The sequence below is a fragment of the Macrotis lagotis genome, chromosome 4, assembly GCF_037893015.1.
Source record: "Macrotis lagotis isolate mMagLag1 chromosome 4, bilby.v1.9.chrom.fasta, whole genome shotgun sequence".
NCBI classification, from domain to species: domain Eukaryota; kingdom Metazoa; phylum Chordata; class Mammalia; order Peramelemorphia; family Peramelidae; genus Macrotis; species Macrotis lagotis.
In genome coordinates, this window is record NC_133661.1 from 94,967,656 (window position 1) to 95,111,834 (window position 144,179).

Consider the following 144,179-nt stretch of genomic DNA (forward strand, 5'->3'; position numbering starts at 1 on the left):
AATCCAGAGGTAGTATTGGTGGAACAAAGGATATGCATATTTTTATTGCCCTTTGTTGCCAGATGACTTTGGACCAAAGGACTAACCTTGCTGGTCCTCAGTTTCCTCATCTGTTTAAATAAGGGTACTAAGAACAAAATGAGGGGTATATTGTAGACACCAATTCTACTCCTTATATGAAAAGGAAGTGTAGAGAATATGAAAGGCTTATGGAACAAACAAGAATTCATAGAGGATTACAAATCTTCCCCCTAATAAATATCAGCAAATATCTTGAAAAAAATTAAAAAACTGAAAACATTTTTTCATCTATCTATCTATCTGTCTGTCTGTCTGTCTGTCTGTCTGTCTGTCTGTCTGTCTGTCTATCTATCTATCTATCTTTAAACCAGGAGTCAATGACTTCTAAATGCTCTCCCATCCTATTACCTTTCCATTAACTTGCCTCCCAAACAAAGAATTTGAGAACCACACGTTTCTAATTATACAAAGTAAAGGCTGATGAATGATTCATACAACTCATCTAAACTTGATCCAGGTTAAAATAATACTGTGTAATAACTTGTATTTATATAACACACAAAGCCACATTTCCTTAGAACTCAAAGCACTTTCCAGATACTATCTGATCTTTCCTCCTAACCTCCATCTGGTAAAGGGAGCACTTTCTCTGTTTCACATACACACACACATACACATACACACACACTCATATACACCTATTCTCAGGGGCATTAAGGGACTGATGTAAGGTCATAGAGAGAGGCAGAGATGATGAATCCAGGGATCTCCAACCTATAGATGGAATCAAGTATCTCACTGAAGTCTGAAAACTCATTGAATGGAGAACTATGGGGACAATCCTTAAGTTTAAGTGCTTGTATCATATTGGTAATGACCACATTACTCTGTTCTCTTTCACATCATAACTCCATGGAGGGAATATAATATTTTAGCATAGATTTAGGTATGGAGTAAGGAAAATAATTAGAGTTATCCCAAAATGTTATGGGCTGTTACAGGAAGTAGAGGGAGTGAGAAATGCAATAAAATAATCCATTCATTTTGGGATTCCATCTTTGATAGACCTATTGACTAATGAATTGTGAGAAGACATGACTATTTTCTTAGTCTTGCCTTCCTTAAGGGCAGGGGCTATATTGGATTTTTTCTATGTGTTGACAATTCTTAACAGAGTTGAGGCATAATAAAAATGTGTATTGAATTGATGTGAACCTCAGAGTAACCTAATTTTTCTTTATTATTTATTAGGTTATCAAGCCCTTTAAAAATATACTCATTCTCACTTTTATCCCATCTCTATAAATTTACTACACAAAAGTTGAAGAGTGAAATAAAACTAAAAAGTTAAAACAGTACTGTATAATTTGTATTTACTTGTAATAATTTCTCTCTCTCTCTCTCTCTCTCTCTCTCTCTCTCTCTCTCTCTCTCTCCTCTTTCTGTGTTTCTGCTTTCTCTTTTTTCTTTTACAGTGTATATATAGGGCATGACCTGGAGTCAGGAAGATTCCTCTTCCTGAATTTAAATCTGGCTTCAGACTCTTGCTATCTGTGTAATCTTAAGCAAGTCACTTAACCCTGTTTTCCTCAGTTTCCAAAACTGTAAAATGAGATGGAAAAGGAAATGGTAAACCATTCTAATACCTCATCCAAAAAAAAAAAAAACTCAAAATGGGGCCACAAGAATCAGATACCACTGGAAAATGACAACAACATATATATCTTGTTTGTGTCTAGTAATTTACATATTGTTTCCCCCATTAAAATGTGAACTTTTTGAGGACAGGGACCTTTTTTTTTCTTTTTATGCTCAGTTGAGTATAGTACACATCATCAATGCTTAATAAATGTTTGTTGAATGACAGATGATTTGTATAGAAGCTGAATTACTAAAAGCTACTGAGGGAAAGGTTAGAAGTATAATGAAAAGATAATAAGATCAACTCATATTGGAGTTAGGAGACATAGGCCCTAGTCATAGTTTTGCTATTAAATAGCTGTGTGACATTGGACAAGTCACTCTCCTCTGTGGGCCCCATGTTCCAAATCCATAAAATGAGAGGGTTGATTCAATTAATCTCAAAAAAGCTTTCTTCCATGTCAGGAATTCAATAAAGATCTGACTAAATTTAGAAATAAAAATATGAGTCTATGAACATTTTCATAGGTGATTTAGATTGGAGCAGTAGAGTAGAACAGACATTTTCTTATGATCATTCTTGAATGAATTTTGGATGAGCTTTTAATGAGACAAAAAGCACATGTGGTATCTTTGTATATTGTTTGAATATATATTTGCTGCTTATGTCCACCATATGTGAGATACTAAGCATAACTAAGTCTCATTTAATGAATATATTTGCCCTCTAGTGGTTTAATAGTTACTTGCAAGATGTAAATATTCCCTGTAATGACCGCTATTACACGTGCTAGTCAGTAAATTGAGAGAGATCAGTAGTTGGCTTGAAGAGGTAAGTGTTATGAGTTAAATCCCTCAAATCAGAATCTGTTTGAAATGATGAATTCAAGATACTTCTTGGTATTTTAACATCTCATCGAAGGCAGCATTGAGACCTAGTGATTTTTCCAGCTCTTTGGATTCAATGGAAGTGTCAAGAATTGCGCAATAACAACATATGGCATCTTGTGATTTTTTTCAAAAATAGTAAAGCTGAGTGATTTTTCAATAAATCAACAAAAAAATTTTCATCAAAAGTGTTGATTATTCAAGACAAAACAAGTGTAGTTTTAAATAAAGACTAAGGATAAGTATTAGATTTATGATTTCATATAAGAGGGAATTCAATGTTAAGGAAACCCTCTCAGCCAAGGCATATTGGCACCTTCTCTGCAAGTAACTCTTAAGAGTTACTTAGAGTAATTAAAAGTTAAATGATTTGTCCACAGACATACAATCAATATGTCAGAAGCAGGACATGAACCAAGACTGGCTCACAATCCAAACAAATTAAACTAGAAGGCATTTGGATGATACGGAGATAAGGAGGGGAAAAGGAGATCTCAGTGAATGTTTTCAATTTTTTCAGAAAATTATGAGCAAGTTTCTCAGCTGAGAGTGTGGGTGGGGGTGAAGGAGCCATGGAAATTTTTAGGAGGGTGGAAAAAGTTTGAAAATGCCATTGTAGACAGTGGAAATGTCAAGGGATTGCTTTGCAGCATTGAGGGCCCAGCTGAAGTGATGTATCATAAATTTTCTAGTAGACCCAGTCAGCATGGCTTTATTATTTTCTCTAACTTGAGTAAAGGCAAGTCAGTGGTGGGGGAAGTTCAGTAATATGAAAGAGGGGCAAGGGAATCAGGAGAAGGGGACAAGCATGAAGGGAGTTGCCTTTGTTTTGGGCCTTGGGTTTTGCTTAATTAGTTGCTTCTCTCTCTCTCTCTCTCTCTCTTTTTGTTTAAGGTTTTTGCAAGGCAAATAGGGTTAAGTGATTTGCCCAAGGCCACACAGCTAGGTAATTATTAAGTGTCTGAGGCCGGATTTGAACTCAGGTACTCCTGACTCCAGGGCTGATGCTCTATCCACTGCTCCACCTAGCCACTCCTTAACCTCTCTTTCCAACTTCTAGCTTCACCTGACATGCCATCCAATATACATATACTAGATTCTATTTCTCAGGGTTAATAATGCCATTTGCTCATTTGCTTAAAAAAGACCAATTAATCAAGAAAACAACAAACAATTTACTGCCCATAAAATGAAATTTGAATTCTTCAGTTTGGCATTCAAAACTTTACCTTAAAATATGATTTGTGTTACTTAACTTACCCTCACATGTGTTATACTTGAGTCAAACTAGACCATTCACTATTCCTCAAACACACTTTCTAAGTTTCAAGTCTTTGCTCCCAATAGAGTATTATTTCCTTTAGGGTAAAGATTGTTTTTCTTGTATTATCCCTAGCTCTTAACCTAGTGCCACCCACATAGTAATTACTTAATAATACTTGCTGAATTGAATGATATTTCTCCCTGTGCTTGCAATGTCCTCTCTGCCAACCACCACCTCTTAAAATATTAACTATCCTTCTAGATTCAGCCCAAACTCAACTCTACCTTGAAGCCTTCTCTGAACCTGCCAATAATTCAAAAGCGAAGAGGCCTCTTCCTTCCATGAATGTTCATGGATCTTTTATGGGCATATGTTTTATTTTGCATATAGTTATTTATATGCATAACTTATACTCCACAGTTCAAATTTTAGCTTTAAAACACTAGTCATGAGACCTTAAGCAAATCATGTCACTTCTTTCTTTTATTTATCTGTAAAATGTACACAATAATATTTGCACCATATATCTCATAAGGTTAATGTGAGAATAGTGTTTTGTAAATCTCAAAGCATTATATAAAAGTGAATTATTAGTAGCTATAATAATTTATTATTATTATTATTACTATTTATTAGTGAAACCAGGTTTCCTCTTTTCACCTGAAATGTGACTGGTAAAAATCTAAAGCAATTTTAATGTTTTTCACCTAGTTGACTCAAGAAATATTTCTTTTAGTACTTAAGAGAGATAACCTAAGAAAAACTAGGGTGCTTTAATCATCTCTTGAAAGCATGATGCATGCTCCCCAGAGTAAGGGATAACCTTCCCAGGTGCCTTAAGGAATAAGAACTTTGAGAGTTGTAATCATCATATGTGAAAGTGGTACTGGTGAGTGGATTGCTCTTGGAAATAGAAGATAGCAATTACATTGCTCCCTGGGACAAAACTTTGTGAGACCAGGGTTAGTAAGGGTTGGAATAAAGTAGAATAAACTTTGTAAGAATAAAGGATTATAAACCCTATAAAAAGTCCCTACTTTGGCATGGCATCAGCAAAGTTGTGGAAGCAGGATAATTGAACTTCTGTTAATATTGCTGGTCTCAGACACCTAGTTGTGTGACCTTGGGCAAGTCACTTGACCCCAGTGCCTTGCAAAAACTAAAAAAATTCAATATCAAAATAATGAGAAGGAAAATAATTACCAACATTCTAAGGTTGACAAATTACTTCAGAGTGACTTTTTTTATTTCAGCCTCACAACAATCCTTTGAAGTGGGCGGTATCATCATCATTTTACAGATGAGCAAACTGAGGCTGAAAAAGCTGTAGAGAGATGGGTAGATTGGCAAAAAGTAAAATATTTTTAGGAGACAAAGGACCTAGAAGAGAAAATGAGGAAGGAAGGAAATCCTTCACTTTTCTTCTATATCCTTATTTTTCACTCCCCCTTCCCTCTGCCCCGCCTCCAGCAACTCAAGGTTTACTGTATATAGCATCCCTGGCTGCTGTTTGGCCTCCACTGTGATGAATTAAACAATCTGATTTTTTTCCCCCTTCTAAAGCCTGTGATTAACATCACTGTGGAAATGTAATAGTTGTTACATTTTCTGGAGATCAGGAACAATGACACTTGTTAAGAGATGATTAGCACACAAAACAATGATAGAAGCAGATGGAACAAAGAACTGATGTCTAATTTCATTTTTAAGCTCATCTGATTTTTTTTTCTTAGCTGTGTTTTAAAAATAGTCCTTGAATTTGGGAAGCGTCTCATATTATTTACAATACACAGAACTCCCACACAAAGGCCCCTGAGTCGCTCTTGTTATCTGAACATCAAGGCAGAAATTTTTAGCACAATTTCCCCCCAGAAAAGAGATGATTCTAGATTTGGAATGTGTCACATTTGCAATCACTTTGAGCACTTCACACACAACAAAAGGTTCCCAATGTAGCATTGCCTCTCATCATCCATTATGCTTGACACAATTCCCAAACAATTCTTGCTACCAAACAATCACTCCCAATATTAGAGGTTTTCATAAGTTCTTTGCAAAATAAATAAGTAAGCCACAAACGATTTCAAATGAAAGTAAGTAAGTAAGCATATGAATCGTTAATCCATTTGTACTATGTTTGATGAGATCTGCGATAGGATGCAGGTACCAGCAACAGAGAAATATTGACTGTAAACAATTTACCCCTTGGCAAGACTAGGCATCATCTTCTTTCTTCTTAAGCAGATGTTTTAAATAACATCAATTTAATGAGTTCTTTGCATATTTTTGAAGGGTGCTTAGTGGTGAGTAATTGCTGTGTTTATAAATAGATATTAAGAGACTTTAGGTAATTCCTTAACAGGGAAGAGGCAAGACAATATAAAGTGGGCAATGTATTGGCCTGGGAGATGAGAAACAAGTCTTGGTCCCAGCTACAAATTCAGTTGTGACCCACAAAGAAATCAGTTCTTTCTGGGATTCAATTATCTCCTCTGTTCTGTTCTTTTGTTCTATAGTATATATATATATATATATAAATATGTATATATATATATATATATATATGTATATATATGTATATATATATATATACATATATATATATATATAAATATGTATGTATATATATATATATATATATATATATAATCCATTCAAACTTTGATAGTTGATGAATCAATTAAGTCTGTATTCCTGTTATACAAAGGATTCAGATTCTTTCAGTATTAAATGAGAAGCAGCCACAATGTATCCAATTGACAGTAGCCTTGGAGCCAGGAAGACCTGGATTCAAGTCACACTTCTGACCCATAATAACTATTACCCTGGGCAAGTTACTTGACCTCTTGCTGCTCCAGGCTAGTGTTGTTAAACTCAAATAGAAACAGTGACCTCTAAATGGTGTTAAAAATCCTTATGAGCTTAGAAAACCACAAATTAACATTTTCTAAGTTGTATTTTATTTTTTACTTATTTTGTTAAACATTTCCAGATATTATATTTCAATGTGGTTCCATTAAATATAGCTATGTGGCATGGAGGATAAACTTAGAGTTCCAACTTTAGAGTCTGCAAGATCTAAGTTCAAATCCAGCCTTAAACACTTACTGTGTGACCCTGGGCAAGTCTCTTAATTCTGCTGGCTTCAGTTACTCATCTGTATAATGACCCAGAAAAGGAAATGGCAAAGCACTCCAGTATCTCTGACAAGACAACCAGAATGGGAAATGATGATGATGATGATGATGCTTGTCCTTCATTCTTAAAGAAGACCCTGGCATCAGGGAGGTGATGCCATGATAAGCATATGAATTGAATTTGAGTGAGGGGATCTGTGCAGCCTTTCTCCTCCACAGCCATTTGGGTCCAGTGGCCAGCTATGAATCGGGACAACTGGCTTTGGATGCAAGGAAATCAGGGTTTAGTGGTTTATCCAAGGTCACACAGTTAGTAAGTGGTAAATGTCTGAGGCTGGATTTGAATTCTGTCCTTCGGACTCTGAGACCAGTGCTCTATCCACTGTACTACCTAAATGCCCCAAATGGGGTTCATGAAGAATCAGACACAACCAAAGAGGACTGAACAGTGCTCTCACCCCACCTGCACCTCATGGGTCCAATTAGCACTGTATTTGACATCTCTGCTTTAGGCAGGACACTAAGATAAGAAGTTAAGGAAATGCACTTCTCTTGTTGGTAAATGGAGCTTCCTCATCTGAGGAAGTCATAGATCCTGTCCTATCCCAGGGTCAACTCAAAGACATACCACTCCCTTGTATAGACACAAAGAAGAATGCATTTTCAGTCATTCCATCATTGGCAGTCTGATTATTCACTGTAGCCTTAGAAACAGGTCTCCCAACTTTCCTACCTCTGAATAAAGCCATCTATCCTCTGTACCTATAATGTTTCCCTTTCATCAATACCTTTGCCCATTAAAAATCCAACTTATCCTTGAATGCCACCCCCTCCACATAGCCTTTCTTGATTACTCCATATCCCCTTCATGTCATCTCATAGCATTGTGTCACACTGATCACAAGCCTCATGCACTGTATCATATGTGAAAGGTGCCTAATAAATGTTTGTGAAATTAATGTTAAATGATAAGAAGAAACTGATACTTTGACTAAAACAATCTCCATGATCATCCCTAAAATTTGGGTGTAGTTGGAAATTTCAATTGAAGTGTAGGGTCACAGTTTCCAATATAGGACCAAGACTAACCAGTTTCTCTCCTCTATTCAGACTCTGCTAGACACTGCTTCTGTCCATCCTTCAGGGCTTGTCTTGTGGAAATTGGGTGTGGGATCAAATGAGACATATTTCCACCACTTTTTGGAAGACCTAGATCTATTTTTATTTTTCTACTCATAGACAATTCTTAGTCATATTTCCATTCTTCTTTTCTTACTGATGCCTATGCTAAGGAACCAGTGAGTGGTCGTCAGGACCACTTCAGTTTGAAAAGAGATGACAAACCCTAAAGGGAGAATCCCATTTTCTTATTTCAAGTTCAAGGTTTCTTTCCCAATATTGATGCCATGTGGCTTGTTATTTGTATCTAGATCTACTCTTATCTTATACCTATGCCTAAATTCTAGATCCATAATTTTATTGGCAAAGGGAACTCCAGTTATGGAAACTCCCTCCATTGATACAGAACATAGATTTACAACTCACCTGCAACTTATACTCATGGAGAATGACCTGGAGCACTGAGGGACTAAGTGACTCCTCTAGGGTCACATGTGTTAGAGGCAATCCTGAGTCTGATTCTTCTTGACTCCAAAGCTAGTCCTCTATCCCTCCTTGTTCTTTATTCCACACACAAACATAAATGCACTATGTACAATGTCCATATACTCATACTCATATGGATTATATTCTTGTCTACATATAATACATAAATTATACACTGAGGCAATATGGTGTAATGGGTTGAGCTAAGTTTAAATAATGCCTCAGATATTTATTAGTTTCACTTGATCTCTTTGAGTCTCAATTTTGTCATTGGTAAAATAACAGAGATAAACTTAATGAACTCTAAGCTCTCCTCTAATGCCAAATCTATTGCTCTCTTTATTTTAATATATCCATATCAATATAAATATGATTTTGTGCAAATTGGAAATAGTTGGCTGATCACAAAATAGAGGTGGCACCAAACCTGTGTTAACCAGAATGCTTGGATGAATACAATGGATGGTTAACTTGTTTTGATTGTTATCTGATGGCAACTATCAGATAAACCATCTTACTCTTCTAATTCACAGTTTTGTAAAATGTATAAAAGTTGCCTTCCAGGCATTCCTGCCTCAAGTGTCATACCTGAATCTTGATTTGGAGTGATCAAAGATCTTCAAATGCCATAGGGGTGAACAGTCTAAATATAACTTTATTGTTCAGTTCCATAGGCTCAGAAGATGGGAAATTTTGAGTTGAATATTTACAGATGCTGGCACATCACTTAAACACTCATTTTAAAAATTAAATCCCTGATATAAACTTATTTTTTCTCATTCTCTTAAAATTAGAGAATTAAATCAAGAGAAACAGCAACAAAAAGAAGGAACTGGAACTCTGATTAATTGAAGATTCTATACAGGGTCTCATTATTTGATGTAACATTAATACTAAGAAGAGCTGACATAAACCTTCTGCTTTAAAGTTTTCAAAACATTTTAAATACATTGACTCATGATCATCCAGTTTCATGAGCTTAGATGGTGTAAGTATTTGACTCACATCGGGTTTGTGAATTTTAACATTTTTTGGAATCCAGCTTACTATATAGCATGTAGAATCACCAAGAGGCTGAAGTTTGAGTCTCAGGGAACTCACTAGGTAACTGAGACTGCTTTTGCAGCCAATCACAAGAGAAATTGACTTTCCATCTGAGTATAATTTGAGTTTTGTCATGGAAATTGTGTGAGTACCATGCAATACAGTTCCAAATGTTTGACTTTGTAGTAAAAAAAAAAAAGTAGCAACAGAAAATAAACATGTGGGTCTCTTAGGAAAATCTTCAGATCCTCAAAGTATTTAGAGCATTTGAACAGGGAGCAAATGATAGTATCTCAGTGTTGGATTCTTCATGTGCCCTCCATGTTCCCTTTTCTATCCCAAATGAAGAGAATGAAGAAAGAAAGCTGGCCCTTCTCCATAGGGGAATATTGTCACATCAGAGAATAGAGAAGAGAAACATACATTCCATGCTGTTGATGATTTAAGTGAAATAGGCTCAAGTCTTGTCTCTGATATACACTAGCTATGTGAACATAGACACTGGAGAGAGAGAGAGAGAGAGAGAGAGAGAGAGAGAGAGAGAGAGAGAGAGAGAGAGAGAGAGAGAGAGAGAGAGAGAGACAGCAGAGAAAGAGAGAGATAGCGGAGAGAGACAGACACACACACAGAGGGGGGAGAGAGACAGAGACAGAGACAGAGACAGACAGATGGAGATTGACATAGACAGAGGAGAGGAAAGGAGAGGAGATGAGAGGAGAGGAGAGGAGAGGAGAGGAGAGGAGAGGAGAGGAGAGGAAAGACGTACATATACATACATAAATCTATATCCAGAGATAGCTATATGTAGATAGATATGCATGTGTACAAGAATGCATCTATGTATAAACACATCATATGTGTGTACATATGGAAATACACATACAATATTTTAAAAACATAGCCTCAAATCTGAATCTCTCTCCTGCTCTAGGAGACCATGTTTCCACCATTTGTCTAATGCCTGTGATGGGTGGCATAATTTCTGAGCAGGGGCTCTAGAGTCACTTGCTCGGCAAGGATTACTAACAACTTTTATGCATCCTGTTATACAGTGACACACTCTGTAGGCTAACACTGACATGCATTAGCAGAGAGACCCAATCGGGTGCCTTCCTTTGCCAATTCAGCACAAAGAGAAGGATCTAACCATTATCATAACAGTACCATTCTTGTTGCTAAAGGCTATAGTTGTATGTTAGCACTTTTATAATAAACCTATTTTCAGGGGCTTATAATTCAACCGTAAAAATCTGCTCCATGCTCAAACTTGGCAGAATAGAATCTCAGATTCAGACATTCATAATTTTCCCCCTTTTTAAAAATAAACTTTAAAGGCATGGTTTGGATGGGTTTAAATGGTAAGGAGGGCCCTCTTCTCTCCCCACCCCCACTCCCAAATCAAATGAGGGATTTGCAAGCTATTTTTCTTCATGGCAGATAGAGACACCTAATCCAGTCCTGCATGGAGCTGTTTCCTTCTGGGTCAACTGAAATGTTATCAAGTCAGGGAAAAAAGTCAAACAGCAATCTGAAGTGAATTAGAGAGCATTAGACAATAATTAGATGGAAATTATGGCATCATTTATTCATCAAGTCAACGCTAAAAATTTGACTGTTCTAGATCCCTCTAAAATATTTAGCTATTTGGGAGAGGGTGAGGAAATGATGGGATTGAATTTTCTCAGAGGTTGTTTGTAAATGGCAATGATATTTTGAATTTTATATGTTATAACAGAAGTTATGGGCTTAAAGGACACAAAGGAAACTCTTTTATTTGAAAGGCAGTAGTCAATCAGGAAGTCTAGTCAGGAAGACTGGAGGTCAAATCCTTCTATAGACTCTTAATAACTTTGTGACCTTGAGTAAGTCATTTAGCCTCTCTGGGCTCCAGCTTCCTCATCTGTTAAATGGGAATAACAAATAGCATTTGCCTTCTATGGTTATTGTGAGCCTCAGATGAGCTATATGCAAGGTCTTTCATAAATTTTAAAGCCTCATATAAAATGCTAAGCATTATTAGGGTGCAGAGATGAAGGAATCAATTGCCTGCAGAAGTATGTCATTCTCCTTTTTAATATTGCTAGTAACAACAACAAAAAACAATTATTATTTCAATTATTTTTCTTTTGACTTACTCTCATAGGATTTAATGATATGATGTCATAGAAGTAATATCATAGGATATTAAATTAAGTGCCCACTGTTTCCAGGAACTTTGATAAACACTGAGGCTATAGTCTCTGACTTCAAAGGGCTGACAACATACAAAAGAAAGTTGAAAAGCGGGGTGTGGGTGGGAAAGGTATCTGACAGAGAACTCAAATAAATTGTAAAATGGAATATCTTGCTTACACCATCAATTCCTCTTAGTTTGACCCTTTGGAGGTTTATATTCAATTTTATTTGATAGATATCATGATTGTTCATGGTTATTTACATATTGCTTTGCCTAATAGATTATGAGTTCCTTGAGAACAGGACTATTTTTGACCTTTTGGGTAATCCCAGAGTTTAATTCAAAGACTAGCACCTAGTAAGTGCTTAAATTTATATTGACTGACTGACTGGACACCAGAAAAACAAGTATAATTTCATTACCCTTCCCAAGCCCTTTAGATACTTGAAGCTAGCAGTTATGATGCTTCTCTGAGTATTCAGTTTCCTCTTCTTCAATTGGTTCTTGAAATCAATCCTCATAAATTATGATCTCAAGATTCCTTGCTTGGGGTGGCTAGGTGGCACAGTGGATAGAGCACCAACCCTGGAGTCAGGAGTACCTGAGTTCAAATCTGACCGACATTTAATAATTGACTAGCCGTGTGGCCTTGGGCAAGTTGCTTAACTCCATTGCCTTGCAAAAAAAAAAAAAACCAAACTAAAAAAATAAATTCCTTGCTAACCTGATAACCTTCTCTAGAATTACCTGGAATATCATTGTCGTTCTTACCCAAAACTGAATGCAATTCTCTAGTTGTGATTAAGGAGATGAAAATAAGACTCTCCTAGTTTTGGACACAATGCCCATCAATGTAACCTAATATTGCATTACCTTTTTTGACTTCTATATCACATTTTAATTCAGGTTGACCTTGTTGTTCACTAAAATATCAAAATCTTTTTCATTCAGATGGATATCATCTTGTCTTTTCTTGTATTTAGGAAATTGATATTTTTGAACCCAAGTTTAGACTTTGCATTCATCTCTTTGGACTTTCATTTTGATCAAATTCAGCACAATGCTTTAACCTGTCAAGATCTTTAGAGATCTGAACTCTGTCATTCAACACATTATCTATTCATCTTTTGTGTCACCTACAAATGTACTAAATATGCTGTTCTCTAATTTTATCTGAAGGACTGTTAAAAAATGTTGAATAATGTAGTGTCAAGAACACATTCCTAGGTCTCCCCCCACTAGAGATTCCCTTTCAGGTTGACATCAAAACATTAATGGCTAGTTTTTGCACCTAGATATTTAATCAATTTTCAACCCTCTTGACTATTACTGTCTAGTCCACATCTCTCCATCTTTTCCAAAAGAAACTATGAGAGACTTCATTAAATCATTTGCTAATTGCAGAATCTGTAGAATTTCTCTGGTCTGCTGGTTTGGTGAGCCTGGAAAAAAAAGGAAATAAGGTTAATTTGGCATGACCTATTCTTAATGAAGGCTTGCTGACTCTTTGTGATCACCACTTCCTTTTTTAAATGCCCACTAACATTACTTTAATAATTCACCCTAGAATTTTGGCAAGTATCAAAGTCAAATTCACTAATCCACAGGGTTATGTTTTTTTTAATTCATTTTGTTGAGGCGTTTTGTTTTTATATGACAGCAACCTAAAGAGAAGATTTCCTTTCCTTAATCCAAATGATCCCTCTATTATAAAAAGGAAAGCAGGTAAGAAAAACAAATTGATATGGGAAACATCTGAGAATATAAATAATATTCCATAGTCTTTGTCTTCCACCTTTCTACCAAAAAGAGAGATACTTCCTTGTCACTTCTTTGGGGACAAAATTAGTCATTATAATTTTAGAATATTCAGTTTTAATCTAGTTTTCTTTTCATAGATACTGTTTATTAAAAATAAATTTACCAATCTATTTCTATAAGAATTTATAATCTGTTCCTGCCACTACCACCCCACTCCCCAACTGAGCAATTTTTTAAACAATGAAAAATAAAAACCTCATTACAAACATGCTTAGTCCAGCAAAGCAAAATTGCACACTATCCATGTTCAAAAATGTATGCTTCTTTTTGAATTTTAAGTTCATCATCTCTACAGCAAAAAGTGATTAATGTGCTGCATCTTCAATTTTTGGGATTCATAGTTTATCATTGTTGTGATTAGATTTCTAATGAATTTAAATGTTATTTTTCTCTACATTGATTTTTGTCATTGCATAATTCCCACCTAGAACTGTTTACTTTGTTCTGCCTTAGTTCATAGAGTTCTTCCCAATTTACACAATTCTTATATTATAATGCAGTTTTCCTTTAACCTCTCCAAGATTTGATATTTTCTTCTATTGCTATCTTCACCAAACTAATTGGTATGACGAGTGAAATATTTACTTACTTTCTCCTTTTCTAGATAGTTCATCAAGGATTATCTTTGGTAGAAAAAGGAAGAAAAATGAGATAAAAGCAGCTCTATAGAGGTCTCATCTCTTCTCTGATATTCTTTACTCCATTTTTTAAAAAAAGCAAAAATGATTATTTTGTTATTAGTTTTTCTTCCTGGTCATATCTCATTTTGACATTTAACAATTCCCAAATGAGTCTTAGAGAATCATGACACATCTTTGTATTTATTCTTTCATTGCCTTTTTGTCCAATTATATGATATGAAAGTTTTTCACATTGTCATATATGCGTATTTTTAAGTTACATAATTTCCTTCCACTCTACCTTCCCACCTCCCCTTGGCAGCAAACAGGTAAATATTGTATAAGCACATTTGTGTTTAACATGTTTACAAATTACTGATTTTTGGTATGAGAAATTAGGATTCAGGAAAAAAGAAAAAATCATGAGATAGGGAAGAAATACATAAGAGAAGTTTTTAAAAAGCAAATTTAGTGTTCATTCATATTCTGTAGGGTTGTTTATTTGTTTTTTTTTTCTTCCTCTGGATGGGTATAGCATTGTCCATAGCCAGTCTTCTAGGATTGCTGAAAGGAGCTACACCCATACACAATATTATTGTTCACGTGTACAATGTTCTTTTGGTTTTGCTCCCTTCACTTAAAGTCAATTCCTATGATTAGTTCCATGCTTCTCTAAGTCCAACCATTCATGCCATTACCTTTTCATATTTCCATTTTCTGTATGTGAATTAAAAAGCATTTTTGAACAATTATGTTTTTAAATATTTGAGTTGATCGATGAGTTCCCTGCCCACCCACAGTTTTCTCTTTAGACAAGACCCCTTCTTCTTCCTCATCACAATTGCTTCCCTTTATGTCATATGACTTTCCATTCTTAGGGACTTCCCATTTAACTAGGGAAGACTTCTCCAAAAGAATTTTAGGTCTCCAAGATCCTCTCTATTTTTATTATGAACCCTTTAAAGTCTTTACTCCTAAATTCTAGGACAGTAGTATCAAACTCAAATAGAAAGAGGGGCCACTATTCTGTACATAAGGATCGATGCCCAAAGAGTTTTAAAATGCAACATTATCTATGTTTAATTGTATTTTTATTTATTTGTTTAATATTTCCCAATTGCATTTTAATCTGATTCAGGCCATATTTGAGAGTGTTGTGGGCCACATGTGGCCCACAGGCTATGTGTTTGGCACTTCTTATTTAGGAGTCATGTCAGATTTTTCCTACATACCCTCTCTTCTATCACAAATTCAAAAATGGAGTTTTCCCTTTCCCACAAGGTTCCTATCATTTACACCTCAACAACCATTCCCTCTTGTTGGAGAGAATCACACCTAGAATAAATTTTCTCTTTGTTGGTGCCTCTGTCTTTGGAGAGATGAAGTTTTCATTAAGGGATATCATGAAATTATTAACTGCTCTACTTAGGATGGAAATAGAGTCTGGCAGATGTGTAGGATACTTGAAGTTCCCTATCACTACTATACCTTATCTATGTTTCAGACTATGATCTGTTTCCCATGCTCCTCATCAATAAAAGTGATCTAAAATGTAATGTAACTTACTTTGACAATCTTCCTTTTGTTCTGGCTTCCTCTGTTATTCTTTACCAAAGTGCTCCCCACCATGCTTTCTCATTCTAATTCTTGGGTTTATATCTGACTATAAATACATACATACATACATATGTATGTGTGTATGTTTATATTTAGCATAATTATCATAAAGGGCTTAGTGCAATGCCCTTGGATATAGTAGGCACTATATAAATGTAGGTTATTATTCTTATTTCTCCACCTACCCAACCAATACCCCATTTACCTATTCTGTTCCTTCTGGCTTGGTTAAACCCTTTCAGTGCTGTATTACTCACCAAATATTATTAATGAAAGATTGCAGCAATGAGTTTAAATTTTCTTCTTTTTTAGAATTTCTGGCTGCTTTTGCATATTATTCATTTTTCTGCAAAGATATTTCAGTTCATCAACTTTATTTCTGGCTCTTTCCTTGGATTTTGTGTTTTATGAACTTTTCAACAACTCTATTGACAAAGGATTTTTTCCAAGACTTAGGCATGATCAATGGCACATAGTTTGTTCAATTGAGGGGAAATTTTTCTCTCTCCTTTCTTTTTATTTTAAAGTTCTCTTGATTAGATTTGCAAGACTATAAGCAAATATAGTCTTACCTGCCCCTATTAACTGTACTCCATTCCTGATCTGAAGTCTATCATTCCTGTGTTTAACCCATGCCACAGAAATCTATGCACAGCTAGAAAGGGATATTAGAAATCATCTAGTTCAAATATATATTTTTTTGTTTTTCATATTGGAAAATTGAGCCCCAGAGAAGAATAATGATTTGTACAAGTTAGAAGTAGAGGACCTTAGGATGTCTAGAATGTTAGACCCAAACTAGGGTTTGTTTTATTAAACCACAATATTCCCAGCTCATGGAGGAATAAATGATTCTGAACATATTATGTTAAACATCAATCTTTTTGCATTTTAGTGAAAATTTGTTTGATTTTATGTATTACTTGGTGTATAATAGAAGCTCTTCCTGGTATAGATTAATATTGTTCTTTGCAAAACAGTTTTCTGTAACTACATAGAATCTAAAATTCCACTGACCTGCTGGAGCTGCCTAACATTGGAAGGAGCATTCTGTATACAGCACTGGTTTAAATTTCACTTCTGTGATTGACTTTGAGTGAACCCCATATGGTTGGGAATGGATGCAGAAATGAAGTTCTGTCCAGTAATGAATGAAAACTAATGGAAAGATTTCCCCCCTTTCCTTTTACTGGTTTGCTGCCCCTTCCCAATTTTTTCCATAATATCTATCACTTCAGCTGCTGCTCTATATATGCCTCCAGTTGTTAATATAGAAAGGGAAGAGTTTGTCGTCTGTTTAGCAGGAGAGAGTCCCCTCAGATGATTAACAGATGAAATCTCGAAAGTGTAGCATTTCAAAGCTGCCAAACCATTGTGGAATATTTTACATTTCAGCTGCTTCATCTGCTCAGCAGCCATTGTTTGCCTGGTGAATTACCCTTCGCTACATATGCTTCTGGTTTGGGAGCCTTATTGGTTTTGTTCTTGATTTCCATCCTTTCCTTTACACAGGCACATAGGAAATCATGACTGAAATCAGATTCATAAAGTAGTGGCTAGTGTGAATGGAAACAAATATGTCCTCTCTTCTGTGGAGCAGACAAGGATATATACAGTTTGAACCTCTTAGAATGCTTGAGACAGGGGTTATAAATCGGAGAGGGGCACCCTAATTAAAGAAGAGCTTACATTATGCTGAATGATGGCAAGAAAATAATTCCAGAAAGCTTTAGCCATGAGGGGATCCTGAGAAATCCCATTGAGACTGTGTTGATATGGTTTTATTCAGAGGCATATCCAAGGGAAGCCCTTCTATCTCAGAAGGTGCTCATTTCTATTTCTCCTTGGAAGAGTTCAAGTTTATTTTGAATATGAATGTTAAACTAGTAGAGGAACTATAGAAGAAGAAGGTGAGAACTCCCACAAATAACTGCACACATATTCTATTATAATTACAGTGCTAAAAGGAAATTAATTTCCTAAGTATTTTCTGCTTAAGTCCCTTGTTTAGAACATGTTTACTTTGGGTTGTTGAGAAGATCGAGTGAAAAAAAGTATATAAAGGATGGGGTTGGAGCTTATGATTTCATTGGGATGGAGAACTTCCAGGTAAGAAAATTCCCTTTACCAATATTACTTAGCATCCTCTCTGACTTGTCCAGGATCACATAGTCAGCATGTGTCAGAGACAGGGTTCAAACCCAGCTCTTCTTAACTTTGAGTAGAGTTCACTCTTTGCTACATATGCTGCCTCAAATAAACCTCAAAATGTTACATAAATTTTGGCTAAGTAATAATGATAATTAGTAATACTAATACTAATAATAATAATAAAGAGACTCGGGGGCCATGTAGAAGATTGGTCCCAGAGTCAGAAAAAAAATCTGAATTTAAGTCTTGCTTCTGACACATAGTGGTTGTGTGGTCCAGCCCAAGTCATTTAAACTCTCAAGGCCCCAGGCAATTTTCTAAGACTAGAAAGTTGGAAAACAGCTGTATTGCTCCAACTGGGAGTTCCCTACACCAGTGAAATTACAGGTCTAGGACCTTCCTCTCATATAATAATAATATTGATTATTAATCTCATTCTCATTGTAGGTCTAGTCTCTTCACCTCTCTGTAATTTTGGGGGGCATGGGAGAGTGATGATCTGATCCTAAATTGCTATTATCAACTTATCCCTTTATATACATGAATTAACATTTTCTTGATGTTTCTTTGTCAATATATATTTGGTTAAATTCACATTGTTATTATTATCATAAAGCAGATCTCATCTTTTTCATGGAATTCACTTTTAGGACTAGTTGCTATACCTCTATTATTCTTCTATATTTAATCTATTAATGTATAGGGAATATTGCAGAGGCGGAAAATTTTTTTTTTTGAAAAAGAAGTCATAGAACATAAGGTCATCTCTCACAAGCTCCTGTTAGTTATCCTCAGCACAATGCCAGATGTGGCTAGGACAATAGATCTGATATAAACCTTATCCTGTTCCCACATAATTTTATTTCTCTTCCTGGGTCTACATTTTGAAAGCTTTCATTCTACCAACTTTAGAGAATATGAATAGTTAGCCTGGTAACATTTATTAAAATGTTCTTAAATTTTGATGAATTAGTATTATGTCTGGGTGATTGTGGATTGTTAACAGTTCATTCAGTCTGTGATAAGGCTCAAATTCTCCTGTAGTTTATTTGTTGACTTTTCATGGATATGTTGAGATCTGTATTTGTAAAATAAGATTTATCATTCATCCATCCATGAGAGATGCTGAACTTCTGATACATAATTTTCAAGGAGAGCAAATGTAAAAGGATGGAGTCTTTCATATAGATAAGCATCTTTGCATAGATTAGTTTTAAAGAGTTGTGCAGAACACGGATCTTTTTAATTGTCTGTGGTCATGCTCATAGTCTAAATCAGAAGGTCATGAACTTCTAAGGCCAATATCTTGCCCCCTCCTTTCCTTAAAGAAAAACAATTATAGGACTTTCAGCGAAGATAGAGGAGAGAAGACAGGCACAGTTCTAAAGTCTCCTGATCTCTTCCTCATCTATCACATGAAACAAACCTCTTAAAAGAAATCCAACCCACAAAAACCCAGAAAGGAAAGCCAGGAGAAAGAACCTCTACCTCAGGATTTGTCTCTGGCAGCAGCTTTGGCTGAATTTGGGCTGGTGAGTCTGGGATTAGAGGGGGGATCAGCCCTGGATCAGCCAGATTAACAGCTGAATTGGAGCCAGGAGTCTGAGGGCCGGGTGAGCTGGACCTGCTGGATCAGAGGTGGGGCTGGACGACAGGGGCTTGGGTCCGCAGGGGTGGGTGTTGGTGCTGCCCCCTGGAGCTTGGGGACAGGGCTGGGGGGAGAGGTCTGGTGCAGGAGAACTGTGGACACCTTCTCTGGGCTCCTGGGGTCTGAGGAAAGCTGAGTCCATGCCTCCATTGCGACCTGAGGCCTCTTCCCAAACAAATGCAAACTAATTCTGCCTCAGGCCCAGGTGTGTGAGCAGAAGAACCAGCCCAGCTGAGGAATGACCTCAGGCCAGGGTAAAGCCCACCATTGATTGACTGCAAAAGAATTCAATAGCTCCAACTCCTCCCTTCAAGCAAAGGGAGAAGGCCTGTCAACCAAGGTCACAGACACTCCAGAGAGGGCAACCAGCACCTCCTCCTAGCCAGCCAGAGAAACTGCACTCAGTGAGTAAAGCCTTTAGCGATCCCAAGCCCAGGTGAACCAGACCCCCCCCCCCCCCCCCAACTCAAGGTCTTAGCAAAATGAAGAAGAGTCAGCGGAAAGGAGGATACATAGAAAAATTCCTGGAAGGGAAAGACCCCAACTCAGAGAGACCTGGAACCTCTGAGGAGAATACAATCTGGTCCCCAGCACAGAAAGACTTCCTTGAAGAAGTAAGGAAGGAGCTTAAAAATTTGGGACAGACAATTAATACCTTGGAACAAGAAAACAAAAACCTTAGAAAGTACAATTGGACAAATACAAAATGAGAATAATTCTCTCAGATCCTCAAATGAGAAAATGCAAAAAGAATTAATTCTCTCAAAACCTCAATTGGTCAAATGGAAAGCTCTTTCAAAAGTAGAATTGACCAATTGGAAAAGGAGTTGCAAAAGGTTAATGAAGAAAACTCCTCCCCCCCAAAAAGAATAGAGTCTACAGAAACTAATGACTCCATGAGACAGCAAGAGTCAGTTAAACAAAATCAAAAAATAGAAAAAATAGAAGCAAATGTAAAATACCTCATCAACAAAAGCACTGACCTCGAGAATAGATCAAGGAGGGGCAACCTGAAAATTATAGGACTTCCTGAAAACATTGAAGAGAAAAAAGCCTGGATTTAATATTACAGGATCTAGTGATGGAAAACTGCCCTGATATCATGGAATCAGAGGGCAAAGTAGTTATTGAAAGAGTACATCGATCCCCACCAGGAAAAGATCCTAAAATGAAAACACCTAGGAATGTTGTGGCCAAACTCTGCCAGCAGCCAGAAAGAAACTATTTAAATATCAAGGAGCACAGTAAGGATCACACAGGACCTGGCTGCATCAACATTAAGGGATTGAAGGGCCTGGAACAAGAGCAAGGGAGCTTGGAATGCAGCCAAGAATCTACTTTCCTGCAAAGCTGAGCCTTCTCTTCCAGGGGAAAAAGATGGACATTTATCGAAATGGAAGAATTCCAAAAATTTCTGATGAAAAGACCAGAGCTAAACAGAAAATTTGGACATCAACTAGGAGGTTCAAAAGACACAAGAATAGGTAAAAAAAGGGGGGGGGTGGTAAAAGAAAAAAAAATGCAATCCAGTAAGTTGAAACTGGCTATATCCCAGCATGGGGGCAAAAAAAAGATTCTCATGAATGTTGAGAATTGTAACTTTAACAGAGAGAATATACCTAGGCAGAAATGATGGACACTCATGACTTATCCATGAGACTGCTATCTAATGGGATGTAACTGGCTTTAACACCACTTGGGAGAAAGACTCTAATAACTCTCAGGAATTTTGACTCTAGTCAATAGAATATACTAAACTAGAAGGGACAGATATTCAGAATTTTCTATGACTTAGATAGAAGGATCTAAAAAAACACTATCTCCTTAAAAAGGGGGACAGGAAAGAGACTGGAGGAGGGAGGGGATTGAATGGGGTAAATCTCATTACACTAAGAGGTACAAAAAACCTATGGTAATAGAGGGGAAGAAGGGAGCAGAGGAGAAACACCTGAATCTTCTTCTCATCAGACTTGGCCTAAAGTCAACCTACACATACTCAGTTTACTTATAAAACATCTACCCTTTCAAGTATTAAAAGGGAAAAAGGGGAGGGGGGATGGAAAAAGGGAAGGGGAGTTGGGGGGGGTAAAAAGGGGAAATAACAAAAGGAAAGGAAGGGAAAAGGGAAAAAGGGAAAGGGGAAAGAAAGGGGAGGGTGTGATATAGGAGGGCAAATGCACTGAAGGGGGTGGTATTCAGAAACAAAATACTGGGGAATATGGATAAAGGGGAGGAAAGGGGGAAAATACAAACAGAGGGAAGATAGCATGGAGGGCAATAAAGAATTAGTAATCATAATCTTGAATGTGAATGGGTTGAACTCTCCCTTAAAACATAAGCAAATAGCAGAGTGGATTAAAAACCAGAATCCTACAATATGCTGCTTACAAGAAACTCATTTGATGCAGAGAGATACACATAGAATAAAGGTAAAATGTTGGAGCAAAATATATTTTGCTTCAGCTGGAGTAAAAAAGCAGGGGTATCAGTCCTTATCTCTGACAAAGCAGCAGTGAAAATAGTGTTAAAAGAGATAAGGAAAGAAACTTTATCCTCCTAAAAGGTACCATAAACAATAAAGTCATTTCAATATTGAATATATATGCACCCAGTGGGACAGCACCCAAATTCTTAGAGGAGAAGCTGAAAGAACTACAGGAAGACATAGACAGCAAAACTCTACCAGTGGGAGACCTCAACCTCCCACTATCAGATCTAGATAAATCGAATCATAAAATAAACAAGAAAGAAGTTAAGGAGGAAAATAGATTGTTCGAAAAATTAGATATGGTAGACTTATGGAGGAAACTGAATGGGGCTACAAAGGAATATACCTTTTTCTCTGCAGTACCTGGAACTTATACAAAAATTGACCATGTACTAGGACATAAAAAACGTAATGGTCAAATGCAGAAAGGCAGAAATAGTGAATACATCTTTCTCAGATCACAATGCAATAAAAGTCATATGCAATACTGGGCCAAGGAGATATAGACCCAGAACAAATTGGAGACTGAATAACCTCATTTTAAAAAGTGAATGGACCAAAAAACAAATATAGAAAGAATTAACCATTTTATCCTAGATAATGATAATAATGAAACAACATACCAAAACCTATGGGATTCATTCAAAGCAACTCTCAGGGGATATATTATAGCTCTAAATGCTTATATGAATAAATTGGAGAAAGAGGAAATCAATGAACTAAACATGCAACTAAAAAAATTAGAGAAAGAACAAATCAAAAATCCCCAATTAAATACCACATTAGAAATTCTAAAAATTAAAGGAGAAATTAATAAAAGCAAAAGCAAAAAAACTATTGAATTAATAAATAAAACCAAAAGTTGGTATTATGAAAAAACCAATAAAATTGATAAACCTCTGTTCTACTTGATTAAAAAAAGAAGAAAACCAAATTGCTAGTATCATAAATGAAAAAAGTGAACTCACCATCAATGAGGAGGAAATTTAAGTAATAATTTGAAATTATTTTGCCCAACTCTATGCCAATAAATTTGATAATCTAAGTGAAATGGATGAATATTTACAAAAATATAAGTTGCCCAAGTTAAATGAAGAAGAGATTAAATACCTGAACAACCCTATCTCAGAAAAAGAAATTCAACAAGCCATTAGTGAACTCCCTAAAAAAAAATCTCCAGGGCCTGATGGATTCACAAGTGAATTCTATGAAACATTTAAGGAACAATTGGTTCCAATCCTATATAAACTCTTTGGAAAAATAGGGAAAGATGGAACTCTGCCTAACTCTTTCTATGAAACCAATATGGTACTGCTACCTAAACCAGGAAGAGTTAAAACAGAGAAAGAAAATTATAGACCTATCTCCCTGATGAATATAGATGCAAAAATTCTAAATAAAATTTTAGCAAAATGATTACAATAAGTCATCACTAGGATAATACATTATGATCAAGTAGGATTTATTCCAGGAATGCAGGGTTGGTTCAATATTAGGAAAACTGTTAGTATACTCAATTATATAAACAACAAACCTATCAGGAATGATATGATCATATCAATAGATGCTGAAAACGCTTTTGACAAAATACAGCATCCATTCCTATTAAAAACACTCAAGAGTGTAGGAATAAATGGACTGTTCCTTAAAATAATTAGTAGTATCTATCTGAAACCATCAACAAGCATTATATTCAATGGGGAGAGGCTAGAGCCATTCTCAATAAGATCAGGGGTGAAACAAGGGTGCCCATTATCACTACTACTATTCAATATTGTATTAGAAATATTAGCATCAGCAATTAGAGAAGAAAAAGAAATTGAAGGAATTAAAATTGGGAAGGAAGAGACAAAACTCTCATTCTTTGCAGATGACATGATGGTCTACCTAGAGAATCCCAAGAAATCATCCAAAAAACTACTGGAAACAATTAGCAATTTTAGCAAAGTCGCAGGTTATAAAATAAACCCTCATAAATCCTCAACCTTTCTATATATGACTAGCAAGAAACAGCAGGAAGAGGTAGAAAGAGAAATCCCATTCAAAGTAACCTCAGACAATATAAAATATTTGGGAGTCTATTTGCCAAGACAGACTCAGAATCTTTTTGAAAACAATTATACAACACTTCTCACACAAATTAAATCAGATTTAAATAACTGGGCAAATATCAACTGCTCATGGATAGGTAGAGCTAATATAATAAAAATGACAATTCTACCAAAACTAAATTATTTGTTTAGTGCCCTACCAATCAAAATTCCAAAAAATTACTTTAACGAGTTAGGAAAAAAATCATAAATATATTGATATGGACAAATAAAAAGTCAAGAATTGCCCGGAGCTTAATGAAAAAAAGTGCAAAAGAAGGTGGCTTAGCCCTACCTGATCTAAAATTATATTATAAAGCATCAGCCATCAAAACTGTTTGGTATTGGCTAAGAAACAGAGTGGTGGACCAGTGGAATAGACTAGGTGTAAAAGCAGGAGATGATTATAATAATCTGCTGTTTGATAAACCCAAAGAGTATGGCCATTGGGATAAAAACTCCCTCTTTGGTAAAAATTGTTGGGATAATTGGAAGTTAGTATGGAAGAAACTTAGATTAGACCAACACGTCACACCCTTTACCAAGATAAGATCCAAATGGGTACAGGACATAGACATAAAAAACAATACTATAAGCAAATTAGAAGATCAAAGACTAGTCTACTTGTCAGATCTATGGAAAGGGAACAGTTTATGACTAAGGAAGAGTTGGAGAACATCACCAAAAACCAATTAGATAATTTCGATTACATTAAATTAAAAAGCTTTTGCATGGATAAAACCAATGTAACCAAGATCAAAAGAAATGTAGTCAATTGGGAAACAATCTTTACAACTAATGATTCTCACAAAGGACTCATTTCTAAAATATACAGAGAACTGAGTCATATTTTTAAAACAAAAAGCCATTCCCCAATTGACAAATGGTCAAAGGATATGCAAAGGCAATTTACAGATGAAGAGATCAAAGTAATCCATAGCCATATGAAAAAATGCTCCAAATCATTCATTATTAGATTAATACAAATTAAAGCTCTCTCTGAGGTACCACCTCACACCTCTCAGATTGGCCAATATGACCAGGAAGGATAATTATCATTGTTGGAAGGGTTGTGGGAAATCTGGGACATTATTACACTGTTGGTGGAGCTGTGAACTCATCCAACCCTTCTGGAGAGCTATTTGGAACTATACCCAAAGGGCAACAAAAATGTGCATACCCTTTGACCCAGCAATACCACTACTGGGTCTATACCCTGAAGAGATGATGAAAAAGGGTAAAAACATAACTTGTATAAAAATATTTATAGCAGCCCTGTTTGTGGTGGCAAAGAACTGGAAATCAAGTAAATGTTCTTCAATTGGGGAATGGCTTAGCAAACTGTGGTATATGTATGTCATGGAACACTATTGTTCTATTAGAAACCAGGAGGGATGGGAATTCAGGGAAGCCTGGAGGGCTTTGCATGAACTGATGCTGAGTGAGATGAGCAGAACCAGAAAAACACTGTACACCCTAAGAGCGACATGGGGGTAATGTTCAACCCTGAAGTAATTGCTCATTCCAACAGTGCAACAATCGGGAACAATTTTTGGCTGTCTGCAAAGGAGAGTGCCATCTGTATCCAGAGAAGGAGCTGTGGAGTTTGAACAAAGTGCAAGGGCTATTCCCTTTAATTTAGGAAAAAAACAGATATCTTATTGTCTGATCTTGTTACCTCTTAGACTGCTCTTCTCTTCTCTAAGGATATGATTTCTCTCTCATCACACCCAATTTGGATCAAGGTACAACATCGAAACAAAGTAAAGACTGACAGAGTGCTTTCTGTGGTGGGGTGGGGGGATCAGAAGCAAGATTGGGGGGAAAATTGTAAAACTCAAATAATATCTTTAATAAAAATAAATTAAAAAAGAAAGTTATATATATATATATATATATATATATATATATATATATGACTCTCACTGGATAGTTTTAAAAAATAAGACAATTTTATATATCAATTCTGAGTCTGATACAGAGTTGTTGAATAAACACTTAGTTATGATAAACCTTAGACTAATAAGAATCCATCTCTCCAGAAGAATAGTGAATTTTGTTGTTGTTTAGTTTGCCTTTGAAACTGCAGAGCCTAACACAGAGTGAGCATTTAGCGAATGCTTATTGAATTATTTTAGGTATTTTTTTGCAAGGCAAATGGGGTTAAGTGGCTTTCCCAAGGCCACACAGCTAGGTAATTATTAAATGTCTGAGACCAGATTTGAACCCAGGTACTCGTGACTCCAAGGCCGGTGCTTTATCCACTACGCCACCTAGCTGCCCCATATTGAATTTAATTAAATTATTGATCCATAATTCTTTTAGTTTTCCTGAGAAATATTCATTTTCATAAGAGAAATTTTTTGTGGCTATTATTCCGTTATATCTAATTCTTCATTATAGCATTTGGAGTTTACTTGGTAAGAATATTGGAGTGAGTTATTAAATTATAGTGATTTATCATTTAATTCTTCAGCTCATTTTACATATGAGGAAACTGAGGAAAACTGGGTTAAATAACTTGCCTAGGATCCTACAGCTAGTAAGTATCTTTGACTAGATTTGAAATCACAAAGATATGTTTTCCTGACTCCAGACCCAGCCCTTTATGCACTGTACCAACTAATTGCCCTAAGTAAAAAATTACTAGAAAACAAATGACTGTCTGCCTTTATTAAAACAATGGCAATAATAACAAATCAGCTCACTGCTTATATACTGAAATCAGTCTAAATTCAGTCCAAATTTCTCTGTATGTTCTACAACTGAAACTAGAATTGTGAGCCCCCTGTCCTTGCAGGATTCTTAATCATTAAACAATGATTCAGTTACGTTTACAATACTGTACTTATAAGATAGAGGGGGTAGAAAATCCATACATTTTAGAAAGATGAATAATAGCAGAGGTTTGAAATTAAAAGAATTTGGGGATTAACTGCAGAAGGTGGGGTTGAAACCAGATTTGGTAGGGACTACAGGGAGGCACATTTCATCTCATTACAAAGAACAAAATGTTGAGCAATTACAGTTGTCTATCAAAAGCTAAATGGTTTTGGGAGGTCTTTGAGTAGAGATTAGGTGACCACCTTGATGGACTAATGTCTGCACCAACTCTGAGATGCCTTTAACCTAAAACTCCATTAATCCAAATATTCAATTACTTGAGCATGATCATATTAGTATAGTTTGTAACCAGGATATATTGCAAAATGTACCTAAACTGAAAACAAATTTACATAATCTTCTTTTATGATTGAAATACTACCTCCCATTCTTGATCTTTTCTGATCCTACCAGATGTTACAGTGTCTCCCACGTTACTTTAGATATACTTTACATTTTTAAGCGTATATGTTACATTTGTCTTGATATTTCGGTCTTTGAATCCCCAGTGTCTTGGGCAGTGAATGACTTGCACTCAAGAACTCAAGAAATGCTTATTGAATTGAATGGTGTAATGTTGTTCAATGAATACTCATGTGAAGTAAGATCATGGTAATCCTACTCTTCTCTCTACTCAGTGATTATTCAGCATCTCCCTCCTTTATCCCCTTCTTCCTTTCTGTACTTCCTTGTTTTCAGCCATGTTCATTCAGCTTAAAAGAAAAGACAAACCTGACTGGGGATCTCTGGTAAACCCAGCCAAAAATAATATGATCTATGTACTAGTTAATAGATATGATATATAAAAAAATGGGGATTTTCTCTGGAAGGGTTTGTAAAGAGAAGTAGAAATCAAACTGAAACAAAATCTTGGTGGAAAATGAGCATTATAAAAAAAGTGCTGCTAGAAGGAATTTTTAATGAAATTAACTTATTTATTCTCCTTGATATTTCCAATAAGAAAATGGGGAGATTAGATATCCTGCTCCCAAATACTACTTGCTCTATTTTAAGCTTTGTTTTCAATTAACAGTCAATTATTTTTTCTCTCTCAAATCCCGCCTTCCACTGGAAAAAAAAAGAAAACTGAAACCTCTCTAACAAATGAGTGTATGGATATATATATATATATATATATATATATATGTATATATATATATTATGTATGTGTATGTGCATCTTATTTGTATATATGCTATATGTCTATATTTATGCAAAACAATTTTCCACATTGTTCATACCCACAAATGTACTCCTCAGTCCTTCTCTGAGTAAACGGGTAGCATTCTTCATTCTTGGTTTTCTAGAAGCATGAATTGATCAGTTCTTAAGCTTTCAAAATAATGTTGCTTATGAAACACTTTATAATGTTCTTGTGTAAATTGTTCTCTTGGTTCTACTTATTTCATCCTACAGCAGTCCAAATAAATGTTCAGAGGTTTCTTTGAAATTGTCCCTTTTTCTGTTTCTTGTGGCACATTAGTATTTCATTATAATCATATAATAGTATTTATTCAAGAATTCCCCAATTGATGGCAACCCACTTCATTCTTTGCCATCACAAAAAGAGCTGCTATATTTTTGAACATAAGGATCTTTTTTCCATTCTTTGATTTCTTTAGTAGGGGTGTAAATAAACCTAGTAGTGACAGCTCTGGGTAAGAGGGTAAGCAGAGTTTGGGAATTCTTTGAGCATTATTGCAAATTGCTTTCCAGAATGGCCGGTCCAATTCAGTTCCACTAACAGTATATTAATGTGCTTGTTTTCCTGCAGTCCTTCCAATATTTATCATTTTCCTTTTTAATTAATTAATACTTTTAATTATGTTAAGTTTTATTTATTATTTATTATAAAGTATTACTATGCTTATTAATTAAAGTATAAGGCAGAAATTCAATGCTGTTTTATATTTACATTTCTCTGATTTGGAGCATTGTTTCATGTAGCTATTGGTAGCTTGGATTTCTTCCTTAAGAATTGCCTCTTCTTGGAGGTGGTTAGGTGGCTAGGTGGCGCAGTGGATAAAGCACCGGCCCTGGAGTCAGGAGTACCTGGGTTCAAATCTGGTCTCAGACACTTAATAATTACCTATCTGTGTGGCCTTGGGCAAGACACTTAACCCCATTTGCCTTGCAAAAACCTAAAAAAAAAATTGCCTTTTCTCCCATTTATCAGTTGAGGAATGGCTCTCATTCTCTGGTTCCTTATGTATATTGGAAATGAGATCTTTATTAGAGAAAGTTGTTACAAAGCTTTTCCTTGGTCAATTGTTTTGCCTTTGATGTGAGTTTCATTGTTTAAATTTGTGCAAATTTTTTTTCTTTACTAAAATTTCAGGATCACAGGATTACAGATTCAAAGCTTGAAGGAATACTAGATATCATCTAATCCATCTGACTGAAGAGGAAGTTGAGTCACAGAAGAATCGAGTATCTTGGTCAACATTATTTTGTTGTTGTCAAAGCTGTGATTTCAATGGCAAATGGAACTCTCACTGGGGTAACTCGCTCTATTGGTTTAGGTAAACTTCCTTCCCTGAAACTAAGTTTTAGAGAGTTGTCTGGGAGCACACAGAGGTTGTGACTGTTGTTCAATTATTTCTGTTATGTCTGATTCCATGGTTTTTTGAGGGTTTTTTTTTTGGTGCAAAGATACCAAAGGACTTTGCCATTTCCTTCTCCAGTTCATTTTACAATTTTGGAAACTGAGCCAAACAGGGTTTAGTGATTTGCCTAGGGTCACACATTGATTAAGTGTCTGAGGTCATATTTGAACTCAGGTCTTCCTGATTCCAAAACTGACTCTATACTCTGTCACCCAGCTGCCCTAAGTGATTTTTACCAGAGTTACACAGACATTATATGTCAAAGGAAGAACTTGAATCCAGGTACTTCAAAAACAGGTTTTCTATCCATTATGCAGCACTTCTAAGTTTATATAGTTAGTTCAATGAAAAATTGAGATTCAAAATACAGAATTGGGATAACATATATGTAAACAGCTTTGCAAAACTCAATTTGCTATGTAAATTTTAGCTTCTATTATTATTATTATTATTATTATTATTATTATTATTACTATTAATACTACATCTAAGACTTTTCATCTAAGCTCCTTGGAGAATAATTCAGTAGTGAGGTTCCCTGAATTAAATCAGTATTAATATTTTGATAGCCTTTTTTCACATAATTCCAAATTATTTCCTAGAATATTTGGGTCAATTCATATCTGTGCCAAAAAGGATTGATGCCTATCCTTTCATAGTGCATTCAACTCAGACTTCTATTTCTGTCTAATACATGCCAATATGATGGTTCTACATTTATACCTGAGAACTATTTTAATTTGAATTTCCTAGGCAATTTAAAACTTTTTAAAAATTCAATTCAACAAACATTTATTAACAAATTATTGTGTGTGTGTGTGTGTGTGTGTGTGTGTGTGTGTGTGTAAAGTATTTGGAATATGAAAACTAAGGAAAATTAAATTAAATAACCAATAGTTCACTGGTATCTCAGGAGAAGGAAGTCCTCCAGAAAGTTGAATGCATCCCTTGTGGCAAAGTTTTGGCAAGACCTGGATTGGAATAACACAGAATAAACAGTCATGGGTAGAACTTTCAAATCAATGAAAACACAGATCTACTTGAACATTTTAATATTTTGTTGAAGAAAATTATTGTTGCAATCAATTTCTTCCTTTATTCTCTTTGGTTTTAAAGTAATCATGTTATATGAACTTGGTTACATTTTCATAAGTTTCTTTCTTTGATTAATTTGCATATCAAATGCCCCATTCACCTATGGTTTCATCAATAAGACAATATTTAAATTCCTCATTCCTATTGAAAGTTCATCATTTTTCCCTTGATTGTTATCTCATATTTGCAAGATATGTGTTTATCTAGGGATAAATGTTGATGCTTGTCTTAACTAGTCTCAGTTTCCTGGTCCTTTTGGGGGGTAATTATTTAATCAAATTCAATCTGACATTTCTTAATACTAGATCAAGTCAAACAACATATGAATTTAAAATAGAAAAATCAAATAAAATATAACTGTGAGTAATAACAAGTACTCAAATCAGGTATTCAAAGCTCTTGACACCTATTTCTGAATAGTTATAACCCCTCACATATCTCCTAGGAGGAACAGACATCTCTCAATTCCTGTCAGCAGAACAGATACACATCAGTTCATTCATATAAAAGTGATAGAGAAATGTGCTATCACATCAGTCTTGGCAGAGTTTGCTCCTTGATTCAGGAAGAAGAGAGATTTGTTAAGATTGCTGTTGATTGTTGTCCCAGGACAGCTACTTGCTGCTACTATCTAAGTTATGTTGGCCTCTCTTGACATTGTAACAACTGAAGCATATTCTAGAAACAGCAACTATTTTTCCTCCCAGTCTGAATTTTCACTAGTGAGTTTTTCTTACTGCCTCTGCTTCTCCTGCCATCTCTTAATTCCTCTCCAATGTTACTTTGGACTCTGCCCCTGGGCTCTGCCAAGTGTCCAGAATGAGACTTTCACTTTCTTCCAGACCACTATTTCCAAACCATGTTGCTGCATTTATTACTTCTTACCTCCCTTCCTCACATCTGCTTTCCAGCTCATTTTCATCTATTGACTTTTCCTATTATAATGTTACCTCATTGAAATCAAGGATTGATATCTTGTTTACTAGTATTTTGATCTCTAGGGCTTATAATGCCTGATTCTCTCTCTCTCTCTCTCTCTCTCTCTCTCTCTCTCTCTCTCTCTCTCTCTCTCTCTCCCTCTCCAGGTCCTATAAAAGATTTCTGAGAAGTAGAAATTCAAAAAGAATTTTCTTTAATGAGCAAAATTCTTTCAGCTCTTAGGATTTGGGGATGCTGGAGTCTGTATGTAGACACACACGCCCTTACATATTATTTTGGAGTATGAGTACATTTTTCTTGCCTTTTTGTAATGACATATTCTAACCTTTTTTCATCTCTCATGGTCAGTAAATAATCTTATGTGATCTGGACCTTTTTCCTTGACATGTAAAGCATTTTCTCCTGGATACCTAAAAGAGCCTTTCTTTAATGAAGCTCTGAAAATAGAATGTTACAGGTAAGTGAGGATGTAAGATTGGAGGTCAGCAGAGAGGATGGGCAGGAAATGGAGATCTGAGAATCATTAGTACAAAGATGATCATTAAATCTTTAGGAGCATTGATGAGATTACCAAATAAAATAGTATAGAGGGAGAAGAGAAGATGGTTCAGGTCAGAGACATCTGGAATGACTATGGTTAGTTGTGACTTAGATGAGGTTCTAACTAAGGAAACTGAGAAGGGATAGTCAGCAGTGTCTTGAAAACCTAGAGAGAAGAGAATATCAAGAAAGTGAAAGTGATTGATGGTGTCAAAGACTGAAGAGAGATTCAAAGGAATGAGGATTGAGAATTTGTCAATTAAATGACTATCAATATCTTTGGAGAGAGCAATTCTGATTGAACCATTAGGTCAGAAAGAGATTTAGAATAGAATGAGAGAAGTCAAAGTAGGGATGGTTTGGTGCATTTTTTTTTCTATTTTGAAGTGATAAAGAGGAGCAAGACACAGCCAGGACATCTCAGTGAATCATTATGTCAGAAATTTCTTATTCATCTTTGCATCCTCCCCACAGGATATAATATAGGGCCATATATGTATGTAGAGGGCAGCTAGCATAGAGGGGTCAGGAAGATCTGTGCTCAAATCTGGCCTCAGATAACTATGTGATCCTGAGCAAGTCACTTAACCCTGTTAACCTCAGTTCCCTCATCTGTAAAATGAGTTAGAGAAGGAAATGACAAAGCATTACAGTATCTCTGTCAAGAATACCCCAAAAAGAGATCATGAAGAGTCAGATATGACTGAAATAACTAAACTACAAAATATGTATATAGTAGGTACTTAATAAGTATTGGATGGATGACTTAATAAAATTGAACTGGCCCCAATAGAAAGAGAGAGATGAACCTAAATCTGCTTTATCCCTTAGACTTTTATATTTTTAAGAAGAAACTTGTTTCTTAGTCCTTATTTTAATTAATGTTATTGCTTTGCCAGTTCCAAATCATTGACTCCCAGTTTTTTCCTTACAATAATCCTTTATAAATCTATTTTCTCATATTCTTCTAAAAATTCATTCTAACTAGGTGTATTTTTTTCATATATTGGGTATTATATATATATATATATATGTATAAATATATTTAAGATATCAAGTAACATACAGAAATTGTCCCTGGTTTGACCCTATCAAGTTATACTAATCCCCATATTACATCCTTCTTTTTTAATTAGGCTTTCTATGCATTTTTTTGGAATGAAGCTGAAGCTCTGAGGTCTGCAATATCTGAAAGATATTTCTCATGAAGCATTGTTAGAGATGCAAGAATATTGAATCATTTCTGCTTTATCCTTCCACCATAAGAATGTAATCTGCTGGAAAATGAAACATCTCCTCACTAATGGCCATGCATAAGCCTGCCCAAGAGCAGATTGAGGTTGCTTTAGGGAGAAGAAACAGAAGTGATGTTCTCTAAGCTATTCTGACTTGACATAGCTCCCTATGATCTATCACAAAAGATGTCTTAACACCTATCCTGAATTTTCTAAGGGGCTTGAAGTGGGAGACAGTAGAGAGAAATAACAATGATCATTCTCTTCCATTTTTCTGAACTCATTTACATCTAGTATTAATGAGGAATGTGAAGAGAAACAAAGGAGAAGATGACAACAACCATGAGAGGAACTAAAACAAAGGAATGACTTATTTTGTTTGTTTCTTTAAAACCTGGTACAGTCAACTCCCAGTTTGGAAATTCCCTCTACCAATTCATCTATGCCTCTATCTGATCTTTGGTTTTAGAGGGTTACCTGGTTCATCATTGGCTAAATGACTAGCTCAGGGTCACACAGACCCTGAGTCAAAGGCAGAAAATGCTGGAAAAGAGAGAAAATAGATGGTTTGAAGCATTTGTAAGCACACTCTCTTTATCACACATACATGCCAAAACCCAATAGGAAACTTAGAAAAATATCTATGCATGCTTGTGTTTCATTTTAAACAGTAGTTTATTTTTTCCAATTATGTGTAAAGACAATTTTTAACATTATTTTTTGTATAAAATTTTGAGCTCCAAATTTTCTTCCTTCCTCCTTTTTCTCCCCTCTCAAGATGGTAAACAATTTGATATAGGTAATATATATGCAATCATGTAAAATATATTTCCATATTAGTCATATTGTGAAAGGAGAAATAGAACATAAGGGGAAAAGCTGCAAAAAATTTTAACAAAGTGAAAATAATATGTTTAAATCTGCATTTAGATTCCATCAGTTCATTCTATGAGTGTGGTTAGTATTTTACATCATAACTCTTTTGGAATTGTCTTGGATCATTGAATAGCTGAAAATAACTTAGTCATTCATAGTTGATCATCACATAGTATTGCTATTACTATGTACAATATTCTTCTGGTTCTGCTTACTTCACTTCCTATCAGTTCATGTAAGTATTTCCAGGGTTTTCTGAATTTGTGCTTCTTATCATTTCTTATAGCACAATAATATTCTATCATAATCATATATCATAACTTGTTCAGCTAGTCTCCAATTGATGGGCATCCCATCAATTTCCTATTCTTTGGCACCACAAAAAGATCCTTATATAATTTTTGTACTTGTGAGACCTTTTCCCTATATTTTATGATCCAAAGGGTAGGTAGAGTTTGATTGCCCTTTGGGCATAGTTGCAAGTTGCTCTACAGAATGGGACCAGGGAGGTAGAGCTAAGATAGTGGAGAGAAGCCAGGAAGTTGCCCAAGTTCTCCCCAGTTTCCCTTGGAAACAATATTAAATCAAACCTCCAGAGTGACGGAGCCAACAAAAAGTTGGAGTGAAACAATTTTCTGTCTTAAGATAACTCAGAATGACTTCAAAAAAAGTCTGTCTTGGGTAAAAGGGGAGCACAGTCCAGCACAGACAGCAAAACAGAAGAAGGTTCTTTGCTAGTGGCCATGTGTAAGTAGGCCAGTTGTGAGGCTTCCAGTCCCACCAGAGAAGGCAAACTGCCACCCATGGAACCTCAGCACAACATATGTGACTGGGCTGGGCCATCCAAGTGGATTGGGCAAGATACAAGCACCTAAGGCTTCAGAATGGAAAGCCAGTGATAAGGTCCCTAACTCTCAGAAGAAGAAGGTTGAGACAGTGTCCCCTATGTCCCTGGAGCAGATTTCAATTTTTAAAAATCAACAAAAAACAAAAAAGAGTCCTTACTATAGGAAATTACTACAGCAAAAGGGAAGCTCAAAACACAAACTCAGAAGAAGACAACAATGTGAAAATGCATATATATATATGAAACCTCAAAGAGGACTATAGATTGCTCTCAAGTTCCAAAAGTCCACTTGGACGAGTGAGCTCAATTTTTTTTAAATAAGCAATAGAGGTAGGATAAATATTGGAAAAAGAAATGAGAAGTATGCAGTATAAATATGAAAAAAGTCAATAGACTGGAAGAGGAAGCACAAAAATGTATTGAAGAAAACAATTCCTTAAAAATTTAATTGGCCAAGTGAGAAAAAAAATTCACTGAAAAAAATAAGTTCTTTAAAAGTAGGAAGGAGGTAACTGAAACTAAATGAAGTTAACTAAAAGTTAACTGAAGAAAATAATTCCTTAAAAATTAGAATTGAGCTAATGACTCTTTGAGACATCAAGAATAAGTCAAAATCAAAATCAAAAGAATGAAAAAAAAATTGAAGAAAATGTAAAATACCTCATTGGAAAAGCAACTCACCTGGAAAATAGATTCAGAAGAGATAATTTAAGAATTATTGAACTACCTGAAAGCCATGAACACAAAATGAACCTGGACAGCAACTTTCAAAAAATTATCAAGGAAAAGTGCTCTAAGGTGCGAGACCAGAGGGTAAAATTATAATTAAAAGAATACACTGATCACCTCCTGAAAGAGATTCCAAAATGAAAACTGCAAGTAATAGTATAGCCAAATTCCAGAATTATCAAGTAAAGAAAAAAATACTGCAAAGTGACAGAAAACATAATTCAGTATCAAGGAGCTACTGTCAGGAATGCATAGGATGTAGCAGCTTCTTCATTAAAGGATTAGTGAACATGAAATATGATCTTCCAGAAGACAAAGGAGCTTCAATTACAACCAAGAATCAATAACCCTACAAAACTGAGTATACCCTTTTCAGGGGAAAAGATGGATAGTCAATGAAATTGAGAACTTTCAAACTTTTCTGATGGAAAAAAAAACTAGAGCTGATTGAAGTGGTCAGTAAATTCAATCTTCAAATACAAGACTGAGAAGAAGCATAAAAAGGTAACCAAGAAAAAAATTCTATTCAATTAAGATTGAATTGTTTACATCCCTATATGGGATGATGTATCTCTATTAGAGTAGTTAGAAATAGTATACATGACAAAGAGTGTGGGTATGTTGATTTTGATGTGATGATATAAAAAAATTAAAGGGTGACAAAAAAGATTGTAATAGGAAAAGAAGAAAGGGGGAGGCAGAATAGGGTCAAATTACATTACATGAAGAGATGCGAAAGATCTATTGCAGTAGAGGGAAAGCAGGGAGAGGAGGAGAATTGTGTGAACCTTACTTTCATTGGAATTGGTTCAGAGGGAATAACATGCACACTCAGTTGGGTTCTGAAATTTATTTTACCCTATAAGGAGGTATGAGGGGAAGGAAGAAAGAAAAAGAAAGGGGAGGACTTATGAAAATATAAATTGCCTAGATTATCAGAAGAGGGAATAAAATACTTTAATACCCCAATTTATTTATTTTTTCTCAAATTTTGCTTTTATTAAAAAATTGCTACCTACAATAAAGGGCAAAATTATTTCAGAAAAATACCTTCTCAGTGAGGCACCATAGTTTCTGAATTGGATGGTAACAAACCTAAGAGTCAAGTCTTAGTTCTCAGCTTTTCTATGGACTCTACATTGAGACCTTAGGTTAGTAACTTACATTTGTGCTGCTGTTTCTCCATCTACTAAAGAGGAATAATAGTTCCTAACAAGATTGATGATTAATTTATTTTACATAAAGTTGAGCACTGGAATTCATAGCTGTTAAGAAAAAAATAATTATTACTCTACAATAAAGAATAACCCCATTTTTAGAAAAAGAACAACTTATCAATGAATTCCCTAAAAGTAATCTACAGGGTCAAATGGATTTACATGTAAATTCTACTAACCATTTAAAGAGCAATTAATTTCAATATTATATGAATTATTTAAAAAAATAGAAGTGGTCCTACCAAATTTCTTTCATGGCACAAATATGTTGCTGTTACCTAAACCAGGAAGAGCCGAAACATACAAAGCACATTAGAGAACAATTTCCCTAATATTAGCAAAGAGATTACAGCAATTTATCACCAGGATAATATACTCTAGTCAGCTTGGAAGGCAAGGCTGTTTCAGTATTAGGAAAAGTATTAATATAATCAACCATATCAATACCAAATCTAACAGAAATCACATGATTATCTCAATAGATGCAGAAGATGGTTTTCACAAAATATATTGCATTAAAAACACTAGAAGGGATAGGAATAAATGGAGTGTTCCTTAAAATGATAAGTAGTATCTATCTAAAAACATTAGCAAGTATTTTATGTAATGGGGATAAGCTAAAAGCATTCCCATTAAAATTAGTTGAAACAAAGATGCCCATTAATGCAACTATTATTCAATATTGTGCTATAAATGTTAGGTTTAGCAAAAAGAGAAATAAAAGAAATTAAAGGAATTATAATAGGCAATAAAGAAACAAAACTGTCACTCTTTGCAGATGATATGACAGTATAGTTAGAAAATCCTAGGGAATAAACTAAAAAACTACTCAAAACAACAATTTTAGCAAATTTGCTGGATATAAAATAAATCCATATAAATCATTAGCATTTCTATGTATTACCAACAAAGCCCAGTAGTAAGTGATAGAAAGAGAAATTCCATTTAAAATTCATAGACAACATGAAATACCTGAGTGTCTACCCTGTGAAAATAAAACACAGGAAATATATGAACACAAATCCCAAAGCATTTTTCACAAAAATAAAGTTCGATATTAACAACTGGAAAAATATCAATTCCTCATCGCCAGGTTGAGCTAAAATAATATAACTCATAATTTTAGCTACAATAATTTTTTAATTTAGTCTTCAATGCCAAATCAACGAAACTATCAAAAGCTTATTTTATAGAGATAGAAAAACAATAAGTCAAACAAAAGTATAGAATGTCAATGGGAGTTAATGGAAAAAATCCAAAGGAAAAATGACCTTCTAAACCAGATCTAAAACTGTATTATAAAAGGGCAATCATCAAAACTATCTGATATTACCTAAGAAATAGAATGTTGGATCAGTGGAATAGCTTATGTATACAAAACACAGTGGTAAATGATAATAGTAATGTTTGATATATCCAAATACTCCAGCTTCTGAGATAAAGACACACTATTTGACAAAAACCTGCTGGAAAAACGGGAAAATAATATGCCAGAAACTGGACATAGATCTATACCAAGATAACATCAAAATGGGTACATGATTTAGATATAAAGGGTGACACAATAAGCAAACATGGAAAAGCAAGAAATAGTTTACCTGTCAGATTTTTGGAGAAGGGAAGAATTTATAACCAAACAAGATATAGAGAACATTTTAAAATGCAAAATGGATAATTTTGAATGCATTAGATTAAAAAAGTTTTTGAACGAACAGAACCAATTCAACCAAGCTTTGAAAGCACACAGAAAGTGGTTGAAATAATTTTTACAGTGTGTGTTTTTAATTAAGACCTCATTTCTAAAATATATAGAGAACTGGGTCAAATTTATAACTACAAGCACTAACATTTGGGTTCTAATCACTAACCAGCTTTGTAGTCTTGAGAGAAATCATTTTTATAATTAGGAAATTTCAGTTTATTTCTAAGTTTCCTTCAAATTTTAGTATTGCATAATATTATGAATGTATGAATGATACAATTTAAATCCATGAACATTCCAAAGAAGGCAAGCTTACTTTTGGATGAAATGGGCAAGGGAACCTTCACAAAAGACTTGGGAATAGAAGGAGACCTCAAATGATTGGTAAGATTTGAGTGGGCAGAGAGAAGGTGGAGAGGGCACCACAGGGAAGGAAAGAAACATGAAAAAATTTATGGAGGTCGGAAAATATGAAGAAAACTGGAAGAACAAATGAATAGACCACTCTGTTCAGACTCAAACTAAAGTCGCTTTAAATGTAAATGTATTACTTCACAATTTCATTAGTATATAGAGTATGTATTGAACATTATTGTCCCTCTATCTTGAGTGACAGGTAGGTGCCTGAAGCACAGAATCTTAAAAATCTTTTATTAAAAGGAATCACCATGAAGAAAACAGTATTATCCATTCAATTCATTAATGAAAAATGGGAAGAATAGTGCTTGAAAAATTTTTGAAGGGGAAAATGCCTCACATAACATTGGGAGAATTGTAATCTCTGAAAGACAGCTCATATACAATGACCTGACCTATACTAATAGATTTTAATTCATATTTTAGTAGGTGACATCTCCAAAGTTTACTCTCTTTTGTCTTTTTTCAATAAGTGATGCCCTTCTGACAGGGGCTGATTAGCCAATGAGAATATGCTCTGATATTACTTACAACTTGATATATATATATATAATATATATATATATATACACACACATATATATATATAATATATATATATATATATATTTGACAAAAACTGCTGGAAAAACTGGAAAATAATATGCCAGTTTCTGGCATATTATTCTATTATATATATTATTATATATTATTTATTATATATTATATATTATTTATTATATATTATATATATTATTCTATTATATATATAATTTTTCATTCACCAGTATAATTTGCTCCCTGTTTTGGAAACTACTATGTATTGAGCCTTTGTTTAAGAATCAGTTTGAAAAACTTGTATGAACAAATGCTGAGAAGTAAGCAGAACCAGGAGAACATAGTGCAGCAACACTGTCTGAAGAGCAACTATTATAGACTTAACTCTTTTAAGCAATACAGTGAATCTTCAGAATTATAATTCTCAATTCTTGTTCTAGTTCTCAGTTCTAAAATTCTTATAATGGAATTCTAAAAGACTTGTGATGAAAAATGCCATCCATATCCAGAGGGGGAAAAATTTGGGAGTCTAAAGGTTACTATTTTCTATTGGTCAAAAGCAGACTAAAGATTACTGTTTTCACTTTTAAAAACTGGTTTTCTTTTTTCTTTCTCATGTTTTCCTCCCTTTTGTTCTGATTCTTCTTTCATAGTACAATTAATATGGAAATATGCTAAACATTATTATACATATATAACCTATATCAGATTACTCACTATCATGAGGGAAAGAACAGAGGCAAAGAAATGTGGAACTTAAAATCTTACAAAAAAATCAATGCTGTACATGTTTACATGTACAGTGCTTTATATATAATTGGAAGCAATCAAATTAAATTAAAATTAAAAAAATTCTCCACATTTTCCTATTCCTTCTGTAATGTGTTTAGATGCCAAAAATTAATTTCCCTTTTGAAGAAAAATCACTTTGCCAATGATTAGGTACTGACACACTTCACAAAGAAAGAATATTTAGCAGTAATAAATGCTGATTAGCCAATTACATTAAAATCCTCTAGTGTCATAATGGAAAGAATTTCATCTTTTAATTCAGAAATACTCAAGACAATAGATTTTTTTTCTTTCATGCATTCCTTCATTTGTTCATTCATTGAAAAACATTTTATTAAACACCTAAACAACCTGGTAGTAGAGATTGATGGTGAGCCTTAGAGTCAAGGAGATCTGGATTGAAGGAACGCCTCTGTCACAAATGACCTATGTGACTCTGGAGCACTCAACTTCCTACTGTCCTGGGAAATTTTCTAAGTTAAAATAGAATATCTGATGTGCTTTAGTGGAGGAAATTTCCACCTCAGTAATACCCCTTTCTCCTCCACCCCCCCTCCCCACTGGATAAATTCATAGGTCTGGACCAAAACAAAATAAAGATATAGAACACTGTGCAAGGCAAAAGACTGTAAGTACAAAATAAGGGGAAAAACCATTTCTGACCTAAAAATATGTAATGTAGTAATATTAATAATAATAATAATAATAATACCATTTATTTAAATAGGGTTTTAAGGTTTGTAATCAATTTTACATATATTATTTTTAAGTTTGACCACAACTCTATGGGGTGGATGCTACTTTTGTCTCTATTTTTCAGACAATGAAATTGTGATTCAGAGAAGTTATAACTTGCTGAACAGTCAGGAAGAATCAGAAGGAAGATTCAAACTCAGCTATTCCTGAAATCTAAGCCAGCACTAGCTACCTCTAGCAAAGGGAGGTAAGAGTATGCACAGATCACAACAACAGCAATAATAAGGAAAGTAGAAGAATAGATTATGTATAAAAGAATATGAAGTAGTCTGAGGCAGGATTACTTATAGTTGGTGGAACTGGGGATACTGCACGCAGAAAGTTTTTGAACTGGATTTTGAAGATTCTAGCTATCTGAAGAAGGAATGGAAAACAGAATGATCAATCAGTTCATTAACAATATATATTTATTTAGTGCTCAATACAATCAAAAAGAAAAACAAATCTGAGACTGATCTAGGGATCTGGAACCCTTCCTTAAAAAATGGAGATTCCAATGGGAGAAGGGTCCCATAGGAGCAGAGTTGGGTGGTTGAGACATGATGGTATAGTACTATGAAAGTCACATGAGATAGTAAATCATGGCCTCATAGACTGATAACTCAAAGGCACTTCAGAGGCTCTCCAGTTCAGCCCATTTTATAGATGAGGAAATCAAACAATAAGGAAGTTAAGTAACCTATTCAAGGTTACATACAGGTGATATCAGAGGTGAGATAATTAGTTTAGAAGTACAGGAGCCATTGAAAGTCAGCAGAATTCCATGGAAGAAGACATGGGGTCAGGGCATTTATTTTTATAGTCTATTCTCTTTTAATTCTATATCATGAATTCCACAGAATTCATGCATGAAAATAATTTCCCCAACACATACCCAATAAGTGATCATTTAGGATTTGCTAGAATTACTTCACCTAATGAAAGGGAACTCTGCTTCATCAGGCAGCCCATTCATTTCATTTTTGGACACTTCTAGCTTAGAAGATTTTCCTTACCAATGCTAAAGCAATCCCTTGGCAATTTTCATGTATTGCTCTTAGTTTCGTCCTTTAGCACAAAAAAGAACAAATCCAATCCTTCCTTTCTGTCAGTTCTTCAGATATTTAAATGGCAGCTGTCATGACTCCCACCCTGACTCTTCCTATCTGCAGCTAAACATCCCTAGGTTTTTCCTTCAATCTTTGTCATGAGTGTGAAGTTCTTCACTTTTTCACTTGTCCTCCCTCTAAGCTACATCTTTCCTTTCCTTGTACTTGTGAAGCTGACATTTATCTTGACTAAATTTTATTTTATCTATTACAAAGGATTTCTAAAGGAAAATGCTATTTGCATCCAGAGTGAGAATTGATAAAGAGAAGTGTGCATGGAATGACTTAAATAATTTATGTAAAAAACTCTCTCTATACACACAAGATATGTATATGTGTGTGTATATATATGCACATATACACACAAAATATACTATATATAGATAATACATACAAATTACATACACATATATTATATACACACATGATATATAACTATATATGTAATTTATATGTTCAATTTATATGCATACACAAATATGCATGTGTATATATTTATACACACATATATAATATATCTATATATATATAATATAAATATATATATATAGTAACCTTTTCAGGATGTCAGAGAGAGGGAAAAAAAGAAAAAGAAAACTCCATGATAACTTTATTATTTACTTAAAAGTAATAGCAATTTGAACATAAATCTTTTATTTACTCTACTGTCCGGGGTCTACACTCTACTATGTTATGGAAATGCTTATTTTATTTCATAAATTAAAAATAAAGTACATATCTTTTTAAAAAACAATCTTACTAGATTCATTTTCATGTTCTGTTTTGTGATAACTCTTGGAGTGCTTATTCTATTATCCGGTTTGTTATTTCTTCCTACTATTTTTATATCAGCTGAAAATATGACCAGTTTGACACCTATATCTTTACCCAAGTCAGTGAATTTGTATATATTCACATAAGAACAAAGATACATGAAAAGGTCCCATTCCATGCAAACTCTGCTAATTCTGGAATAATTTGTTATCCTCTAGTGGTAGGAAAATAATAGATGGCTATTTAAAGATAACATCTGCAAAAAGTTTAGCCCATATCATAGATAATTAAGAAATGCTTCTTTTCTTTTTTCCTCCTTTTCTACAGTTTGTGATTCTAAGAGGTGCAGAGCTTTAGTAGCCCAAAAGAAGACATTTTAGTCTACTGAAAAGTGTACTGTACTGAAAAACAGAAGACAGATTAATTAGATCAATTTCTATTACCTCAAAAAAGGTTTGTTAATCTTCAATACTTCCTATGTTTGAGGAACTGTGCCAGGTGACCAAGACACAGGGCTCTCTTTGACTCTTTGAGACCCCATTTAGGAGGTTTTCTTGGTGAAGGTACTGGAGTAGTTTGCCATTTCTTATTCAGCTCAATATACTGGAAACTGAGGAAACTGAGACAAATGAGTAAAGTGCCTTGCCCAGTGAGTAAGCAATACAAAGAGAAGAGCAAAACTATCTCTGACTTCAAATAGTTTGCATTTTATTGGAGGGTTGAAAGATACATATCAAGAAGATATTTTGAGCATATAGATAAAAATAAACTAGATAGAGATAACAATAAAAACTGAGGACATGAGTGAAGGCTTCATAGAAGTATCTAGAATAAAAAAGAAAACTAAAGAATCTGGGAAATAAAAGTGAGGAGAGAATTCAGGCTAGACCCCTAGACAAGAGATGGAAGTTAAGTTTAAGACCCAGCTTGGTGGGAATAGAATTCAAGGAGGGAATCAGAAGCAAGATGGGAAAGACAGGTTGAAGCAAGATTGTGAAGAGCCTAAAATGCTATATCAAGTCATCTTATATTTCCCAAGTCCATTTTCTTATCTTTAAAATCAGACTTTTGGTTTAATTGATCTTCAATGTCCCTTTTTACTAAAATAAATTCTTTGATTCTCACTGTTTTCCATTTTCAGGGAGTTAAAATAATTTCATTATAATTAAGATGATATTTACAGGGGCGGCTAGGTGGCATAGTGGATAAAGCACCGGCCTTGGAGTCAGGAGTACCAGGGTTCAAATCCGGTCTCAGACACTTAATAATTACCTAGCTGTGTGGCCTTGGGCAAACCACTTAACCTCATTTGCCTTACAAAAAAAGATGATATTTACAAAAAGTATTTAACATTATAATATAATTACATTAAAAGTTATTGGGGCAGCTAGGCAGTAAGTGGATAGAGCACTGGCCCTGAAATAGGGAGGACCTGAGTTCAAATACAGTCTCGGACATTTAATAATTGCCTAGCTGTGTGACCTTGGACAACTCACTTAACCTCATTGCCCCTTAAATTAATAAAAATACTAAAAAAAGTTATTGAGGGGGAAAAGTTACAAGAAGCCATTATTTTTATTATTGAAGAAGCAATAAGTAGTTAAGTTAAAGATCCCTGGCTGCTCTATAAATTGACTATCCATCAAGGCAGCCCCTGTGAGTATATAAACAAGGAAGTAGACATTAATTGCATGTACTTTTCGCAGTATTGAGGGGAATCCATAATTTTTTTCTCTTTGATCAAACACCAAGTTTGAAAGAGAGTCAGAAAAAGAAACCAAGACAGAGATGTGTCTATACATACATAGGCATATAAAACTTAGTCCTATATAGATTTCAAGTGAAATGATTAATATTAGCTAGTATATACATGTATACAGGATTATATTATGACACCTTGAGATGCTAATTCAATGTTTAAGTAATATAAGCATACATACAATAGCACTTTGCATGTTGCATTTTTGAACTTTGAAAAAAGCCTTATTGAACCAGACCCTTCCCCTCCCCATTGTGATTCTTTTTGTTTGAAAAACATAAAGCTTTGTGCAAAGCCATTTAAAATGACCATTGGAAACAACTATCATCCCTGGGTCACTTATCATGCTGAAATATTTCAAGCCATAGATCTTGCTGTGGAGGGGTGAGAGGCTGAAGATAATATCTTGGAAACTGGAATCTCCTCCACCAATTTGGGCTCTAATTGCCTTGAGATAAATATCTTGAAGTGAAGCTTTAAAGAAATAGGCCCTCTAAAGAACAAAAACACAAACATGCCTATTCTGCCTGTGGACAGCTGTGGGGCCCCTGAGAAATTTGCCCCCAGGCAGAGTGGAGACAACCCTGCGGGGTTGGGAAAGGAGGATCAGAAACAGCCATGTTACACATTAATTAAGGCTTACCTACCTTGGGAATGTATTCTCAATGTGTTTTTTTTTTTAAATGTTGTAAGGTAATTTGGAGTTAAAGACTAAGGCAATTTGGAGTTAAAGACCCTGAGTCCAAATCAAGACTCTGACACTTTCTACATGTGTCACATTAAGTTACATCTCTTGGCCTCAGTTTCCTAATCTGTAAATTGAGGGAGCTGTATTAGTTGACTTCCAATTCCAAATCTAACCGATGATCCTTAAATAGATTGAAGAGCCATAAGTATGGTAATTGCTCGATTTCTGAGTTGAAAAAGGACATGTGGCTTCACTAAGGGACTGAATGCTGGGGTTCGAAGGGACTGATCATCCCACTCATTTTAACAACGTCTAAGCATGGGCAACTAACTGCTCTCTGCAGAAAAAAGTCTCTCTCCCCAACTGACACTTTTCCTTGGGCATAGGGAAGTGGGACATGGGCAGTCATGGATTGGTTGAAGGCTGTAATTTCCACACAAATGTATTTATGCATGTATGTGTATGCATGTATATTGAGACATACACCTACATGCATGTGTATATATACATATATACATATACACACACACACACACACACACACACATATATATATACACACATATATATGTACCACCTCACTATCTGGAGAGGGGAAAGGGATTAAGTTCACAGTTCAATTCTCTTCTCCAGTGAAAGGGGGAGGGAAAATGTTTGCATTTCATACCTTTGAAGCAAATATTCTTTTGTCAAAAATTAATCTGATATAAGTGATTAAATGGAACTGGGTGACTGGATGTCTATAATTGGGGGAACACAATCAATAAAGGTTTTAAACAATAGCAGAGAAGAGACATCCTCTCTCAGACCTCTCCCCAGGGTACTAGTAGATTCTGGGGGAAGGGTGGAAAAGGAACAGATCTGAGCTTCACCCAGTTTAGCCAGAACTCATTCATATTGCATGCATATCATGCCTAAAAGGATGATATACTTTTTTTTTTCTCTGCAGAGGTGGGAGTCCATGGGTATAGAATGTTGCAAACACTATGAGATAGCAGGACTACATTGACTGGTTCTGTTTAACTGAATTCTTTGTTCCATGGAAAGAAAGTTTCATTGAGGATGGGGATAGGGATGGGCATGGAAATATCCAGAAATTACTTCTATTAGATCAAAAAGCATCATAAAACTTTAAATTTTAAAAATTCTGAAGATTTTAATGAGAGGAAATTCTAAATGTCACAATTAAGACAGAAAAAAAGAGAATAGGGAAGAGTATATATATTTGTTAATCCATATCACATGCAATCTTTTCTAAAGGATACCAATCTGGGGGCGGCTAGGTGGTGCAGTGGATAGAGCACCAGCCTTGGAGTCAGGAGTATCTGGGTTCAAATCCAGTCTCAGACACTTAATAATTACCTAGCTGTGTGGCCTTGGGCAAGCCACTTAACCCCATTTGCCCTGCAAAAACCTAAAAAAAAAAGGATAACCAATCTGAAGAATATTAAGATCAATGATTTGAAAAAGAGTTATTTTAGACAATACTCATATTAATAATAGAGAGTTAGCTTTTGACTCAGGACACCTGGGCTTATGTTGTGACTTTTTGCCTGTGTCCAGTCTCATTTTTCTCCTCTACCATCTGTGGGAGTTGAGTTAAATGACCTCTGAAGTCTGCCCTAGGTCCAAACCTACTTATGGTCTTATGATTCTAAGTCTCTTGTTCCTCATTTGTACAATAAGGGTGATAACATTTTTCCTACCTACCTCACAGGGTTATTGGGAGAAAAGAATTTTGGAGACTGTAAAGCACTATATGAATGGTTCTTTTATTATTGTTATTGATTTTTTTCCTCTCTAAAATGAGGAAAATATATTCTGGACCAATGTAAATATTCTGGACCTCTTATACTGGATCAATAGGAAATCATTCTAATGTACAGATAGAAACACATAAAGTAGGGTAAATAAAGAGACTTTCCAGTATCTCGATTTTAAAGAACTCAGGACACTTGCTCTCTGTGTGTATGTATGTGTACATAGACCTCAGAAACATATTTACACCTATGATTTCTAAAGAAACCAATAATTTAGAGTTCAAGTTTTAAATGATTCCCTTTGGAGCCCTTTAGACAGTTGTAAACAACTTGGTTCAGTGTAAGGGGAGAAGCACACAGCCACATTGTCGGGGTCCTGGGGGGGATGGAGGACATGGGGTGGTGGGGTGAGGGTGGAGGGGACTTGCAGCCCACAGACTGACCACCAGCCTCCAAACAGCTCTGAGAAAAATGAGGTTATGTTTCATTAGCTATCTATCACGCGGTCTCCACTAGGCTGCAGGATATGAGGGCCATTTAATTAGGCCTTGCCCCACTCTCTGGTGTGAAAAGGCTCTCAAAAGCTTTGATTCCCCACAGCTTCTCAGCAGGAAGTTGTTGGCGATAATTGACATAGGATTTCCTTGTTAACCAGTAGCAGACATGCCGGATTAAAGCGACAGAGATCTAGGGAAGAAAGTGGAAAAAGATAAGAAGCTCCCAAAGACTTCTGCTTATTTCGCACTTGAGGACGATGGGCAAATAGCAATAACAGACTGAAGTGGGAGCTCCCGGAGAGGAAGGGCGGCCACTTATCAGACCTATTTCAGCTTGGCTGATCAAAGATTGACTTCCCTTAAAATAACATAGGCCTGGGGTTTGTTAGTTTATTAAGCTGCAGGTTTTATGAATTATCACAGTTTTAAAGATGGATTGCAGTTTATGTGAAGGAGTAGAGGATTATCGGGTTTTCATCGAAACAATTATAAAATATCCCAGCTGAAGGCTTGCTTGCAAATGACATAATTTCCCCCTGCAAACTAAACAGGTCATTGTAAGACTGCGGGTAAGCATTTTCAACAAGTGAAGGGAATCCTAGGAAAATTAACTCTGGTTGGGCCTGAGAGGCTGATTATGCCATAAAATGTCCCCTCCTTCTCCCCCCACCCCCCAATTTGGAAGGTCGCCACTGCTTTCTTTCCACTAGTGACTCCCCCTTTCCATCTTCCCCCAGGTAATTGTGTTTCATTTTTAACAGGGGCTATTTAGGTACACTTGTGCCCAAGAGGGGCAGAGGAGAGTGATGTAGCCCATTGGATGTGCTTCAAAATGCAGTCTTAATAAATGATCCTGAAGTAAATGTAAAGAGGACTGAAATGGAAAGTCTACGTTTGAGCAGAGACAATTACCGAATATCACTTAATAATTTAACCTCACATGTGGTTTTAATAAGGAGCTAAAAGTAGTCAAAGCGTGTGCCATTACTTCCTTGTGACGACTATTTTACAAGTACATGAATGTTTGATATATGTTTGATATATATCCATTTTTAACCAGGGCTTCTAGGCTACCGATAAATAAGGGAGTGCCATGGACCAGCCAGGCTCGGCCTATTTTAATGCATGCACCTTTAAAACAATTTACTTGGTGTTGACATCACATGCACACTTCTGTCACCTACTAAGTGAGAGCAGGTGCGTAGTTTGTAATAAGATCATAGCCATGCTGGGTGATATTGTCATTTTGGTTCTTTTAAAAGGTCTGAGACTTTACAATTAAGTGACATCATCAAGTGGATAATAAATAGAGGAGTAATGGCAAATTTCAAAAGGTCAGAATATGAAGTCATCATAGGAAGAGTGATCATTGGCACATATGACACACCTCTTAACCTGAGGGGTATTTTTAAATGCAAAATTCATTATAATTCACAGCATACGGGTAATAGAAAATGCAATGGTGCTGACCCCTCAAAAATACTTTAAGGAGAATTGAAGGAAGAAGCAGGAGATAAGGTGAATTGATTCTGGATCAAACTTTAAAACACACACACACACACACACACACACACACTTCTGTGGATAACAGGGGATAACATGGCCTTATGTTATTTTTTAAAAAAGATTTGGGTAGGCATGAGTCCTTCCCAAATTCTAATAAATTATATAAAGATATAACAACTCTAAAAAACCCTCATTCTACAAAACCAATGTTCTGAGCTACCTTTCAAATCAAATTGAATTTAAGCAATAAATGCCCATGTGCAGTGCTAAGAATTTCCTTAATATTTTATAGCAGGGTGTAGGGTTTCCAAATGTAAATAATTCTAAATTGTTGTTCCTGGCTGAATCAGAATATAAGAGAGAGGAATGTGGACACAGATACATATGCTCTAAAAATGTTTTTGTGCAATAAGTGTGCATGGTTACAAATGAGTGCTTATAAAAATATTAATTTATATTTTTTATAATTATATAAAATTAATTTACATTAACAGTTCTCTGAAAATATATATTTTTTCTTTTAGCATACATTGGTTCCTTTAAAAAAATCTTACAATCTAATTTGACACTTCAGGAACATCATTTAGTCATTCATCATTTTAAAATAGTTATCATTTCTCCCACTTTGAAAAAAAAAGTTAGGAAATGATTGCTCAAATCTTCTAATTCCAAGTCCTTGATATTGAAATCATATGGAGTTCAATATAGAGCACCACATGTCAGAAATTAGTTTGTTCCTGCCTGGGGGAAAAAACTAGGCAATATAAATCTATTTGTGCTCACCTTTTTTGAGTCTGTAATTACTAATTATTTTAAGGGAAAGGTATGATGAAGGCTTGAGGTAGCCTAGTGGTCTGAAGGTACTTGTAAATTATCTTGCTAACTTGGTAGCCAATTAGTTTAAAATATCTTGTCTCTCCTTGTCCCATTCTCAAATAGTGGAGAATGGTCTGTTCCCTATCCTTCATTTACTGTGATTAAAGAGTTTTAGGAATTGTTGATGACCTCTTTTGCTCTATACCAGCAGTGTGTGTGTGTGTGTGTGTGTGTGTGTGTGTGTGTGTGTGTGTGTGTGTGTGTGTGAGAGAGAGAGAGAGAGAGAGAGAGAGAGAGAGAGAATGGCATATGCTATAGCATAACATAGCATAGCATAGTGGTAGAGTGAACTAGCATTTCCTGGAATAATAAAATACTAGAAGATAACTGCCTTCTTGTCACTGTATTGTTAAGTATGACCATTATATTATAATGATGACTGTCTATATAGGACCCTGAAATACAAAGAAAATTAATCATAAGGGCTAGGGATTTCATATACACACACACACACCTGGTAATAAATATTCACATATTTATATGAAATCTTATATCTGAATTTCTATATGAAGTATGTACAAATGAAATCTAGCATACATATACATATGTACGTATAATATATAAATCAATGTACGTACACTGAAGTAGCTAGATAATACGTATTTATACATATACATACATACAATATTCAAATTTTCATTTAGTATATATTTATATATATGTATATGTTCATGTCCAACTAAGCTCTAGAAGAATAATTTAGTATATTTGATGATAACAATTAAGTTCTACTTGCCACTTAGCACTTTTATTTTCACAGCAGTATGGAAGTGAATGAAAAATCCTAAAGCGATAACCTTCAGAAGCAAATTGTTAATAGTGGAAATAATATTGGACTGGGTACAGGAGATAAATGTTTAACAACAGGTTCTCAGAGTTGGGAGATCAAAAATAGGATAATTTTTTTTTGCATTCAGTTTCCATCATTTACATTTTCCATCACTTTCTTAAGTCTGAAATCAACAAAACAACAATCAAGCCCTGATTTGCAGTGTTTTCCAATTTCTTCAATGTAAATGCTTACACTGAAAATTTAATAATCAGCTTTCAAAAGCTGGAAAAAATCTAGTTCCAAAAATCCCTAGCTTAAAGAGACAGATTCTTCCCAGTACTAACTTTATGACCCTGGGCAAGTCATTAGCTTTAGTATGCTTGCTTTTAAAAACGGGGGTGTTGTTGTGCTAGATGCATTTCTCAAGGTCCTTCCAATCCCACACATCTAAGATCTTTGACTTGCAAACAAAAATGAAAGTGGTTACTGTCCTTAAGAAGCTTACCTTCAGGGTACTGAGCCCAGGGTGGAGAGAAATATAGCATGTGCAAAAGATAGTAATAGGTTCAAAGTCATCAATGAATAGAATAATTTGAAGAGGAGAAGAGGGGAAGAATAAAGAAAGCCCTTTGCAGGAAATAAGTTTTAGAAATCATTTTGCAAAGTATTTTATAAATGGAGTAGAATCACATGACTTTTAATTTTACCTTATGGTCTAAAAACAAGTGGTCAGTTAAGAAATCCTTATTAAGCATCAACTATTTGCTAAGTATGTCTAAAGATTTTGAGGGATATAAAGATGAAAATAAAATTTTCCCTGGCCTCAAAATCATTTGTTTGGGGAGCAGCACCAGTTTCTATCCATTTAAGTAAGCACCAAAATATATACTAAATAAATGGCAAGTCATTTGGGAGTCTGAGGGCATTAGCAAATAGTTCATGAAAAAGTGAACTTTCGTCTGAGTTTTTAAGGAAATCAGAAATTCTAAAAAGCAGCAGAAAAAACGAACGTGCTCCAAGAATGGAGTACAACCTAGACAAAGACCTGGAAATGGGAGATGGAGTCATACATAAATAATGGTGAGTTGGTCATTTTGTCTGGAATATAGAATATCTGGGGAGGAGGGTGTGTGTGGTGTGAAATAAAGCTTTTGCAAAGGCAGGTCTGAAACACTGAGGAAGAGCTTTAAATGCTAAGCAAAGGGTTCAGATTTTATCATAGAGACAAGAAGGAGGCACTTGGGCTTTTTTGAGGAGGGGGAGAGGAGGAAAGAATAAGATGTGCTTTAAGACTACAATTATAGGGGTGGCTAGGTGGTGCAGCGGATAGAGCACTGGCCCTGGAGTCAGGAGTACAGGTCTGGCCTCAGACACTTAATGTGTGAGGCCTTGGGCAAGCCACTTAACCCCATTGCCTTGCAAAAAAAACCCTAAAAAAGACTGTAATTCTAGGGGTAGCTAGGTGGTGCAGAGGAAAATGCCCTAGCCCTCCAGTCAGGAGGACCTGAGTTCGAATTCAACCTCAGATGTTGCACAAGTAATCCTGGGCAAGTCCCGTAACCCTGATTGTTGAAGAAGAAGGAGAAGTAGAAGAAGGAGGAAGAAGATGATGATGAGAAAAAACTATATGGAAAAACTATAATTTTACTGATACAAGAAATGGGGAGTGAGGAAGAATATTTTACTAATGTAGATCAGTTTTCCCTGCCATTTGAGAATTGCCTAAAATATTCAAAAGGGAAGAGACTTGCTCAGGGTTACATGACTGGTATTTGTCAGAGGCAGAACCTAATCCAAACTCCTTCTTTCTGTACTATACCTCTACTAAACACTTTATCTGCTTCACCTCTATTATATCAATAACAGCATAAACTAATTAATTAATTAAATAATAATAATAATAATAAGAAGAAGAAGAAGAAGAAGAAGAAGATTGAATTAGGAAAGAATAACTTCCATTCTTTGGAATGGTACATGCAACTTTCAACTTTACTTCATGATTCAAAATAAAACAATTTATTTTGAAATCTTATTTGCGGAGCCAGGTCTATGCTAATTGTTTTTATTTTAAATTGTATGCCATTAGCCTGCTGGATAGACAAAAACATCATTGTAACAACAGTCATTACTATAACAAATCATTTTAATTGATACATACCTGGCAGAGAGAAGGACAGAGTAATGAGGCTTTTTTCAAATTGTCATTTCTGATAAAAGAATACGGCAGAAGACAAGGTGTGTGATGACTCCTCTTGCCCTTTTAAAGTCTGTTGGTGCCTCTCTAGCATGTGACACCTTTGAAATCTTTTGGAAACATGGATCTGTTTCATTGGTTTAATGAAAACAAATCTTGAAAACAATGACTATTATGCCATCAGCACTCATCTCATCTTGACAGGTTACACAACATAATCCTTGTTAGCAGCAGCAAAAGACATGTTCAGTTTAATTTTTTTTTATTTTGAGACAGAAAAAGTTGTCTGCTTATTTCAAGTTCATGAGGTTGAAAGGAATTTACCAATGCTCTCGGCTCCCCCTTCCCTTTGTGGGAGAATCTGTTTCTTTTGAATGATGCATCTGCTTTTGATGTCTTAAATACTGTGACAGAATAGACAAGACTTCCCTCCTCATTAAAAAAAAATAGTTAAAATCCTTAAAACATACCAACACAGCAGTGAAATAAACTTCTAAAACAAAAGTGCCACAACTTCCCAATGCCATTGCTCTGACAACCAATAAAGGAACCATATTGATGAATCCAACACATCTCTATCTGGTCATTTTCAACTAGAAACTAATAACCGATGTCATATCAGGCATGCAATAACCTAGGTTAAAACTCGGTTCATCAAATAAATCACTCAGGAATTTTTCCATTTCTTTCTTGGGACACATTGCACATCTGCTCAATGAAAGGAGGAAAGAGGCAATATTTCTTTGATCAAGATTTTTTTTAATATCCTCCTATCTGTCCCTTGGGATGCCGTCTTTTAGAAAAGGTGCAGATACTGCATTGCTTTCTAACCAATGGACCAAATTTATGCATTTCAGCTCAAAAAGTCAAATACAGAGGATTTTTTAGCTTATCTCAATCTATAATTTATGCTTTCATGAAGAACTTTTAAACTAGACTACAGAGGCAAATTGCATGGAGTTTACTAAAACTCTCTCTTATAGCATTTTTAAAGGAAATACCTTTGACCCATTCATGATCATATAGAAATAGAAAGAACATACTAATAGATAATTGCTTCTCAAACATTTTCAACATGTGCATGTCATGCTTTTCTGCCCAGGAAATCTAGGCGAGTAACAGCTTGGTGTGAATATTGGGTCTCAGCTAATACTGGACTATGTTAACATCTGACTGACTGTGCTAATGCTTACCAGTTATCGAATGGATTTGAAATCTGTAAAACTGACATCCTTGTCATCTCAAGTCCTGAAGATGTTAAAACCTGTATGTCAGCATTCTGAATCTTATGAAATTACCCAGGGAAGGATATAAAATTTCTTGTCTTCTCAAATATATTAAATAGACAGATTTGTAAAACTAGGCAAACTAAGGTCTCCCAAATGTAGAATAAAAAGGAAATTAAAAATTATAAAGCACTAATCTGCCTGTCTGGTCCATACTTTATATTATTTGCCACTATCCGCATATGCTTCATCTTTTCCAAGTTTTGAGTCATTTCATAAGCCATATCACCTGCCAGAAACACCCTTTTTCTATCTAATCCTTCCCTCCTTCAAATCTCCACCAGATTTGCTTTCTCATTAAAATCTTTGCCAACTAATAGTATCTATATATAGTTCCTCTCAAAACTCCTTATATCTCCTTTTTAAACATTCACAGAATCATAATATGACAGAAGTCACTTTAGAAATGATTTCTTTCAACCCATTCACTTTACAAAAGGGGAAATCAAGGGAATGAACTATGACTTGAACCAACTCTATCATTCATTTGTGATGAGTCTAAGATTAGAATCCATGTCTTCTGAATCACCTTTGTGAAAAGCATCTCTATGTCACCTTTATGAATGGCATCTCTGAATCATGGTATGCTTTTAATTATATTTATTCAAAATGTAGAATAATATTATATATCTCTAACTGAATTAAATGTCCAAAGTCACCAAATCCAAGCTTCTCATTTTAGGAACAATGAAAAGTAGGCTCCAAAAAATGATTTGTCCAAGGTTACAAAGGTACTAAGTAGAAGAGTTGGATTTGAACCATGATTCTCAGACCATTTCTAGCTCTTTAGTTAATATCAAGTGGGGGGCAAAATATTTGTCTCTTAAGATGGTTTATTATCTGGGCCAACTAGGTGTTACAGTGGATAGAGCACCAGACCTGATGTCAGAAGAACCTGAGTTCAAATCTGGCCTCAGACATTTAATAATTACCTAGCTGTGTGGCCTTGGGCAAGTCACTCAACCCCATTTGCCTTGCAAAAAACGTATAAAAAAGATGGTTTATTATCCATTTTCTAAAAGTGAATTATTTAAGGCTCTGTCCTAAACCCTCTTCCCATTTCTCTTTGGACTCTTATCATTAGAACCCATTGAATATCCTGGAATCCACTTCTGCACTGATTACTCCTAAATCTTTATTAGCAGTCATAATCTCTCTCTATCTCCATCTCTCTGTCTCTGTCTGTCTCTGTTCCCCTATCAGTAATTCCTAAACTCTCCATGTGGATATTTTGGAATGTCAAACTTACCATGTTTAGAACTGAACTCTTCTGCCTTAAATACATCCCTCTTTCAAACTTTGCTATTCCTGTTGAGGGTACCACCATCCTCCTCATCACCCAGATTCATAACCATGGAGTCACCTTCACTCTTCCTTCTCCATCATCCATCAAATCCAAATGCTTGCCAAGGTTTGACTTCTTTGTCTCAGCACTTCTCATATTCATTGATTTCTTTTTGGTTACCATCACCAATCTAGTTCAGACTTTTACTACCTCTCATCTAGATTATTTTCATTGTTGCTTAATTTGTATTCCTATTTCCATTCTCTTCCAACTCTAACCCATTTTTCACATAGCCACCAACATAATCCCAACGCACAAATCTGATGTAGTATTATAATCCTTAAACCTTTAAATGGCACCCTATTACTTTCAGGATAAAATACAAATTGCTCAGCTTGACACTGAAAACCCTTTATAATATCATTCCAATATGTATCTCCATTATTCTTTTAATTTACCATAGTTAAATACTCTGTTAACTATACCCCAAATTTGGATAGCCTACTCTCTCCAATTTGGCATTTCATTTTCCATCTTGATACATTTATGCAATCTATCCTATGTGAAATGCCCTCCTTCCTCCATTCCAAGTTATCAGATCTAAATCGTCCTTAAGATTAAACTAAGATGTAAATGTTGGAGGAGATGTAGGAAAACTGGGATACTAAGGCATTATTGGTGGAGTTGTGAACTGATCCAACCATTCTGGAGAGCAATTTGAACTTTATCCAAAGGGCTATAAAATTGTGCATATCCTTTGATCCCACAATGCTACTACTAGGTCTGTATCCCAACAAGATCATAAAAAGGGAAAAAGATATACATACACAAAAATATTTATAGCAGCTCTTTTTATAGTGGCATAGAATGGGAAATTGAGGGGATGCCCATCAATTGGGGCACGGCTGAATAATTAGGGAATGGTTTAAGAATGTGATGGAGTACTATTGTTCTGTAAGAAATGATGAGCAGGCAGATTTCAGGAAAAACTTGGAAAGACTTACAATATTAGTGATGTCAACAAAACCAGGAGATATTATACACCTTAACAACATTATATGTTGATCAACTATGATAGACTTAGCTCTTCTCGACAATACGTTGGTCAAAGACAATTTTAAAAGACTTTTGATGGAAAATGCCATACATATCTAGAGAAAGAACTATGGAGCCTGGATGCAAACCAAAGTTTTAAAAAATTATTGTTTTTTTCTTTCTCACAGTTTTTACCCTTTTGTTTGATTCTTCCTTCACAACATGACTAATATTAATATGATTTTATATTTTACCCTTTCTCAGATTACTTGTTGTCAAGGGGAGAGAAGGAGAAAAATAAGAAACTCAAAATCTTAACACAAAATGAATATTGAAAACTATCTTTATATGTAATTGTAAAAGAATAAAATGAAAATGAAAAGAAAAATGATTTGACTTAGATGGTATGTCCTCAGTTTTTGGATTCTCTGTCTCCTCAAATTATTTGTTTTTTATTTATCTACACACATTTTGTATCTCTCCATTAGAAGGAAGCTAAGCTTCTTGAAGGCAGGGATTATTTTATTTTAATTTTTGTATCTTTAGTCCCTGATATAGTACCTTACGCACTGAGATTATTGTTACTGAATTTAACTGATTTCAGTTAAGGTAGGGAGGGAAGAAGCTTAACATGTGTCCCCAAAGTTTTGAACTTCTATGGTGGCTATGGGAGATCCTTCCACTGCTCTGCTCAGACACCTTAGTGCTCTCCTGGCACAAGTTCTCAGGTGCTCTCCCCTGATTCAATTGCACCAATAAATCCAGGGGGAATTGGGGCAGTGGACCAACCAAATAGGTTTAAATATTTAGGGTCATTCAAAACCATTAGAATTGCTGACTTGGATTTCAGATAAGGAAGATACACAAATTTCTGCCCAAGCAAGACTTGTTCTTCCACTTTTCTAATTAATCAAAAAAGGTGTCTCAAAAGGATAGATTCCATTGGACAGTTGTTTCAATGTGTTTGTTGCAGGTAAAGGTGAAGTTACATTTTCATTGCTATATGAGGCATACCCTACTTGTGATGTTAATTGATTCTTTTAAAATGGCATTCCTGGAAACAATTTTATAAGCTGTGCTTAGTTCCATAGAAGGAATGTTATAAATGTCACAAATGACATTTTTATGTTGTTGCAGGATTTTATAATGTTACAATGATCATTAAGTATAATATACTAATGAAATTAGTAAAAATGACATTGTTTGGTAAAAGGTTATGTGGGGCATGCCTAGAATAATTCAATAGAGGCCTGACAATCTGAAAATAGATCAGACAACTCTATCTGAACAGAGTAACACATGAAAGTTCCTTCAAAGTCAGAAAACTTCAATACATTTTCAAAGGTGTATTGCAGAAACATTACCCTCTATATACATTTTTGCTAAAAAAATGTCATTTTGTAATTATTCTATTACACACTATACTTTACCCCCAGTAACACAAGCTCTTAGGGCCCTCAACTCTCTAAGAATATAGGATGCAGGACAGGTGTTGATTTGCAATGATAGAAAGAGTTTTCTCACCAAGAATTTCATATGTTAATAAAATCACATATCTGTCCTAAAAATTATTATTGTTGTTGCTGTTGATGATGTTGTTGTAATGTTAAGTCTAGCTGAATGTAGGAAGGCATCAGTCTATATGGTCCACAATCTCCTTCTAAGTTTCTTTGTGATAGAGTGGAATTTTGCATAAGGGTTGGGCAAATTCAAGAGGAATTTCTAGCTAAATTATAAAAAAGGAAAAGTCTCCTTAAAAAGGCAGAATCTCATTTGCAAAAGCTTCTCACCACATGGCTCCTAAGGATAATGTTAGTGTGTGGATGCAGTCTTTTTGGGTGCTTTCCTTGAAACTTAAAAAGCCCTTGAAGGTAGGGACCATAAGGCTTACTTCGTTTATGAGACAAATCCTGGAATAGTACTTTGCACATGATTTGTTGAATAAATGTTGTATCATTTCAGGGGAGAAGGGGAGGAAAAATGAATTTTTTTGAGTATTGTCTTAAACATCATTGAATTTATTTTTAAACCTCACCAACTTAGCCTGTCTAAATTATAATTATTTTTGAAAAGATAAACAGTTTTGATGAAAAGTTGAATCCCATTATAACAAGCTTCAATATGACACAGATTTGCATGTAGCATGAATTAAGTTATATTTCTGGAAGTATAATTATGTGCACAGACAGCAGGATGTAGTGGTAAAAGACTTGGAATTATAAGAACTGGGTTCAAATGTCAAATCTGGAGCTTCCTAGACATGTGACCTTGGATAAGTCACTTAATCTGTTTTCTCATCAGCTAAATGTGGTTAACCACCTACTTAATAGTTGAGGATAGCATTTTATAAAATGCTCCATAGATATGAGCATTTGTTAATGTCACTACCACCACCACCACCATCACTACTGCTGCTGCTGCTGCTACTACTACTACTACTACTACTACCACTAACATTATTCTTATGCCTCCTCCTGCTTCTCATCCTCTTTCTATTCTTACTCCTTCTCTTCATTCTCCTACTCCTCTTACTGCTGCTACCACTGTTCATGTTCTAGTTCTGTCTTCAAACACCAGCAGTACGATGATGTCCACTGAACAGACATTTCCCTGAATTCATCTAATAAAGTACTCCTTAGTGAAGGTCCTTAGGGGAATCTGATTTAATGAATTGAAATGAATGATTTTTAATTAACAAATCAATTATATGTATGTAAATGATGCTTGAAAAGTTAGACTGAACAATAACCAGTGTAATATTGCTTTTACTCCTCTTTTGCTCAGCAAACCCTTCTCTCTGCTTTTTTTTCTTTAATGGCATAAATAAAGATAAACTTTGAGCTAGCCTTTGTCCACATTATCATAAACTCAATGAGTGGAATCTAGATTAATAAAGTTTAATGAATGAATGATACAGTATTTCCATTTTAGAATCATTGGACTTCATTGCTGGAGTAGACTTTAAAAATGATCCCATCTAATTTCCTCATTTTACAGATAAAGAAACTGAGGCTCAGTGAGGGAGGATGGCTTGTCCCAGGGTCACACAGATATTTAGAGATAGACCAAGAATCCAGCTTCTTGGTTTCCTTAATTATTTATTATATGCATGAACTGTATACCACTAAACACCCATTGAAATTGGATTCTAAGCTTAGCTTAAAATCTCCTGGGATACTGTCTGTTTCAGACAAAAATAAGTTCTAAAACAGACCCTGTCTGCTATTCATATACAACTACAATTATCTGTAAGAATTTGTACATGTTAAGAGAATATCATCATAGTGTGGATGATACACAAGATGTGGAGGGGACATGGGCTCTGCCCATTGGGTTTTGTGTTGTTGTTCAGTTGTTGCAGTCATATCCAACTTCTATATACCCTGTTTGGGAGTCTCTTGGCAAAGGTACTGGGGTACTTAGCCATTTCCTTCTCCAGTTCATTTTACAGTTGAGGAAACTGAGGCATACTGGGTTACGCGACTTACCCAGAGTCACATCCTAGTGTCTGAAGCTGAATTTGAACTCAGGTCTTCCTGATTCTAGGCACTCAAATTCTAAATCATCTAGCTGTCTCCTGCCCATTAGGTGGATGGTCTAAATGTGGCTTGATACCTGCCTACATGGCTATAGGGACATGAGTAAACCATACTGCATTAAGACATGGACTTTATTTTTCCTTGTGTCATCATATTTAGGGTGTGACAACAAAATCCCTCAAAGTAAAATTATATCATCTTTTCACATTTGCTGCTGGTTCATACTGGCACAATCCACATGTTGTTTTGTTGGGTTCTTGGCTAGTGAAAAAGCCTGACAGGTTAATTGCACTAATGGATTCTTAACTGATAATAATAGCCATCATTTATGTGGCACTTTAGGTTTGCAAAATGTTTTAGAAATATTATTTTATGCTCATAAGAACCTTGAGGGTTAGGGACTATTATCCTATTTTACAGATGAAAAAACTGAGGCAACAAGAGGGTAAGTGACTGGCCCAGGGTCACACAGTTCATAATTGTTTGAGGTTGGATTAGAACTAAAGTCATTCTGACTCTAAGTTCAGTCCTCTATCCATCTATGCCACATTCACTATAACTAATTTACCAAAATGTTGTTTTTCGTAGCATCTCCATTTAAAAACATTTTCTTAATCCTAATTGAGGGTTAAAAGAGAAGGGGCACGTGGGAGAAGGTGAGAAAGAGCATATACAATATAAAGGACAAGTGATATTGTAGAAAGAGCAAACCCACTCACACAGTTATTTGGAGCACAGCAGGACTTGACAAAAGGAAGACCTGAGTTCAAATCCTATCTCAGATACTTATTAGTTGTATGACAATGAAATTCACTTATCTTTTCTCAGCTTCAGTTTCCTCATTTGTGAAATATGGCTAATAATAGGCCCTACCCCGAAAACATTAAAATAAATGGTAATCATCATTCTTAAACTGAGGATGTCTGCCCACAGGTATTTATATGTTCTAATATATATATTCATATTCATATATAACATATAATTATATTTATATAGCATGTATATATATATATTTATATGTTCTAACATATGTTTATATGTTTCACCTATTAGGCAAGACACTTCTTTGGATCACAATTTCATCTGCAAGAATGTCAGATGACTTCTTTACTTCTGAATTAAATTTAAATCCCATGAGATTTGTGATCATGAACCTATGTTTTGAGCCTCCATTCCTTAACGCATCTTGAGCTCTTAACTATATCAAAGGGAATACTGTTCCAGAGTGGGTACCTAGAAAGAAGAACCCAGTTTCTTACAATTCTTTTCTTTTACCCATTCTTTTTCCTACTCTGCTTTATCAAAACAAGAGTTCTCAGACTGTTTCTAGAGGTCCTATCAATCTGGTTCCCTAGCATCACAAAGTAAGACCCAATAGAAGAGAGACTAAAAGTTTTGAAAACTTTTTTTGAAAAATAGATATACCAAGGTGAGTTCAAATCCAGCCCCAGACACTTAACTAGTTCTGTGACCTGGGAAAGTCATTTAATCTTCCTCATCTCAAGTTAGCTGGAGAAGGAGATGGCAAACTACTGTAGTATCTCTGCCAAGAAAAACCCAAAGGGGTCACAAAGTCAGAAATGACTGAATAACTCCAGAAATGATTGAAGCACTCTCCAGCTAAACTCTTCATTTTCCATCATCTACTACTCCATAAATATCATGTCTCCCCCAGGATAAGCTCATCCTCTAAATTTCATCATCACTGACACTAATTCAGTCATCATACTCAACATCTCAGCAACCCCAGCTTGAATCAGAAAGGGAGTGGGGGTAAATGAATTGAATTGCTCAATCTAGATACAACTAGATACCTCCAATGCCCACTGTTGCTTTTACTTATTTAAAAAAAAATAAAAAGTCAGCTAAGTGGAATGTAAATAAAACATTAGATCTGAAGTCATTGAGAGGACCTGAATTTAAATTCTGCCCCAGGTACTTCCTAGTTATGTGACCCTAGGTAAATAATTAATCAATATCTGCCTCAATTTCCTCACCTGCAAAATGGTGGTAATACAACCTGTCTTCTAGGGTTATTGTGAGGATCAAATGAAACAACATTTATAAAGAGCTTTGCATATCTTAAAGCATTATGCAGATGCTAGCTATTATATTAAATGTACTAAAGACAAGATAGGCTTATTATCTTTGAATTTATAATAATAAATCCATAGAGGAGACAGTAATTCTAAACATGCAATGAATTCCCTTTGGTAGAAAAGGCATTTCTCACCAGGCTATCATCCATATATCTCCATCATATTCCAGAAACCTCTCCTCAGCCCTGGAAATTACCCTTGGTATATAATCTGCCCCTGTATCCTCTCCCTCTAATTGGATGCCTCCTCCTAGAGCCTTTGCTTACCCAGATCTCATTTATTATCTGACTTCAATGCATCAACTCTTCTTCCCCTTCTTGGTAACTTCACCCCTCCCAAACCCATCATTTTCAGCTTCTTTTTATGGGCTGTCTTTTCCTTCTTAGAATGCAAGCTCTTTGAGGGCAGAAACAATGTAGTCTTTCTAATTGTATTTGGTTTCCCAATGTTTAATAAAGGACTAGACACATAGTAAACAATAAATTCTTGTCGACTGACTGAATCTAATAATTTGAGGTCTTAGAGTAATCCCGGAAATGGAAATGTCACCAGATAAATGATAAGAATTAAATTGTCAGTCTATCTTGGCAAGATTTAATTTAATTCAATTGAACAAACATTATTGTATACATACTCTTTGTAAGGGAACTGGGCTAAGTGCTAGAAGACATTAAAACTAAGTCCACCTGTCCCTGGAGAGCCTAATAAAAGAGATATCATGCATGCAGCTAGAGTAGGTTGTGCATAGAGTCATAGGCTTTGAGTCAGAAAGATCTGAGTTCAAATGTGATCTCAGACATTGACTAACCTGTGTGACTTGGAGAAAGTCATCCTAACCCTACTGGCTTCTAGTTTCTCATCTGTAAAATGGGGATAATAATAGCCACCTACTTACTAATATTGTTGTCAGAATCAAAACAGATAATATTCATAAAGAGCTTAGCAGTGTCTACAGCAAAGTAAGCCATATTAAAATATTAGCTAAATAAAATATGAATAAATAAATGTGCACAAAAATACTTGTGTGAAATAGAACATAAGAGATGGTTGAGGTAAAAGCAAAATGCATCTGTGGTTTTAGGAAGGAAAGATTTTTTAAACCCAGGAATCAAGGAAAATTTACTGATGGAGATAGCAAGTGACCAGAAATATGATCACCAACAGAGATAATGGATGGAGGGGACAATCATGGTAATATAGAGTGAACAAAGACACTGAAGAAGAAAAGGAGAGAAGATGTCTGGGGGGCATTAAGAGAAGTTTGCCTGGCTCATGAATGATGCAGAAGGGGATGCCTTGTTTACAGTAGAAATAGTTAGCATTTGTATAATACTTCCAAGTTTGTAAAGTTCTTTACATACATTATCTCATTTGATCCTCATAACAATCCTACTATTATAGCCATTTTACAAAAGAGAACAAAAAGCCTTAGGGACTTATCCAGGGTTACCCAGTTTTTTTTTAGTTTATTTTTAAATATTTACGCAAATGAGTTCCCCTCATTTATTTTAGGTTGCTTTGTCTTGCAATTTCACTTCTATCTGGAGCCAGGATAGTTGCATTTGGGATCCTTAGGGAGGGTTGAAAAATTGATCTCTTTTTGTGAAAGAGAATGAATGAATGAATGAATGAATGAATGAATGAATGAAAACAATGAACAGAAAACATGTATCTGTAGTACATTTGATCACAGATACAATCTGATTTATCACAGAATATTCTTCAATGGAAAGTAAAAGTATTACAAATATGTTCATTTATAAAAAATTAATTTGTTGTCTATATCTTCCACCTCATCTTTTCCCTGCATTTTACACCCTAAAAGACCGCCTCCTTTACCTATTCCTCTTTTAAGTTCTCCTTCCTTTGTTATGTAATACTTAGTGAGTTTTTTCCTCTCCATCTATCTTGAGAAGCTGATTCAAAACCTGAAGTAGGACAGAATTCTCCCTTCAATTATTTCAGTGCTCTGGCACTGGCTCATGAATGCCAGGAACAAACCAAGGGAGACCAAAGACAATGGGCTAGCAGGAAAAGCAGGTAAGTCATGTACCTTGCAGACTCATTCTAGAAGAAAAGGGAATTATGTCACAGAAGCAGAGGTAAAAGCCCTATGGGAGGTAGAAAAGGGAGACTGTTGAGAGGTGAGAGATTTAAAATGACAAAGTGAGCAAGAAATTGAGAAGTGTGGAAAGGAGGTAGAGTTCATGAAAACTGGAACAGGAGAGAGAAAGCACAAAATTTAGAGACAGAAATGGATGAATGAAGTGTGATAAGATTATGAGAAGCTGAATGCAAGCAGTAGGTGGGAGGTGAGTTCAATGGCATCGTGGAAGGAAAGAGTAAGAATCTTAAAGTGATATCCAGATGGAAAGGAAGTCAATTATGTGAGTCCCAAGGAGAGAGAGAAGATATGTTTGTAAGGAGACAGTGGGCTACCCAGTTGGGTCTGAATTGAAGTGTCTGGAGAATTAATCATTAAGGTTTTCATATGTGTGCATGTACCCAACCTTTCTGGTCATCTAAGGAAAACAACTTGATGCTCTATAGAACAGAAATACACTAGTAGATTGACTTAATTCTGCAAATTGGAGGGATTCAATTTCAAGAAAGATTGCAAAGATTCTGTCCTTCTACCTTGATAGAGTTTCATCTACCAATATGGGAACAACCTCTAACAGGGAGATTACAGATCCATACTCTAATCCTATCCCAATATTCTTCTCTCTCCTTGAATATGGTTTTCTTGAGAGAAGGAGTATTTTCATTCATTACATTTGTATCCTCATGGCCTAGTATAGTGTTTGGCACTTATTAAATGCTTGTTGATTAATTGATTGGTTGATTGCCCCAACTCTCTTCACTTGATTTTAATTAGAAACTGAAAAGATATCTAAGGATGTATGGTAGGTATTCCCTATCAAGTTCAGCAGGATCTTGTAGCCTAGATTTTCAGTTCTTTTTAAAAATAGATTCCTGACTGCTTAGCCATTGAGAGAGTAGATATGGCCAGGGAAATCCCATTATTAAGGGAAAAAGACCTTGTACTTCCAGTCTCTTTCATAAAGGCCAAAGGCATTATTTTAAGGTTTTTTGCAAGGCAAATGGGGTTAAGTGGCTTGTCCAAGGCCACACAGCTAGGTAATTATTAAGTGTCTGAGACTGGATTTGAACCCAGGTACTCCTGACTCCAAGGCCGGTGCTTTATCCACTACGCCACCTAGCCGCCCCCCAAAGGCATTTTTTTTTAAAAAAATAGTAACATTCTTGTACCAGTTAGGAACCCAAAACAAAAAATTTCTTTTATGATAAAGTGCTACTTGTGAAGGGACAGGGGCCCACTTGGGGAGATTTATTTTGCTTTGACTGAAATGTAGGGACCTATTCCCTGTTGAAGTGAAGATTTTAATGGGACAAATTAAAATGAAGCCCAACACTATTCAGGAAATGATGGGTTTTCTTATATGAATCAACATTTTCTATTTATTCATAATAATAATTTATATTTATACAATGCCTTTTGATTTACAAAGCATTTGACATAATTGTTGCATTTGATCCTTTTGTGAGGTAGATGTTATTATTTTCTCCAATTCATAGATGAGCAAATTGAGGATGAAAGATTAAATGACTTGTCTAGTCTGAAAAATGGAAATGGCAAACCATCCCAGTACCTTTACCAAGAAACTCAGACAAAATAGAGTTATGGAAAATCAAACAAGACTGAAATGACTGAAAAACCACAGAAAATTCCTAAGCAAAGTATGATTTTAACACAGCCCCTGACTCTACATCCAATAATATATTCACTGAGCCTTTATGTCTTCTTTCTTCTATCTCTCTTAATGTCTGGCATTTTGTCTTGATTGTTAAAAGTATTTGATAACTATTATTCAGTTATATGTTAGCCCATGAGAGATATATTCAAAGGAGATCTCTCTGACTCCACAAAATTCTTCAGGATGGGCTAACCAGTACATTCATGACCAAAAATAAAACAAACCATTGAACCCCTATCAAGTATGAGGCTCTTTTTTAGGCCTGTGGATATTCCAGTATGAATGAGAAATGGATCTTATTATCATGTCCCCTTACAGCCTAGTAGAAGAGATAAGCCATGCACACAAGTTACTTGGATACAAGACCACATGTGATAAGGCTGTGTGAATTGTACAAAGTGCTGGAGGAGAGAAACACAATTTCTAACCACAGGAATCAGGGAAGACTTCCCAAAGGAGGTAGAGTTTGAGGTGATCTTTGCAGGCTGAACAAGATTCTGATATGTGGAGAAGTATAAGGGCTTCCCAGGGAAAAGCTAGACATGAGCAAAAGACCAAAAAGATGGGTCATTTACTCAGAAAAGAGAAACTGAACAAATTTTCCATATATCTGAATGTGTAGAATTTAGCTTGATTGTGTTTTTCTTAAAGAAATTTTCATCCTAGGTCACAATCTAGAATTTTTAAAATTAGAACACACCTTAGAGAACTTTGAATCCAATCCCCTCATTTTACAGGCAAGGAAACCAAGGCTCAGAAAGTTCACTTGTAACTGATTATATCACTGGTTTTCCAATCTAGCCCAGAGGTGGGGAAGAACAGTAGAACTTATAAAGAAAACATTTCACTTTCAAAGTAATTTTCAGAGAACAAAGACCAAACAGCTCAGTGGTCAAAGCACAGATAAGGGGGAGCTCAGATTTATGAATTGTATTCAGGGTTTGCCTGATAAATTATGTAAGAGTTTGACCAATGGGACTGACTTGCCAGTCTAGTTGAATCAGTCAGCAGTAATGCCCAAAGCTATTTGTCAAATGGCCACATAATCAGGATCCTATGCCTGTTGCCAAATGAAACAAGTAACTCTAAGTAAATCAAAATGAACTTTTCTGTTGCTTGCATACCATACAAAAAGTGAGTCATAGTACATAATAGACCTCCCAGATTTTTTTTCCAATAGTATAGCATTATACATAGTAGGAGCTTGATAAAAATTTGAGGGATGAATCAATGAATGATGGATGAAGAAATACATAGAGGATGAGGGAATGAGTGAGTAGATGAATAGCCTGTAACAAATAATGGTTTAGAGTGAGAAGTTTAACACTCAAGTTAACAGCTGGGTTCAAGTTTAATACTAATTGTGTAAGATAAGAAAAGTCACTTGAAATTACTATACTGCTGTGAAAATAAGTTTCTTTATCTGGGAAATTAATAATAAAACCTACACTGCATCTGGTAGGACAGTGGATGGAGCATTGGGCTTGGGGAAACTGAATTCCAATTTAGCCTCAGACACAGCAGTTGGATGACCCTGAGCAAATCTCTGTCCACCTCAGGTTTCTCAACTCCAAAATGAGGACAATAATAGCACCTACTTCCCACAGTTGTTATGAGAATCAAACAAGATAATATATGTAAAGTACCTGGAATCTCGTAGTTTCTTCCTATTCCAACAATAATTCAAGAAATATTTATTAAGATCTTACTATACAGTTACTGTGCTAGCTTGGGACACAAATGTAAAAAATAATATACTATTAGTCCTACGTTATTAAACCAGCCTCATTCCTGAAAACCTGGAAGTTTTATATACAGCAATTTACAGAATTATATAATGGGTTTTGAAAACATAAAGTATGTAATCTGAGATTTTATTATCATTCTCAATTCAAAATTATATTTTATATCCTCCATTATAAAAAGGAATCTCAATGCCCTTGATATTAATGTTGATTTTTTTGTATAAACTCACACTAATAATTGGGTTATTGACCATTAAGCTTAAGGTTTTGGTTATCTTGAGTGAAATTTTATTTTAAACTGACCAAGATTGCTTATTCTGACCAAGGAATGTTCCTTGTATTATATTGCAGTTGATAGGACCAGAACCATTCCAGAAATATACCAAATCTGTCATTTTGCTATTTGCAGAAATTTATCAAAATTCATGTTGCAACTCCTAACCTGGAATGGTCTAATGTTCCTTCAAACTGTTAATTCAGCACTTCAGATATCTTGGGAATTGAGCATCATATTGTGTTATTAACATTAAGCAATTTGATAGTTAGAATTTCCTGGCTATCACCAATGCTCCAAGCCCTGTCTCTTCATTAGAAACTACTGGTTGTCTAGTAACTTTCTTTGTTCTGAATTCTGAAAACATAAAAAGTAAATGCGAATCAGCCACTTTAAATTAAATATGAGAAACAATTACATTTTGACAATTTAATTGCATTCTTCCCCAACATGGTGTTCTAAACAAGATACCACATGCATTTAGCTTGCTGATTATATTTTTAGATTGTTTTGCAATTAAGGAAGTATCCCTAAAAGAGATAAAATAATTGGTTGACTAAATTGTTATTTCTTGAGGGAACAATATTAAGAAATGAATGTCGAATGACTATATCCATAATAATTAGCTTTTAAATCACTGCTTAAAGGTTTTAGGTTTATAGCCTTCAAAATTTTATCTGCCATTCATTATAGGGCATAGTATTTACATTTTTAAACTGATGGTAGCCAAGCAGACACAGTCATTCTCCCTTTCCGCCTTGCTCAACCATAGACTAGGTCAATTTCTTGAGGACTAGGTCCTTGTCTTGTTTCTTTTGCACTTATTTCTTCTCAGTGTCCCCAAACCATTGCATAATTACACTTTACTGGACATTAGGTAAGCCCCGTAAATCCTGGGGAGAGTGAGTGAGAAGCTTTCTCTGGCCAAGGCTTTGTAGCAGAATATTCGTTGACTTTATATGTAACCAAGAAAAGGCAATTTCTGCCTTAACTTGTGGGATGTCCTCTTTCCTCTTATCTGCAATGCTATGCAAAGTTTGCGGGAAGTGATCCATTTGATAATGTAGGACTAGATTGTTTCTGTTTTTATTAATATGAAGCAAGAGTTTAAGAATTAAAAATAAACAAAAAAGGAGGTTTAATACAGAAGGTGGGGGTGAAAGTAGTTGAAAACTGAATTTCTAGTCTAAATAAGTAGAAGAATCCCATGCTCAAATTCTACATATTTAAAACATACATGAAGAAAAAACAAAGTTATGCAGGTGCACAGTATATACCCTTTGGAGGAATTAGGGGTGGGGGTGGGTGAGAGAGAATCAAAGGCTGCAGGTGCTTTATAAAGCCATTTGAAAGACTTGGGTTTTCTCCAGATCGTGGATGGTGGAGGTGAGATGTGGTCATGAAGCTGATTGTAGGACCAGGGTGGAAATTATGTCTGAAGAATTAGAGTCCAAAATGGATTAAATCCTTTTCAAAGCAGCAATGCCTGGGTCTGTTCAGGTGCTTTTCTGATCTCCTTTACTGAAAGTCATAAAGCTCCTAGCTCCCTCCTGTTACCCTTTCAAATGTCTGCTTGAACCATTAATTTCCCATTGTTACCGAGATAAGTGCTGTACAGCATTGTGTGCAGAAATTCTAAATGAAGATTAGACTGTAGTCTGCTTTAGCAACCAATAGGAAGTGGATAGAGTTATAGCTCATTACCTGCAGTCACTGTTTATAGCCATCCACCCAGTTTAGTGAGTTTTATTTAATTTTCTGGAAGGTATTTCTCATTTAATCCCCCCCCCCCCACCCTCAATAGAATTTCTTTGGTGGTAAGACACATATTATTTAAAGACCCATAAAAGACAGGAAAGAATAATTATTTTAAAAATTAGAAGTGAAATTACCCTGCCTTCCTTTTGTACTTAGAATCAGTGATCCAGATCATCTGCTTTCTCTCTAGGGCCCCATCCTCCAATCAGCAGACATATTGCCAGGCCCTAGGATGTATTTTCTGTACCCCGCTGACCAGTTCAACACAATTTCTGTTCATATGTCAAACTCTCTCTAGCCTGTTAACCCATGTTCCCCACCAGCTGTCAAAAAGAGGTACCAGACTCCATTATAATGTCTCTTATCACTTTCTGCACTGTGAACTCCGTGCTGGTGGGATACCTGGCTTTGCTAAAGGGGAACTGCAAATGGGATTTGTGAAATAACATCACCTTTCCTACCATCTGCTGAATGTCCTACCAGCCAGCTGAAGGGAGAACAGGGAGCACATCAAGTGACTAGGACATACCTTTGATTTTCCCCAGAGACAGCATGCCAGGCCTGTTGCCCACCAACTGACTCTGACTTTGATGAGATGCCCCAACACTCACCAGGCCAGGGCTGGCACCAGAATGCCCTTGGGAACAGGGCTCCCCCTGAGACAGTGGCAGGGAGCAAAGATCATCCTGCCTTCCCCAGGCAAAAGATTTGTCACCTTTCACTTTCTTTCTGCATTCTCCCAGTTTCTCATAAAGGAAAGAATTACATCACAGGAGCAAATCCACATGGTGACCAAATTAGGTGGAGAGTAACCAATTACCCAATGAATCAAGGCTGTAACATACAGAAAGGGAAAAAATCTCCTGAGTAATTCAGAGCAAAAAAAAAAAAAAAAACAAAAAACAAAAAACAAAAACAAAAAACCCCATGAAATACAAAAAAAAATGTACAAGTTATTTAGTTCATACCAGCCCAGAGAGTTGACAGTTTTCAACTTCACTTTGTACTATTTGGGCCTGACCAGAAAGACCTTAAAAATCAGCGCCAACCAGTGCAGAATGGGCCCTCGCTTAATTACCTTGGAAGCCAGCTTTCGGCTCCATTGAAGGACCAGGCTTTTTGATGTGATGCGATTGCCAGAAGAAAGGTATGGCTGGATGGATCCAGTCCAATAATGGGCAATTATCAGCATGACTCAATGAGCTAAGCAGTAGAGTGGAAACTGAGGGGATGTGGGTTTAATTCCAGTTAGTCCACTTATTCCCGAGATGACGAGAGTAATTCACTTACCCTCCCTCATCTAGCTTTCCCCCTTCCCTCAATGCTGATCTCATCTGTGAAATGGGCTCAACAGACCTTAAACCCAAACTCAAGACTGTTTCTGAGTCTGGAAATGTAATAAACTTTGCATGGTACCCATTGTGAAGGCATCTAATGGAGGGTGGTAAAGTAGAGGTTTAATAAATGTTTTTTCTTTCATTTTTAAATGTAATATAATATAAACACACACACATATGTTTTATATATAAAAATTACTCAGAACTATATATATCTACATATAAATATATACCATATACATACTTTATTCAGTGCAGTTTATATATATATATATATATATATATACATACATACACACACACACATACACACACACACACATATATGCTCAGGTGACTGAAAAGCACCAGTTTCAAAGGAGAAACCAAGTAGGAAGGGATGGGGACTTGCATTTATTAAGCACCTACTATAATGCCAAATGCTGTACTAAACCCTTTAGGAATGTTATCTCATTTTATCCTCTCAGCATCTTTGGGGGGGTAGGCAATTTACTATTCCCATTTTACCAATGAAGAAACTGAGGCAGATTAGAGGTGAGGTGAATTGCCTAGGGCCACACAGCTAATAAGTTTCTAAGGTTTTTTTTTAACTCAGTTCTTCCTGATTCCAGGTCTTCTGTTCTATCCATTGTACTACGCACCTAACTATCAGGAGGAAGGAAATAAGATTCAGATTAAAACAAGTCATTAATCAGGAAAGAAATGTTGGTCCTGGAGTCAGGAATTCAATTCAATTCAATAGACATTTATTAAGTGCCTTTTATATTCCTGGCACTATCCTGGGCTCCAATCCTACCCCTTAATATATATAAATTGGGTGGTCCCAGCTGAAAGTCAGACAATTTATTTAACTTCTATAGGCCCCAAGTGACTCTTTAGGACTTATCTTTTGTCATTAATGATTATGAATTTGTGGCATTTTCTCTTTCAGAGAAAATTATGAATCTTATGTTAAGGCTGACAATCAAAACAGAAATTTCATTATATCTTTACCCTTCTAATCAATCCTAACAACTTTTATCAATATTAGCTATATTTTGAAGTTGTTGGGAATTCTTTTTACTTTAGGAGGCAACAAAAAAAAATCCTTTGTCCTCTTCCTTGCCTAGGAAAATTTCCCTTTCCAGTTATGTTAGGTGGGAAACTGGAATCAGATAGAAATAGATATTTAGGAGAGGAAAATTCTTTTTATTTCATATAGCATTTTATTTTTCCCCAATTACATATAAAAACAATTTTTAACATTTATTTTAAAAACTTTGAGTTCCAAATTCTCTTCCTTCCTCCCATCCCCTCCAATGAGAAAGTAAGTAATTTGACATAGATTATAAATGTGCAGTCATGAAAAAACTTTTCCATAAGTCATGTTATGAGAGAAAATATAGACCCTCACCCCCCAAAAGGATCCTCAAGAAAAATAAAGTTAAAAAATGTTTCAATCTGTATTCAGATACCATCAGTTCTTTCTCTGGGGATGGAGTACATTCTTTATCATAAGTTGTCTTGTATCAAAGAACTGTTGAGAAAAGTTAAGTAAGTCATTGATCAAACTACAATATTGTTACTTTTTAAACAGTATATTTCCCTTTGTATGAGCATCCTGCTCATCATTTCTTATAGCAGAATAGCAATCCATTATAATTATATAAAAATTATTTAGTCATTCCCCAACTAATGGGCATCTAGAGGGAGAAATTTTTACAATCCAGTATTTGAAATGATGATGATTCATCTCCCTATAGTTGGGAAAGACTGAGTATATTAAAAGTAGCTGACTCCAAGGTGAGATTCTGGAAAGGGAATTTATAATTAATTTTATTTTTTTAATCAATAGTCCATGAGAGTTTATTCTACTAGGGGAATCACCATTCATATACACTTGACCAAAAGAGCAGTACACCTTCATTGGGGAAGATTGTGAGTGTACAATTTTAGGAATGATGTCCATTAGGAACAGGACTCAGCATCTCAATTCAATGCTAATCAATAAATCAATCAATTCATCAGCAATTATTTGTTAAGTGACTACTCTATACCTAGCATTGCTTCAGTGTGTTTGTGGATATCAACAAATTTGACTCCAAAGGATTTGCAAATAGTATTAAATGTCATCTGTGGGAAGGGTCTGATGTAGAATTATTCTTTTAACTGAACCACCTCTACTCACTATTCAGTATGCTAAAAATAAGAAAAGCCTGTTAGTAAAAGATGTAAGCTATCGGGGCTGGGGCAGTGTGGATGCTAAGTGTTAGATCTTCCTAGATCAGATTCTGGTCTGGGAAAACAATCATAAACCCACATCATATGAAACAATCTATGTAAAATGCTCTATAAACCTTATAGAACTATAAAAATGCTGGCTTTTATTATTATATTTATTTTTATTATTGCAAATCATCCTGCTATTCCATAGATTTGGTTAGAACATGAGACCCAGTACTCAAGTTATGACCATCCCTCCTAGAGATATACATCTATGTTTGCATATGTGCTTACATATATGTCTGTATGCATTTTTGTGGTTCAGTCATTTTTAGTATTGTCCAACTCCTTGTGACCCCATCTGGAATTTTCTTGGCAAAGATATTAGAGTGGTTTGCCTTTTCCTTCTCCAGTTCATTTTATACATGAGGAAACTGAGGCAAACAGGGTTAAGTGATTTGTCAAATTATTCAGCTAGCAAGTGTCTGAGGTTAGATTTGAACTCAGCAAGAGGAGTCTTCCTGACTCCAGACCCAGAATTCTATCCATTATGTCATCTGGCTGCCTTTAATGTATATTCATATATATATATATATATATATATATATATATATGTATATATATATATATACATATATAATATTCTTGTGTGTATATATATGTATGTATGTTCCTTTTTCCAAAATTTTAAGTAATTAAAGCTTATAACTACACTAAGATTTTTGAAACATCCTACACATATATTGTGCATATTTTACTATAATACTGAAAATTTTAAATGGTACTTTACATTCTGTTTTCTTCCTCCTTCTTCTCTTTTCTTCCCTCTGCCATCTCCTTCTTCTCTTTTTTCCATATCCCCTCCCTCCTTACTCTTTTGGCTTAGAGGAATTTCATAGCTCATCATACTTTTCACTTCTGGCATGTATTTTATTAACTTCCATTTTCTTTGGAAATAAAACAGACCACTATTATAAAAAATGGTTTGTTTTATTGTTTTAATGACAGTTGATGAATAATTAAGGAACCTGTTAGAAGTTAAAACAGAAAAGGGTTAGAAGGAAATTAATAAATGACCTTACCAAACTGCACTGAATTAAAATTAACTCCTGATTTCCCAGAAATAATCATGGTATCTTAGTTTTGTGAGTGCTTCATTAACTTCATCAAGCATGAACCAGTTAAAATCTTTTAATGTTTGGTGATGTAAAAGTTTTCAGAATTTAAAAATTATTATTATTTACTAGTTTTCCAAAATAAAGAGTATTGCCTAACCCCTTTGACCACCAATATGTGGCCATATAAGGTCAAGGAAGAGATTTCAGCAAGGTTGGTGGGATGGGGGGGGAGGATGGACCTACTCATAGAATGAGCAGGTAGAGGTCAATCATTAAGCTAGCACCTACTATGTTCTAGGAACTGGAATACCAAGTCAAAATGAAATACTATACTCAAGGAGCTAACCTTCAAACAAAAGATGCAACATACTTAATGTAAGTATATAAATTAGAATCAATACAAGATAGTTTAGGGAGGAAGGACATTAACATTTGGGGAAAGATTCCCTGGTTTCTTTTGAGTTCCAACTAAAATTGTACTTTCTATAGGAAGCCTTTCTAAATTCTCTTAATTCCACTTCCAACTTTTAATTATTTCCTGTATATCTTGTATTTTTTTTTTTGTTTTGTATATATTTGTTTACATGTTTTCCACCCCATTGGATTGTGAGCTTTTTGAGGACAGGGATTGTCTTCTGCCTCTTTTTGTAAACCCACTTTTTAGCATAGTAGCTAGAATATCGTAGGTGCTTAATAAATGTTTCCTGACTGATTGATGTAGCTGAGTCTTGCAGAAAGGTCAGTGACTGTTGATTAAGGTGCTGGAAGAAAAGGATTCTGGCAATTTGGATGCCTGCAAGCAAAACCTATGATTGGTAGTCCTACTTGTCAGTCCTTCACATGAGTGATGGCCAAAAGGGAAACTGGGTTAAAACCTGGGACACTAACAGGAGATGAGGTCCAGGGTTCAGTAATCAAGGATTTGGTCCTAGATGTCAATGAGAATTTTAGTTTGTGATGTTTGTCTTTACATGTTCATGAGACCAGTTAAACCTGATACCATCTCTAATCTCCCCCAAACTCCTGTTTAGCTAAAGTATTTCCATCATACAGCTTTTACCATCCCCATTATCTTACTTGGCAATTGTGAACACCACACACTTAAAAGAAGAGAAGCAATATTCATATTTACTAAGGACCTATTTACATGAATTTTTCTAGACTCTCCTTTGCAAATCACTTGCAGAAATGCTTAAGTCAACAGTTCTCAAACTTTTTTGGTCTCAGAACCCTTTTCATTGAAAAAAATTATTGAAGACTTTAAAGAGCTTTTATTTATATGAGCTATAGCTATCAATATTTACCATATTATGTTTAACATAGTTATACATATATAACATTAGATTGCTCTCTGTCAAGGGGAGGATAGAGGGAAGGGAGGGAGAAAAATATGGAACTCAAAACTTTACAAAAATGATTGTTGAAATCTATCTTTATATGTAGTTGGAAAAATGAATAAATTTATTAAAATAAAAATATTTTCCAATTTAGAAATAAAAACTGATATAATTTTAAAATATTTCTTTATTAATTTAAAAGTAACAATAACAAATTCATTATCTGTTAATATAACATTTTTCAATAATAACTATATTTTCCAAAAAATTAAGATTGGCATCATTTTACATATTTTTTGTAAATCTCTTTACTGTCTGCCTTAATCAAAGAGAGCTGGATTTTCATATCCACTTGTTCATGCAATATGTTGTTTTGATTAAAGTCTATAAAGAAAATACAGCCTCACCCTAGCAGTTGGAAAAGGGAGGAATAATTTAATAGGCAAATAACATCTTAATATTTTTTTGAAAATAGTTTTGACTTGTGGATCACCTAAAAGGAACTGTCAAGGGTCCATGGAAGATAGGCTTAGAACTACTGGCCCAAAGTTTACATATCCTGGGCAAAGATCTCAGAAATGACTTGTATAATTATCCACATCTCAGTATTAGGACTATATTTCAAGTATATTCAGGGCATGAATACCAAAGATTCTTTCTTTGTGAGCCTGTTTTTCAACTTTCTTTCCTCTGGTAATGTTCCATCAGAAGTAGAACTCCTAACTATGTGAAGACAACATACCAGAAAAGATTGGGCTACTTTGAATAATAGGAGACTGGGAAGCCTTTCAAAATGAGTACATGCTCAAAGATAATCAAAACAAAACAGAACAGTCCTTTTCCAAAAGAGGCTAACAATGCATTATCCAACTTTTATGTATTTGCTAAATACTATAGCCTTCCTAATTCAGTTTCTTGTTTACAATGTCCAGTTCACTCACTCACAAGGAACTAATGATGTATTGAAGTTTCATGCTAAAAATAAATTCCTCCTGGTCTACAGAGAAACTAGTATATTCCAGTGGTAAGCCACATGTTGGCAGTGTGGTATGGTAGGAAAAACACCAGACTTGTGGTCAGGTGACCTGGGGTCAAATCCTGGTGCTGACACTGACCAGCTGTGGGCTAGCTCAGGAAGAGCTTCATCTTCTCATTTGTAAAAATGAGTAAGATGATATGATTTATTAATTGTCAATCAATTAATCAATCACTGCCTATTTATTAGTTGTCTCTGATGCACTGGAAAATATTGTCAGGCAACAAATATACAAAAACAAAGATAAGGCAGTCCTTGTCCACAGGGAGCTTTCATTTTACTGGGAAGACAGAATACATTGTCTGATGAATTTGTGTATTTTATTGTTTGGTCATTTTCAGACAATTATCAACTGCCTATGATCCTATATGGGATTTTCTTGGCAAAGATTCTAGAGTGGTTTGCCTTTCCTTCTCCAGTTCATTTTATAGATGAGGAAACAGGCAAATAGGGTGAAGTGACTTGCCCAGGGTCACACAGCTAGTAAGTGTTGGAAGCTGGATTAGAATTCAGTTCTTCCAACAGGATTGGATAGACCTCAGGTCTATCCATTATATCACCCAACTGTCCCTTAAGTTAGTATAGAATATATATATATATATATATATATTTATATATCTACACATATAAGAAAGAAATACATAATAACCGGAGAGGAAAGAGGGAAGATTCCATACTTGACTGATAAATGACTCACATATACACATATGCTTACAAACACATACATATATAATATATATTATATATATATATAATTTATATATAATATATAAATATATAATAGGTTGTAATGACAGGTGGGAGAAGTAGAGGGAAGAAGTCACACATTCACCAATATTATTTAGTTAAGGTTATATACAAAATAAATACACAATGAGGTGGGGGAGGGGGCAGGGAGAGAAGGAAGGAAGTTAACTCCTGGGAAAATTCATGTAAGGCCTTTCTAGAAGGTAATACTACTTAACCTGAGCCTTGAAAAGAACTCTTCCAAAAGGCAGAGTCAATAAACTAGAAAGGGCTGTTATTATTACTATCAACAACAAAAATATTAAGAAATTCTAGATCCAAGAAACTTGTGGGAGGTAGGTACTATTTATTATTATCCCCATTTTACAGATGAGAAAATTGAAGCAATGGTTAAGTGACTTGCTCAATACAGTTAGAAAGACTATTAATAGAATACTATTCTATTACTAAAATGAGAGCGTCTATAACATTGATTTTTTTCTCTGCCTAGTAGAGCAGTTATATTTGAAATATGAAAAATACATATTCAGAAGTAAAAGGATTTGGGGATTTCTGATTCCTTATATGGTAGAAATATATATATATATGTATATATATATATATATTTTAATACTTTACTCTCATCTTCTCTCATGTCACTTTATACTTGTCTCATTCATCTCTCATTTACACTAATCATTGAATGACCTTGGGCAATTCACTTCATTTCCCTTGGTTTCTCCTCATTTGGAAAGTTGAACCTGATCTCTTGTAAATTGAACATTCTCTGGTCTCTTCCCACTCAAACATTCGGTGATGCAATGCTTTTAATTTAGAACTGGGCATCTGCTTAATACAACCTCCTAGCTTAACTTTTCCACCCTTCAACAATTCACTTTTGTGCACAAAATCAGATGGGCCTGGCCCAGGCCTTCACATGGGCTATATAAATAAGTGCACAATAGAATTCTTCGTGAAAATAAATCATCTTTTCATATAAAATCTTCTGAAGACCATTTCTCCAAGAGTAATAGATCTGCCAGTCCAACACCTGCAGGGTTGGTAATAATTTACTTAGCCTTACTGGCTTTGGGGCAGGTTCTTCACTTGATAAATAGATCAATTAAACATCTGTTAATCACAGCATTATCTCATCTTAAGGTGAAATACCTATTTCTCCTCAGCAGTTTCTCAGTGAGATAACATCATGAATTCCCTGATTCATGAGAGAAAATGCATTTTATGACTCAAATAAACTTGAGAAACAATACCCCCGGCCCCTCCCGGGCTTTAGAGGAAGCAATTGTTGGGGTGGAGGTGCCCCCATTTACTTTTCCCGAGGCTTCCCTTCCCCCATCAACACAACCTTCCCATAACCTTAGGCTCCTGAACTTTCTTGTACATTTTAGGCCTCCATAATAAAGCAACATCTGCAGAACCTACAAGTGGTTTACTGGAGTTAATTGAGTAAATTGAAGCAAGATGCAGAGCAGGGGTGATCTATGATCCTAGGTTGAGGGCCTAGAAGGGAGACAACAGATTTACTGCAAAGACAGTGGGCGGCCTTTAGTTGAGGCCCTGGTTCATGGGAAGTTTGAGGTCATCTGGGATTAAAATATCTTTAGAAACAAATGGAATAATTTGACTGAAATATAAGCAACACTGTGCCAGCTTGTGCCAGGAGACCAGGTGTGATTTATTTGCCTTCTACCCAACACATTTTTCTGATATCTGCCCCATTAGTTTGAATTTATAGATTATTGAGAGAATATGTATCTGTGTCTCCCTCTCTTGACAAGTTTGCAGATGGGGAGAAAACAGTCAAACACACTGAAAAGTAAATATCATATTGTCTTAAGTAGCTAATCCTCAGAAAACTGTCTAGGTGGTAATCTCTACTGAAAACCTTTTAGAAAGGCTAGCTAAACATACCCAACCATTGCTTATTAAAAATGACTTTAAACGATTGTACTCTTTTCTCATATTCTGTATAAATCATTAAGTTTAAGCACAATTCGCCACCTTGAAGCAATTGGATATAATGTAATTTATTTTATGACCTCTTAGATGCAAGGTATTTTCTGGGCTATAAATTTATAAAAGTGGCCCCCATGAGCAAAGCTCCCCGGATTGGCTCTCAGGTCACATGCAAGGACACACCTACAAGAGGGTGTTGGGTTTGCTCTACCTTGGCTATTGTCCCTTTTGTAGCTTCACTACTGCTTTATTAAATCCCAAATTCATTACAAAACTGTACAATTTTAAATAACTCAAATCCATGTATATCATAAAGCTGTCTAAATATACCTCTCACCCTGGGTATCAGACAGATCAACTGGAGATGATGTCATTGTGCTTGATTAGCTAGAGCCAGTTGCATGACAAGATTTTATTACAAGTGTCACTTAGATTTTTTGACAGTTTTACAAGGCTTAATGGCTTTTTATTAAATACGCTGTGTTTCAAGGAAGCTGACAGTTCAGAATACCTTGTAAATACAGTGCCATGGAATTTCCTTAGAAGCCAAGTGAAGAAAAGCAGAAAAAACATCAAATAGTCCTCTTCATTCATTGCTCCACAGTTCCATAGGACAAGAAGTTCAAAGAATGGTAAATTTGTTCATGACCTGCTGAGGTCATCTACTCTAGCACCCTAGATCCAAGTAGGTCTGCTTCTAAACCATGCCAGATGCCTTACAGATTTGTCCAAGAAAGGAAATTCCTCAACTTCCCTAGATAATCCACTTCAGGGTTCCCTTAAAACATACATTCTTCTGGGAAAGCAAAGATGCTATCCCTTCTGCCATTTTGGTTTGTTTGTTGTTTGCACTAGCCAGTTAGCAGGCAAAAAAAACTAAATTTGATCTTTCATTTTCCTGTTCTACTGATGGCAACCCATTCTCATATGGTGACTCTAGAGAGGAATGAAAAGAGTCAACTGGATTCAAGCTCACTCTAATTGTCCAAAAAAATAAAGGACATATTTTCTTCTTCTGAGTTGAAGCTGTTCAAACCAAGGTGGGGAAACATCTATCATGGGTATCTGCGTATAATTCTTTTAGTGAGAAAAGCTAGTTTATCACTGTGCTAGTTAACATAAAGTCAGGTATCTATAATCTGTATTTTCTAAGTTTTTTATGTTGGCTCTTGAGTTGGCCTGAAATGAAACCCATCGTGTCAGTTCTGAGTTAGTCTCACATTAATCTGGTCAGCCAGAACTAAGGTTTCAAAACCTGAGAGTCTAAATAATACTCATCTCAAGTGAATTTTTAGTAAATTCAGATTATTTTTGAATATTCTCAAAACTTGAAACTCTTGGGAAAGTTTATCCATGTAATACTGGCAAATGTCTTCATGAGCATAGGACATCTATAGAAGAGATATATTTGAGAATGTTAGAATGGGGGAATAGGCAGAGGACATAATCTTATAATGTTCAAGGAACCATGCCATAGACAAATCAGACATAGTATCTGCCCTCATGCAACTTACAGGATTGTGGAAGTGATAAGGAGAAATTCACATATAACTAGAATAGAAGATAAAATCACAATACTAGCAGTCCAAAATGTTATGTGATTTCATAGGATGGAAGGCCCTCTTCTGCCTAGAAGAACTGGAGAAAGCTTAATTGGAGGAGGAAACTTTTGAATCAGGTCCTGAAGATTGGGTTGGAATTGATTTATCTAGGCTGAGGTACCAACTTGTAAAACATTTATTAAGATTCTTCTAAATGCAGAGAATTGTACTAGGGAGGAAGAGGATAGAAAAGAGAGGAGATAGAAAATTTGGAGAAGACATGGTCCTTAAGTTCATGAAGTTTACATCAAGGAGAAGAAATCACTATAAAATTCAGTATGACTAATAAGTTCATTAGGAAGGTACAAAGCAAAGACCTTTGTTTAGTCTAAGATGGAAGATCATTACCAAACATATAAGGGAGAAAAGGGGAGAGAGCAGGTACCAAGGAAAGATTCCAGAGGAGGTGCTATGTTAGTTTGGTTTGGATAGGTGTCCATCAAGCAGAGATTGCTAGAAGTTATTCAGGGATAGGAAGTAGTATGAGCAAAGTGACAGAAGTACAAAAACTACAGGTTGTCTTCTTATTGGACCCCCTGCATCAAGCATCTTCTCACTCCAATCTATCTTTAACTCATTTGCCCAAGTGAATTTCCCAAAGAAGTGTTCCAACCTTATCAATCCTTTCTCATTAATCTTCATTGAATCCCTAGAACTTTCAGAATCAAACACAAAATTTTCTATTTGGCATTGCGGCCAAACTAGCCTCTTCCTACCTTTTCATTCTCCTTTCACTACAGTCACCTCCATGCACTCTATGATATGATGACATTGGACTTGTTGTTATTCCTCACACTTCAATGGTACTTTCAGTTCTATACCCTTGTACTGATGTCCCCAATGCTTGAAATTCCCTCCTTCAAAATTCAACTCATTTATCAAATTCTTCAGGAGATCTTTCCCAGTGGCATCTCCCTTGCCATTCTCTGAGATTATTCTGTATATATGTATATATAAATATATATATATATATATACATATATATATACACATACATACATATACATATATCTTGTCTGTACATAGTCACATGTTGTCTCATTCACTAAGATGTCTATTTCTTAAAGGCTGGGACCATATTTTTGCCTTTCTTTGTATCCGTAGCACTTAGCATAGTGTTGAGTCTTATTTGACTTACTGACTATGTCTTTTTAAGGAGCAGTAGAGTATGAAGGAGAAGTAATAGGATAAAAATCTAGAAAGGTAGAATTGAACTTGATTGTGAAAGACATCCCAAAAGGATAAACTTTGTTTTATAGGCAACAAAGGACCACTGAAATAGAAGAGTAATATGGTCAGATCTCTGCACAAGAAAGGATTCTAATAGTTTTATAAAATCAGGATAACTTGATCCTTCAAAAACTAGCCACAAAAGAAAATTCTCTTCTGGATATGATTTTCATGAATTTAAAAAAACAAGTCTGGTGTGCCTTCATTTTCCACTATTTTCCTTGAGAATCTTTATTTCCCCAAATGACTATTGTCATGCTCCATAAATTATTCCTTTAGACTTGGGATGGAAAATACCATCACCCTCTGGAGAAAGAACTATAGAGTATGAATACAGACCAAAGCATGCTAGTTCCAATTAAAATTCATTCTATGCTTTAAATTTTCCCCTCTCATGGTTTTTTCCCCTTTTGTTCTGATTCATTTTTCACAACTTGACTAATATAGAAATGTTTAATATATGTGTGTGTGTGTGTGTGTGTGTGTGTGTGTGTGTGTGTATGTGACCCATATCAGATTATTTGCTATCAAGAAGAGGGAGAATGAAAGGGAAGAGGAAAGAAAAATGTGGAACTCAAAATCTTACCCAAAAAATAACTGTTGAAAACTATCTTTTAATGTAGTTGGAAAAATAAATTTATTTTAAAAAATTATTCCTTTACAATTTAGCATAGAATTAAAACTATAATTAACCCAAATAATATCATAATGATTATATTACTGCATCCCAGCTATGAGAGCTTAAAATCTTTCTGTTTATTTGAATCATTCTTTTTTCTTTAAAGAATATTTTGTAATTGTAAATATACAGGTCTTAACTATGCCTTGGTAAATTGACTTCAAGACATTTTACCCTTTTTTAAGCATTTTGAATGTAACTCTCCTTCCTATTATTTTCCCTGGATTTGTTTTACTGCTATGTATTAATACAGTTGATTTTTGTGGGTTCATTTTCTATTATGCTTGTTTTATTGACATTATTATTTATCTTAATTTGTTTCTTGGCTGCTTATTTTAAGATTTTCTAAATAATTACTTTAAGAACAAATAGCAATAGTTGTGTTTCGTGTTTTCCTTTTTTTATGTCTTTAATTTATTTCTTTAGCCAGCATTGCTAGAACTATGCCAAACAACAGGGGAGAGAAGGATTCCCTGCTTTACTCCTATATTTATTGGGAAGTTCATAGAATTTCTTCTATAACATGGTAATATAATGGTTTTAGATATAAATTCTTTATTATATTACAAAAAATCCTTCATTTGTCTAGATTTTAGGAAAGCATTTTGCAAAATCACTTATTCTATTCTTAAGAAAAACCTAGAGAGATGTGGTGTAGAAGACAACATAATTAGATGATTTTGGAAATGGAAAAATGATCTGATGCAAAAAATTATCATCAATTGATTAATATCAACTTGCAAAATTCCTAGTACAATCCAGAGAAGGAAGCCAGGGTGGTGAAACACCTCAAGTTCTTTCTATATGAGCATGGCTGTAAAAAATTGAAGATGCTTAATCTGAAAAATGCAGTGTAGCTGAGGAGTACAATGCATAGAGTACTGTTCTTGGAGTGAAGAAGACTCATCTTTCTGAGTTCAAGTCTCAGATACTTACTAGCTATGTGACCCTGGACACTTAACCCTTTTGCCTCAGTTTTCTCATCTATAAAATGGACTGGAGAAGGAAATGGCAAACTACTCCAGTATCCTTGCCAAAAATACCCCAAAATAGGATCACAAAGTGTTGGGCACAATTGAAATGACTCAACAATAACCTGAAAAATATAAAGTTTGGGGGAGGCATGAGACCTTCAGGTAAAGAGGGAAGAAGAATTGGGCATAGTTTGCTTAGCTCTAGAGGGTAAAATCAGGAGCAAAGAGTGGCAATTACAATGTGGAAAATTTAGATTTGGTGTAAGGAAAACCTTCATATTAATTTAGAGCTATTCAAAAGTAGGATAGAATAACAGGGAAAGTAGAAGGTAGGGGAGGCTAGGTTGCATAGTGGATAAAGCATTGGCCTTGGAGTCAGGAGTACCTGGGTTCAGATCCAGTCTCAGACACTTAATAATTACCTAGCTGTGTGGCCTTGGGCAAGCTGCTTAACCCCATTTTCCTTGCAAAATCTAAAAAAAAAGTAGAAGGTAACCCTCTCACTAGGGTAGTCAAGCAAAAACTGAATGACCACATGTTGTAAAAGAAGTCCTTTTCAAGCTAAAGTTGGAGTATGCCTGACCTCCAAGATGAATACTGAGTTTATTTCCAACTCTGAAATTTCTGTGATGAAAGGATGAATTAGAAGGGTAACATTGTGGAAGCAGTTCTATTAAAAGGCTGTAATACTAAATATAGCTCAGGTATTTGGTAATGAGTTCTTTGCTATGTGGTAGCAGTGGGATTAGAAAGAAGGAAATAAATTGGAGAGGTATTTCAGGACTTGGCAATTAATTATCTATAAATGGTGGTAGGGAGGGAAAGGTCAAAGATAGTACCAGGTAATAGCCAAAAATCATGATGTCAAAAAAGAAGAAAACATCTAGAGGGAATGGTAATAAATTTAGACATGTGGATTTTGAAGTGCTTTTGGGGGTGCCCAAATAGATTCAACTTGTTAGCAATTGAACAATTTGATCTGAAACTCAGAAAGGAAGTCAGAACAGGAATAATAGATATGGAATTAATCTTTATAGAGGTGATAGGTGAAACCCTAAATAAAATTGTGTAGGACTTGAGAAGGAGAAGAGAAATGAAATGATGGAGATTATCCACCCAGAGGTGTAGATTCATTGCTCTGGAATTAAAGTAAGAATAGCAAAGAACTCAAAAGTAACAGTAAGTTGACTTGGTGTGGAATAAAACTGAATCTAGAGGGGAAGAGATGATTTGAGAGGATAGAAATGGAAAAATAAATTAGAAGTTACAATAATGGCAAAAATTAGGTTAAGCTTGAGCAAGAAAATGGAAATAGTGTAAAGACAAGGGGGTCTTGGTTGGAGAACGGAATTTCAAAGTTCTAATCTAGAAATTGGTTGAATTTTCCAAATGAGAAAGTCTAAGGGTTGAGTCAAACTGGTTTGTAATTGAAATAAAGAAACTGAGGAACTATGTAGTCATGTAGTTAGATGAGTTGGTAATTATAGTGACATTCCAAGAATAGCAACAGGGATGGGTAGAGAGGGAGACTGTGAATGACTGAGAAAGTTAAGTCAGTAGATGACAATAAAAAGGATAGGTCAAGAATGCTACAGAGAGATTATCCTAACAAAGGCGCAGAAATAGGAAACTCTAAGTCCTAAAATATAAGCAGTCAATTTGGCTGTTCTATTGGTTTCTCCCTCCAAGTTACCCTACTACCTTATGTAATTTAATTCCCATCTGTTTTCCTAGATTAAAGAGAGGCTGTATAGTAATAGTAATTAGAATTGTATTGTATTTAGTAATTAGATTTGTGTTGTATCACCAATTATTGTTATATAGCTTCTTTTTCATGTATCTCTTATGTCCCCAATGAGATTATAATCTTATTGATTATAATCTGGCCTCCGGGCAATGCCATTGATGATTTATATTGATAGAAGGGATTGCCTCATTGAGAGTTTCTTATCCCATTGAAATCACAGGTCAGGTCTTGGGCTAAAAAGAATATAAAATTTATCTGACTTCAAACAGAAACACAAGATTTTCTCTTTTCATTTTTGTGGGAGAGGAAAAGCATAATTAATTTCTTTTAGAATTTTTGCCTAATTTCCATTAACCCCATTAGAATTTCTTTTTAGGACACTGAGGTATAGAGCCAGTACTTGCTTATAAAGCTATCTTTATATTTCAATAGACATTTTCTTTGGTTTAAAGACAGATTTTCTTCCCACAATATTTGTTATATGCATCTATTGGAAAAGGACTTTTCATTATATGTAGGTCAGATTCACCACAGCCTCATGTTTGCCAAAGCAACTCCCTCTTCTTGGCAAAAGCAATGCAAAGCTAGTTTGTGGAAGAACAGAGATTAGGGTCTACATGTCCTGTCTCCCAGTCCAATGATCTGCCCATCACACCATGTACCTTCTGAGTGTACCTTCCTCAATCACTTGAGGAAAATTGCAGCTCTGCCCACATTTCTTCCTTCTCTCATGGGGCATTGCACATAGTAGGCACTTGATAAATATTTGTTGAATTAGACTAGAAAATAGACTTTAAGAGAGTAAAGAGATTAGATGTTCAGAAATATGAATCTTTTCAAGAGAGACTCCCTTGAGACTCCAGGTGCTGCCTAAAAAGACATGAAAGAAGAAAAGTACTTGTTCCTACCTCCTCTGAAATGTTTTCTATCTCCTTTTCATTAGTACAAATCCTATTCATTCTTCAAGATCCGTTTTCCACTTCAAACCCATTTCCTTCATGAAACATTCCTTACCTACTCCTATTCTTAATGACTACTCTTTCTTCTTATCGACTTCACCCTCTACTCAGAGATTTCACAAGCTATATTATTGGTAAATAACTTCTTTATCATGTATCTTTTATGTCCCCAATGAGATTATAATCTCGTTCAGGGTGAGTACCCATTGTTTTCATGTCTTTGTATCACCAAGAACCTCTCATATAATGCCCAGGGATAAGTATAATGACTGTATGTTGATAAATGTAAGTGGATTGGTAAAGATACAGATATATATATATAGTCCCTAGGGTCATAGTCATAGTTTGGAGATTATAAAGGATTTGGAGATCCTGCAATCCAATTCCCTTACAGTTGAGGAAACCAAAGTGTGGAGAGGCTGACTTGGCCCAAGTCACACACACACACACACACACACACACACACACACACAAACACACACATATGTAAAGGATTTAAATGCTTATACTAGGACTCCAAATCTACCTCTCTCTTTGCTCTACTCTGTGTTGCTCTAACCATACCCATCCTATTCTAAAATTTTTCATTAGCTCCCAAGATAAGAGGCAAAATCCTCAGATAATATTTGAAGGTCTCAAAAACCTGACTCTCTCCAAACTTTCTAGTTTTATTTCCTATTAATCCGCATCATGTACTTATTGTTCCAATCAAACTGTCCTACCAGATGTTTCTGGAAATGACATCCTCCAGCCTTTGCACAAGTTTCTCCCATGCCAGGCAGGTTCTCTTTCATCATCTTTATATCAATTTATCCATAGCTACCTTCAAAATGCAGCTCAGATTAATCTGCTCCTACATTCAACCTTTCCTGATCCCCTTTCTTGTTAGTGATTTTTCCTCCTAAAATGACTTTTTATGACTATATGCATGCTTTGTATTTGCTTGTCTGTATATATGCTTTATCTTTCAGTTAAATGTAAGCTCCTTGAGAGCAGGCATTGGCTTGATGGGGAGGGGAAGAGAGGTCTTTGCTGTCTCAGTACATTGCCCTGTCTTCATGTACCTAATACCCATCAAATACATGTAAACTGAATAGATGATACCTTGGATGATTCAGTAGATAGAGTACCAATCCTGGAGACAGAAAGTGTTGTTCAGTTGTTTCAGTCATGTCTGATTGTTCATGACTTCTTTTGGGAGTTTTCTTTTTATAAAATTTTCTTTTTTTTCCAATTCCACATGCAAAGATGGTTTTCAACATTCATTTTTATAAGATTTTTGAGTTCCACATTTTTCTGCTTCCCTCCCCTCACCCCATGATAGGGAATAATGTGATATATATTATACATGTACAATTATATTGATCATATTTCTATATTGGTCATGTGTGAAAAAAGAATCATAACTTAAGGGGAAAAGCATTAGAAAGTAAAAAATAAGATGTTTTTAAAAATGAAAATAGTGTCCTTTGGTGTGCATTCAGACTTCATAGTTTTATCTCCAGATATAGATGGCATTTTCCATCACAAGTCTTTTAGAATTGCCTTTGCTCATTGAACTGCTGAGAGGAGCTCAATCTATAATAATTGATTATCACACACTGTTGCTGTTAATGTGTCCTGCTCACTTTATTCAGCATCAGTTCTTATATGTCTTTTCAAGTTTTTCTGAAATCCTCCTCTTTGGGGGGTTTTCTTGGCAAAGATCCTGGAGGAGTTTGCCTTTTCCTTCTTCAGTTCATTTTATAGATGAGGCAACTAAGGTAAATGTAGTCAAGTGACTTGACCAAGGTAATATGGCTTAGTAAGTGTGAATTTGAAATCATAAACATGAGTCTTCCTGACTTTTGACCCAGAACTATCTATTGCACAACCTAGATGACCCAAGAGACTGAAAGAACTGAGTTCAAATCTGACTTTAAACACTTACTAGCTTCATAACCCTGGGCATGTCACTGAACCTCTCTGCCTCAGTTTCCTAGTCTGTAAAAAGAGATAATAACAGCACTTATCTCCCAGAGTTGTTGTGAGGATCAAATGGAATAATAGTCATAAAATATTTAGTAGAGCATAATGAATGTTAGCTATAATACCATAACAACTCCTTAGGCATGCTTTGGAGCCAGTTGCCAGCTTCTACAGAGCTGAGAAGGCACTAGCTCCATCAGGGCTATGTAGGGCCCCACAAATACTGCATCTTGCACAGTCTTGAAAGTGGAAGCACATGTGTGATGTGCCAAACAGAAAGAGCAGAACCTGAAAGTTAGTAATGTTCCAGAAGCCAGAGCCAGATAAAAATCACAGGTTAGTCAGGAAATTACTCACGTTTAATCTGGGTCTGAGTCTCCTGGGAGAGACTCAGCCTTTCCTGTTCTGCCAGGATGCTGCCCCCAGGGAAGGATTTATCTTTTTCAAGCCCCATCTGCTTTATGCTGCTGCTTCAGGAGATGTGGAAGGTAGGACCAAAGTGGGTGCCATTGCAAGAATAAAATGATTGTTTGGAGTAAAGCTAGAATCATAAGAAGCAGCAAATCATAAAACAGTCAAGTAGGGAAGAACCTTCAAGGTCACCTATTTTTTCCCCTCCCTTTCTAGGATCAATCAATTAATCAGCAAGTATTGATTAAACACTGTTTTAGACTCTTATTGACCATGGGGACCCAAGGAAAAAAAAGAAGGAAATAATCACCTCTTGCAGTGAGCGTACATTCTAATTAAGAGACTGAACTGAAACGCACAAATGATTCAAAATCACACATCTCAATAGTGGCTTTCTAAATATCACTGCGCTTTTTAAAAAGAGAATTTGAGGTCGCTAGCTACATAGAGAGGTACATACTTTCAGCTTACTTTCTGATCATTTGGGTATCCCTTCCTCGAACTTTGAATGTACTGCAGGTATTATTAGACTTAGAGAATCTTGAATATATTCAATGCTCACTGAGAACAAAGGAAGAACAGATGGGAAGCAGCATTCTCCCCAGCAGGATGGTAGGTGTGGTCCACACAGACATGTTCCTAACACATCCATCAACCACTGACCCTTGGGTAGAGATGCTTGGATGGGGCCTGGGGGTTTTTGCTCATCTTCCTTGCATTCCCAGGCAGAATCACAAAAACCAAGGGTGCACTCTCACCACTGATCCCCTTGAAAGCAGCTGCTTCTCATGTGCTAGTGTCTTTTCCAGAATAAATGCCACCTTCAGATTAAAATGTGGCAATCTGGGTAAAACTTTCACCTGGGGACAAGGTGACAATTCAAGCCATTTGCTTTTAAGGTAGGATGTAAGCATCACTTTTTGGAATAACCTTTTTAGTTCAGAATAAGTGAAAATTTTGTTCCTGATTATATTTTACATTATTTTACAAAATGCCATACTCCCAAACACCCTCTCCTCTTGAACACTGTAGCTCATGATGTGAAACCTGATTAATTTTCTCAGCTAGGCAGAAGGTTAGCTCTGTCTCTCTCTGTCTTAGCATCCAAAAATTGGCTTCTAGGTTATACACTACTCAGTGTTTGGAGCATCCCTTTTGAATGCTGCCATCACAAAGGATGCTGTGTCTGAACTTTTTTGGAAATGATGCCACCTTGCCACCATTTATAACTAGAATATCCTTTTCATTTGCTATTCCACATTGACTATTGGCTGTCAGTTGCAGTCAATTCCCACAGCTTTTGAATATCCCATGAACAAAGGTTCTTTTAGGAGTTAAAATGTCACATCTATTCTATTAAGTGGTAAATTTTCAAACCCTTCTACATTTTTTCAAGATATATTGCCAGTTCATAAAAATAAAGAGTGATAAGATGGAGTACCAGTTTATTCTTCTTTTTGCTCCTTTATTATTCTTTATCATCCTACTTAGTTCATATAGGAGGAAAGAAATTTGTTCATTCAAACAAGACAAAGACAGAAATAATATATGAGAATAAGGAGCATGTCAAAATATGATGGAGAATCTATTTGTATTAAACTGCGCTATATAGGACAATAGCATAGATGCTCACCTGCAGACAATGTCTAATATAAAAATTATATCATGGTAACAGAGCGGGGGAAAAGTGTATTACCTTAGGGCTATGGACCCTCAATACCTCATTGCAAGTCTTCTAATTGAACTCCCTGCCCACATCTCTCCCCACTCCAGGCTTTCAACTACAAAATGATCTTCCTAAAACCACAGGTCTGCTCATGTCATGGTCTCAACCCATTCCAAACTCCAGTGACTCCCTATTACCTCCAGAATCAAATAGGATATCCTCCTTTTGGCTCTTAAAATCCTTTATGAACTGTTCCCTTCTTACCTTTCCAATCTTCTTAGAGCTTACTCCCTTCCATAAACTGTACAGTTCAAGGACACTAGCCTCTTTGTGTTCTTCCCATTCATTCTGCCATATCTTGACTCATTGCATTTTACTGGTTGTCTCCCATGACTGGAATGATCTTTATTTTTTTCTCTGCCTCTTAGATTCCCAGAATTGCTTCCAGTCTTTGCTAAAATCTCAAGGCCCTTCCTTCTCTTCCTTAACACTAGCTCCTTCTCTCAGAGATTTTCTCCAGTTTATCCAGTTTATGTCTTGTCTATATGTTGTCTTGTCATTGGATTGTGAATTCTTTAGGACAAGAACTATTTTTTACTTCTCTTTATATGGCAAGGCTTAACTGAGTGGTGCATAGTAGGAGCTTAATAAATCTTGTCAACTTGATTTAATTCCTTGCCACACAAACAGAAAGATCCAGATTTCTTGAAGAAGTGATTCTCTTAAGCATTCCTATAAATCTTGTTGGGCAATAGGATTTAAATCTGGAAGGGAATTTAGAGATTAACTCTCTCATTTTATAGATTTGGAAACTGAGGCCCCCTAAAAAGAAGCAGCATATCCAAGTCATATTTTTTTTTAGGTTTTTGTAAGGCAAATGGGGGTAAGTGGCTCGCCCAAGGCCACACAGCTAGGTAATTATTAAGTGTCTGAGACCAGCTTTGAACCCAGGTACTCCTGACTCCAAGGCCAGTGCTTTATCCACTATGCCACCTAGCTGCCCAATATCCAAGTCATATTGCTAGTAAATAGTAGCATCTAGATTTGAATCTCATTCTTCTGATTTTTAAAACTATTGCCCTTCCTACTATTCCAAGCTGCCCATCCAACTTCCTTTGCTGTGAAATTGTTTCAAGCATTGTCTTAATTTTTAATCTGACTTGAATTGAAATGTATCGACCTTCTAATCATATTTATTAATGAAAACCTTTCATAAAAAGACATCATTTTGTCACTCTTTCTCTAAGAGAAAAAAACAGCACCAAATCAAAAGATCAACCTGATTGATTGTAATTCCTTTTAAATGAATACTCCCCATTTAGAAGGGTCAAACATTTGGTTTTACTCTGTTGTGCTCTTTGACCTCAAGCTTAGCAGGGATTTCAGTATTTTTTTTAATTTTTTTTTAATTTTTATTTAAGGCAATGGGGTTGAGTGACCCACCCAAGATCACACAGCCAGGCCAATTATCAAGTGTCTGAGGTCACATCTGAACTCAGGTCCTCCTGAATCCAGGGCCAGTGCTCTATCCACTGTGCCACCTAACTGTCCTTGGGCTTTCAGTCTTTGAGTGGATTCAACTACGTCTCATGTCTTTGAGTTACTTCAAAGCCCTTGAATAGCTGCAGAACTGTTCCTGTGGTTTGGGGATGCAGCAAAGTACAGATAAAATTCCACTTGACCTAGGTTGCAACAGATGCTCAGAGAAAAGGAGATGGTGGATTAAGAAGCATTATCTTGGAACTTGTCAAATCTTTCCTTGTGACATCATAGCAAAAGGTAATCTCTCATGAGGGTAGGGATTGTTCTATTTTGGTTCTTGTATCCCAAGCTCTTAGTATGGTCCTTAGCATGTCATAATCACTTATTAAATACATAATTCAACTAAGTTGAATTAGATGACTTTATACAGTGACTTTTCTACAAATCTTAAGTTTACACAAATTTCAGTTATCCCATGACTTAATCACACTAAGGATTGTGTAATAAGTCCCACCTCACAATCTGGATGAAAATAAACAGAAGTGGCCTCTTGAATAAAATGCATGTGGTCTGGACAGGTAGAAAGCAAGTATTTTGTTTTATTTTGTTTGTAACCCAAATATTTATTAAATATACATAAAAGTGTGGGTGTATATGTATAAAATGTGATTGGTTTTACAGAGACACATGTGTTTCATTTATGATGACATAGTTAGAAGGTATTTGATAGGTGGGATTTTTCAACAGCAGATTTTCTCACTCTAAGTCTATTCTTTTCTCACTGATGGTGACCTTGGTAGAAAAATCAAAGATTAGGGGAGGAAAGCAAGACTGAAACAAGTCACATCATTATAGCCAGAGTTAAGAAATAGAGACAATGAAAGATGCTACTTAATTTACAGTTTCATACCAAAAGCAAAGTAAACAACATATGTTTGGGGAGAGAAATTAAAATCTTTTCCAGTGCTTTATTTCAACTAGGCTCCTCTCATGTACTTGTTAAGATCGTATAATTCCAAAATCATCTGAAACATCTCAGCTCAGTGTGTCCAGGAATAACTGTACCTGATGCTATTCTAAAGGGAAAATACATGGATCAGTTGAACTCTTCAGAGATTTTGTGTGATCATCTGTTAAAAGTCAGTTTCTAGTGAACATCACCCAGGAAATCCACCTAAAGATAACAGATCTTCTCAGGGTCATATTGAACAACTGATGTCTGGTGAAAGACTTTGGTTTTCCCTCACCCCAACCCCCCTCTCCAATAATGGAGGTCATGCTTACTGATGAAAGCCAGTGATCTTGACAATTCAAATTGTTGGGAGGTACTGCTATAAGAATATCACTAGAATGGGTAATATCAAATTAAGTGGATTAATGACTGATGTGGGTTTGTAAAATCTGATGTGTTCCTGCACATAGATTAGGTCTGTCCTAGTATGGGTAAGAGAGCAGGACCAATGATACTCAGTTATTAATGAATGAGATAGTGTATATATATATATATATATATATATATATATATATATATATATATGTATACACAAACATACACACACAGTTCCCTTTTAGAACAGTGGAGGAGAAATCTAAAATAATATGGAATCATGGTTTTCAGATCTGAACCAGTCCTTAGAGTAAGAATGAGTGAACATAGATTCTTCCTGCTTATTTAGCCCATCTCTTTCAGTGCTTTGCATAGTACCCAAGACATAAGTATCTTGCATATAAAAGGTACTTTGTATTTATGAAGCATAGCTTCATCCATTATAATGTGTCTTCTATCAGAAGCCCTTTGGTTGATCCCTTCAATTATTAGAGCTTATTCCTTCCTCCTTATATTATCATGTTGTTAGTGATTCCCCCCCCAAAATACTTTATATTTATATTAAATGCATAGCTACGTATCAATTAATGCCAATAATGTATCCCCTGAAATAGTCTCATTATTCAGATTTGCACTGCATATTTCTATTGGCCTGGAAACAATTACCATATTTTACATAATAATAATTTCAAATAGTGTGAATTTAAATACATTTCCTTTGCTGTGAAATTGTTTCAAGCATTGTTTTAATTTTTATCTGACTTGAATTGAAATGTATTATGTTGGAATGGATACATTAATTCACACTACTCATGCAAAGCTGTGTTTTATACTTTCTTATCAATATACATGTTATTTCCTGTCAGCTACTCCAACCTTCTTGAGGACAAGAATTATATCAATTTTGTCTTTGTGTCCCTAGCACCTAGAGCATAATGCTTTGCATATAGTAGGCACTTTATAAATTCTTATTAGGTTGTATTGAGTTAATAAATGATTGTTGAAAGAATTAATGTATGAAAACTCAGAACTTATATTAGAATATTTTTTACTATAGTCATAGAAATAGCCAGAAAAGAAAAGATGAATAAGTAAAATCCCAGAAAAGATTTAGACTCAGAGATTGTCTTTTAAAAGTAAAAATTCACTGACTTGGACCAAAGATAAGAAGGGGGGGAAGCCTCCTCCTCCTCTTCCTGCAATTTCACAGTTGTGATGCATGAATGAGTTACTTGAAAATAAACAAACAAATTAAGTTTCATGTTCTATGTGGATATTTAATGTAGGAAAGAAGAAAGATATCTTTAAGTGCATTGCACTATTTGTTTATTTTTTGAGACCTGTCTTGTTTTGGCCAGGTTGAAGGTCCATTGGCCTTTCACGACCCAATACCATTCCCAGTTGGTGAAGGAGCTGTTCCATTTCTGACTTGATCCTACTTAGCCCTTCTTAGGCAACCTGACCCTGCCCTACTCTCCTGGAGACTAGTCAGATTGGTACCAGAGTTAGTGAGGATGGATATTAAATCAGCTTAAACTCCTGTGCTTAAGTGATCTACCAGCTTCATTTTCCCAGCTAGCAGGAATTATAGGTGGATGCCACTACACCCAGACACATTACATTTTAACTGTCAAATTAGAGGCTAGGTATTAGCTAGACTACAGAATGAAAACAAGGTACTTTTTTTTAAAACATGACTCCCTACCCTTCCATCTCCTCATCCATTTTGCAATTTGATCATTCTTGCAGCAACCATTTATTAAAACATCTGCTATACATGGAACTCTGAGTTTAGTTCAATAGAGGAGAGTCAAACTTTTGCCCTCATGGATCTTATAATTCAGTTATAGAATTGTAGAATAATGGTGAGACAGGTTTGTATAGTGGATAGAGGGGTTAGCTGGGGAATCTGGAAGACAGATTCAAGTCTTGCCTTTGGCACATTCTGGCAATATAATCATGAATATATCATTTGATATCTCAGTGCCTCAAGAAACTTCACAAAATATAAATGATAGAAGAGACTAACTTTCATCCATAGAGAAATTTCTATACAGGTATTTCCTTATATTGATGAAATCACAGGTACAAAAATAGTTTTTTAATAGTTTAATGAAATTTTGAAATAGGAGAGTAAGGACAAAAGGAAGCAAATGATAACATATAGGAACTAAATATAGTCAAATTATTGATAGACACAATCCCTATATTTTAATCTTTGTTGGTCACAAAGCCTCATAGACAGTTTGCCTTTATTTTGCTTTAGTCAGCAATAAAAAAGAATTCATTATACTACAATTGCCTTTAAAATGGACCAGAATTTGAGAGTAAAGAGAAGAAAGTTAAAATCACTCAGAAATATTTATCAAACACCTACTTTGTGCCTTTTCACTGGGCATGGCATAGAAATAGAAAGAATGAAATAACCTCAGGAATCTTACACTAGTTGAGTTCTGGAAAAGAGCTTATAGGATAACATGTCAGAGCTAGACTGACCCTGAGAGTAGAGACCTTGTAATCCAACTTCCCTATCTCTGTAGTTTAACAGATGAAGAAACTGAGGTCTAAAAGATATAGTGACTAACCATTTAGTAGCAGAATTGCAATCTGGATGCTTTTCTTGTGATTTCTTATCTATCTTCAATCCCAAGCCACTATCTTATTATACATTGTAGACAAAAGCAACTAACTACTGAATCATTCTCTAGTTTGAGTAATGATTTGAAATCGTTTTCCAGTACTGGGGATGGATTTTCAGTGATCATCTACATTCTCTGGCCGGATCCTTTCATGAACCATGGCACATATGTATGAGATGATTGACCAATATTAGAAAGGCCATCTGTGTCCAGTGATGAAAGGGCAGGAGAAGGCAGGTCTTTGACTTCTGGGATTGTGGGGCAGGAATTAGTATGCAATTATTGAGGACCAGGAGTAGATCCAGCAAGGTAATTTTAGTTATTTTATTGTTGCACGTTCCTTTTACAAAAAAAATTAAAAAAAACTCATTCTAGGGGGTGGAGGGCAAGAGCTAAATAAGAGGAGCAGAAAAAATAAAAAAAGAACACTTTCCCATTGTAACAGGTTCCAGGGAGGAGGCAATGGAGAACAGGTCAAGAATTTCATCAGGACTGAGTTGTGATTTTTCAATCTGACCTTATTGAATTAAAACTGAATTTTATTGACTGGGGAGGGGGAGGGAAGAGCAGGGAAGGGCAAAGGAGAGTGAATGTCCATCTTTAACCTTTCTTAGAGCACACGTCTACCAACTTTTGTTTAAGTTTATTATTGGTGGTAGATCCTGCGCTGCATATTAATAAAACAATGGAATTTTTATTTCTTTTTCTCATAAATTACATAATTCAAACCTTAAAACACCTTTAATGAACACTGACTCGGCATGTGGCACTTAATAAAACTGGGCTAAGTTCGTTTTCTGCTTGACAGGCTACCAGCGGAGAATGTGCCTTACGAGTAAATGATTAAGAGGCAGAAATCTTTTCTGGACTCCACTATTAAACACTTCAAAGATTTTCAAAGTCAGATAAAATGAAAAGCAAATGTGTTTCACTGCCTCTCAAATACCTCAAATGTTTTAGCAGGTGCAAGTAATGAAACCTTCTGTAGTGATGGCGTTTTAGGGTCTGCAAAGTGCACCCTACTGAAGGCTGGGAATTTGGGGGCTTACCTCATCAAAATTCATGATTTTTCTATGAGGAAAGATGTTTGTCCTTAATACCCATCTACATATGTAGTGCAGAAGGAAAATATCCCAGTGTCTCCCCATGTCATGGCCTCAGTTTAACCCTTTCTCTACTTCAGAGAGCTTCTTATGTTCTTTGCCCTTGAAAACTTCATTTTGAACTTCACTATTTAACTTTACAGATTACAGATTACAAAAGGCTTTACAAAATAATTGATATTTGTAATTTGTAATATATCTTTAATGATATTTATCATTATACTAATTTATATATTTTATATTTTTATATTTATAATGATATTTTTATTTATATACTTTGATTTTATAATATATTCATTTTTATGTATTTTATAATATATTTATAATATTTAGATTTAGATTATCTTAATTTTAGAATATATTTTATAAAATATTTTAAATGATATTTCTATTTATACTATCTTTTTATATTAATTTTTTATATATTTTATAATATATTTATAATGATATTTATATTTATACTATCTTATTTCATTTGATCCCAGCCATAGAATTGTGAAGCAGTTCAGATATTCTCCTTTTTGTAGAGTGAGACAGTGAGGTTTAAAAGTGGGTTTACCTTGTATATTGCTTCCCTTGGTAGATTGACAGTGCCAGGGAGACAAGTAAATAGATAAATATGTTTGATATATTAGCTTTTTGGGGAGAATTATCAATGGATCAACTGTTCTTAATACCAATAGAAATATGATTTCCAGGGAGCCTGGGAAAGGTAAATCCTCATTCTCTGCAACTTCTCATCTTAGAGAATATTCTAAAGAGATTAAGTGACTTGGATAGGGTCACATGAGTGAATATATGTCAAAGGACAGCTCTCCATCTACTTTACCACACTGCCCCACATATAAGTAGCTCAAATTTATATGATACTTTACAGTTTAACAATAATAATAATAAAAATGATTGTCCATCATTCTCAAGGAAGACCATGACATCAGGGAGGTGAGGCCATGACAAGCACATATGAATTGGATTTGAGAGAAGGGGTGCTGTGCTAAGTCATTAGCCTCACTTTCTCCTCCACTTTACAGTCTACAAAAGGCTCTACAAAATAATAATTGATATTTGTAAGGTACATTACTATCTTATTTCATTTGATCTCAACTACAGGTTTGTGAGGCAGTTCAAGTATTCTCATGCAGAGTGGGAATCATGTTTAAAGAGGGATTTACCTTGTATATTATAGTTTAAAAAATAAACTTTTATTGGTGTCTTTTGTTTGAAAATCACCTATATTTCCCAATATATCTTTTATACTCCTCCCAGAGAACTATTGCTTATAACAAAAATTTAAGAAATTACTCCAGAAAAAATTACCAACATACAGAAAAGGCTGAAATCATATGTTATGTTCTATACTCCCCTACCTCTGCAAAAAAAAGTGGGAAGGGGCAGTGCTGCTCCCATTTTTAAGTATATTTAATTCCTTGGTGATACAAGGTAGAAATCATTGCCTATTGTCTTATTAAGAGTTATGAATATAAGTGACTAGTTCCTCTAAAATTAGGTGAATTATAAACTTCTTTAAGAAATGTTGATGAATTTTGATGAAATCAAATGGAAGTCAAGTGAATAGGATGGTATAGTCACTGTTAAGTCACAGAATATGTGTGTAAATCTCACCTCGAATATTTAAAAATCATTTTACTTTAGGGAAGTCACTCTCCCTGGGTCTTAGTTTCCTCCCTTAAAAAATGAAGCAGTTGAACAAGATGGCCCCTGAGATCCCTTCCAGCTTTAGAGCTACAGGCCTGTGTTTTCTGACTTTTCCACAAAATGCCTTTTTAAATTTGAACAAAGTTCTTGAAATCTTGCTTCCTGAGTTTCCTCATCTGTGAAATGGGCCTGAGGAGGCAGCCTCAGAGCAAAACTTGGCTACAGTACAACACAATAGAGTCTTGGAAGACTAGAGCAGCACATAGCCTCTTGGTCTTCTAAGCTCATTAATAGCAAATACTCATTATATCACATTTCTAATCAAGGCTCTCAAAGTGCTCTTTTCCTCTTATCTCACTAATCTCACAAGCACTTGTTTATGAGGCCTCAAATTTTATGCCCCCCATTCTATAATGTGAAGGGCAATTACATAGCATTCCAAGAGTCAGTGGAGGAGAAAAAAGGGTCTTAGAATAGTTCAGTATTTTCCTTAGCCCAGCAATGATTGTTATCAGAGTAATGCTTCCTGAAGGCCAGGTAACAAAGGATTACTTACCTTCCCTCTTCCTAAAGAGCTCAAGGCCTCCTAATGCACATTTCTGAAAGGCCATTGTGGTGTTTGGAAACCAGGGAATCTATCTATCCCCCATAAGATTTGAACTAGGCTTCTACCCCTCTTTGAATCCTTGTTGACATGCATTTATTATCTTAGTTGTGGAATCACCCATTGGCAGCAGCCACTGCCCAGCAGGCCAGTGTAAGTACAAGTCCCCTGATGACTGTTGTTTTCTCAAAGAATCCCTTCAATGTAATTACTTCAATTAACTTTCTCAGCACAAACAAATATATCACATTATGTTATGCTTATCTGTATCACTTACAAAGGATTTTCTAGGAATTTCATAAATACACACTGACCCCTCTCTGAGACTATCCATAAATTCAATGTCATAGAAATGAATTCTTATAGATGAGATAATCTCATAAGAAAGACTTTTTAATATTTCAATATTTTAATATTTAATATATAGTCAATATCGCATAATAGAAAAAAGCAGGGCCAGAAGACCTGGGTTCAAGACTAGCAGAACCCTTGCTAGCCATCTTTTCATTTATTCATTCAAACAGGGAGAACAGTTTTCCATTCCTTGCTTAGGACAACAAATCCTGCTTCTGCGTGGAAGTGACAAATTATTAAAATGCACTCTGGAAATAAAGAGGCAGCCAGATGGTGTTGTGAAGAGATTGTTAAACCTAAAGTCAGAATAGGCTTGAATTTGAATCCTGTTTCAGATACTTTCCAGCTATGTGGCCTTAAGTCAGTCATGTAAACTCTCTGAAACTTAGTTTTCTCAGCTATAAAATGGACTTAATTATACCTGGACTAGTAATACCTGCTTTGCAGAATTGTGAGAATAAAAGGCAAGAATGTATGTGTGCAGGCACTTTGTATATCTTGAAGTATTATGTAAATGTAAGAAATCCTTATTATTAGGATTCCTCTAAATAACTAACCCTTCCTCCAACCCATACCAAATAGGGTTCAAGAAAGACTTGCCTTATATCAAATTTCTCTCTCCTGTGCTATATAGTAAGGATAGTTACAAAGTGACAGCATATGTCACAACAAGTGTTCCAGTGCATAGCATTATGTCCTGGAATATGGTTCCAGCATATTAAGATTATTGTGGCCTAAGTTTCTATTGTGAAAGCATGACCAATAAATGGTCACACCTCCCATCCCCTTCCCTCCTCACTCTATGGATCATATCCATTCAGCCACATGGTTAATGAGCAACATTACTAAATGGGTGGGTTCAGATTGGATCAGCATGTTGGAAATAATAATAAAATTGTAAATATTTATGGTTTTTAATCCTCATCTGTCAGGATTCATTCTCTTGTTAATGCAGAAGTGGGTTATGACTGCTTCATTCAATTATTGTAATATTTCCATTAAGGAAAAGAAGTAGTTATATTCAAAGTGATAACCTTTTATTCAAATGAAGCCCCTTTCTACTCTTAGGCCCAGGGAGTATTCTTCTGTTTCGGCCAAAGATATTTTATACAAAGGATGTTATTACACATGTCATTTACAGAGGACCAATCTACTCATTGTACAGGACAGGACTTGAAGAGTAAAAATTCTACATTTACTGGGCTGGCATCCTCCAGTTTGCCACAACTTCAAGTTTTAGTGAAAGAGTCAAGGAGGAAGATTTTGAAAAGTTCAGATATTTGCATCAAATTTTAGAGATCTTACTTTAAAGAACATTATTACATTTAATCCTCTTGAAACAACCTTAGAGAGTTTGACTAACCCAGGGGTGTCTTTACACCGTTAAAGAATAACCACCTTTTATATAGAACTTTAAAGTTTTCAAAACATTTTACATGCATTATCTCATTTGATCTTCCCAACAACTCTGTATTATCCCTATTTTACAAATGAGGAAATTAAGACTCAGTATCAGTTTGCAAAAACTTGTCTAAAGTGAGTTTCTAGGGGGCAGCTAGGTGACTCTGGATAGAGCCAGCAGGCCTGGAATCAGAGGATTTGAATTCAAATCCAGACTCAGACACCTAATAATGTTAAGCTGTGTGACCTTGGGCAAGTCATTTAACCCCATTACCTTAAATTTTTTAAAGGTTTTTGCAAGGCAAAAAGTGGCTTGCCCAAGGCCACACAGCTAGGTAATTATTAAGTGACTGAGGCCAGATTTGAACTCAGGTACTCCTGACTCTATCCACTGCACCACCTAGCTACCCCTGCCTTGATTTTTTTTTTTTAAAAAGAGTTATATATAAAGTTTTATAAAGTGTTTCTAAACTGAATATTCCTGACTTCAAGTTTAATATTCTATTCACTGTGCCACATTATAACTTCAACCCAAGACTTTCTGATTCTAAAATCATTTTCACTGTACCATACTACCTGCATGGAGTATTTGGGAGTCATTTGCAAACATGCAGAAGAGAGGAAAAACAAAAAAACCCAAAGGTGTCAGATTAATAACCATTGTGTCCTTCTCTTCATTTTCTTCCAACTTGAGTATTGATAGAGCTAGAAGTGCCTTATTTTTGAAAATTTTAATAATTACAAACTGTCTGTCTAGAAAGGTTTTAGACTTTCAACATAGATTGACATGAGCTCAGAAAATAAATTGGATTTAGAAAAAATGCAAAACAGTGTTTTGTTTGTCTGAAATGAGGCACAAAAGAGAACCATTATCAAACAGTGAGTCATATTTAACAACCTGGTCAGAAACATGTTTGATAATTCTTAGGAACTGAAAATAGAGACTTAGGAAGTTGGGTCTGGGACCGGGTCTTAGAGTTTCAAAGACTGCCTTTCCTCCCGAATTTGAGCCATGTGCCCCTTGCTACAGCTGGTGCCAGCATATGGTAACTGGCAAGAATGTCTCTGGGAGCCTGGGTATCCAAGGAACCTGCCTGCCCTTGGTGGCTGGGTCAGGGTGTTTCATTTCAGACCTTATCCAGGGCCTGTTTGTGGTGGTGTGAGAAATGCATTCCATACACAAGAGCCCAGAAAGAGAAACTACAGTGGGTTCATTTGGAAGCTAGACAGTGCTGGTGTACAATATCAATTCTCACACCATCTGGACACCTGCTGCTGGAGGGTTATATGTATGCTGGGGCTGGGTAGGTTTTTGTTTTTAGAGGTGACAGATTTTGTGGCACCTTTGGATTCTATTCATTGGCTGGGTTCTCTCATTTTCCAAAAAATTGACAATACTTTTTGGCAACTCACCCCAAGAATTCTGAGAAACAATCAAAAAATGGAAAAATCAGACGGTGGAAAACCTTTTGATTTCTGTTCTGAGAAGCTTCTAGTTGCAGGAATCATACTGTGAACTGGGATTCTTCAGATGCACAATTTGAGGATGATAGAATAGAGGATCTAAGAAGAAAAAGGAGGTTGAGATTTTTTAAAAAATTTTTTTCTAGAATTGCATCATCGAAGAAATAATGTTTCATGATATGAGGCCCCCAATGATAACTATATATAGATATTTAATTCAACAAATATTTTTAAAATTAAACACTGTGCTGTGTGCATCAGATACAATGGAAAAATGAAAAATGTTCCTGTCCTCAAGGAACTGGCATTCTTTTTTGTATTGAATTTGTTTCCAATTACATGTAAAGATAGTTTTTCAACATTCATTTTTATAAGATTTTGAGTTTCACATTTTTCTCCCTCCTTACCTTACCTCTGTCCTACCCAATAAATTTGATATAGAGTACAATCATTTACACAATCATGCCAAAAATTTTCATATTTGAACTGTTGTGAAAGAAAAATCAGCACAAAAAGGAAAACCTCAAGAAATAAAAAAACAAAAAATATAAAAATGAAAACATTATGCTTTGATTTGCATTCAGAGTGCATAGATTTTTCTGTTTGTGGATGCCATTTTCCATCACAATTGGAATTGTCTTTAATCAGTGTATTGCTGACAAAAGTAAGTCTATCATAGTTGATCATACAATATTGCTGTTACTGTGTACAGTGTTCTCCTAGTTCTGCTCATTTCACTGAGATTAATTCATGTAAGTCTTTCCAGGTTTTTCTGAAATTCATATACTCATGATTTCTTATGGAACAATAGTACTTATATGACAGCTTATTCAGTCTTTCCCCCAATTGTTGGACATCCCCTCAATAAAAATTCACATTCTACTGGTAAATTGATTATTGAGAAGCAGCTGCAGCATAGAGGAGAGATAACCAACCTTGGAGTTCTAAGGAGTTCTAAGTACTAAACTCTTCAAGTTCTGGCTTGAATTATGCATATTTCCACCTTTCTAAACCTCAATTTGCCCATCCATAAAACAGGGATAATTACATTTGCCCTATGTACCTCACAAAATTTCGTGAGTATAAAATGAGAAACTGTCTTTAAGGTCTGATGATATTAGGTCATATAGATGTTAATTGTAATTATTAATATCCTTCCATTTTCATGAACAATGACTATAAAATAGAAATAGCTTTTATTTTACCTTGTCTATAATTATAAGATACTTAGGGTGTCTGGATCTTTGATTTCATCAGTGTAGAAAATTTCCTTCATGAGTGCAAATCAATGATTCTTTATAGTTATATAGAGAGATTAAATGAGTGTAACCCATAGTAACACAGCTGGTATGTGTTAAAGGTGGGACTTGAAACCTGACCAGATTTGGAGTCTTCCTGAACCCAAGACTACCCCTCTATGTTTTATGTCACACTGCATCTCATAGTCACATAATTATCATTTTCATGATCTCAATAGTCTCAATGATGATTTTGAAATATATTTATGAGTCAATGGAAGAGAGGGCTATCAATCTATAAACGAAATAAAATTATTGTGTGAGAATGGCTCATCGACTTTATTCTTCTGTCTTTAATAAGTGTTATCCAAAATATGCAATTATCTCTTCAATTTCATTAATAAACAAGTCTTAAATTAGGTTTTAAATGTTAAAAATCTGACCTAAATTTTCTATGCTTCATTGAATGCCCTTTTCATTCCCAATGGAAAAAAGAGATAAGGGGGATGGTCATCTACTTCTTAAAAGCCCTTCCTAAAATTGAAGGCCATTGAATTATTGTCACCATGACTTTGATATAAAACAATTAAGATAAAAGTTATTTTTATTTTCCCTTCCAATGTCACTGAAAATTATGAAAATGAGAACTTTCCTTCCCTGACCCCATGTCCTAGTTTCTTTAATCCTTCTTTAAAGAGCCCATTTTTTAAACACTTTCATCGTGATTCTTTTCTATGTTCCTCTCAAATTGAGGTACCTAAACTTGAGTATAGTATTTCACTAAAAATCTGGCTAAAAACACATTTTCTAATAAGAAAGAATTATAAACAAAGTAGTTTCTCTAATTGAGAAATGACTAAGAAAGTTGTGATCCCTGAATGGAATGAAATATTACTGTGCTATAAGAAATGATGTTTGTGATGATTACAGAGGAGCATGGAAAAATCTACATGAACAAATTCTGAATGAATTAAGCAGAATCAGGAAAATAAGATACACAATTTCTAGGACAATGGAAATGGAAAGAACCACCAATAAAAGAATTGAAACTGAAGATTAGGAAATTAAAATGACCAAGCTTGGCCCCCAAATAAGAAATCATAGAAAATATGCTTCTTTGCAGAGTTGGGAAGAACATGGGTACAGAACATTGCTTATGATGTTAGACTCTTTTGAAATTTTAGTTTTGCTTAACTTTTTTCCATACTTTTTGATTCTCTAGTATAAAGGATGGAAAATATATTTTAAGAAAAAGAACTTGACTGAGGTTAAATCTAATAAAAAGGCAATTTTCTTGACTGCTTTTTTCCTATTACAACTACTAATAATATGGCATTCACTAACATTTTAAGAAACCAGAATTTTATTATAAATTCATATTTAGATAATAAACCCTCAGGGCTGGGATGGCTTGGAGGGTTGTAACACAGTAGGAGTACCCACATGTTTGTACTCAGCAAAAAAGACCTAACAACATGATTAGGTTGTTGTAAGGGCTTGAAATTATATCATATGTGAATGCAGGGGGCAACTTTAGTCTATTCAGTCTGGATAAGAAAAAGATTTAGGAAGGAACAAGCTTATTTTGTTTAATGTTTGAGCTGTTGTCTTGTGGAAGTAGAATTATTCCTATATTCCTGGTCCCATAGTACAAACCTAAGACCAAAAGTTAGCTATGACAAGGAAGATCTTGGCTCAATGGAAATAAGTCTGTCCTCATAATCAGAGCTGCCCAGAAATATAATGATTTACCTTTAGAAATAGTAAGTTTCCCATTATTAGAGAAAAATCTTCAAATAAAGTTGTACATCCAGTGAAGTTATAGAGTAAATTTTTTCTTCAGGTCAGCTTTGAACCAGGTAATCTTTAAGTTCCCTTATGATTCAGAGAGTGACTAAAATTCACATGTAGATTGATTTTAGACAAGAATTTGAATCTGCTAGTCAAAAGTCTTTGATATTCCCAACCCTTAATCTTCTGGGCTGAGCAATAGCTCAGTTCAGACAGATCTTTCCCTTCTTTTATGAACTGGCATTCACAAACTCCAAAGAAGCTTTGAAAACTATATTCCCTATTAGTCACTATAACTTAGAGATTTTGAATCTTCATTGCAATAATAAAAACCCATGGTTGTACAGTGCTCTAAGGTGCTCACATTAGCCTCATCTAGAGTGTATTCCTTCTTTACCTACCCATGGTTTTGCCTTTAACTCCTTGCCATAATTATGGTAAAAAGTACTTGATTGGGAGATAGAGGATATGGAAGAGATTCTTGACTCTTCTACTTGCTGTGTGATCTGGGGCTACCTCTTTTAAGCGGAGTCTTGGTTTCTCATCTTTAAAGTGATGCTTTAGAGGTCTCATCTAAGATCCCTTTGAACTTTAAATCCTCCACTCTTCAACCAAAAATTAGAAAAATAATTCTTGCCTACCTCACAATATTGTTTTAAAACCATCTTGAAACTAGAAAGTAATGCATAGGATACTACTTGCCTTGGCAATCACCAACTTTGATCATAAACTAAAATCAGTGGTTATGTTTAATCATCTCTAAGTCCTCCTGTGTGATGAGAAAGGGAAGCCTGATTGAACAAATACTGCAAGTTATACAGAAGACTTGGTTGAAATCATTGTTAAGGCTCATATATTGAAAGTACACCATCACTAGCCTATCTTTGAATTGGCAGGTGAGATTTGCCCATACACAAAGAAAAGCTCAATTAATTTAAATATGCATATACACATACAAAAACCAACTTCATAGTAAAGAAAATATGTTCACTAAATTTAAAAACAAATTCACTTAAAAAGCAAAAATGAAGATTTAAAAAACCAATATATACATTGCTTACAACTTTATACATAAAGTTTTATAAATAGCAACAAATCCCAGGTTAAAAATAATGAGCAACCTACTAGTTCACTTAAGTTAAAACGAAAAGTCTTACTTTATTCTAACAAATTTTAATTTACAAAGAGAATGAAGACGTTCCATTTGACAGGAAGATCTAAGTTGGAATCTTGCCCCTAATTTAACATAGTTAGTTCTGCAGTGTTTCAAAAACAGATTTGTTCAACACTATTGATAAATTAAGAAATATTTTGAGTATAATGTTGGGCTTCCATCTGTGGAATTTCTTCCATAAGCAACAGTGAGAATGTAGAAAACTGCACCACTTCATAATAATTCACAAGCTACTCTCCCAATTCCCACAAGCAAATTTCAGGCAAAGTGCCATATTATTGTATATCTTCCAGTGGATTAGGAGCTATGAGTAGAGAAGGTATGGTTTGCACCTTTCCCATCTTCACCACCTTCCACCCTGACCTCAAAGCACCAAGTTACCACCTACCCAACTAGCTCAATGTAAACAGTGGTATAGGTCATTAATTAATGCAGTATTCATCTATTCCTTGATCATTTAACATGTGTAAAAGGAGCAGTTAGATGACACAGAGGCTAGAGCACTGGATTTGGAATCAGAAGATTCATCTTCAATGAGTTCAAATCTGGCCTCAGACTAGTTATGAGACCCTGGGCAACTGAACTGAAAATGAGAATGGCATTGTAGTATCTTTGCCAAGGAAACCCTAAATGAAATCATAATGGGTCTGACATAACTGGAATAACATATGTAAAAAACTGTGCTGACATTTTTATTAGGGCTTTTGTTAGCATTATTGATGAAGTTTTTGAGTATTGTGCTGCTAGCCCCAGTTTCCCCATCAACTCTGCCATATTTTACTTTTGGTGCTTTTTGGGAATACATATGATCTTATTATAGTAGAACTGAAGGTCCTGGCTAGATAAGCCTGAAGTCACTTTATTTCTTACTCCCCCAGGGCAACTGTAAGACCATCAATTACTGATATGCATTGCTAAAGGGACTCATTTCATTGAGACTTGTTGACAACAATGAAATCATAAATCTGGACCAAAAAAAATTCCATACAGTATTTGCCATGAACATTCTTCTGCATTATTTTAGAGAAAAGGTTAAGAAGTGAGTTTTCTGTTGTGTTTGATTGTTTATATCTAGCCACTGTTTCAAAGCAGTATTTATCATTTAAAAAAATGTTGAAGTGCTATTAGTGAATTAACAGATCATAAATTTTTAAAAATATAAATCAATTTAAAAGCTTTTAATGATTACAAATATAAAAATATATGTGCTTGTTGCTATATATATATATATATATATAAAATCTTACTTTCTGTTTTCTTTCTTATTCAAGCCTTCTTGGACAAAAATGACTAATATGGAAATATTTTACATGACTACCCATGTATAAAATATATCAGATTGCTACCATCTCAGGGAAGGGGGAGGGAGGGAGAAAGGGAAGGAGGGACCAAATTTGGAACTAAAAACTTTTTTAAAATGTTTAATTTTAAAAATTGTTTTAAACTGTAATTGGAGAAAGTTTAACTTTAATGAGGGGAGGAAATAAACACATCTATAGGTACTTACCCTAGGACTCTAACCATTGTGCTATTTTATTTTATTTCTAGATGTCACATTTTAAGGACAATGATACATTGGAATGTAAGTAGAAGAGGACTACCAGAAGAGCCCATAGATCATGCCACTGAGTATGCAAGGCTCCCAGATTGCTTGAACTTATCTGTTCTGAGCTGTAGTAAGGCTAAAGCCAATTGTCCCCACTAAATCTAACACGAATATGGTGAGTTCCTGGGAGGAGGGGGCCACTGCAGCATCCAAGAAGGGAAGAACCAGCCCAGGTTCATGACAACTAACAGTGGGATCTGGCCAGTGAATGAAAGCTGAATTTTCCAGGCAAGATCTGGAGACTTAGCTTTCATCCCTTTCCCCATCCAAAGATAATTAATGGAACTAGGCAGTACTAAATTTTCCCTTGGGGGGGAAGGGGGAGAGAGCATTATTTATCCTTTTCTTTTATACTCCCCTAGCACTGAGGATTGGTAATATTAAACATTTTAAAAATCTCAAAGAGTTCATCACTGGTATGAAATTCAAATTCAAATAGAAACAAGGGTTACTAACCTGCATATCATGCCACACTGGAATCTTTATTGGTTTGTGGGAGTAGAAAGTGATAGCTCTCTTCAAATATTTGAAGGGATTTTAAATGGAAGAGAAATGTTCTTTGCTTGGTCTTCAAGGCCAGAACTTGGGGGAAAATTGGATTAGGAGTTGTTAAGAGATAAGGGTCAACTAGGTGGCACAGTAGATAGAGCACGGCCCTGGAATCAGGAGGACCTGAGTTCAAATCCAACCTCAGATAATTAAAAATTACCTAGCTGTGTGACCTTGGGCAAGTCACTTAACCCCGTTGCCTTGCCCAAAAAAACCCAAGTCGTTAAGAGGAAATTTGGGGCATTATATAAGGGAAATCTTACAAAAGGAAATCTTCCGGGGCTGCTAGGTGGCATAGTGGATAAAGCACTGGCTTTGGAGTCAGGAGTACCCGGGTTCAAACTGGTCTCAGACACTTAATAATTACCTAGCTGTGTGGCCTTGGGCAAGCCACTTAACTCCATTTGCCTTGCAAAAATCTAAAACAAACAAACAAACAAACAAACAAAAGGAAATCTTCCTTATTCTACCCCATAGTGGAATAGGTCACTTCATCTGTGTATAAAGATCCCACCAGGTCTCTTGTTGAGACAATGCAATATTTCTAAGTTTTATTCTATTTTTATTTATTTTATTAGCCATTTGCTAATTATAGTTTAATCTGGTTTGGACAATACTCAGTAATTGTTGCAGGTTTATAGATCCTATATTTGTTGTCACCCAGGGTCCAAGCAATATATGTATTTGAACTCAAAAGGGCCTAGTTTGGAATCCCATCACCACTGTTGAAGGCCCTAGCTTAAAAAGGCCAAGTCCTCCTATTGTATTCAGGACCATATCCAGTTGTCCTGATCCAGATTTGGTTACTGGATCCACATGGCTCTGGAGGAGAAAGTGAAATTGGTGCTTTGGCCCAGCCCTATCTCACTTAGATACAATTCACTTCTAGACCTCTTCCCTGATGTCAGTGTCCTCTTCCAGAAGGAAGGACAAATAACAGCAACCACCACTATTTATTACTTGTCTGACCTTAATTAAATCATTCTCTTTCCGTCTCCCTCAGCCATAGCTTTCTCACCTGTAAAATGGCAAGGGGGAGGGGGGAGAGGATGCAGACAGGAAGGAAGGGAAGGGGCTGGATTGCAAAGCCTCTAAGATTTCTTCTAACTCTAAATCCTATGAATGAAGGGATAAATGGCTTAATCAAGTGAGTGGCATAGATAATTAGTGTTCCATGTATTGTTAAGATGGGATAGATCACTATGGACTAAAATGGTCAGGAATAGACTAGCTTTATATGGAAGGTGGAACCTGAACTGGATTTTAAACCTTACCTTCATAACAATCTTGAAATACAAATCCTGAGCTGGTGAGAGTGTGTTTATATATGTACATAGCAATGCATATTATATAGTTACATACAAACACATAGTGTATATGTACATATAAATATATGTACCATATAATTATATATTTTATGTACATGTAGGTATGCAAAATAATTATATAGCATATATATTTATATGTATTATAGATGTGTGTACATGCATAGATTTCATTTATATTATGTTACTACTTTTTATACTTTATATATATATATATATATGTATTTGCAAACACAAATATCACATGTATGTATTTCTTTTCTATATCCCCCCAAATCACTTCCATAGTCATGTAAAGGCAGATGTGGCTCACCCACCAGGACATCCTAAGATGTAGCAGGGCATCTACTCCATCTGGACCCTCTGCAGCCAAGCCCTTCACAAGACTCCTAGTAGGGTCTTGTGGCTAAGTAGGTTTCAATCTGAATAGCCACAAAGTAGAAGCCAACTCTGCCAGCTGCCTCGATGCATAAAGAAAGCCAGACATCTTTTCTCATGAATGGAGCTCATACTCCCCCCCCCACCTTTTTTTTTTTACTCTTGGTGAGTTCGAATTGAAACATTATTGCAGCAACTCTTCATTTCAAGGGAAAATTGTAATTGCTTCTAGATGCGGCCCACTGTTTTCAAGAGCGCTTTAACCTTTAACTTTGTCAGTACAAAGGAAGCCTCGCAGCTCCGAGAATCTAACAAGACCATCATTTATAGTTGGCAGAGTTCATTAGTCAATCGTAACAGTTTAATTATTGGCATGTTAATGTGTGAGCATTTAACTAGATGGAACAACGGGCTTTTAGGTATCGAATGAGACTTTCTAAATGAAGCGGAGTTAATCAGCATGGTTGTTTATGTTGTGCCTTGTTATTAAAACAAATTGATTAAAAAGCAAGAAAGAAAGTTATCCATTTATTTTGCCAACAAGCCAGCCTGTTTTAGCACTTAGAGGGACTGTTTAAAAATAAACTAGTAAATAATAGTTTGTTTCAAATAATGAGAGTTGCCATTTAGATGGAGCTTTAAGGTTTTCAAAGTACTTTACACAAACATAACATTTGAGCCTTGCAAAAACATAGTAAAAGAGGTACCACGAATGGTATTATCTCCTTTTTTGCAGATGAGGAAACTGAGGTTCAGAAAAGTTAGGTGACTTGTATTTTGTCATCCAGCCAATGAGCAGCAGTAGCATTTGAACTCAGGTCTTTGAATTTGAATTCAAAGTTAAACTCTCAAAGAACAATACCATACTGTTACTCCTCTGTCTTTTTTTAATGTCTGTTTTTTTCATATTTTGGGGCTAAAATGATATGAAAAGGAGTCACTGTTTAATATTCTGTTAACAGGATCCTTTAAAAGTGCCGGTATTCTCAGATTCTCTTAATAGAAGGTCAATAGAACATTCTATCTACTTCATAGAGAAGTAATAGAAAAGATGAATTATGTGTAAATTTGTAAACAACAATTCTGCACTTGAATCAAACCTAAAGAGTATGTTACATAATCAGTGTCATGAAATAAATGGTTTTCCTTCAACTTTCTCCTGAGAGGCAACCTGGAGGTCTTGTCAACATGGCACTGAATTTGGATTCAGGAAAACTGGTTCAAATTTCCTACTAACTTTGTGACCCTGGGCAAGTCATTTAGTTTCTTTTGTAGCAGTTTCTTCATCTATAAAAATGAGGGGACTGAGCTTGGTGATTTCTAAAGTGTCTCAATTTATCATACTATAATTTATGATACTATAATTATTTGCTTCTGATTTCCATAAATATCGCTTCTTTATTTTTGACAGTAGGATAAGTAATATTTGCATGTAATAGAAGGTGGAAAAAATGTCCTGTGAATCTACTAAAAAGTCTATTGGTGTCAGGTAGGTCTTCCCTACCCAATGCTGTTATTTCATTTGCATCTTTCTTGTAGTCATAGGAGTCACTTATTCTCTGACTCTGCCCCCAATAATCCACTGCAATAGTACAGTGGATTCCACCAACCATTTTCAGTTTCTCATTTTTTTAGATACAGCTGGTTCTTTGTGAATGAAAGGAAACAAAATCCAATGAAGGCATCCTGAAACCATTCCAATTCCTTAAATAACTTCAATAACCTTCTCAGGCTAAATGGGAGTGGGAATTTGGGATAGTAAGTTGTATTGATAGTAAGTTGTATTAAATATTCTGTACCTCAAATTGTCTTCAACAGAGATCTGGGTAGGGTAGGGTGACTGGGTGATGAAAAAAAGAAAGCATTGACAGTGATGTTCTGGGGCATTTATACTCTCCCAGATGGCCATCTGGCCCTTTCCCTAGCCTCCGGCCCTTTTGCTCCCCCTTTCCAAATAGCTATGAGTCCTTTAACAGTATCAAAACAATCTCCCAAGGTATGCTTCTTCCTTCTGACAACTGCACTCCAGGTGAGATTTCCCACCCATCCCCCTTACTTTCTATTCCCTTTGCCCCAGGCTTAAAAATTCCTAGTTACAGTCCTGGACCTTGCTCATCTTGTATGATTGACATATGAATGGAGGATGTGTTAGAAGTTAACCACAGCTGAGAAAATGGCAGACAGCTGCCTCAGAGCCAAGTTCATTTTCCAGTGTGAGATTTCCTATGACTGGAGATAGGTAGCATCTCAGTTCATTTAAGATATGGAAGTACCAAGGCTCCTTGAAAAGTGACTCTAATAAAAATTACCATTTGATCATGGATTTACAGGGGAAGGGATCCTAGAGGTCTTGGAATTTAACCCACTCATTTTGAATATGAGAAAAATGAGAACCAGAGAGATTGAGTTACCCAAAGTCACAGAAGGAAGAAGTGGAAGAATTGAGTCTTGAACCTAATGACAAATCCCCAATGAATCAATCAATATTAGTTAAATGCCTCCTATGTGTCCTCATAGTGAATACTCTAATTTGAGATGTAGGTAGTTGAGTATTATCTGTATCCATTTTTAGCATGTTAGTCTACCATAGTGGATAGAGAGCTGGTTTCAAAGTTAAAGTTCTCACTCCAATATGGACTGGCTCTGTGCCTATGAGGAAGTCACATAACTTTTCAGTTTTCTAGGAAACTTTTGAAGACTATAAATCTGCACTGGGAATTTCTTTATCTGAATGTTCCTATATAGCTATAGCTATATATGCAAATACATATGTATGCATATAAACTCAAATTTATATAATGTCTGGAAAGATGGCTTCAAAGTCAAAAAAGATCTGGATTCAAATCATGCCTCTAAAATATACTGGGCAAGTCACTTAATCTCTTGTTGTTTCAGACAACCCTCTGACCATAAATTGCAGAGGAAGTGCCAGTAGGCATTGGTAGATGAAGTTTCCTCACCTGGGAGTACCCTATATCAATAAAATATCAGGTCCTATTCCTAAGCAAATATTAATAGATGAGGAAACTAAGGTTAATCTATATCATTTGCCCAAAATCACATAGCTACTAAGTGTCAGAGCTGAAGTTTAATCTCAGATATTCTGCTTCTGAGTCTTGGTGTTCTTCCCCCTTCAATGAATCAAATAATTTTTGGATACAGTTGAAGCACGAAGAAAGCTATGGATTTTCAGAACGTATGATTCCCCCTGAGAGTAAAAATTTTTTTTAAAAAATTGAAACCATGATCTTTATAGAAAATGTTATTGGTCTCATTTCTTTACTAGAGTCTTTAGTTTTCCATCAAGGATAGGAACATGCTGTATGTGGTTCTTCTAACAATCATTTTAATGAGGAAGGGTCTTGAGCTGTGAAACAGATATACACATAGCAAGAAATAACACTTATGCAGTTCCGAAGGACTATTCCCATATGTATTCTTGCTTAAAGGACTTCAATTCTCCAATGAATTACATCAAGGTAATTATCCCCTTAATTGATGCTTATCTCTTTTCTTCCATGCCTGCCCATGCTATAAAATTCTTCTATTTGTATTTGGACAAATTTGTCTTGGCAGTCCAGAAATGTGTTAGGAGTGTTCCTTACTATTTCCTGAGATTACATCAAAACCTAGGGAGTACCCCATCTTTTCACTGGTTAGCTCTTTTTCTCCTATTTTACATTTCTTGGGTAACATCATTTATACTCCTTTACATAACTCCCTATTCATAATGTATTGGAGCCATGTGCTTCTCCTTTTCCTTTTGGGTCATTTTCTATATCAGTGCGTTAGAGATGTCCTACTTCATGACTTGCATGTATGTTTAAAATATGGGTATTTTAAAGAGAAGCTTTAGGTCACTAAAAGAACTGTATTATTTCTCCAAAGAAATCAGGGTTACTGTCCTCCTCCTGAGCAATTCTGAATCATACTGATAATTTCCAATGTCTTTTTAAGTACTGACAAGTGAATTTTATAGATTTTCCATCTAACTTCATATGATAGTATGGATAATAGGCATTCTTCATTCACTTGATTTTCCCTCTAAGTATAGTTAAGACACTAAACTTTTAAGTGACCCTGAATCTCATTTAGAAAATTCTGCATTGTTCCAGAGTTTTCTGCAACTAACCAAAGTCTTCCACAACTAGTGTCATCTGGAGAATCTTACCGTCATCCATAGAGGTCCCGTATGTGTGCACAGTGTTTTAATGAGAAAAGTCCAAATGGGTCTATCTAGATGTCGTTTGTAAGTAAGCAAGAACGATTATCTCTAGTTTCTTCCCTCTACTCTTCTTCAAGGGAGATTTTCATTTTTGTCAGGACAGAAAGCAAGAGATTGGTCACTCTGGTCTCATCATAAAGAAGAGATATTAGGTTATAATAGGTATAGGCTTTAGAATTTATTTGCTCCCTTAAATATCTTTAGTCTAGAATGAATTTTTTAGTCCAAGCTAAACTCCTGATCATTATCCCTTAATGAAGGAGTGCTCCAAAGCTATGCATCAAAGGTTCCACTCCCTTCCTACTTAATGCCAGTTCCAAAATGAACACGCATAGCAAATAACAAATAAATTCATTTATCCAAGCAAATAGCAAACAGAAAACAGAGAAATTATGTATATGAGAAAATAATAGATACACAGAAAGAAAGAAAGAGAGAGAGAGAGAGAGAGAGAGAGAGAGAGAGAGAGAGAGAGAGAGAAAGAGAGGAAGGAAGGGTACAAGATATCAACCAGGGGGAAATTACCTAAAGTCTCTAGTAAGCTTAGGATAGTGTTGTGATTAAGGTGCTGGCTCCTCTGTATGTCTTCTTCCCACAATCTTTTTCTTCCTACCTGAAAGGAATCTGAGGGAAGGAAGAGTCTGTTTCTACATATCTACTCTCTCAAAGCTAAAAGACCAAAGATCATGATCTTTCCTCTTTTCAGCTCTCTCCACCTCCACCTCTGACTCAGGTGAGGAGTTTTGAGTAACTAATCTCCACCAGTGAGGAGAGTATGTTGCAAATGGATATTGAGCCATGGGTTATAGAAGAATTCTCTTTGTGATTTGGAGTCTGTGCTGGGTATTTTCCAAGAAAGTGGCAAGCATCTTAATGCCTTCTTTTATATTCATAATCAAAGAGTCATCAAAAATTGACCTTTGTTATTGTTTCCCCAAAGGGCATGGATCTTTAATGAGAATAAAGCCATATATATTAAGATTAAGGTTTTAGTCACTCAGTAAATGAGCACCGTGCTAGGTTTTGGGGAAGACAAAGAGACAGATAAAACATAGACCTTGACTGCAAGGGTCACAAATATTCTGAAGTTGGGGGGGGGCCCTACCCTCAGGTTGGGAAACAATGAAGTATCCTAGCCACTCTCATGTGCTACACCACAAAATGTGGTTCTTAGTTCCTTTCCATTTAATGCTGCCTCATTTATTCATTCATTTATTCATTCACTTAAAACATATTCATTGAAAATCTCACATGTCCATCTAAGGCAACTGACAGGTTAATCTCTCTACTCAAGTGGTGCTTAGGTATTTTTTCAGTTGTGGGACCAAGAGGTTTTTGATATTTGGAATGTTTTTAGCTGATTGGTTATTCCATTCAATGAATTTCTTTTATTAATGGTAATTGTGGAGTTTTCTGCTGATGACTGAGAAGTTGCAAAATATTATTTTATAATTTTCATAAAGAGCCTGTGGAAACTTGCAAGCATGTTAGACAGATAGTAGTATATGTGGTAAGGTATAGGCCAGGATCCCATAAAATGAAAAGGCATGTAAGAGTGGCAATCTGCACTGGCAGAGGGAGAGGCTACATTAAGGATAAAAATGGGTTCTCTTGAGTTTAAAGTTTAAAAAAGAACACATTGCAGTCCTTCCAAGGTTACTACTACTCAATTCATCCATTCATTCAAAACACATTCATTACAAAGAGCTAGCAGATCTTGGTTCAAGTTCCAACCTGACATCTAGCACAGGCATTCATTAGCTGTGTGACTTAGGACAATTTCACTCCCTTCCATTCCCCAAAATATTTATTCTGCTTGATTCAATTCTTGAAGAATTTTTTAAGACCTCATTTTCTCATGTGTAAAATGAAGATTTTTACAATAAATCATCCCCAAGTTACATTATAGTTTGAAAATTCTATTATTCTCCAAATATTATAGCATCTAGCCATCTTTTTACTATTTGAATTTAATTTTTTGTTACATTTTAAATTCTCAACTGTCTCCCTCCCCCTCTTACTTCTTCCCTTCCTCTCCACCTGACACTAGAGAAGACCATAATTTAATACACACACACACACACACACACACACACACACACACACAAACACAATGTAAAGTCATACTTCTACCTATCAGTTCTTTCTTTGAAGATGAATAGCATTTCTTCCTAAGTCCTTTATAATATTCAACATAGCTAAGTCATTCACAGTTAGCCTTTGAACAACATAGCTGTTACTGTGTACAGTATTCTCTTGGTTCTGTTCATTTCACTCTTCATTATTATATGTAAGTCTTTCCATTTTTCCCCTGCCTCAACCTATTTATTATTTCTTTTTTTTTAATTTTATTTAAGGCAATGGGGTTAAGTGACTTGCCACAGGTCACACAGCTAGGTAATTATTACGTGTCTGAGTCTAGATTTGAACTCAGGTCCTCCTGACTCCAGGGTGGTGCTCTAATACTGCACCATTAGCTGCCCCCTGCTCATTATTTTACAGCATGGTAGACTCCATCACAATCAAACACGACAAGTTATTTAGCCATTCCCCTATTAATAGACATTGCATCAATTTCCAGGTTCTTGCCACCAGAAAGAAAATTGCTATGAATATTTTAGAATATATAGGTTAGGGGCAGCAGTGAATGGAACACTGACCCTGGAGTCAGGAGGACCTGAGTTCAAATCCAACCTCAGAGACTTAATAATTATCTAGCTGCTTGACCTTGGGCAAGTCACTTAATCCCATTGCCGCAAATTAAAAAAAAAAAGAAAAAAGAATATATAGGTTTTTTTCTTTTTTCCCTGATCCCTTGGGAAACACAATTAATAGTGCTACTGCTGTGTCAAAGGGTTTATAGAATTTTCTAACTCTCTGGGCATAATTGTAGAGTGTTCTCTAAAATGGCTGGAGCAGTTTATAGTTCCATAAATAGTGTTTTAACATCCCAATTTTTCCCATATCCTCTTCAATGTGTCATATTCCCTTCTTTCATTTTAGCCAGTTTGATAGGTGTGAGATGATATCTCAGCTAACCACCAATTTAAACATTATTTTCCATCAGAGCTGACTTCAAAGCCAGAAAGACCTAGATTTCAAGAGCTTTCTATGATCCATACTATGTTGTGTAACCCTGGACAATTCACTAACCTCTCAGTTCTTTAGCCAGCTTTTCAAAGCTATAAATTGTAGAGAAGTTCTCAACCTGCATAAGTAGAGGGAACTTTCTTGCTCAGATGTTCCCTATATCAATCAGGTATCAGGTCCAGTCTGCATCTTTATAGTGACTATTTTTTTCTATAGATGAGAGCTTACTCTTACTAATGAGATGAGTTATTTGTATCTTTGACTTCCTTATATACTCCCTAACACACCAAGTATAATGTTGAGCATGCAGTAGTCGCTCCATAAAAACTTGATTGCTTGATTAAGATTTAGGTGATTCAGCAGAATGATGATCACTTGCTATTTTCTTTCCTTTTTATTTCATACTGAAAAACACTAATTTCAAAGTCCAGAAAAAGAATAAAGGGGAGGGGAAAGAAGTATATCACTGTTTTCCAATATGAACTGTAATGTACTACATACATTTCTTTCTTATATTAGGAGCTGCCAATCTAGCAACATTCATATTATGCTGCCTTTCCACTGATTGTTCTTCCTGAAGTTGGAAAAAAACCCAATTTTAATTTAAAAGCAGAGGACAAAAATGAAGATCAGAGAAATCAGGTGCCATGTCGATGATCTCCTAAATATGAAGTGGCAGAGATCGGGTAAGAGCCAGACTTCTTTCTTCTACTCTAGAGTTATACCTCTGATTGCATGCATTCACTTTTCATATAGCAATATTTCAAGAATTTCATCCAAAGAGATTTTTACAAAATAGAATGGGCTAGGGCGGCTAGGTGGCATAGTGGATAAAGCACTGGCCTTGGAGTCAGGAGTACCTGGGTTCAAATCTGGTCTCAGACACTTAATAATTACCTAGCTGTGTGGCCTTGGGCAAGCCACTTAACCCCATTTGCCTTGCAAAAACCTAAAAAAAATAGAATGGGCTATTGCAGGAGGTGGAATATTTGTTCTCACTGGATCTTTTCAATCTAGGAAAATTGACATCAAAGAGAATGACTACTATGTAATAACATCACTAGAAATTTCTAGAAATTCATAAGATAAAAAATGAAAAAAGGTACTTCCTTTACCAGCAAATAATATCGACACATGTTCACACATACCATACCTTAATAGATGGTTTAATAAAAAGCTGTGGTCAATTCTCTCTATTTTTATACAGATTAATCCTCAATCAAAATCAGTAGGTCATCCTTGAACTCAGACTGGAAGTTCTCCCAGCTTGGTAGGATCTCCCAGAGCTTGTGCTCTATTGATGTAATTCTCTCTAATAGCCACTGCAGAATAAAATAGCAATTTTTTGCAGTGTGTTTGTCGTTTTGTAGTGATTACACAAAACAAATTTGAATGTACATTTCTAGGCATTAAGAAAACTTAACCAAACTCCAGAATTCAAGACTTCCTACTCTGGGATTAAATTATCCTTCCAACCTGGTCCCATATTTATCCTTTCTTTTATTCTCCAGCAAACAAAATAAATTGCTCATAATTCCCTAAATTGAGATTCAATCCTGCTTGGGACAGTTTCCAAGTGTCCTGGTAAGATTCGACCTCTCTCAGTTGTAGTTTTCTCATTTGGAAGATGTGGATAAAAACAGAGATGTGAGAGTAAAATGGGATTAAAGATGTAAAAAAACCTATGCAATCCTTTAAAGATTGTATAAATATTACATATTATTATTATTATGCTAACTCTTGTTGTTATCCAAACTTTTACTGACTTGACACTTTGCTTATCTCTTTTCCTCCTGAAACCTCCTATTGAGGAAAGATCAACTCAGATACGACTATTCCATGAAGTCTTCTTTGTTCCTTCAGTCAGAACTCAATTATCCCACCTTCAATTTCTCACATACTATATTTTTACACTTCTACACATTCAACATGTGCTACTTTGTATTAAGGGTATTTGTCCTTCTGCTGTATCTCTTGCCCGCAGTGTAAGCATCTTAAGGGAAAGGATGCTTCACTCAAGTTTTATTTATCAGGGCAGGAGAGGATTATGGGAAGATAGTGGAATAGGTCAGAAAATTTTTGACTCTCCAAATTTCCTCCACCAAAAATAACTAGAACATAACCTCAGGGGGGGAACACAAAATAGAAATAAACAATACAAAAATCAGGGTAAAACAGTTGTTCGCCTAAGACAGCTAGAGAAGACCCAGGAAATCTCTGACCTTGGGGGGTGAAGGTTCCACCTGAGTGAAGTGCAAATAACTCCAGTCCAAATCTGCAGAATCAATAAACAATAGGCTCTGAGGGGAGCTGGATTGGAAGGCAACTTCAGCCTTAAAAACTTTCATCTTATGAATGTATTGGTCTGACATCTGAGTAGTAGAAGACTGAAGGAACTTCCACTGTCAGGGATGTCAAGCACAGCTTTACTGGCCAGACTCATCCCAGGTTGTGGCTGCCTGGAGACGGAGCTAGCACAAACTTGATGAGTACAGAAGTGAAGGGCAGGGACTGTGCTGACTATAAGCACGTGGAAGAGAGTGGAGCCCCCCTAGTTTCAATTCCAGAGAAAATAGCTATAGTTTACAGCTTCTAGGGGGATGGAAGAAAGCAAGATTATCTGTGAGACAATGTGTCTGGGGCCATAAGCCATGGCTTATGAGTAGAGAGGAGAGTCCAAGACTGAGCCCAGGGAGAAATTTTAGAAACTAACAGTAAGAAGGACCTGAGACTTGGGACATCATTCCCCCATACCTCAAGGACTGCAACTTGATCATGCTATTAACTACTAAAAACAAAACAAAACAAAAATAAATAAATAAAAATGAGTAAGCAAAAGAGAACCCAATGATAGATAGATACTATGAGAATAAAAAAAGATTTGATTCATATTCAGAGGAAACTAATATCCACTTCTTTTTCAATGAGAAATGTCAAATGATCCCAAGCACAAAAAAAGGTTCTTGGAAGAACTTTGAAATGACTTTAAAAATCAAATAGAAATCAAGAAAAAAATAATAGCAACTCATTAAAATCAAGAAAATTATGAAAACAAAGTCATTGAGCTTGAAATAGAGAATCAAAGATTTAATGAGGAATATAACTTTTTAAAAATTAAAATATAACAAGAGGAAACTAATTATATTCTAAAATGCCAAGAAATAATAAAACAATATCAAGAGATTGAAAAAATAATAAATAATGTGAAATATCTCATCAGAAAAACCACTGATCTGGAGAAAAGCTCGAGGAGAGATAATATAAGACTATTTTAACTACCTGAAAATTAAGATTTAAAAAAAAGAATCTTGATACAAAATTGCAAGAAATTGTCAAGGAAAATTATCTTGAAATTCTAGAACAAAAGACAAAACATAAATGGAAAAAATCCACTGATCACCACCTGAAAGAGGTCCCAGGAGGAATATTTATAGGGATAGCATAGCCAAGTTTCAAAACTCCCACGTTAAGTAGAAAATACTGGAATTAAAGAAAAGTCAAATAAACAAACAAAAACAATTTAACTAGCATGGAGACATAATAAGGATTACACAAGACCTAGTACTACATTGAAAAACTGTAAGTCTTGTAATACTGTATTTCATAGAGCAAAAGATCTTAGATTACAATCAAGGGAAATTTACCCAGCAAAGTCAAGTATAATCCAGAATGAAAAAAGGACATTTAGCTAACTGAAAGACTTTCAGATATTTGTAGGAGAAAAATACCCCAGCAGAATTTAAGCTAAAATTTGACATATAACATCTGTGAAGAATATAAGGAAAACATTAAAAACCTATTATAAAGGACTCGAGGAGATCAAATTGTTTACTTATATGTGAAAAATATCAGTACTTTTATGTCTGTTATCTCTATTTGGGTAGTTTGAAAGAAAGGCTAGATTGAGCTGTGTATAATGGGGTGATTGTAAAAAACTAAAACTGTAGGGAGAGAGAAAAAGGAGTAATTAGCTCTTACAAATGAGTCATAAAAGGAAAACCTGATACAGAAGATACTAGTAGGAAGGAGGATAGATAGTGCTGGAACCTTATTCTCATTGAGAATGAGTTAAAGAAGGAATAACATATTTCTGGAAGAGTACAAAAGTCTTCTAAGTTTAGAAAGAAATAAGAAGGCAAAGGGGGTGGGAGGGAGAGGATAAGGGAGGAATACTTTACAGGGGTGGGTAGGTTAAGAATAGGAGAGCAAAGTAGCAGGTAGAAATAAAACAGAGGAATGAGAAGGGATAGGATAAAATAGACTGAGAGGGATAGTGATGAAAAACAGGAAAGAGGAAAACATACAAGTAATTATAGCTTAGAATGTGAAATGGAATGAATTTACTCATAAAAACGGAAATGGATAGCAGATTAAAATTCTGAATTCAACAATATGTTGCTTTCAGGAAACAACAAAAATAAGAGATACTCATTAAGATAAAATAAAAGGCAGGAGTAGAATGTATTATGTTAATAAATCAGGGGTAGTGATCATGATCTCAGACAAAGTTAAAGCTAAAATAGGTATAATCAAAAGAGTAAAATAGGGAAACTATTTTATGTCAGGAATATTACTCATTATCTTAGACATTTAAAATAACTAGAAAGTATAATATATCCAAGAGAAGCCTTCTAAAACAGACACAAGAACTATATGAATAATCATAAAATATAAATATATAATATATATATAAATATATAATATATACAAATATAAATCAAGATATAAATAATTGAAGTAAATATAATAAAAATAACAATTTTACCTAATCTATTTATTTAATGCCAACTCAATTAAATTATTTAAAAATTACCTGAGTTAGAAAAATAATAACAAAGTTCATTTAGAAGAACAAAAAATCAGGAATTTCAAAGAAACCAGAGGAAAATATAAAAGAAGGAGATCCAATATTAACAGGAAGTAAACTATATTATAGGATACAATTATTGTTGAATTATAAAATGAATAATTTTGATTACTTTAAAGTTCTCTTGTATAAATAGAACTTATGCAACTCATGTTTCCTTAATCAAGTTTTTTAACATCACTTCTTATGCTCAGGTTGCCATTGTTAATTTATAGCCACCAAAATAATTCTTTTGATTTTTAGTCAATTTAAAATTATAATTTTGATTCTTCAGTGATTTAGTATTCTAATACTGAAGTAAAAAATTGCTTTGAATTGTTTTCTTGTTCATCTCATGAAACAAGAAGACCAAGATTCAAATCCCAGCTCTAACACATAGTCTATGTGATCTTGGGCAAGTCATTTAATTTCCCTGGACTTCAATTTCCCCATATCTAAAATGAGGGATGAAATAGAACAATATAGAAAAGTATTTAATAAACATTTACTCTTTGTCAAGTGATGAGTATAAATATTTATCTATATCTATCTATCTATATAGATATAGATAGATAGATAGATAGATATAGATAGTATAACAATCCTTGACTCCAAAGAGAGCACATTCTAATCAGAAATGGGAGCAGAAAACATATTGAAGAACTTGATTCTAGGGTACATGGGAAGACCCACGGTTCCTTAGAATTCTGTGGCAGGACAGGTGGCAAGAGCAAGTATTTATTAAGTATTCATTAAGTGCGAGACACCAAAGTAAGTGATGGGAAATACAAAGAAATTCAGAAAGGCTGCCTTGAGGAGATTCTACTCCAAAGTAGAAAAAGCATGGAGGACGTAGTAAAGAAAAGTGTAGCCTTCAGAGAAATGAAGACACATTTCTATGCATCCTCTTTAAATGGGAGGAATAGAAAATCAGAGGGAGAGGACATAGGGACAGAAGGGTACTTCACTCCTTTTAAGTTCAGGGATGGAGTGAGATTTCAAGATGCAGACATGCCCATGGCCCTGTTACAAAAATATCCACAGAACAGCAAGACAGTCTAGAGAGTAATGTACCTATATAGTGTCTTCTGGGACTTGATGCAATCAGTTCAATGTCATCCACCAAAAGTAGCATCCATCTTGATAAGGGTGGAATCCTTCTTCTATGGAACCCCTTCTAAGAACATATTAATGCATAAAATAAAATGCATAGGTTTACAAAGAAAGCCAATTATATTAAATATAGGTGTATTTTTCCCAATCCAAGATCAAAGACCCCCTGAAATAGATCCATGGAGCCCCATGAGGAATCTAAAGATTCCAGGTGAAGAACCCTGACTCTGGGGGGTGGGAAGGAGAGGAATCTCTATCTTATTTGGAACTGTACTAGCAATCATCCATGAGAGTGGCATATGACTTTAGTGAGCAAATATCTCCTTGTTTTATGCCACATTAGTGGTGACAATCTGAGATCTCTGAATAAAGAGACCTCTGCTGTTCCATATATAAAGGAATCCAGTATTATCTTGAACTAAATATGGGAGATGTTTTGTTGGTGGAGAATCTTTAAGGTTACATTTTGTTTTAGGAGAATAAAACTTTTCCCCCTCATCAACAAATAAGCACATTGAGATCTTATTTTCTTTGCAACTTTTTGTCACTTGAGTTATGATGAAGATGCCTTCCATAATTCCATAATTTGAAAAATTCTTCTCATTCCCTTCTGAAATCAAGGGTAACTGAAATGCAGAGCAGATCATTCTAATAAAGATTCTTAAAATTGTGAAAATAGGGATATGACTTAGTACTTACTATTGTTCTTTCAATGACCTTAAATTTTTTTAGTATACATGGTTTCTTTCAATTGGCACCTTTTCCTCTTAGAATTAGATTGAGAATTGATTTCCTGCTGCTTTAGCAATTAAGTTACAAAGGCAGAAGGTGGTGGAAGTAGATGGAATACTGTGCCTGGACTTAGGAAGACTTGAGTTCAAATTTGGCCTCAAATACTGTCCAAATATGGACTAGAGACATATAACCTCTGTCTGCCTCCAGTTTCTTTTCTGGAAAATGGAAATAATAAAAGCACCTATCTCACAAGACTATTGTAAAGATCAAATGAGTTAATATTTCTAAAGCATATAACACAGCACACAGTTCACAGGAGGTGCTTAATAAATCCCTATTCCCTTCCCCTCACCTCCAGGATCAAAGCTACTTTTCCTCTCTTTTTTCTTTTTTAGTGCTATTGCTACTTCCTCACATAGCAGATCAAGAACTGAAATGTTAGAGCCCAACTGTAGTGATTCTACTGTTATCGATGATCAAAAGTTTGAAATAAAAATGCAAACAGACTGCATTTAACACATGTGTGTTGCAAGTTGTGCAATGATGAAATTACTGTCATTGGGAATGAAGAAGCAAGGACTTTCTAATAAGATGTATTGTTTTAAGCCTGTTGGTTGATGAAACATGTTGCAAGGACTTCAAGGAAGCACATGAAAACTGTTCACTCTTTGGGTTGCCAAGTTTACCAAAATAACTGCATTACATCATCATCGTGTTAAACTGAAGTCTTAGTCATCCGGGTGTGTGACTTTAAGTTTTTATTAGCAATTTACAACAGCCAATCAAGAACAAAAGGATGTGAGGATTATTTACATCTCAGACAACATTTGGCTTGGATAAATGGAACATCAAGGTCATTCATTACCTTATAATTAATCTCAAAATGAGACCCTCATGACAATCCATCATCAGAGAAAAACAAGAAATACAGTTTATATTATCAGGATAATAAAAGTAGACTTTCCCTCACAGTTTTCCATTTCTCCATGCTGCCTCAACATGCTATGGTATATTCAGAGCTAGCATTGCAACCAGGAAGAGCTGGGTTCAGGTCCTCCTCCTGACTTAGAGCTAGGCAAACTCCTTCATTTCTTAGTACCTTAGACAGTTATTTTCAGACTCTAAGGTACAGGAAAGATGCATTGATAGAAGTTTGTTTACTTGCAAATTCCTTATCTCAATGAAAATACCTCTACATTTCCCATACTATTTAAATACACACAGAAAATAAATAAAGTATTTCTATGAATCTCCAAAGCTGGACATGAAGAAAAGTATTGCTACTGCCTATGTTGCCTGGCAGAAGAAGAATTAAAACTAAAAAAACTTATAGCATTGTTTTTGACACTAGCTATATGACTGAGTAATATCCTAGCATCATCATCATCATTTTCTTCATCTTCATCATCATCACTAGCATTAATATAGGTGGCACAGTGGATAGTGTACTGGACTTAGAATAAGGAAGACTCATTTTAATGAGTTCAAATCTGGCCTCAGACACTTACTAGCTCTGTGACCTGGACAAGTCATTGAACCATGTTTCCTCATCTGTAAAATGCACTGTAGAAGGAAATAACAATTTCCACGCCAAAAAAAAAAAATCTCTAAATGGGGTCACAAAGAGTTGGACACGACTGAAATGTGACAAACAAAATCATTGGTAAAGCATTTTAAAGTTTGCAAAGTGCTTTATTATATCATCTCATCAGATCCTCACAACAACCTTGGGTTGGGGAGTTATTATTTATCTCCACTTACTAGATGAAGAAACCAAGGCAGTGGGAAGTGAAGGGATTTGCCAGCAGTCACTTATCTAGTAAGTGTATAAAGACAGATTTGAATTCATGTCTTCCTGACTTCAGGCTCACTATGCCACCTCAGTATCTGCACCTCCATTTCTTCATCTTCCAAAAGAAGGAACTAATCATCTTATTAATTCATGAGATTTTTATGAGGATCCAGTTTAAGTGAATAATTATTAAGTAACTATGATGTGCTAAGCACCGTGCTAAGAAAAAAGAAAGACAATTCTTCCTTCAATGAAATTACAATCCAATAGGGGAAAACAAAGCACAAAAGGAGCCAGAAAAGGTGGGAGTTGAGTGATGAAAAAATTAAATATGTCTTAGAGTAATGCAGAAAGGTGAGAAATGAGAGATATTCTGAACCAAGTTCCTTTCTTCATTGCATGTTTTGGAGCTGATGTCTTCATCCTCCAATCAGAGGTTAAAGCCAAGTATCTGGACTGATAGGATCTTGTAGGTTGATCAAGATTTCCCCATAATAAGTTTACTGGGCATTAAATGCTTTATAAATTGTAAAGTGCAGTTTAAATATAAAATGATTATGAGTAATAGCTTTATTACTATGCAACTGTGGAACCCAGGATGAGTGTCTCCTCTCTCAATCTCAGTTTCTTCTTTGATAAAGGTATTATATTAGGTTATTAATAAGGTCTTTTCCTATCTGAAATTCTTTGATTTAGTGTTCAATACAGATAATTTCTCTAATCCTCCTCTCTTTTTGGCTGTATGGACTGAATCTTATCAGAAGAATGTAACATTGTATTTTCTCCTTGGGTACTTAATAAACAGTGTCTGCTGAAGTCAATACTGGTCCATTCTGAATCAAGTCATCATTTAGTCTTCAAAGACACTGAACTTCACTACTTGCATTTGACTTTGGATTGCATTACCTGTTTCCCTAAAGGACTATAATTCTCTGGGGAAAGGCCTCCTCTGAAGTAGTCATTTTTCTCTCCTGGAGGTGGTTTCTCAGAATTGTAAATTCCAATTCCCTTGATGCTGCGACCTGGTTTGTGGGCCATGTTTGCCTCCTTCCAGAGAAGCAGCTTCAAGAAATCACATTTTCCGGGTGAAAATTGATTATCCCTCTAGTGGACACAGCATTTTGTCACCTGTTAGTTCTGAGGAAGCACAGGAATAGAGAGAGACAGACAGATGTATACACATTAAAATACAGTCTCATAGACAAATAGAGTGGGAACTCACAGAAAAGGGAAGCCAGTCAGCTTTAGTTTCTGTCTCTCTCTCTTCTGTCACCCTTTAGTTGGCATCTTGGGATGCCAACTTTAGTTGCCTTTAGTAGGCAACAGGGATGAGAAAAGCACCAATAACTACTGGAAATGTTCTACACCCACTTCATACCCCAATCTTTTCAGTTTCATGTTTGGTCTTCCTCCATTAGAATGTAAGCACTTTGAGGACATGATTGTCTTTCTTCTTATTTCTTATGCAGTATCTGCAATATGCTAAGAGGCATAAGAAATGTCCTCGGTTTCAGGTTTGAATTTGAAAACCATTGGGAAGAGTTGGCTTTGATATGTTTCCATGACCTCTTGTTCATTTAATCTACTAATAAGTACTTGGTGAAATTTAGAAACTGGCAATTCAAAAATATGCAGAAATTAATAAAAGTAATATGGTGCCATTCTTTAGATTGAAACTTCTAAAGTTCTGAATATATAAAAGACAGGATTTAGGAGACAACATGAGGGACATCAATTTTATAAGATGCACTGTTGACATAAACATCACACATAGACATAATCACTATGGAGATACTGTTTGTGTGTAGGCATTTGCCATCTCCCAAGATGACATGGTGAGAGTAGGCTGAGATTTGAACATATTACAAGTAAAGTCAGGGTGCCTTCTCCACCCCTGGGTATCTTCCCCCCAACTACAATCACAGGCTACATGTCCTCACAAGTCTTATAGTTCCCTCATAGGACATGCTACTTCATATCTATTTTGACTAATAAAACCATGGTATGCAAGTAAAATTGCCAACAGTATGTTGGAGAGTTCACTTTCTTTGGGATCATTAAGCTTGATGGTCTGTAACTGAACTGTAGTTTTGTTTCAACTTAAAGAAAATTCAGTTTTTCCTCCAATGAGCATTTTGAGAAAATAAGAGAAAGATCTTTGGATATGTCACAAAGGAGTTTTATTTTTATATAAAGTATTGATTTGATCTGATTAATTGTGTGCCTTTGTTACAAAAGAGAGTTCATTAGGTGGTTGGGAATCATCAGAAGGTGAAAATAATATTTTAAAAAATTTTCACAAAAATAGTGATAATATTAATTATAGAGTTGGAAGGATGACTTAAGAAATTATGTAATTCAATCTTCATTGTAAAGATAAAAAACAGAGGGGTAAAGCAGCTTGGCATTAGTAGTTAAGCTAAGTAAATAGTAAATTCAGTTAAAATCCAAGCCTTTTGAATTCCAGTTCAGTTCTCTTCTAACCTCAGACATACTGACTTACCTCAACAGACCAGGGGATTCTTTTTGTCCTTATGGATGTTCTTGATCACTGTGATCCACATGGTAAGTGAACAAAAACCCCTCAAGGTGCAGGGTTCCCCTGTGACTCTGTGGATCAGGATTCTACTGTCCTCTGAGAGCTGACATTCATTGCCCTTCTGCAGGGGATGTCTCAGGACAAGTATGGCTGTGCATTAATTCAGAGGAGGGTGAGATGTAGTGGATGGAAGCAAAAAACAATTACTATAGGCACCCACCTATACCTAAAGTGTCTCAGTAGTAATCCCTCAACATTTCATTCTTGGTATATTCCCATAAGATAGTTTTTAGGAGAATTAGGATGATAAGACTTGCTATGGCCATATTTGTATTTCATACGTGAACTGATGGATTCCCCATGGCCACTTTCAAAGCTTCAGAGGCTCCATTTACGTGAGAAAACCTTGGGAGAGTTTATTCTGCTGTTGACTGCAAACAAAGCTGGTCACCAATAAATAACTCAGGGATACTGCAGAGGGAATTTTTTAGCATCAGCTTTGTGAAACTGGCTCTGATATTGAAAACTGCATTTAAACTCTCTTTTTCCTTTGAATAAGTAACTTCTGGTAGTGATGTAGATTGGAATTTTTTTCCTAAAGATGGTTGTCTTCATCACGCCCACTTTTCAGGGCCTTGGCCCTGGCCCCAGAGAATTCTATCAGCATCCACTGAACCAATTTTCCAAAGTACTGTGCAATTAATATATCCCCAAAGAAATCTTCTCTGTGCTACCAAGAAATAAAGAAGTTGAAGAAAGGTATTCCTGCAACTGTTTATGCCTTTTGCCTGCAGCATTAGATAGATTTTTTTTACCAGTTCTGCTAAAATACAGTGTTCAGGGCTAACTAACAAGGGGTCCCCAACCATAAATTCAAATTCATCACAAAATATGCAGAGAAAGACTCAGCAAGGAGTGTGGGGGTGGTAGTTACCTGTTGTCATTAAGAATACTGTATATTTTATATGCAATTTATGCAAAGTATTCCAATTGTAAAATAGTAGATTAGCAAGGTTTTATAAGAGTATACAGCAGAGCGTATTTTGAGATAGCATATGGAACATTTTCGTCTGATCTCTGAGACTATTCAAGTGCAAATTTCCAAGGAAAATAATTCATTTTGAGAACCATGGGCAAAATAGAATTATTACCAAAGGCAAATAAATAAATACCTGTACTTCCAGAACCACACAATTAGGCCTAAAATAAGAGGAAATAAAAGACTACCCTTCCTTTCAGGGGAGAAAGCATGGGAAGAGGAATGAAAAAAGGAGGAGGAAGAGAAAAAGAATAGAAAGAAGAAAGAAGAGGAGAGAGAAGAGATGAAAAGGGAGGACTGATGCATATAGTGTTTTAAATTTTACACATATATTATTTCATTTTATCCTGAGGATGACTCTGTGAGGTAAGTACTGCCATTATTATTCCCTCGATTTTATTATAGGTTAGAAACAGATTCCAAAGTGAGCTAATATACCTAGAGTCACATAGTGTCCAAAACTGGGACTGGAAGTAAAAAGAACCTTGGACTTAAAAAAGCAGAAAACCTGGGTACAAATTCCAGCCTGGCTACTTACTAGCTGTGTCATTGAGGGAAAATTATTTAACTTTTTTGTGCCCTTTTTCCCACCCGAAAAATAGGGATGGCATTTTTACTTTCTATTTCAGAGAGCTTTTGTGAGAAAAGCATTTACAAAGTGCTTTATGTGAGTACGCTATTGTTCCTAGTCATTGTTGCCCCTTTTGACAGTCCTGAAGAAGTTGGCTCTGGACAAGAGATTGTGTGTCATCCTCCTACAGTGAAAGCTCTTCCCCTTCCCCAATACAATCAGAGCAGAGAGGCCCCACTCAGGAGCCTGCCATGGTAGTTGATAATAATTGTTGCATTAATTGGTGCTGTCCAGACTAGACAGAATGTAAAAGATCCCACTGTGTCCAATAATTAATGTTTTTTTCCCCTCACTGCAATGCCATTAATAAGGGGCTCTCCTAAGAACAAGTAATTGGGTGGTTTCAGGTTCATTAGAGTATTTATAGATAAGCTTTTGGTCTGGAAACATATAGGAAAGCTGATTCTGTTTATTTAGATGCCATTATCTGTTGCTAATGTGTTATACAGCTTATGTATCATCCATGTTCTCTAAGATGGTAAAGATAAAGGGAATATTCAAATTATAATGTCAAATGACCTAAAATATGGCTCTCATTTAGTTACAGTGGGAAAGAAATTGTTCACAGGTTCCACTCACTATTGACCATTCAACATAAAACTTCCCCTTTCTCTGAGAAATTTAGCGTTCTCCTCATGGAAGGACTATAAAGACAGTTGCTCCTAATTAGACCTCAGAGGAATGGAAGTTTCTGGGGTTTGTGATTATCAGAATGGTTTCCAAAGATGTAAAACTAGCTTAAGAACTATTGCTTTGAAAAGGTAGAGGAAGAGAATATCACTTTTATTTCATTTGTTTTCCAGACATCACAAGAATAATTAGAATTATTGTATATTTTACACTTTACAAAGGACTTTCCTCATCAATGTGAAAGGGAATGTCAGTATTACTATCTCTATTTTACAAATGAGGAAAAGGAAAGGAAAAGCACTTACACAGAGATGTGTGTGTGTGTGTGTGTGTGTGTGTGTGTGTGTGTGTGTGTGTGTTGGGGGGGAATATGGAAGGACTAGGTTTTCTTTCTTTGGCCCCAGAGACAAAGTTAAGGAAAAAAGTAAAAACTAAAAAACTAAACATTAAATTTGCTCTTTATGTGAAGGGGAAAAAAAACTTTTCCCCCAAATGAGAGTTATTTCAAAATGACAAAATGGAGTGGGTTGCTTTAGGAGTTGGTAGGCTCTCCTTTGATGAATATCTTTATAAAAAAGCTGGATGATCTCATTAGATATTGTGTGTTTTATCTAAGGAATTTATGATTGGTTCCTATTGAACTAAAATATAAGCTCCTTTGAGTAGTGATTGTCTAATTCATTGCAATTATACCTTCAGTACCTGGCATAGGACCTCCCACATAATACCTTCTTCACAAAATGCTTATTGATTGATCAATTGATCAGATAGTCTCTGAGGTTCCTTCCAGGTTCCTTCTGGAATTCTCCTTCTCTTCCCTCTCTGCAAATGTAGAAGACAAAATAATCAACAGATTCTTGTATTAGTTTATAGGAAACACATATTCTTTGTGGCTCATGCAACAGAATTTCTTAGGAACTTTGTGCTACAGTCACATTTGTTAATGAGAATAAATAACGATGATCACAGCAGCATAAATTTAAACCCAGAAAATTCCTCATATATATAATATATATTATTTAGCATTAGTACTTTGCATCCATGATTAAATTTGAAATTCATAACTAGGTAGGCATTTAATATTATTTCCATTTTGCAGCTAAGAAAATAGAGAAATGATATTACTTTATCAAGGACAAAGAGATAATACTGTAAGTCTCTGCTGAGTAGACACTTTAAAGAGGCAGATTTACTTTTTGTTCAATACCAAAAAATCAAGAATTAATGTTGATCAAAAATGGAAGGGGGTATCTCATCATTATTATAGCATTTATAAAGAATTTTAATTTTACCTTTCTGTGCCACAATGGGCAAGTCTTTTATACCTCTGAGACTTGATTTCCTCATCTATAAAAGCAGTGAATTGGAATCATCTCTAAGCATCCTTCTAGCAATTGTAAAGTCAGAGATACTAAGTCCAGGATTGTAACCGAAATATGATTGCAGGTCTGGTTTTTCAGGTGGCTTAACTAGTACCTATGAAAGTGTGAGGGCTACACTTTCAGGCTCTTGTTTTCTAATTAGTACTTGATTAATCATTGACCAGACACCTTATTGTATGACCTCCAGAGCAATCCCTTCAAAATACAAACACTTTCTTCTGTAGAGGATGCTGAAATTGTCTTTATCTTAGATTACTTTCCAAGGCAAGATAACCTGTGCATGAATGTGTGATGTAACTCTGCAAATTAAGGGTGTAATGTATTTAGAAAAATTATGCCCTTTATTCTTCTTCCTTTGGGACCAGATAATTTGTTAGCACATCTGCTCTAGGTATTGGGGAATACTGGAGAAGATATTCAGAGATCCCGATCCATGGTCTAAAAAGCTGAAAGGCTTAGAGGTAATGAACTGCAGTAGAAAGAGCCCTAAACTAAGGCAAGAGAACTTGGCTCTAAGCCACTAATGGACCAGTGCTGCTCTTGGACAAGTCATCTAAACTCTCTGGGGTTCATCATCCTCAGTTCTATAATGAGAAGCTTAGACAAAACCATTGTCAAGTTCCCTTTCAGTTCTAACTGACAGAGCTAAGAGTCTAACTAAGAGATATAAGTGGAGCCTATTTTAAAAAAAACCCAAGAATCAAACTTAACCAAAAGTGGAAGAGCATACCTCCTCCCCTTCTCCTCCTCCTCCTCCTCCTCCTCCTCCTCCTCCTCATCATCATCATCATCATCATCATGGTCATCATCATCATCCTAATGTCAATTAGATATAACCTTAAAGTTGGCAAAGCATGCCAAAATCTGGTTATTTCCCATTCAGTCATCATCAAAAACCCTGTGAATTATATTCATTATAGGACGAGGAAATTAAAACTTAAAGATGTTAAGTACTTTACCCTGAGTCACACCCAGTGTCAGAGGTGAGATTTGAACCCAGGTCCCTATTGTCTTCATGACCAGCATTCATTCTATTACATATGGAGTCCCATTACTAGAAGGTTTTAAGTGGAACCTGAGATACTACTTGTCCAGGATAGTATAAAGAGGATTCTTGTTCAGATATACCTTCAGAGGAGCTGTCAAATTCTGAGGTTGCTCATACAGTCTCTGAAATGAAATTACATAAACTATCAAATCTTTCCCCAGGGTTGACAAGCAATTACCTAGACTATCCACTCCAAAATCAGAACTTTATGCTTACTATATTAGAGGTTCAGTTGAAATTTACTCAGTTAAATCCTTAAGGTTTCTAATAGTTCAAATTGTGAAGTCCTTTGCTTCTTCCATTCCAAATTGGAAGACTTGAGTCTCTTTAGCAATCTGTTCAAGAGCCCCAAAGACTCCACATCAGTGTGTCTTTATAGCTGCCAGGGTGTTTTGGACACTGTTTTCTGAATTGCTGATGATCTTTTGTTAGCTGGATAACTAGCCAAAGAGCTTTTCTCTCTCCTTCCTTCATAATATAGGATGCTATTCCTGTCTTGAAGAAAAGAGACAAATATGCTTGATAAATAGCAAGTGCTTCCCCTCTTGCAAATGATGGCAGTGTTGAATGCTTCTGAACCCTTCTCAAAAACATTAGAAAGTGTTCAAAAGCAGAGCCTGATACTCATTTGTATTGTCTGTTCTGGGAGGAGAAGGGACAGTAACAGTAGCAGGGGTAGCAGTAGCAGCATGAGGAGGAGGAGGAGGAAGAGGAGGAGAAAGAGGAGGGGGAAGAAGAAGAGGAGAAGGAAGAAGAGTAGAGGAGTAGGAGAAGGGGAAGAGGGGAGGAGGGGGAGGAGGGGGAGGAGGAGAAAGAGGAGGTGATGGATGGCACCAAATTCTCTACCTTGCCACCTTTTTAATGAGTAAAATCCTCTAACTGCTGCTGGATCCCACAGAGACTAGCTATTAATGAGTGCTTAGAATAGCTTGCGCCTGTTTTATACACGTATGGTGGCATGGGAGAGCCACTTCAATTTAAATTTTACATCTGCTGCTATGTTCAAGTGCCCACTCAAGGGCACAGAAACACTTGGCAAATTTTGTCTTTAAAGAGACATTTCCAAATAAAGCTTGCCTGCTCTGCAGTCCCATTCTATATATGAACTCTTTTCAATTTTCAAAGTATATATTTAGATTATGGGTAACAACTGCAATGATTGCTAGCAGGCTTCCATGGTGAGTTCTTCTCTTTCTGTCTAGGTGGACCAGAGGAAGGACATAGGAGGGAAATACCAAGCTGGAAGGGACCTTCAACACCAGTAACTTCAGTTTTCTCATTTTACAAATGAGCATCTGGAGAAGTAAAGTAAATAGTCAAGGTCTCATAGGTAGAAACTTGCAGGGTTGGGATTAGAACCCAGATCCTCAATACTCTCCATTATACCCCAATATCTGTAGCTTTGGAGTTCCTGTAGTGACAGTCATGAAGATAAAGAGGAAAAGAACTGTGCCAAATTTATTGTTGCTTCAGTGAGCTCACAGATGCTGTTGATGGACTTTCTAGAAAAAAAGTGATGTCTTTGAGGAGAGAGCTCACTAGGAAGTATTAAGACAAGAGAAAACTTTGCAACCAACAGTCCTTTGGGGGTATTCAAGCTCCTAGGTGTGGCCATTTTCTGGCTCTGCTGTCAGAGGAAGTGTGCTATAGTGGAAAATGAAAGATAACCCCCAAGGTATGAGTTCATTTCTTGTCTTGAATATTTATTACATGTGTGACCCTGTATAGATAAGTTATGTTCTCTCTCTGAACCCATTTTCTCATCTCTAAAATTGGTCTTTTTTCAGAATGATGAATGAACAACAATCTTTAAAATAGGGATTGAGAAACTTAGCTCTTAGGGTTGCATCAAACAAAGTTCTTTGTAACCCTTTATTGCTATGGAAATCTGAGATTTTTAGCATGTCATGCATCCAAACAGATGGAAGAGAAGATGAAGACAAGATATGACACTTAAAGTGAGAGTGTGAATGGAAGTGTTGTTAGTGAGAGTAGTACCAATATAAAAAAAAATTAAAACCAAATAAAATAAATCCATTTTCAGTTCTTCTCTAGATCATCAAAATAATAGTAGCAAGGAATGGACAGGTAGCCTTAATTGGAGATAGAGAACTTTCTATACAATATAAAAAATAAAACCAAAACATTTTCAGTTCTTGTCCAGATCATCAAAATCATAGTAATAAGGAATTAGCATCTATTGGAGATAAAGGACTTTCTGTATCTTCTCTCACAAGGTTCTTTCAGCCATCTGTTATTATGAATATCCTTATCTCCAATTTATAGATAAGGGACCTCAGGTTCAATTATGAGTCGATAATCACATAAGTGTTTGAGATAGGACCCACATCTCACTGTTCTTGACTGCTAGTCCAGTTCAATATGATCAAGAGAAAACATTTACCATAAAAGGAAAACTGCAAATGGGAGAGAAGGGGCACAAGATGCTGAAAATAGGTATTGCAACTGATTTCATCATCCTTACCATCCTTGAAATAGTTGAGAAAAAGGGGTGATTTGTACAGAGCAGCCCTGAGTCTGGGGCATCCCAGGGTGTTTCCAATTAGCTCTGTTTTAGAGCTCTCAGAAGAAAACTAATTTGAAGTCCCTTCATTCCAAAATTAACTCTATACCATTTATCTCTTTTAGGGGTAGAAAAAGCATCTCAGAAACAAATAATATTCTCTAAGATGAGTTGAACTACTTCCAAAAGGTTGAGAATCACTGGTATTATGATTGGGGTTATTCCAAAGACCCTATCAGCCAAAGGGACTTAGGGACCTTCCTGCTCAAAGGGAGCCTTCCCCTTGTGTTTCTATTGATAAACCTGACTTCCTCCCTTTGCCACAGAAGCTAGAAATCTCTCCTATGTCAGAACAGCTGCTGGACAAAGGTTGGAGGGTGATAATCATTGAACTGGTAAGCCCTTCAAGTCACAGCCTTTTGTCTTCTGCTTCTTTCTCAACCTTACCATCAATGGCTGAAGTCAAAGACCAGAGTTTCTCTGTTTGCCTATGTATAATCAATGAAATAGTTTGTTGGTACAGCTTATGAAATGTTCTTCAACAAGTTGCCTAAATTGTTTTGTTTAGATTTTCAAGGTATTGATAAAAATGAATAATAGCTCAGAGACAGTAGTGGTTAGAAAGTAGGTCTTGTAATGAGGAAGATGAACTCGACTATGACCCAGGCTGATTATATGTATGACCCTGGATACTCACTTCTGAGGGCAATACACTACTAAGACTATAAGACTATAGAGCCAATTGTACCAATCTTCAGTGCTAGGGGAAGTTTCTTTAATGACAGCAACTAGCTGATAGCAATGAAATCACAGGTCTGGTCTGGAAAGATAACCAGTTCAGAGATGAACACCAACTCAATTGTATTTTAATTTATTTTGTTGAATATTTCCCAATTAGATTTTAATCTGATTTGAACCACGTTGGGGAATGTTATCAGAGGGATATTAAGTTCAGTTGGCATCTAGCCTTGTGGTCAGGAAGACTTGAGTTCAAGACTTATATGTGTGGGCATTTGTTAGGGATTTTGAAAGGTCTCTGATTTAATTCCATTGTCCTTGCAATTCTCGTTTAAAATGAATATTCTTGGGTATATGGAGTTTCTAATCCCTTGTTTTCTTGTCTGTCTATGGAAGGCAACCCATGAAGGGTTCTGAGAGATCAGAAAATAGAACAGAAAGTTTCAGGGGGCATGGGGAGGGAAGGGAAGAAGGACATACAGCATTTATCTCAGCTCTAAAGCCTCTTCTAGTTCCAACTTGCTGAAGTGTGGTGTCTTCTCTAGGCATGGATAAAGCATGAAATGCTTTAGGTATGCCTGTGGTGTCTATATTTGTCTTTTCAAACATGCAAGGACTTGCTAATGTGCATTAATGTTGAAAGTAGGTTATTTAGGAAAATAGCGGTTGTTTCTAATTTATGCCACAACTCTTTAGCTATTTATAGACTTCAACAACAAAGTTGTTTCATTAAGCGATGCAAACCACCTCACTTGGATTACATGTTTATGTGCCTTATATATGCAGTGCAAAATGATGTAATTGTTGGATGGCTTTTTCTTAAGACTTTTGCAACATATAGATAAGATTGTTGTAAAAATTTAACAGGAGAACAATTGACATTAGAACCCTTTCAGATTCATAAATGAATCCAAAGCTTAGGTGTTGCCAAAAGCGTTCATTGTCTCATAATTTGATTTACTTTTTCCATGCTGTTCCTAGTACATGCAAGTAAGGGCAAAATGGCTGATGTCTTCAAATGCCCGAAAGGCTAATAAAGCTTGCTGTGCTCCCAGCATGCTCTCTGCTGTCAGAAACCAGCAATTAACTTAATAAGGTTCTTGAAATGCAGTAGATCCATGAAATGTGGCATGTGTTGACACACTCCTGCTGATCTAAACAACCTCCCATCATTGAGTAGCAGGATATGTTTGCTATTTGAATTATTTAGGAGCTTGTTATGTGAATTAAAAAGCAGCACTTTGCAGTATTAAGTCTAATATTTTATGATCTTCAATTGATTAGGTAGGCTTTCAGGATTACATGTAAAGGTTAAGATAAAACATTCCTCATACTGACAGCCCTTATACCGAGTTCACGTTGCAAAAACTCAAATGAGAATCAAAAAAGAAAGTCACCCCTCTCCCTTTCAAAGAAGGCTTTGCTATATCTAGTTTGAGAGCCCATCCCAGTTCTTGACCACCCTCTGGGTGTTAGGTTATTTAATGAGATAATGACTAAACCATAGAGCACCAGATAAGCTTTAGGTAGAAATACGAGCGCTATTAAAAATCTCAGACTGAAAAGTGTCCTTTACCGATGAAAATGCATCCCATGTTTGTCTCCATTTGCAGCTTACAAGGGGCCCCACTGCTGACCTGCTACTGTGGTGAGAATGCATCTGATTTCAGGATGAGGTCTGCAATATAGAAATGCATTAGTGAGGATTCAGAGATGCAAATCTTAGCCTTCCTGGGACTGTACCATTTCTACATTGCTCTGCTATACTTACTGATTGACACACCCTCCAGCACAATGAAGAATACTTATTTTCCAGGCTGACTGCTCATCTCACTGGGGGCATACACCTCACCATTGGGTGTTCCCACCTCAGGAATAATTTATGGGTTCCTCTCTCATTTGCTCTTTGGATAAGAATTAGAATTTATTCTTTTTTCCTAACAAAGTCATAATCATAGTCATCCCAATCAACTAGAAAAATTTGATGGCTACTATACAAAGCACATGTTTATTCCTTCATTCATTCAGTATCTATAGATTGCCTACAGTATGTTGGGAGATTTGGAGAAGACAAAGAATGAAGCAAGATCCCAACCCGAATGAACCTTATATTTCAGTTGGGGAGGATAGGATAATGATGATGATGATGATGATGACACCGATAATAATGATAACTTTTCTATAATGCTTTAATGTTTGAAAATCACTTTACCTGTACTCAATGTATCCCCTCAGTAAACCTATGAGGTAGGTGCATATGTGTACACAAAAGTGATCGTACATTATGTGAGAATTGAATGAGTGGCATAAAGTATGACTGGTTCTTAAAAGGGTGAAACAACTTTGAACTGAGAGAAGCAGGGAAAGTTTCAGGGCAGAGATAGTATTTGAATGGGGCTTTGAAGGATAGGTAGGAACTGGAGAGGTAGAGTTATCATGGATCACATTTGGGGAGAAAGTGTAAGTCAAGGCATGGAGGAAGTACATGATGAGGCATATTTGAGGAAAAGGAAGTCCAGCTGAACTACAAGGTGGATAAAAGTCATATCTTGGATAAATAGATGAAGACTGGAATTTATTTGAAAAAGGAAAATGCATTGTTTTGGACATAACATCAGAACTGTTAGATTTTAAATTCCATTTATGCCATTGATTAGCTATGTGATAATGGACAAATAGCTTCGGTTTCATATCCCTCAATTTAAAAAAAGGAGTTCCAAATAATCTCTGACAGAGATATGGATAATTTTGCTGAAATCCCTTCTCTCAATCTCTCTTTTAAAATTATTCATTACAAGAGATAATTCTCTGAATAGTGTGGGGGAAAGAACATATTTGGAAATGAAAGTAATATGAGAATAAAAAATATGAATAAAATCTTTAAAATAAAGCAATCAAGGCTCCAGTCTTCTATTTTTCCTCTATTTTATATATAAATCTGTGGAAGGGAAGGACCTATTTAAAGGAATTCAGGTCAATAAGGATTTATTGTCTACATTGTGTTAAGGTTTAGAAGGTGAAAGGAAGAAAAAGAAAGAAAGAAAGAAAGAAAGAAAGAAAGAAAGAAAGAAAGAAAGAAAGAAAGAAGGGAGGGAGGGAGGGAAGGAAGGAAGGAAGGAAGCAAGGAAGGAAGGAAGGAAGGAAGGAAGCAAGGAAGGAAGGAAGGAAAGAAGGAGAGGAGAGGAGAGGAGAAAGGAAGGAAGGGAGAAAAAGAAGAAAGAGAAAGGAAGGAAGAAAAACAAGAAACAAAAGAATGAAAGAAAAAAGAAAAGGAGGGAAGGAAAGAAGGAAAATATTTAACCTTTGCTAGGATATGTGACATTTTCCTGCTCTCAAAATTTTTTAAATCAAATTTCCAATGTCTATACTTTGGGGATCAAACCAGATTTCTCACACCTGTTCTCATTGTTCTATTAAGAGGAGGCCTTCAGAAAAATGGAAAAGTTGAAAAAGAAAATGGAAAAGTTGCCAAAACTGCACCCAGACCTTTATTCTGAGACCCTCGCCAATCCCTGTGGGGACCGATCTTATGTCCCACTTCTGTCAAACTTTGCCCTCAGCTGGTTGTCAACTAATCCTCTACTAAAGTATACCTGATAACAGATTTAAGGTAAGACCCAACCCAAGGGCATTCACATTTTCATCAGAGACCCTTGAAGACAAAAAACTGTGGAATGAATTTGAAAGGAAAGAATCACTAATGACAGGGTGTCAGGCACTGAGTGACAGACTGATAGGGGAGCTCTTTGGGACAGGGGACCCTACTGGGTGGTCCTCAAATCACATCACCATTGGGAAGAACCAGTGATAATGGTTGCTGAAACTATATTGAAGTGATGAAAGGGGGAAGGAGAAAGGTAAGAAACAAAGAAAGGTAAAGGGGTAAGGAGAGAGGGAAGAGGACAGATTTGTGGTTTAGCAAAAGATGAAGGGTGAGGGGAATCTTAGATAGAAAACTCAAAATGATCTTAGTGATCATTTAAATCTAACCCTTTCATTTTTCCAGTGGGGAAATTGAGCCCTTCTTCAAAGTAAGGCAGCTAGATGGTGAAGTGAATAGAGGACCAGGCCTGGAGTCAGGAAGACCTAAGTTCAAATATGACCTTAACACTTAAACCCCGGGCAAGGCACATAACACTGTTTGCCTCAGTTTCCTCTTCTGTAATATGAACTGGAAAAGGAAATGGCAAACTACTCCAGTATTTGTGTTAAGAAAAAACCTAACTGGGGTTCAAAAGTCAGACATGATTGAACAACCAACAACTAAGGTTAAGGGACTTATCCAAGATAACCAATGTGGTAAAAACCCATTTGCCTCCAATTCAGTTTTCTTTCTACTCTGATCGTTGGCTATCAAACTCACATTTGGATTTAAATAAAGATAAATCTAGTCAAAGATTAAAATAATATAATGCAGATTTGGATGCAAATAGAGAATGGTCACTAAGACCCATGTTACAGTCCCCTGGGTATCTTGAGGTGCTGTGGTGAAGCCCAGTAAGGTGCAGGAAGTCAGAGGTGAGCTCCAGGGTCATGTTCCAAGAGGAGGCCTTGCCTACTGTCAGGGTCTGTGACATAAGGGTTTTAAGTGGAAGGGGTCGGGAAGGGGGGAGCCAACCAGCCTGTGAGTGAATTGGGCACTTTGTAGGCAAGCAATCTAGAGAACACAGGATGGGTGTAATGGGATCACAGGTGCTCAAACAAGGGAGCAATTGTGCGGCTGCATTCAGCCCTCTCTGTGAGTGATGGATAACCAGGAGCTGAGAGTCCTGTGTAAAAGGGAGGGCAATCATTGAGTCACATGGTTACAGGGGCATGTGTTACCACTTCGAGGTTGCCCAGGATAAAGACTCAGTTTGTGTAAATTGGGCAGTTAAAAAATACTTTGTACCTCAAGGAGGTTATGACTTACTATCTAGGATACAGAGCTTCAGGTGGTCTTTCTTGAGAACTTGTAGCATGTATGTTTTCATATGGATTTCTTTCTGTAAAAGGAATATAGCAGAAAGGTAGACCCTAAATTTCTAATCACCCCCAAACTCAAAGTATTACTAAGCAGTGTCATATTTTCCATGTCATTGCCTAATTGTTTCATTTAAGTTCATCTAGTTTCCCCAGCTGGACCATCAGCACTCTGACATTATAGTAGTTCTCATCTATATGGTAGGTACCTTTCAATTTATTAAGATCCCTGCATGCTTCACCTCAGTGAGGCAGATAGTCATTTGGTTTACCCTCCTTACTTCATCTAGGTTAAGAAGCTTGTCCCATCCAGGGTCACACATGTAGTAGATGAAAGAATTAGAATGTATATCTTAGTCTCTGATTACAAATAATAATACTACCATCTCAGGCACAAAGATTCCTTCTCCAAAGACAGAAATAGAAAGTCCATTCAAGCCTCATTGTCTTGTGCTACCTTTGTCCATATATTCTCATAAATACACTGCAGTTGATGCACCTCACCTTTGGGGAGCCTTATTCTAGATTAGAGCACCATGGGTCACCAAGAAGTCTATGGATAGATTTAAGGGGATCTGTTAACTTGAAAGAGGAAAAAAATGACTTCTTCATTTTCACTAGACTTTAATTGAAACAGCATTTCCTTCAATTATTTAAAAAATATTCTAAGAAAGGGTCCATGGGCTTCATCAGGTTGAGAAAGAGGTCAATGATAAACAAAGGGTAAAGAATCCTTTCTCCAGAGCTTGTGACATTCTGTGGAAGCCATTGGGTACATAGACTTCCCATTGGTTAACCATCTTTCTTGCTAAGGAACTCTAAGATGAAGGCAGAAGGGAGAGTGTTACATTTTATAAATCATGTAAAAATGTAATAAAATTTATGAATTTTTAAAGTCCTTTCACAATATCTTGATGAAGTTATTTCAAGTGTTATTATTTCCATTTTACAATTGTGAAGACTTACTAGGACTTAGAGAGGTTGAAAAATAATTTCTCCCCACCTATCTTCCTTCTGTGTTTCCTCCTAGCATATGTGAATCTCTTATTCACACACCCACCCAGAAGTATCTTCCAAGTGCTCACCTAAAGACAGGTCCATGGGGCAACAGCTGTCCCAAGGGGCATCATTAATACGTTAGTGATACTCTATACAATGTTTACACATGATCTCACTGTGTAAATAAATAGTGGGAGATATAGAAACCAGAACAGATCTCCCTGAACTACCATTTTCTGAGCTCCTTAAATGTGGTAAAACCCAATTAACTCTGCCCTTTGAGAAAATCTAGGCTAGAGATCTTAGCTGTAGTTCCCACCTAGTCATTAAGTATAGTACAATGGAAATTGTATCAAATTTGGAGTCAGAGGACCTGTGTTCATGCCATGGTTCTATGATTTACTAGCTGTGTGACTTTGAGAAAGTACCTCTGACTAACTAGGCCTCAGTTTCCTCATCTGTAAGATAAAAGGGTTCTCCTTGATAACCTCTGAGTGAGTACCTTCCAACTCTAAATATAAAATAAAGATGGTGCCACCCTCCTCCTTCCCTGAATGACCCTAGAGCTCAGTCATAGCATCTCCAAATGCTTTTGTAAACTGAGCATGGGCCAACATAAAGTATTTGAAGGAAGGGTGTGTCTCTGAGTGATTGCTTCTGCAAGCACACGCGCGCGCGTGTGTGTGTGTGTGTGTGTGTGTGTGTGTGTGTGTGTGTGTGTGTATCTTTAA